Below are 122335 nucleotides of genomic sequence, written 5' to 3' on the forward strand. Positions count from 1 at the left end.
TTTCATTGTTAATATTATTATTATTGTTGTTACTATTATTTTTTTGTTATTATTATCATTTTTATTATTACTATTACTATGTTTGTTGTTATTAACATTAATATTGTTGTTATTATTATCATTATTATTACTATTACTATTGTTGTTGCTATCAAACTCTAAAAATTCGAATGTTAAATCAACATTTGAGAGGTTGGAGGAGTGACGACCTTTTCCAAACGTTACATCCAACCTTGTATAAAGCTGAATCCAACATTTTAAGTGTTGGGAAGAACCATTTAAAGTGGTAAATGCAACATTTAGAAAATATTGTCACTCCTCCAACCTTTAGTTGTAGTAGTAGTAGTAGTATCATCATAATTAATATTTTCTCATCTTTATCGATATCACAACTGCTATAAGATTACCATCATAAGAACTTTGATATTTGATATCTGATAATATATTTTATCATATATTTTTTTAAATAACAGGTAAAATGACCCGGATCAAGGTTTCACTGGTTGTCATCGCTCTCCTCATCGTCTTCATCGACATCGTAAGCTCCACCCATTTCAGAGGCGGATCAATGACATGGAGAGCTGTAGAGGTGAACGTAAGTCGAGAAAGATAATATACTACGGAGTTTCAGTAATCACAAGGGCCCGTATTCTGAAGTCGGGTTTAAAGGGGAATCCAACCCAAATAAAAACTTGTTTTTATAAGGAAAAGAAAAATCAAACAAGTTGATAGGTGAAAGTTTGAACAATATTAGACAAACAAAAAAAAAAGATATTAATTTTTTAAAAGATGTCAATATTGGTAATCACTATACCCATGGAGATTTCAAATTGGCCGCATATGGGATGTCATAGTGATGTAAGGCAAGGACTACTCTTCCATGTACTCCAATACATATTATGGCTAAAATGTAATTTTCCCAAAAGTTTTATTTCAAATTATATTTTTCTTTCATGAGGACATAAAACAATATACTACATGGGTTATATTTAGACTACTGCCCCAGGGGAATGGGTACTTAGGAGAAAACCACAAATCCCTGATAATAAAGTACATGGCCTATGGGAAAGTTGTCCTTGCCCCTTGTCATAATTTACTTACCCAGTTGCCAATTTGAAATCTACATAGTATTAGTGATCTCAATTTTAAAGCAGCTATAACTTTCTTATTGCTTGTCCAATTTCTTTCAATCTTTCACCATTCTGTTTAATTTATTTTTCTCCTTCCCAACACAACATTTTATGGCCAAGGCTGGATTCCCCTTTAACTTAGACCATGGTCTAACTCATTGCTAATATCATTGGAAGCCAAAAGTGTCATAATCTTTATTAAGATGTATGGTTCTCATGTATACTGTGCTCTTTCCTGATTCATCGATGGTGACGACATCTGTTTATACTTCCTAGACAATTGTGAATGATTTGAGAGCCAATTGGCACTATTGAGCTGAAATATGATATCTTTACTGTTAGTGATTTATGTAATATTGGCCATCCTTACTTAAACCACAACTTTAAACTTGGGATTAGGTTAGCCCGACTTCAGAATACGGGCCCTTTAGTTTAAACTTATGGTTTATCTTTTGATTGGTGAAAGCCTTTACGATTTCATAGTTGCCAACATAACCATGTCTTGTACCGCTTTTTTTGAAAACCCTTCTTTTTTGGCCTTTAAATGTGTACGCTTTTTCCAATAACAAATTATTCTAAAAGTGGGTCCATTATTCTGTCATGTAAATCACGTGTTTGAACTATCCAATGTCCATTTCATATGAAATTTGCCCTTTTTCATGAAAACATATAATTTTAAATACAGTAAACCTGCATTTACCGAAATTGAATACACAACAAATGTTGGAAACTACACAGTAAAAACGTTGTTTAAGACTTTATACACGACTGCTTACTATATGAATCTTACAGTAGTTGTTTAACAGTTTAAACAAATATGTTTTAATTTATTGAAGATTGGATATTGAAAATTAAACTTTGTTGTTTAAACTTTAAACACTGGTTTAAACATTTTAAACGATTATTGTAAGGTTCATACAGTAAACAACGTTGTATAACAAATTTAAACAGCGTGTTTATTGTGTATAATGGTGAATGAATGCCAAGTAAATGAGAAAATTTGCAATACCGTCTTGTTTTTTGGCTTTTCACCCAAGACAGGTTTTTAATTTATTTCACCTTTTCATGAAAGATTGATGCTAGTATATTTCATCTCAAATAATATAATTTGATGTCACTGTGATCTTTTCTACATGCATGTCTGCACTCTGATGGATTAGTAAAACAAACACAAACATCATCACACACAAATAAGATAAAAAAAAAGATTTGTATAGCGCACTAAGGTTCTCGTCCCGGACTCTGACCAAACAGCGTTTCTCATTTTTTGGGGGTCCAGTTTGTATCTTTAGATGGTATTTTGTACCTGTCCACCAAATGTCGACAATGACCTCTAATCATTCCATTATGATTTGAAGAGCTCACTAGCGAAATTGGTTAGCTCCATTTTCCATCAAATTTGATTTTATGTCTAATAGTATAGATTTTTAGTAGCTCCATAAGATGATACCAAAGAAAAGTTGAAATTCCTATTAAGAAGTAAACTAAAATGGCAAAGAAAACTCACTTTTTTCAAAAGGGGTAAGGGCCATTCTAGTTTAGTTGCAAAAGAGGTTAGGTCCACAGAGATTAAAAAAATAAAAATATATTAAAAAAATGTGAAGACAGGTAGATTTCTGTTATACCCAATTTTATGTCCTCAAGAAAATTCAATTTCGCATAAGAAATTTGCAATAAGGGAACATTAAAAAATATATTTTCTTGGAGTGGACCTAACCCCTTTTGGAACCAAACTCTTCTGAAAAACTTATTTGCCAAAAAGGGTTAGGTCCATTTTTTTTATAAATTTTTATTGTTTTCTGTCTCTAAACCTCTAAATATTTAGTCACTCTGATGTTCCAAAAGAAAATTTGAAATTCAAGTGAAAACGTGAATGAAAGTGGCAAAGAAAAATCACTTTCCACAATGATAATTTAAAAAAATATATAGAAAAAATTGAGAGAGGTATATTTCTTTTATACCCAATTTTATGTTCACATAATATGGTAGTACATTATGACAATCTAGTTTTTTATTTCTCGGAATAGTCCAAACTGGACCTACTCCCTTTTGCAACTAAATTCTTCACTTGACGGGCATTTTCAATAGACGTTACAGAAAGTGTCTTCTGGGTGGTCATAAAATACGCTAATGCCGAATTTTGACAATGCCTGATTTAATATTGAGCATTATTGGACTGCGATATAATTACCTCGGCCACTCTTGTTAAGTCGTAAATTTTCCATATGTTTCCAGGGACCAACTACCTGCAAATATTACTTGCGTTACACACTTTAATCTCAGACAAGTCACAAGTAACGTGGTTTCTGTTCGGAGGGGGGGGGGGGGGGGAGCAGTCACCTTATTTTTGGTTTTAACACCACTATACGATACTCATTTTATTCATTTTGTACTCAAGTTCATTGCATTATTATGTTATTCAATGATAATTATATCCCAGAATTTATACTTCAGCTTTGTTATCCAATATTCTATAACATGTTCAGCTATTTTAATTTGACTAATTTTCTGGGTTGAATTATTCAATATGTCATATATATTATAGATTTTAGATTTTGATTTTATTAGATTACATTTTAGTGTCTATAGTAACCTTTCTCATTTCACCAATTCGTCATGAATTTTATAGTATGAACGATATTGTTGAACGATAATTGTATTCTTGATTTTCCTGATATTTTTATGTAAAGAACCTAGGTTACTATCTATTTTATGTGCACGTATCTAGTGTTATCTTTATGTTAAAATACCCATGCTGAAAAGCCCTCGAACTTAACATGCCTGTTTACAGATCTGACGAATTAAATTTGTATTTTTGTAGCTTTTGGTACTGGTATTTTTCGTATTTTTGTAATTTTTAATCAATCTTTGTTATTATTTTTAACATGTTTTTTATCGTACGATTTAAATTTGAATATGGAAATAAATAAATTGAATTGAAATGAATAAATAAGTATGATAAAAATAATTGACCAATCTTTTTCCTTCCTTTCTTTCTCACTATTATCCCGTTTCCCCTCTTCTTCCCCTTTTCAACTCCACAATAATAGGGGTGATTATTCGCAGCCACCTTTGGAGAAACGACGCCCCTTTAACGGGGTACTCCAGGCTAAAAAAAATTATATGATTTAAACAAACAAAAATCAGGCAAAAAAACACTGAAAATTTGATCCAAATCGGACAAGGAATAGCAAAGTCATGACAAATTTATTTTCTATATTTCGGTGAAACAGTTCTGTGCAGGTCCTGTGCATGTCTTCATGAATAGTCAATGAACATACTTCCTCATTTGTTCGTTTTTTTGTTCATTACCTGAAGTTACGTTTATTCAAATATTCCCCTCAAAGACCTAATATTATGGAATGAAAACTTACATAATGCACAAGATATTCCTTGCTGTAATTTATTTCATTATAACTCTAGACATAAATACACGTGCATGAAAATATCAATCACTTATGGTTTCTTGTAATAATATAAAAAAGGGGAGGTGGGAATTGAACTTCATTTGGCCAGCTAATCAATATTCATGACGACGTGTATATAATAATTTAATAAAATATTTCTTTATTTTTTTTTATTAAAAAAATTCATTATTTCTTTTTAGATATTGACCATTTTGCCTGGTGAATTTTACCCCATTGTTTAAAAATATAATTGTTTTCAGCTCGGAGTAACGCTTCAATTAACAGTGCATTTTCCTTGAATGCATTTTCTTTTAAAATAGCTCGATTTTCTTTGCATTCACATTATCTTCATGCTCTAGGCACTGAATACGTGATACATATAAAACCCTGACCATTGTATCTTATTATTGGTTAACGATAAAAACGATTTTGATCATAATAATGACGATGAAGACGATGGTGATGAAAAATGACAGTTACAAATATCATTATTAAAGGGGAATCCAACCCAAATAAAAACTTGTTTTTTATAAGGAAAAGAAAAATCAGACAAGTTGATAGGTGAAAGTTTGAACAATATTGGACAAACAAAAAGAAAGATATGAATTTTTAAAAGTTGTAAATATTGGTAATCACTATACCCATGGAGTTTTCAAATTGGCCGCATATGGGATGTCATAGTGATGTAAGGCAAGGACTACTCTTCCATGTACTCCAATACATATTATGGCTAAAATGTCATTTTTCCCAAAAGTTTTATTTCAAATTATATTTTTCTTTCATGAGGACATAAAACAATATACTACATGGGTTATATTTAGATTACTGCCCCAGGGGAATGGGTACTCAGGAGAAAACCACAAATCCCTGATAATAAAGTACATGGCCTATGGGAAAGTTGTCCTTGCCCCTTGTCATAATTTACTTACCCAGTTGCCAATTTGAAATCTACATAGTATTAGTGATCTCAATTTTAAAGCAGCTATAACTTTCTTATTGCTTGTCCAATTTCTTTCAAACTTTCACCATTCTGTTCAATTTATTTTTCTCCTTCCCAACACAACATTTTATGGCCAAGACTGGATTCCCCTTTAAGGCCTATACAGAGGCATTATTTCCTCGGCTATCGGATCCTTATCAATATCTAGAATCATCTTCTCAGAACTGCTAATAAGGACCCAATTACTATTAGACAATGGATCAGAACAAACGAATTGTCAATCAATATATGTTATTTGGCAATTCTAATTGCAATCTTCCCAGCGACTTAATCATTGGCGACACCATTATTGAGAAAGTCACCTCTCCTAAAATTTTTGGAAATTACTAAAGATGAAAAATTATCTTTGGAAAGTTCACATTGACAGCGTATGCAAAACTTTTTTCCCAGAAATATCGGAACGATTAACAAACATTTACTATTTCCATCTTCAACTCACTTGACTTGAAATATACCCTACCTTAATAAAGGTTTCCTTGTTTAGGGGAAACGTTTCCAAAGTTTATCTTGACAGACTTTACTTGCTAAAAAAATTGTCCGTATTATTTCAAAAGAAAGTTTTTCTTCTTACACTAATCACATTTATTTTCAGTTAGGACAATTCATATTTAAATACAACAGAAAGAATTGCCAAATATTTGTTTTCCAAATTTATTCACTAAACAGATCACTAACAGATCCATACATAAGTACCCAACAATACATTCAGACTCTTTTTCATATTCCATTGATAAGAAAACAGTTTTGCAAATAGAAAATTTGCGTTTATGGGCACTAAACTCTGAAATTGCAGCCTAAAGTTACCTCAAAGATTGCAAGCATTTAAACAAATAATGAAAAACATATTGCTTCCCAAATACACTTCACCTCAACATTGACTGACTATTTTTATCCCCCCCCCCTATCCCTTTTCTTTACTCCTTTTAGCTTTTCATTGTACTTTTGCCCACTGTGCATTTGTTGAATTTATTTATGTTGAATTTATGTAGTCAGTTCAAACAGTGATGGGTTTATTCTATGTTTTACCACGTGAAAGACAGTTATCGTGATACTACTCGTATTTATAGGGATCTAAGATATACAAGTCCTGCTTTTAATTTAGGTTCCGCAACTTTTTTTTGGATTTTGTCGGAGAAACATCTTATTGTACTTGTATGGGTATTGAATACTTTGTTAATGTTGTATACATATTCACATTTTCAAATTTACATTGTAATAATTTTGTTTGTTTATCATGTATGTGTTATTAGGAATTATAATTACAATTATTCTCTGTTGATTATGTAGGTATTACTAAGAATTGTAAATTAAAACAAGAGTGGAAAATGAATTCAAATCAAATAAAAAAACCAAATCATATCTATAGCTTTTCTGTTATGGTCATTGTTATTATCATTCTTATTAATGATAATCAGCATCTTTTCATCATTATATCATTATTATCATGATCATTTCTATTATTATCATTGCTTTTTTAATTTCTTTTTTTAGAATGAAATGAAAGCGGAAATTGAATACAAGCTCGCCTACCAAATCGACACCATTGAAGGAGACAATGACTGCACCCGGGAGAAAACTCTATCCCAAGCTGAGGTTGAGGGGGATGACAAATTAATAAAGGCCTTATCCGCTGATGGGGGAGATAGACTGGACTTTGTGAATGAGATCCGAACATCATACTTCTGTTTAGAGAGGTAACAGTACTCTAAGCAGACTGAAAAGCAAAGGAAGTTTCAATCGAAGGATTTAGTGTATTAATACTTTCACAAAGGAATTTGCTCTGTAATCACAATTAATAAGACAGTTCAGATTGAGCATTTCGTTGCGTGTGCCCGCCACACCGGTCGGGTATCCAGACAGTGTGGTTTTTGTGGTCGACATTTTCTGGACATGAAGAAATTACGTTAAAATTAATTCCAGGCAGAGACATATTTTTGGCCTCACCAAATTTTCAAGGGAGGATATTTTCTATCCCCATCTAATTTCTTTCAGGATATTGAATGTATATATATATATATATATATATATATGAAATTTATTCTCTTTATCATTTTCTGTTTCCATTTTAATTATTTCCCGAAATGTTGCTTTTACATGGTCTTATGCTCGCGTTGTCGGGGGGAGGGGGTGTATTAATAAAGAAAAATGAATATTTTTATTAGGAGGCTGTACCCTACAAGCTCCATTATTTTACCAGCCTTCTTTATTAATCATGACTTTTTTTCTGCAGGTAGAAATTTGCTATGTGTTTTATTGCTTATGTACGTGTATATCGAAACGTGCGATAAAAAATGTAAATGTTGAAAATGGAAATGAACGAAACGAATACATACATAATTATATATATATATATAAATATCTTAAATCTTCACGTATTGGCTTCTCTAATGGTAACAAAATATGCTGAAGATAATGTTTTCAATGCCAATATAGTATTGTATTCAATGATATCACATTGTATGTACTCCTGAAGAAGACGGAGGTCCGTCGAAAATTCGGGTAAAGAACAATAAAAACTATATTGGCATTGCATTATCTTCAGCATATTTTTTATATATATATATAAAATTATGTATTTATTCATTTCGTTTATTCATTCATATTTGTATATATTCATGATTACATGTATATCTAACCAATTGTTTATCTATTTGTATAGACATGAGGCGGCAGACTACCCGAATGATAAGATGAACAGCTGGATTATCGGAGGTAGCACACAGATTCTCAATCTAGTATCCGACGTTAAGCGGTTTATAATTCGGTAAGTTCAACCTGAATATTCGACAATATTGTCCATGTAAAATATTTACACAAATGTACACTGAATAGCATAGCTATACTTCCTTTTTTCCTCTTTCCCTCTCTCCCTCTCACTTCTTTAAATGCGCCTTGGGCACTCTGCGGACTGAATCTGGCGCATGTTACGGTCTTAAACTGTAAACTCCTGCTATAGTGTAACTCGCTCCCTAGCTTATTGAAAATGTGTCCAGTGTGTGCACGCACTGCCTCTGTGTTGCTTGGTACCATTTGTTTGTACACCATCGCACCGGATGCACGCATAGGATCCACTGCATGCACACGTACACGATCGCCTATGATTTGCTCCAAATGAAAAATATGCTGCAGTTTTTTTACCAGGTTATTATGTCTTAAATCTCTTTTATTTTGTGATGAGAAAGAAAGTTTTTTTTTAGAACGGACTACAACCCCCCACCCAAAAGAAAAACTTAAGTAGTTGGAAAAAAAGAAACATACGGAGTGTTTGTGCGTGAATATTTTGTACTGAAGTGATTTTCTCGCATAAAGTACCCATTCACTGTGTGCTCGTACATTATATTTGCAATAAAACACTTTTACGCGAACTTACCCGGCGAGTTACACTTATAAGCACGATTCGCTAATAAGATCGTAACAGGCGCACTATAAATCCTGTTTATTATTAATCATTATCATCATCGTCATTACTATTAGTCTTATTATTGTTATTATAATTATTACTGATCTTACTATTCATTATTATCAAGACACATTATCATGAACTGATAGTTTTATTTTTTTTGTTTTAAGTTTTATTGTCTTTTTTTAATGTAATGTATATACAGTATAAACAGTAATGGTCAAGAATGTGATATATCCAGTCTTAGTTTTGATTTGATGACTTAAATATTGTTTTTAATCACGGCGGACCTAGATTTTCTGCAAGATCAAAATATTTGGTTTCTCATTCTCATGTTTTCGACATTATGTGTAATCAAGCTTTTGCCAATTAACTTCAATTTTCATATCTCATTTTTGTTGTATGTTTATATCATTTGACACGTGGGGGTGTATGAACTGCTTGAAATGAAATTGCCTTTGAAATTGTCGGTTTTCCAAAGTGATTTTCAAGCTTGTGTCGGGAAATAGCAAATTCCAATTGAAAACTTCAAAAGCAATTCAAGATAAAAATTAAAAAACGAAAAAAATAATAATCTAAAAAATAAACGGGATCACTTAGTATACATTAATGTTCTATGGAATGAAAAAAAATCTCCTTCATTTGATTAATTTCTTTCAATTGGTGAATCAAGCCCGCTGTGTCTTCCTGGACTCTGGACAAACGATATACATGTATTTTCAATTTCTTTGTCCGGTCTGAATGTGAAGACAATGTCACAACCCGGCCACCAAATGTCGACAATGACCCCTATTCTTCTCCATTGTCATTGAAGAGTTGATACCATGCGCGACCAAAAAAAAGAAAGTAAAAGCATGTTTTTTTCCAAGATAGCGCACGTTACGTACGTACGTAACGTCTTAGGAGTGTCAAAAACAACCAAATAATAAAAAAAGTAACTGTTTTATTAGGAAAGCTACGTGTCAAATTTTCAAGGATATAAAAAAGACTAAAATGTTTTAATAAGGATGTACGTTTTGTCCCAACAGTCAACACTAAGTGTTTAGAGTCCGATTTGCGCATGTGGGAGGTAGGGCCGAACTTTTAACCCGATGATATGCATGATCTAGGTAAAGATAAAACCGACGACCGAAGTTCGTGACATATATAACATGTATAACAATTAAAATATCGCTGTTCTTGTTTTGGGATTCAATTCGAGAATATACTTGCCAAGGGTATCGTTTTGTTTCCAATACTTGTTAAGGGTAGGGTTTCACACACCTATACCTCATAAGGGTGCAATTTCAGAATAAGGAAAATACTTGTTTAGGGTACTTTCCGGGACCCAATGGTCGCGCATGGTATCCACTCGTCCTTGAAAGTGCCCCCCCCCCCCTCACCCACCCCCGGAATAGGGCTCATTTATTGTGGATTCTGATGCTGGATAGAGAGCAAAATCTGTGGTGTTAACCGGAGTACCTAGAGGACCAGACCAGTCATTTTGCACCGGTGTTAAATCGGTGGTGTAACATATAATCAAGAAGTTATTGATATAGTATCTGGCTTGAAAAATAAAAAAAGCCCTGGCTTTGATGAAATTAATAATTTTATTTTAAAATCCGTAATAAATTCTATTGTTTCCCCGCTGGTGCATATATTCAACCTTTCCTTAGAAAATGGTACAGTACCAAATCAAATGAAGATAGCCAAGGTAATTCCTTTATTTAAAAAAGGTGATAAGTTGGATGTCGGTAATTACCGACCTATTTCTCTTTTGTCCACATTTTCTAAGATCCTTGAAAGAATAGTATACGTCAGAACAGAAAAATTTTTGTCAATGCATAATATTTTATCTGATGTTCAATTTGGGTTTCGCGACAAGCACAACACCACTCATGCCCTGATGAATTTTGTCAACAAAGTAGTCAATGCTCTAGACAAATCTAGTCACCTTGTGGGTATTTTTCTGGACTACTCCAAGGCCTTCGATACCATTAATCATGAAATCCTACTTAAAAAAATATCTCACTATGGTGTGCGAGGGAAGGCCTTGGAGTGGTTCAGGAGCTACCTACTTAACAGACAACAATACGTGTTTGTTAAAGATCATAACTCCAATTTGAAATATGTTAACTGTGGAGTCCCCCAGGGTAGCTTATTGGGCCCACTTCTTTTCACAATTTATATAAATGATTTCTGTAGATCATCCAAAATATTATCCCTTATCTTGTTTGCAGATGATTCGACCTTATTTTTTTCTCATCAGAATCCACAAACTTTAGTTGATGTTATTAATTCTGAACTTATTAATGTTACTGAGTGGATAAGAGCCAATCGATTATCTTTGAACCTTAACAAAACAAAATACATGTTATTTAGTAATTCCATAGACAAGTTACCGATGAACATTATATTTGATAATACCCCATTAGAAATGGTACCTTACACCAAATTTCTTGGAATAACAGTTGACAGTAAACTTTTTTGGAAAAATCATATTGAAAATATATCCAAAATAATTGCACGAAATATTGGTATTATTAATAGGCTAAAATTTTGCATTCCCTCCACATCATTAATCATGCTCTACTCATCCTTAATCTTGCCTTATTTGAACTATGGGATTCTTATTTGGGGTGATACCCATCAATATTTATTAGATAAATTGTTGCTTTTGCAAAAGAAAGCACTTCGTATTATTCATAGTACATGTTTCCGTTCTCATACGGACCCACTTTTTCTAGAAAGTAAACTGTTGAAAGTCAAGACCTGTATTTACTACAGTTAGGGCACTTCATGTATAGTTATAATAATAATGCACTTCCCCATATTTTTGATGCCATGTTCCCAAAAAATCAATTTTATCATAACTACCCCACGAGACACTCTGACGAACTTCACATCCCACTTTACAGAACTTTACTGGCCAAAAATACATTCCTATTCAACGGTCCTAAATTCTGGAACTCACTCGCTAATAATGTTAAAGACAGTGTCTCCTTGAATTCATTCAAACGTAAACTCAAACGTATCCTGCTTTATTCCTATAATTCTCAACGGAACTAACACTTCATTATCTTGATTATGATCCTTACATTTTTCACTTTTATTTTATCTTTTTTCATCTATATTGTCCAGTCATATCCTTTGTTTTTTTCACCAGATCAAGCTGGTTCATGGTCAGCCCTTTCCCATTCTTAGTTTTACTCCTTTTTAAAAAACTAGTTGTCTTGTACTGTCCTGTCTCTTGTTTTGTCTTGTCTTCTACGTCTTGTCATCACCTCTCTCTGTTTTTTTTCCTGTCTTGCGCAACATATCCTTTGCAACGAAGACCTCTTTGTGTGAAAAGCTTTGCATTTGTTCAGTTTTTATGTTTCCGTCAATATGATTTCTTTTTCTCTTTTTCTTTCCTGTAATACATGCATGTACGCATATAGTAAGTCGACTATAATTTCTTCTTTTCCAAGGGGGATCCACAATTTTACAAGCTTTGCTTTTAAGTGGATCCCCCTCATTTCCATATCCATTTATTCTCTATATTATACTGTTTTTTTTACGAAGTAAGAATGCCCTTCTGTAAAATTGTATTTGATTTGTATTGTTTTATATTACTTTGTATTATGTTTTGAATGGAAATGAAATAAAAAAAAGAATTCACTTGAGTTCAATAGGTGTTATTACAACACCTTTTGTTGTTACATTTACAATACGTTTAATCTCTAGGGTGTAATTTTAACACCTCAGGGTGTGGTCCTCTGTTAACACCAATTGGTGTCAGTTTTAACACCGCAGTTTTACTGTGTGGGTGCTAAAATACGTAATTGTATTTCTACTGTATAGATGGTCAGACTGTTGCTGGGTCGACATGGTGAATTATGTTCCTCCTAAGTACTGGACTTTTCGAATGACAGTCAACCTCGTCCCCAGAGAGGATACAAACGCTATCAATAACCCACCTCAAGTTACTGGCACACCAGTGAAGATCCTAAGCAAGGGTTGTCGGAGGACAAACATAACCATTCCGGGTATGCCACTGACTATAGATATTTATCTATTATTTCATTAATATTCTATTTACCCTTTAGAAAAATTAATGATGCCGAAAAATGGCTCTGCCGGGAATCAAATCCGAGCCTCCAGCTTTGAACGCCAGTGCCTTTACCACTAGACCACAGAGACGGGTTAGTGGCTAGGGCGACCCCGATCCGATTGACCGTCAGCTAGACAGATTTTCGACACTAGACCAATCATAATTTCCTTTGTCGGGTGAAGGTGGGTTTTGAACAATGACAAGCCGCCATGCCTTAGCTGGATCAAAGGTATTGCTTTGATACATTACACGTATGGGAGAAAGTATACAAATGTGTGAAGTTATACATGTACAACTACTTTGACAACTCTTTTACTTAAATATTGTAAAGAAATGGATGAAGAGAACAATGGTAGGCGTAGCTTAAATCAAGAACCCCCAGAGCAATGTGCATTTTGGAAAAATAGGTGTTGCCGAAACAAAAGTCTCAGTATGGAATCGAACCCGGGCCCCAGCTTTGAACGCCGGTGCCTTCCTGAAACTTTTATCTTTTTCTGTTATAATTTGTTTTCTTGCTTTTTTCGCTATAAGCTTTTTTGTCAGGGTGAACTTGCCGTTATTATGACCATAAGGTCTCTCTGCCGAGCCATCCGATGCATGGGGAACACTAAAAAAATGACGAATCAGAGAATCAAGATAAAAAAAAAATTAAGAATTCGAAAATCGAACTTAAAGGTCAAGCCCACCTGAGAAAATTTTGTATTTGAATCAATATAGAAAAATCAGACAAGCACAATGCTGAAAATTTCATCAAAATCGGATGTAAAATAAGAAAGTTATGACATTTCAAAGTTTTGCTTATTTTCAACAAAATAGTTATATGAACGAGCCAGTTACATCCAAATGAGAGAGTCGATGACGTCACTCACTCACTATTTCTCTTGTTTTTTATTGTTTGAATTACACAATATTTTAATTTTTACGAATTTGACGATTAGGACCTCCTTGCCTGAAGCACAAAATGTTAAAATAATGGAATTCCAGGTGTTCGGGGAGGAATGAAACTTCATTTCACATGAAAATGATGAGAAAATAAAAATTTTTCATATTTCATATAATAAAATACAAAAGAAATAGTGAGTGAGTGATGACATCAACTCTCTCATTTGGATGTAACTGGCTCGTTCATATAACTATTTTGTTGAAAATAAGCGAACTTTAAAATGCCATAACTTTCTTATTTTACATCCGATTTTGATGAAATTTTCAGTGTTATGTTTGTTGAATTTTTCTCTTTTTATTCAAATCAAGTTTTTGTTGGGGTGGACTTGTCCTTTAGGGCAAATATGAACCATTAACCTTGTGTAACGCCATCTCAAGTTCTCACCTACTCCAATCTGACAAGGTTCCTAATCCACAATACAATATTCTGAGCAATGCAGGTCTACTTGAATGGTGTTGGTCAGCTTGCTCCCTCTATAAACGATAATAATGATATTGTTAATACTACTATCTATAATAATAATAGCTGGGTTTACAAAGCGCGTTTCGCCTGAGGACACAAAACGCTGCTATTATTACTCCGACGTTAACAGGAGCTACCATCACCAGCGCTCAGTGCATGGAAGGAGGAATCAATCCTGCCGTGTATCCATTCACCTCACCTGGGTCGAGTGCAACACAGTGTGGATATATTTCTTGCTACAGGAAAACACGTCATGGACAGGATTCGAACCTACGACCCTCTGTTTGAGAGGTGAGAGTCAGAACCACTAGACCATGACGCATCCGACAAATACAAAGTTTAGAGTTTATGTTAACCCTAACGATGAGAACAAGAATAGAAGTTAATATATATATATATATATATATATATATATATATATATATATATATATATATATATATATATATACTAATTCTGTTTTGTTTGTCTGTTTGTTTATAGCTATTGATAGCGATGGTGATGAAGTACGCTGCCGATGGGTGCAATTACGGAAGGGAGAATGCGAAACAAACTGCGGGGGCACGTCATCACAAATAGATTGGTCACTTGAGGTATGTGATTTATATGAAGTAATGCGATTCTGTGAAATCGCCAAGATTAATAAATAAATGAATAAACAAACAAATAAATGAATAAATAAATAAAGATTAAACCAAAAAATGGAAAATGAATAAATGTACAAATCATAACAACAATAATGATGATTACAATTACGTGATACAAAAAAATAATGAAATAATAATGATATTGATAAATATTATCCCTAATGCTTTAAAATATAACATATTTATGGAACTATGAACTTACGACTTACTTTTCGGGTAGGTTTTTTTTGTAAATCTAACTCATTTGCTAGGTGCTTAAAGATAAATTCCAGTTTTGGTAACGACCTCAAAATGACTTTTTTACAGAATCTAATACAATGACCACTGAAGTGTCTGTTTGTATGAATAAAAAATATGTACCAAAGGATTCTGAAAGAAATTGTGTGATTGCTGAGAAATAAGCAAAATAAGCGCGGATTCGGTCAGTTCCGTCGGGTCTTTATTCCAGAAATATTAATACACTGTCCCACGTGTGCCTATCTGTGTTGGTGATCTTCAGTGTGAAAATTTTTCAGCGTAGATTTCAAGATTTCACAAAGTTCAGTTTATGTAACTGTACCAGATCTAGATCCTCGATGATATACTGACAATTAAGCCTTGATTTACAGACTTTCTCATGAAATCAGTGTTCACTGCAACTACTGGAATTTCTCTTTAATGGATCGATTTCATTCGATGTCATGAAAGCAAACACAGGATGTTGCAAGTGGTACCTCAACAGCAAATAGCGGAAGATAGTCGAGATGAATTATTCATCATGCGGTTTGCCTCAAGTAGCTGATGACAAGTAAAATACACAGTATGAAATAAAAAAAAATAACAGCTATACATAGAAGTGACCCGATAGTTTCTCTTGGAAAACGAATTACCACAACTTATCTTCACGTAAATATCCGCGTTGACTGTATCATAAAACTTAAAAAGGCGGACTTCTTGATATCCACAAAGATTAAACCAAGTTTCAAATCTCACATTTGATTAAAATGTTCAATTTTCTGTGCGATCAACGTTGTCACCTTTACAGAACACCGCGGCAGGATGCCAGCTGTCGGTTAATCCTAGACGTTCGACAGTGGGTTGGTACGGAGTGCCCATCATGTTTGAGGACTTCAACAGAAAGGGCGAAGTTCTTAGCAGCGTGCCCTTCCAATTCATGCTGAGGATTGTGGGCAAGCGGTCATGCCCGAAGCCGGAGATCGTCTCCTCCTTACCGGATTGTTTGATGCGACCAGTTGGTGAAGATTTCAGCATCACGCTCACTGCTCGGGCGGTAACTCCTGGATCAAGGTATGATCAAACCACCGTAGAGGGCGTCACACTTTGTCGGCGTTGCCGCCCTCTACGTTCATTGGCATTATAAAAAAAAAATCGTGTAGCTATATTTGGTATCGTGACCAAAGATCGGTCAAATCTACCGATTTGTAAGTGAGTCTGTCTGGGACACATAAAAATTGCCAGATATTAACCCGAATTCTGGTATATTCTCACCATTAAATCAGTTGATTTGACAATTTTTTTTCACTTTATTTCCAATTCGTCTAATGCCAATTCGTCCAATTTTCAACTCGTCGACTATTATTTCGTCTACCATAAGTTCGTCCACTCACCACATTGTCTACTTCCATTTATTCTAATGCCATTTCGTCTAAAAACCAGTTCGTCCAATAGCCAGTTAGTCCATATACCATTTGGTCTAATTGGATTAAATGTTAGATTTTGCAAAATGAATAAAAATAACATGGATATTAGACCAACTGGTTATGGGACGAAATGGTCATAGTAGAAATGGTGATGGGACGAAATGGTCAGAGTCGAAATGGTAATTCGACGACATGGTTAATTGACAAAATGGTTGTTAGACCAAATGTTGATGGAAGGAATGGCATTATACTAAATAAAGGGAGACCATATGGTGAGTGGACGAATTGGCAATTTACCATCTTTCGGCTGGACAATACAGTCAAGAGCATATTGGTTATTTCTTGTCGATCCTTTTGAAGGAGTACCTCGGGTTCTGCCTGATTTGTGGGACACAATAGTCCGTAAAGATGAGTTATTAGTCTGTGAAATGGAATTAATTGTAGTGTAGAACTACGTAAAGGTCAGGTCCACCGCAGAAAAATCTTTATTTGATTGAAACAAATAGAAAATGCAAAGAACAACTACATTGAAAATTTTATCGTATTTTAATGGAAAATAAGTCAAAAGTTTTGACATTTTCAAGTTCCGCTTATTTTTTCAGAGAAACAGTTATCTGAACAAATCGTCGGCGGTCATCCGGACCGTCGTATCAGTCAATTTTGGTTTAAAAAAAAAATCGATTTTGAGATTTTTGCGGAAAATGTAAGTACGAGTCTTACTCTATTCGTAACTAAATTTCTCGGTAGCAATTTTTATTTTTTGAGATATGAGATATTCCTCACCAACTATTTATATATTTTTAAGGGGGGTATGGATTGAATTATACAATATTTTAATATTCACAGATTTGAAAATAAGGAACAACTTTGCTGAACGATATAATGTTAAAACGAAAGTAGCTCAGGGAGCAATAAAACTTAGTTTCACACGACAATGAGGAGAATATTGAATATTTCATGTGATAAAATACAAAAATTAGTAGTGAATGAGTGACGTCATCAGTGAGCTTATTTGCATACGGATCATGATGTAAATACAAAATCGTTTGACTTATTAAATTCTCTTCTCTGGAGGAAGCGACTTGACGATGTGATAAATAAGACCCTAAACTATCGTCACTTAAAATCTTTCTCTTTCTGTTCCATGCAGGATTCGGTCGATTATGACAACTGGTCTTCTTGGCATGCACAAGAGCGAAATCAGGGCTGTTCCTGAGAGACCTCAAGAGTCCTCTGTCATTGTAACATGGACACCCCCATCGAGTGAGGAAGGGCGGACCAACACCCTGTGCTACCAACCGGAGGATTCAAATGGGCAAGTTCAAGATACACAGCAAAAAGCTGTGGTGTTAACCGGTGTACATAGAGGACCACACCACTTATTTTATACCGGTGTTAAATTGGTGGTGTTAGTTTTACACCTATAGGTGTTATTACAACACCTTTTGTTGTTACATTTACACTCTTTGTTGTTGTCTTTAATCTCTAAGGTGTAATTTTAACACCTCAGAGTGTGGTCCTCTATTAACACCAATTGGTGTCAGTTTTAACACCGCTTTCTGCAACATTCAGAATCTATTAAAAAGGCCTGTCAAGTCACAATGGACAGATTAGAGGTCATTGTCGAAGGTTGGTGGATCGTGACAGCACATCGTCTTAAGATTCAAACCCGACAAAAAATGCAATTTCTATGTCGTTCATCCAAAGTCCAGGACAAAGTTGCTGTATTTATTTACATACTTTCGACCATGACTTTTTGATTATTCGTTTTCATGAAGGCATTTAAAATTTCTTTTCTAATGTTCTTGAATCTGTCGTGCGCCGTGGAGCAAAAAAACCCATGTTGTCCTCCATCTGCGCCTCAGCGCTTCGAAAAGAAACGTGCTTAAAACTTGCTCATGGTACCATTTGTATAAAACGAACTGAAACGGCTGTATCGTCTCGCCATTTAATAATTCATTTAACGATTAATACTAAATTGACAATGACTCCATATTTTTTTGTATCTTGCAGTTTCCAAGGAGAAATGACTTGTATTAGTCTCCTTGTGGGAGGTAAGCGAAAAGAGGTATTAACAATTAATTTCTTGAGCAGACGCGTCTTTTTCGTAATTTTCTTTTTTTGTGGGGGGGGGGGTCCATCTAGAAAACACTTTTCCATGGGCGTTGTACAAATTCGAAAATTTCACCAAGGGCGTAACCTGGGGGGGGGGGGTGCACTGGGTGCACGTGCACCCTCCCGCTGAGGCAGAGAAGTTCCGACACTGGCAAGCAGAAAGATTTTATATTTTTAACCCTTCTGCTTTCAACAGCTGATTTTCCAAACCTTAGTTCCACCTCCCAAAGATGTGCACCCTCACACCACTTCAGCTCCACCTCCCCATGCTCAAACCAGCCTGCACCCTTATTTTCACACAATTGAGCATCTCAAAATAAAACAAATCATGGTGATTCAAATGAAGAATTCATTTATCTTCCATTTTTTAGATGCTACAGCAATCAGCGGACCGATTCCTGATCCAATTACTTCCAGACCCAGCTCTGGCCGGAAGATTCACAAGAGCGAGTCGGTTTTCATGATCCGGTTTGATAAGAGCGTAAGTGACATACATGTATATATATATATATATATTGTGAAAGAATCGATGAAGAGAACAATGGCAGGCGAAGCTTAAATCAAGCCTTCCCAGAGCTATTTGCTCTTTGGAAAAATTGACTGACAGAGACAGGTTAGTGGCTAGTGCGATCCCGCTCCGATTGACCGTCAGATGGACAAATATTCTACACTTTACCAATTATAATTTCCTACTTTTGAGTGTAGGTTTTGAGCACTCAAAAAGCCGGCATGCCTTATTTTCGGCATCACCATTTTTTCCAAAGGGCAGATAGCTCTGGCGAACCTTGATTTAAGCTTCGCCTATACTACCATTGTTCTCTTCATCCAATTGTTTCAAAAACTATTTAAAGAAAAAAGAGTTGCCAAAGCACTCTGCTGTTGTACATGTATAATTTCACACATTTATTATATTTAAGTTATGCGCGGGAAATCCAGAGGGTCAATGCGTCTCCGAAAACACCTTTATTTTAATAAATAGTGAAATAGTTCAATACAATGAGATTTCCATCAAAATCGAATTTAAAGCAAAGAAGGTTTGTTTAATCTTTTTACTCACATCAAGATAACGGTTTTTTTTTCGGTTTTTGTCTCACCTGCATAGCAGAGTGAGACTATATGCGCCGCTTTTCCGACGGCGACGGCGTCAAAATCAAATCTTAACATGAGGTTAAGTTTTTGAAATGACATCATAACTTAAAAAGTATATGGACCTAGTTCATGAAACTTGGCCATAAGGTTATTCAGTATTACTGAACATTCTATTACAGTTTCATGTCACATGACTAAGGTCAAAGGTCATTTAGGGTCAATGAACTTAGACCATGTTGGGGGAATCAACATCGAAATCTTAACCTGAGGTTAAGGTTTTGAAATGTCATCATAACTTAAGAAATTTATGGACCTAGTTCATTAAACTTGGACATAAGCTTAATCAAGTATCACCAAACGTCCTGCATGAGTTTCACGTCACATGACTAAGGTCAAAGGTCAATGAACTTTGGCCATAATGGGCATGATGGGGGTATCTGTTGAATTACCATCATCAAAAATAATTTTGATTTTTTTTTCCAGTGCTATCAATTAACGTTATTTTTTTATTACTAATATTTTTTTTTTGGGGGGGGGTTGGTGATGCACTCGTCTTATGAGCAAAGGGACACAAAGGAAATAGATCACTCTTTGAATATTGAAAATAATTTCCATAATAACCATGTTAATAGGAAAGTTATATTCGGGATATGTTTTTAGATCAAGAGACCAACTGCTGGGAGTGAGATCCGGCTACTTCGGGCCGATGGATCGCATCTTCTTACCGTACCCGTCGAACCCGCTGGAGGTGGACACGATGAAGCAGTGGTATACTACGACAACGAGATCGTCTTCGCCATCCCCGAGGAACGCCTGCAGGAAAAGCAGACCTACAGGATCGAACTTCCCGAAGGGCTGGCCGGGGAACCTGGTACAGAGGCGTGCAGGCTGCCGTCAGAAGCTGCATCGTGGGATTTCACGGTCGTCGGGGGTGAGTTAACTTCAAAGCGGTGGATCCATCTCCATGTCTCACTTCGACTTCGTTCGGTCTGGATTCGGTTACGTTGGTGTAACTGTAGCATTGGGAATCTTCAGGAAGGGCATGTGAAACCAGGGGTTGTTTCACAAAGATTATGACTTAACCCTATCTAGGCCGGGGGGGGGGGGCCCTCGGAGCCCCCCTCCCCTCAACAAATCGCGCGATATTTTCGCAGCGCGAAATTTGTTGACCGCACCACTCGGTGACTTTTTTAATTTCACGTCTTGTGCAACTTTTGAGACCAATTTCGCGTCACTAGGTAAGTGATTCCGTAATTACGCAACATTATATAAGTGCATGCCTGACCAAAAATTGCTTAAAAAACGTGGTTTTGGGTACAAAGTCAACACAAAATGTGTTTTCAACCAAAGTTCATAAATGTATGATTATTTTTAGTTATGCTGGTCTAAATGTATTTATTTTATGCTTTTTATTATCTCAGAAGAGTCCCCAACAAATTTCACTGAAAAAAACAATGAAAAACAAAAGGTAAAAAAAAACAGAAATACATAAGAAATTGCAAAAGACAGTAGAATACTTAAGATAATGATTTGATATCGCAAGTTTTTTCATATACACTTGCTTAGAACACCATAAAGAGTTTCTATACCAAAAGTAGAACATTTTGATCTTTATTTAGGGAGTTAGAGGAAAAGGTAAGATTTCGCATACTAATTACGCATAAATTAGAATGATCACTTAATAGTGATTCGCATGAAATAAATAACTATACAGTTTTGTAGAATATGTAAATAAGGCAACCCGCGTGCCAATTTTCGGCGCGATCGTGCGATCGATGGCCGAGATGGCAAGGGGGGGGGGGGGGGCTGGGTGCCCCCCCCCGGCCATATGAACTCCCAAAATACCCCAGCCTAGATAGGGTTAAGTAAGTTAAGTTTGACTTAAGTATGACTTAGAGTCATGCTTAAATGCTGACCCACACGTCATGATATGTAACGTGCAATCTTAGTGATTAATACGCATTTTATACCGCACGCAATCGGGAATCTAGTGCTACCCTAATTCTCCCCTTATAACTTTGTGAAACGCCTCCCTGGACGATGTAGCTAGAGTTATATATACGCTAACGTATTTATGGCAAGCCGTCTTTTCATTGCATGAACCCTGTTTCTTAAGTTCATACAAAATATATCTGGGGTCCGTAACACAAAAATTAGCAATCAATCGCTAAATCGATAGACCAATTAAGATCAATGTTTCACGCGCGTTTCGTTCAGAATGTCAACTAGGAACCAATCAGAAGTGTTCTTTCGCTAAGCTTTGTGTTACGATCAGGTCAAAAACGGTTTGTCATACGTCGGATGACACGGGAGGACATTATATTACTGATTGATTGTTTAGTTACAAAGTTACAATAACTGTTACAATCTACTGAAATACTTGAATATAATTGGTTCGTAATTTTAGTTAGTGAAAATCACTTACCTTTTGTTTCATGAAACGCTCCTGGTCTGGCATTCCCAATACATCCAACAGTTACTGAGAACAATGAAAACCAATCTATCAAGCATGCCCTAGCTTACACTAACAAACGAAGGTTAAATTGTTAAATATAATGCACAATTATTTGAGTAGTGGATCATTGAAAGTTTTGTAAGCGATTTTCACGACCTATTTGCTATTTCCCATTTAGATGCAGTGATAAGCAGTAGCTTATGATATCTTTTGGGGAAAATTAACGACAAAACTTAAAGGGGAAGTTTACCCTGACCAAAACTTTGTTGTGAAAATAGCAGGAAAAATAATAAAAAATATTGCCAAAGGTTTGAGAAAAATTCATTAGAGAATTAAAAAAATGTTAGAATTCGGATTATTTGATTTGTGACGTCATATGCGAGCAGCATTCCTACATAGCGTATGGTAAAAATAATTATGAAATCTCATTTTCTCAAAAAATTGAAAATGGTTTTTACTGTAGTTTTCGTATATCAATATACAAATCATTTCACACCCGATCATGAATAGAAACAAAATAAAGTCATCAGGAACCATACACTGTTAAAAAACCCCTGATTTTACAGAAAAATAAAAGATTTTGCAGAAAGCAATACCAGAATCATTCTTTAAATTCATGAAACAGGAATTTTTCTGCAATTTAACAGAACAGGTCTGTTAGGAAAAGGGGAAAAGAGTGTTTTATTTAAGGAAATTTGTAAGATTACACACACCAAATACCAATTTCCTGTAAGATTACGCAATCTGGTAAGATTACAGGTGTTCTCGAGACTCTGCTGCAGGAACTTCTTTTAGTTTAAGGATAAATTTTCTAACAGTGTACAAAATTTGAAATTCATGCATTTTATATTACATTACCTGTACATATGGGGCAGCTGCTCGTTTATAACGTCACAAATCCAAAACTTTGAATTCTAATAACTTTCTTACTCTTTAATGGAGTTTTCTCAAACCTTCGGCAATATTTTTTATCATATTTTCTACTATTTTACAACAAACTTTTCTTCAGGGTGAACTTTCCCTTTAATGAAAGGCCAAAATAAGGATCAGGTGCAAAGCTATTCTGTCAGACTTCCGTTATAAGATTGCAAAGATACAGTGAAGTAGCTCTCGATCCCGCAAGCGTTTAGCAGTATTCCATTTAATTAATTGATTTTTTTTATCACGGGCTGTATTCCAAGAAATTACAGGATTCGTTTACAATTTGCCCATAATTCAAATACCATTTTAAGTATAATTTACACCCGTATATAAATTATGGAGATAACTTGGGTAGTATTGACCAGCTTATCAATAAAATGCTGCGTGTCGAGTGCAGCACAAAGCAAATAGTTTTTTTTTTTTTAAAATAAATTGATAGATGAATGGTCTATTTTTTTGAAAAAAAATCCAGCTGAGTGTGCTCTAATATTTGAATGCCGCTCGTATTTTATAAAGATTTTTAATAATAATAATAATTGGCATTTATATAGCGCTTTATCAATCTACGACTGTTCAAAGCGCTTCACAATTATTATCACCCGGTCACTGGATTCATAGCATTCCAAGCAGCCTGTTAGGCGCAAACTTGCTAAACCAACCACAATGACGGTTGTTTCCTACCGGTACCCAATTAGCACCTGGGTGAGAGTGGCAAAGTGTGGATTTTTACATCAATTGTAGCTTTATCACCATGGCAACTACCATGGTAACAGCCTGAGGGTTCAGTAGCCTATCACAACCAAGGTTTCCATGGAAGTTATATACAAAAATGGCATATTAACGATAGGTGTAAATCTTTCCCACTCTCACATGTCGCGCATTCGCTAATGTGCTGGTGGGTGTTTCATAAAGCTGTCCGTAAAGGCCCTATCTCACCAACGGAGACGTCGCCGCGACAGTCTCCAACTTATCAGTCGCTGCAGTCGCGGAGACGTCTCGGAGACAAAAATGGCTTGCGCTCTCACCAAGGAGACGTCTCGATGGAACGTTTGAAAAATCATACACCTGACTTGGAGCAGGAGGAGGGATATCAGCACGCGTTCAGTCACGTGGTTTCTGAAGTGGGTCAAACAGTGTGAAGAAGTGTCGCGGAGACGTCTCCGCAATGTATTATAATTTTTTTGGGTCTCCAGTAGGTCTTCGCGATGTCTCTGAGACGTCTCTGAGACATCGCGGAGACATCGCGGCGAAGTCTCAGCAGTCGCGGATATCATTAGTCTACGAGACGTCGCAGCAACTGATGGAGACTTCTCGGAGACGTCGCGGAGACTAGAAACAGTCTCCAAAAATATTAAACATGTTTAATATTCTTGCGAGTCCTCGGAGACTCTGTAATTTTCATGAGACGTCTTAGAGATGTCGCGGAGACGTCTCTGCAACTAGCAAAATTTGTAGTCGCGAACTAGTTTCAAGCCCAGTGAGATACCCCCTTAAGTAAAGAGCGGTTTTAAGAACGACTGATGAACCTTCAATATAGGCGCTTAATCAACATCAACGAAAATGTCATTGTGAATATCATTTACCACAAAAAAGAAAAAGCAGTCATTCTTAGGTTCCATGGGCCTAATTACATCAGGAAGGCTAAAGATAATCGTTCGACCCGACCCATTCGATTTTTTTTCTCAATTTGATATTGCTGATTGACAAAAGTGTATGAATATAATTGAAAATCTAACAATGATTCTAGAAATAGAAACTACTGAAGTTCCTTTGCCTAAATTGAGAAGATATATCAATGATTTTGGAACTATTTTTTGACTGGCGGAAGAATAAGGGCTATTTTACTGTTTCAGTTGATACGTTTGGTCCCATCATAGTTATCTTCATAATTGGAGATTTATTCTTACAATGAGCTGGCTGCGATACCCTTTTCTGGTCAGATATGTCAGATGTAATATCCTATCCAATAACAGTAAACATTCGACCCTCTGATTACAAGTTTATTTGTTATGAATTTTTCAAAAGTGCAGTTTTAACACACAAGTCTCTGAGAATGTTTTACGCGCGTGACACCCTTAACTTACGGATAGCATTATGAAACTCCACCAGGTGAGAAAGCCCATTCATGTATTTTCCATTCTCATCGCAGATTATAAGGCGACTCCTGAAAAGCCCACCATCCGGAAACCAGCCCCACATTGCTACGAATCCTACATGGAGATATTTATCCTTAAAATGATGGTTCCGTACGAGGATCCGAAGCACGTGTACTTCCGGGAACCAGCATGTATTGCTTGTGTCTACAACGCGACCCATTTCGTCATGCGCACCGACTACCAATTCTGCGGCACGAATATCGTGAGTTCTTTCTTGATACCTCATTCCTACTGCTTTTCGTCACGAATGCTACGATTGGCCCTTCGTAAGTGGTCCCAGTCGAAAAACTTTGAACAATTCAGTTTTACGATCATTACGATTTTCACGACCGATCTGATACGATTACCTCACGAGTACCACAGCGTGAATCGTGACAGTGACAACTACGTAATAATGATGATCATGAATAACCATTGGCGTAAATGCATTTCGTTATACTATTCAGGTTTGTTGCAGGGATGAAACAATAGTTCATATTACCGCTTGGAATTAAGACCGCCAGTATGAAAAAAGACAATAATAATTGATGCTGCTATCACAAATACCTTTACAAAAACCTATTTCATACCATGTGACCGTAGCAGAAGAATGACAAATTAGATGATGATAATGGTTAATAATTAATACATAAATGTTAAAAAGTTGAAAATGGTATTGATATCATATGACGATGTCACGATTAAATCCGCAGTCCTATTCGTAAAGAAATCGTAGTGATTTTATCGAATCGTATCAGATCAGCGGTGGCGACCGTATTGATCGTAAAAAGATTGAACGGTATTTTTTTTGGCGCTCAGCTCTGGAAAAACCAATCGTGGCAATATACCGTACCGGATTTCTTTACAGTTTGAACGGGGCGTTACGATTTCCACGACTGATCTGATACGATCAAATCGTGGTGCGAATCATTACATTAGAAACTAGGTATTATACAGCTTGTAAAGGCCGATCATTATGGACCGCATGACAGTGGGCAAGAGGTAATAATTATGTCGTGTTATATTTCAGAATGCGAAGTTATCATATCGTTAATATAATACAAGAATTATCTTTATCAATCGGGTGAGTCTTGATGGTCTAGTGGCTCTGACTCTCGCCTTTCAGAGGGTAGCCGGCAGAATGAATTCCTTGAATGCGCGAGCGCTGGAAGGCAGCTCGAGCTAAAGCCGGGGTAATGATATAAATACCAACGCATCTCGGAATAGATTGTTTCTAGATAGATGGCGCTCTTCAGATGCCTATTATTATTATCACTATTTTAATTATTATTATTATTTTCATCGTGATGGTAAGAAGTGGAGTTAGAAGCATATAGGCCTTCTTGTTTTCCACCTCAATCTTGTTGCTCTCCTGAGATAATAAAAAAGAGGAAAATTTGAACACATCTCCCTTATCTAATCTGACCTTCATTGGCTACCCAAATTCGATCAAGGATCAAATATAAACTTCTTATATTAACATTCAATTCTATTCATGGTATTACCCCTGCTTATCTTCAAGAACTTGTCCAGATTCATAAACCTAAGCGTAATCTCCGTTCTGGCTCACAAAATCTTCTCTCTGAAATTACTGTCAAGACCAAATCATATGGGGATCGGGCTTTCCAGAAAGCTGCACCAGCACAATGGAATTCTCTTCCATCGACATGAAGAAATATTACCCAGCTTGAGAAATTCAAAGTTCAATTAAAAACCCACCTTTTTCAGAATGTTTGATTTAGTCACTCGCGCATAGAGACCTGTAGGTGTTATGCGTATTTAAGAAATGTACTATTATTATTTATTATTATTATGATCATCATTACAATTCTCTTTCAAGGAACCGCAAAGAGGGAACGGTGCTTTGGTAACCAACGATATCCGGATCATCCAGGACACAGTCGGACAATCCGACTCGGTTACCCGGTCAGGCGGGTCTCTGATACACATCGTCTGTAGGGCGGATCACGTGATTTTCGTTTCGCTGGATACAGATATTGAAGTGATGGCTGAAGATACATGGGATGGATCAATAGCGGTGTATAACTACAGCCTCATGTTGTATGGAGATAACGCCTACACCAGCCCATACGGGTTAGTGTGACCATGATCCCACCCCCCCCCCCCGGGACCTAATTCAAGGATTCCAAATCCGCGTATCGCTGGTAGGAAAGATAAAAAGGCCGAAAAGTTGAAGGGTGTTTCTGCGGCCACACCCCCCCCCCCCGCAGAAACACACAGAACACACGTCGGAGACGCAAGCAGTATGAAACGTAATATGATTCGAGCATTGAAATGATGCCAAATCAAAAGATTGTAGTATCTAAACAACAAAAATTGTCATTACAGGATTCAAATCTCCGGTTCTCGTCTACGCAAATGGAAAAAAAGTGCCTCACTTAAAATTGAATTTAGTAATATTTTTCGTAAATCTTGATAATGATAAAGGTGTATCAAATAGATAATTCAAAATGGATGGTTTTAACACCACATGAACAGGGCCCTGTGAATGTTTTTTTTTTCGACCAGGGGTGGTGATTTCCATTTGACAAGCAAAAAAAAAACAGTTACTGTGAAAAAATATAGGTCATTTTGGTTACATTTATAGTACACGCAGCACCCCCTTTGATAATCTTGGGGGTGCTTCAGCACCCCACGTCCCAGGGCCATGCACAGGAGACATCCGATAATGTTAAAAATACACATTGATATCCTTTCCGTCCAGGTATTCCAGCTACCCTGTTCAGGCTCCTCTAGGAGAGAAACTTTACTTCAAGGCGAGCACGGAGAGAATTGGAAACCGACGAAGAGAAATTTATTTGAGAAGCTGCACTGCTACTCCTTATCCGAATCCCGGCGACCTCCTCTCACATCAGTTCATTGACAACAAGTAAGTTGTTGACCTTCAAAATCCTCGTTCCCACTGTCAGGAGTAACGCCACGACTTAAACAGCGTTCTTACTCGTTGAGGAGTCGTACGCATTGGCGGCGACGCAGAAGATTATCTTTTGTGTTTGGGGGGACGGCTATTGTTGCGTCCTCCCCCAAACACAAAAGATAATCCTCTGCTCCGCCGCCTATGCGTCGTAGTGATCGTGTCAGATCGTATCAGGTCGGTCTTGGCAATCGGTATTGATCGTAGAAAAGATTGAAAAACTGTCGTGTGAGCTGTTACGAACGGCAAAAATGGTCTACAGTACCTGATCAGAAAATATACTTGAACCGTCAGAAATCATTCCACTATCATGACTATCCATGATATCAGTACAATTGCTCCGACTGATCTGATATGAGCACTGCCATTACCCCCCACGATAAAACAAAAAACGTTTTAATCTTGGCACGAATCGTAACCGTGAGAATTAACTTTATAATAGTTTCCACTGTCACGATTCGCTCCACGAACGCCACGATTGTACTTTCGTAGCTGATCGCAGGAATTTTGTCAACTTACTGACATTTCACGTGAAGTTACGAGGTAATGCTATTGGATACGATTTAAAGCGCTCGGATGGGATAGGGTCACGGATGGTCATTTTCAGGCGCCACGACCTGGTATCCCGTTCAGATATCAAATATAGTCCGATGGGATTGTCCCAATTGTGTATACGGTTAGGTAATGATCGGATACGAACATCACGATCAGATACTTGATTTTGGACTATCTGGTACGTGCATTTATGTTTGGATACGACAATTTTTTATATTAAATTTCATTATTGACATTTTCTCATTTCTGCTCTTGTGTTTTCTCTTTCACTCATCCACATCCTCTCTCTATCCCCCAAATTCACCCCCACCAAACGTATCCACTTCAGCTGCCCTGAGGACGATACTGTTACCATACAACGCATCTCTCGCGAAGAGATCCAGTTCTCCATCGAGTCTTTTGCGTTTCTTCATCATTTCACGAGCGAATCGGTAAGGAAATAGAGGAGTATATCGTTGTTGTCATTATCATTATCTTTAGTTATTCCTAAAATACTATTATTATTACTATTATGGTTATCGCCTTGTTTAGGCAGGCTAGCCTCATTGGTGACGCACACTGTTCTCCCAGAGGCACTGTAGTGGTGGATCTAGGGGAGGGGACTAGGGGCTTAAACCTCACCTTGTCACACTTTAAAGGAGGAAAACGAACAGTAACTCAATCACCCCCCCCCCCCTCTTTCCCTGCCTACGATGCTCCCCAAACAAAACAGTACAGGGACTTTTCGCATTTACCATGTTTCCTACGGAGATATTTTCTACAACTCCGATAAACCGGGACGGCATCGGAATCTCTTGACTCTGGACGACGACATATTTGCAATTGTTCGTCCGGTGCAAATCTTGGGATTATCTGCTGTTCCAGTCCACCAACTTTCGACAAAAGCCTCTCAACTGTCCGTTGTGATTTTAAATGCATTTTCAAAGGAATGGATGCGTTGTAAAGAGTGTCTCCGTCGTAAATGCGAAAACTCCCTTGTGGCGGATATACGGAAGAAAACCGGGGGAGGGTTTAGAACGCAGACTGTCGCAGCCGCATCTCATCCTCATAGGGTCAAACCAAATAGTAAACGATACAATTAATGATTCCCGCAAAATTTGATGCACTTTTTTTAGGGATTATGGATGAGTAATAAAGTACTTAAAATATTATAGTGATCTCGTAAAGGTCTAAAATATGCGATTCTTTTGAACGCGCAATTCTTACGAACATAAATTCGGGTGAAATGTGTAGCTCTATACCAAAAAAAAAAATCAAGCACATGGACCCTACTTAACTTGTGCATATTTCAAATATTCAGATACAAAAGTATCTTATGTGCAGTTTGGTGAAAGTGAAATGGATCTCACTTTAAATGTGGAACGTCCTTAAAAAAGTCATTCATTTATCATCAAATCTCTTTTTTTTCTCTCTCTCCTTACCATTCTTTAGATCTCTGTCTACTGTAAGGTATGGTTGAGGAGTCATGGTGATGGCCCGCCATGCCCAGTGGTGAGGACCCGAAGATATGCTTGGCCGAAGTAAACATGCCTTGGAATACGATCTGACCGCCGAAAAATACATGACCAACGAATGTACACACCGCTTTAACAACTTCTCTTCCATATTCGGGATGTTCTTATTTGCATGTACAATAGTGGACAGGAAGTTTTCGCTCGGCGACCTATCATGCCTATGGAGGATTAAAAAAACACGGTTTTGTGTGTTGAAAATGCCGTCAAATAACAGTGATGAGTTCTTTGTCGAAAACTGAGGGGTTAAAACAGCAGTTTCGTCCTGCAAGACTCTCGACAAGCGACATAATAATTTGCTATTTTTTCGTCAGCTTCACAACTACGACGAAATTGCTGTTCCTGTTCAACAACTTTAGACAAGATCTCCCGGCTGTTCATTGTCATTCGAAGGGCATTTTCAATGCATTTGCTGTGTTCTTAGATCCGCCCCGAGTGATTGAATAGAAAACTCCTTGTTATTCCAGTTCGGGCTTGTCATTCTCAATTTGGGGCTTGTTGTTCACCGTGATAACAAAGTAGAACAATACTATGACGTATTTATACAGTAGATCTTTAAGTTAACCGTGCTGGTGACATTTTTGGGCTTAATTTCCTCTAAACGTAGGGTTATGGTTAGGGTTGCAATAAGGTTAGATGTTACGCTTAGGATAGGGTATAAACAGTGCGTCCCAGAAAAACGAAACCAAGATTTAGCGATCATTAATCATAACTTAATCATAATAAGAATAGACAAATGACCTACCAATTTAAAGCTTAGAATCACCTCTTTCATCTGATATTACTTAGGTTATTTCTCATTCACGCATGAGTGAGCAAAAACAATTTGAAGAAAGGATACTAAAACTCATTTGCCGGGGGGGGGGGGGGATCCGGGTTTCAAAACGAAAACCACATTTGTGAAAAGTTCAATATATCTGCTCTTTAATTTGATACCCCAAGTACAGAAAATGGTCAAGAAATAAAAAAGTTATGCTCCCTTGAAACAATGCTTGTATTTCCATAAATTCATTAGATAAACGTGTTTTCACCAGTTTCCCACAGAAGCTATCGCATGGTGAACAAAAGATGTAACGCATGGCTGATCGTGAACAAAACGGAGTGTCAAGTGAGTTTGAACGCTAGCCTGGAGAACCTCTTCATTTTATGATATTATTGAAATTCAAGCCTTGTTTCAAATGACCAGTGGTATTCTGAGGTCATTTTACCTTTAAAATATTTTATTTTATCTCTTAAAATGAAACTGGTATTCTGAGATGACATTTTATCTCTCAGATAAGATTTACAATTTTATCTTGCGTATACATTTTATCTTGCGTAACTTTTAATGATACTCAACAAAACAGTACCTGCGTAGACAAAGGCATCGCGTATCTGGGTATTGCAACGCAGATGATGTGCTTGCGCCCAAGATAGTTTGAAGAAAAAAATAAAATAAACTTAAAAGAGGGTAGGGGCTATTTAATCTCCGCGACGTTGATTTCACCAATATTTCTAGGTGAATTAACCCCAAATGTTGACATGAAAATGAAGAAAAATTAAATATTTATTAAGAATAACACCTTAACGTTATTCCTATACAATAAGAAAGTATTTCATAAGACATGTCTTTACTAATATTGTCTTTGAATTGATGCTTGAAAAGATGCGATCCAGACCTCGAAAAAAGATGAGAGCATTGTCCTTTTTGTTAAAAAGAAATCTCTGTAAAGACGCGCGAGCGTATAGTGCAAGCGTATTTGAAATCAAAAATTGACGCAATCTAACCCCTTTGCCACACCACCATGTGGAATGGATTTCCATTGGTTGACTGACACGAAAGAGCTATAAAAGCGCGTTTCTAATTGGATATTGATTAAAAAGTAGGTGTGTCTTACAGAGATAAAATGAAGATAAAATGGTACTCAGAATACCAATTTGGAGAGATTTTAAGGGCATTTTATCTCACTGATTTTAACGGAGATAAAATATTTTATTTTATCTGAGATAAAATGGATCTCAGAATACCACCCCAGAACTTTTTATTTCTTGACCATTTTCTGTAAATTTAATCATTTGAAATAAGGCTTGAATTTCAATAATTTCATAAACTTTGAAATTGAAATACAAGCATTGTTTCGAGGAAGCATAACTTTTTTACTTCTTGACCATTTTTGGGGATTAAGGTGTCAAATAACAGAGCAGATATTGAACTTTTTACGCATGTGATTTTCTTTTTGAAATTCAGATACCCCCGCCATGTTTTGGTATCCTTTCTTCAAATTGATTTTGCTCACTCATTATGAATGGGGAAACATCTCAGTAATATCAGACGAAAGAGGAGACTCTAAGCCGTACAATGGTGGGTCATTTGTTTATTTGTGATTAAGTTATGATAAATCATCGCTTAATCTCGGTTTCGTTTTTTCTGGGACGCACTGTATATCCGTTAGTCGTATACCGTAACATGGAATACCAGTACGCTGTATACCCATACATCTATGTCATTATGTCATGTATGTTGTGTATTAATAGGATAACTCTCTCTCTCGTATGAATGCGGGGTTGGACCAAATAGGCGACCCAAATTTGTCGCCACTTCGCTCTTGGGAACCTGAATAGTAGCCCACTATCATTTTATCTTGTAAGTAATGAATGGGAGGCAAAACTTTAAATTACATTTTACTGTTGCTATTCCTGGCATTCTGATTGCTTCTTGGAGCCCATATAGTCTCTTCAGTCTGTCGGGTAAAATGCTCACATGTTATGTTCGTGAGAAGCATTTCAGTATTTTTTAAAGGTAATTTTATTAATTATTTACTTATTATTATTAATCTGTTTTACTGATACATGTATTTATTTATTCGTTAATTTGTTGATTCATTAATTGATTGATTTATTTATTCATGCACTTATTAGTTTATTTAATAAAAGGTAAAAGCAGTTTGGGATAAAACTTTGAACGTTAGTAATAATGAAACTTACATTTTAACTGTTTGATATTTTTAGTATTCAGTTTGTTTTTCGTTTATTACTTTATTTTATTGTGTTTATTTTCCAATCATTATGCATTTCGTTCTTTAATAAAAGTTAAGTTATAAATTTCCTTTTAAAAACACATTAACGTCATATGCTATACAAAGTTTTCTAATCATGAAATACAACAAAAATAATTTTCCTTAAAATTGATGTTGTATGTTTTCTCCTCTCACAGAAAATAGAATGGCTAAATTTACATGTGACTAGGTTACTAAGATTCATTTAATTATCCATATATACCCTCTTTGTATAAAAGTAGTACACAAGAATAGGCTTTTGTCACGAATAACATTTTCTGTGCAATATTTTAAATGCATACAATTAGTAGTAATCATATTAATTCACTTGATACGATTGTTCTGAAGTATGAAAATCTGTCGATTTCTATTGTGCACATTGTATTGAGGCTGTGTCATTCATATAATACTTATACTGAATAAATTTGATCAATAGTTTTTGGTGTTGGTTTAACGTTGCAAAATGGTGCATATGGTCTATTATATGTTCACAGAGTTGTCAAAACTATACATGTCGCTATTTGTGAATTGAGTTCAGTTGGTCGGTAAAGGAGCTATCTCACAAGCTATTTATACATTTATAGCGAAGCTTTATTTGCAAACAATGCGAATATGAAAGGCCAAAATTTGAGTCAGACGTTTTCCTGACATATCAACAAAATCGGTCTACCTTATCTAAACTAAGGCAAAACTTCTCTTAACCGTTATTTTCGGTGATTTGTTAATCAACAACCGCTTATTCAACTTAGCTTAATGCAGATTATTTTAAGTCAGTTCTTGCTAAGATTTTTACCGTTATTTGAAAGTTATGCGCAACTTAAAGAGCAGCTTTAAGTTTATAAAACGTTCTAAACGGTAAGCAATTGGCATGCCCAGCTTCTAAACGGTCAGCAGTGTTGATACTATGTTACAATCCACTTCAGAGACGCCTTTTCCCACGTTCACGATCTATTGAAAATGCTCATAAAAAATAATGGACGGATTGGAGGTCATTGTCGGAAGTAATTTGGTTGACCAGGGGCCCGTTGCAGAAAGAGTTGCAATCAATTGAAACTCTAAAAATCACGCGCAACTTTATTTTCAACCAATCAAAAACGCGCATTTGGGACTTGCGATTGATTTTTTGACTTGCGTTTAAACGCAACTCTTTCTGCAACGGGGCTCAGAGTGACACTGCTGTTTGGATTCACAGATTTGGACAAATGCTATACATGTACTTTGTCATGAAGGGTTTTTGACAATAGGTTCTCTGCGTTATAAAAAGCGCCTGCGAAGCGATTGCTAAAATGCCCGACCCTGTAAAAACGTTGGTGTTAAAACTGACACCACCAATTGATGTTAATAGAGGACCACACCGTGAGGAGTTAAAATTACACCCTAGAGATTAAACATAACACCAAAGAGTGTAAATGTAATAGCAAAAAGTGTTGTAATATCACCTATAGGTGTAAAACTAACACCACCAATTTAACACCGGTGTAAAATAACTGGTGTGGTCCTCTATGTACATCGGTTAACACCACAGTTTTTGCTGTGTACGACTATCAAAAATATAAAATTAAAGACATTGTAAGAGAAGGGAGTGGGACACTTTGAACATAATTGCCGGCTATATTGACAACAGGGATACGAAACCTGGGTTCCGTAACACAAAGGTTTGCGAAGGATTGCAAATATGAAAGAACCGCACTGATTTGTTCCTGGTCAGTATTTCAAACCAAATGCGCGTGCAACATTGATATTGATTGGTCAGTTCATTTAGCGATTGATCGTTAATCTTTGTGTTACGTAGCCCAGGTTATAATGATATCATTGAAAGTATTAGGACCATATACCGTGATCATTCCCAAAAAACTAGCCATAGAAGGGGGCATAAGACCGAGAGGGAGAGAGAGAGACGGAGGGAAGTGGGTGGAATAACACCGAGAGAGTTTGAAATTATCAAGTTATGGATTTTATATATTGACAGCGATATGAAAATACGGGAAGAGATAGGGGAACAGAGAAAAAGAAAAGGGGAGATGTGAAAGAAGTGTAGAGAGAGATGGAGAGGAGAAAGACAAAACACAAGACCAAAAAGGGAAAAAAAAGAAAGAAAGAGATGGAAAGGGGGAGTACAGGAAGTTTCCCGAGTTCCGAGAAATCCCGATCATTTCTGGAAATATTAAAAAAAATCCAGAAAATTTCGGAAAATTAGAAAATTGCAATGAAACCGCAACTAAGCATACGCTTAAATTTTGGGGCAACAGACTGTTCACACCATTTGGTTAAAGGAATTATCAAACTCTGTGTAGTTTTTAACATATACTGTATAATTTTCGACCCCAAAAAAAATAACATTGGTTTAAAACTACCCATAATTTGATAAAGTTGTCACAAATTGTTGTATTGTGTGGATAGTATGTTGCCCAACCCTTTTTTTTAGAGTTTAGTAATTTTCAATATTCATGTTTTACTTAAAAAAAGTTAATGAATTGTTTGCCTCATACGACGTAGCTGGAAATTTTCTGCTCTCGATCTGGGCTTGCGTTTTGAAATTATGTTGCTATTTTTAAAAAAGTGCATCCAACAAAAAAGGGGTTAAATTGACCTAATTCAGACTAGCTTTTTTATCGTCCGATTTTCGTTAAAATAATTTGAAAATTCCTGGAAATGTCTCTATGATCGAATTACAGGAAAACTGAGATTCGGTTTCGGAAAATTTGCTTTGAATATGTGGAAATCCTGGGGTTTTGAAAAGTGCACAATTGTCTTCATAAAAAGTTTGTTTCTCCACCCTGAACTTCAAAAGCGGTGTCCTGTTTTCAACGCACGCTAGATCGTTATAGCCAGTGTCAAGTTTTATCATACTCGATGTTCAAGTTTCAGATATATGTCATCTGGTCTGCGGCTTGTGAAACAAATGGTGCCCAACTTTGGCAAAAGGAAGCAAGTGACACACCAGTCAAATTTGACTTGTTGTTGTTTCTGTAACACCCTTTGTATGTTGCACGTTCAGAAAAAAATTTGTGGAAGAAATGATCGTTCTAATGAAAGATAACAAAATGTTATTGCAGTGACACCTATGTAAATGAGGAACACACATGGCTCATTTACAACAAATCATACTTTTGTAACTTGCTTCCTTTTGCCAAAGTACGGCAGAATATCCACACTCATACTCTACATCTTTGCATTCGATACAATTATTCAGAATGACATTGGCAATAAATAAGCTTAACTGATTTGAAGACTTTCGCCAAATGAAACATTATGGTAGGGGATGAGATCCCACGTATTTAACTTCGTCACACACACACACACACACACACCCTAACCCTCATGAAAGGTGAAAAGGTGTAAGTTTTCACCATTTGAGATGCATGATATCTTAACTAAAGTTTAAAATTTACCCGTACTAAATGGTTCACCTCTACACTCTTGAGGGGGTTGATATCCTTGTAGCTATGTGCACCTTATAACGGTACACAATTGTACTCATTAGCACCCCATGTCCCATCCCTGGGTTCTATTTCAAACCCATATTTCCTAGTGATACCCAACTTTAAAGGGATGCTCAGGGCTGAAGGTAATTCATATCCCAACAACTAAAGGTCCCTTGTAGTCTCAAAGTCTTCTTACATAGGCTCAATGCCTTCCTCCCTGATCTATGAAGTATTTTGAATTTGATACTGGAACCCCCCCCCCATGGTCCCCATTTCCCCCTATTGTTCTAAGAGATTTCGGTAGTATTTTCTTAATTTCTTGTGTTTAAATCCTTGGACCCCGTGGAAGAACAGTACTGTCTATGGGCAGAGCTGAACCGGGTGTCCTTCCGATTTCACATGTCTATTTGATATTGTTGTTTGTTTGTATATATCTGTTCTTACTTGATATTTTTTTCTACATATCTTGCTTTTATATGTTCCTTTGTACACTTATGTTTTTATTGTGAATTTCGGTAAATAAATAAATACAAATACAAAATACAAAACAATGGAGTAAAATTCAAAAAGGAAAATGCTTAAAATTTGACCCGAAATGGGATTAAAAGTAACGAAGTTGTCATGCTTTTTTAATTTAATTTTTTTCATTATTATGGTGAGAAAGTTCTAGGCATGTCTTCATGAATACTCATTAGGTGGGGTGATGTTGTAATTTCCCCGCTTGTTCTCTTTTAATCTATTACATGATATAAGTTGATCAGGTTTATCCAATTTTTTTTCTCCCAAGAACTTAATCAATTGGTTGATAAATAAATAAGTGCATTATTTTATTGCTGAATTTTTTTTAGTAATAGAAACACATCATTACACATTTATAAAAAAATGAAACAATTATAATATGTAAACAACATAAAAAAAGTTGTGGAAGTGTCGTCATCAGCCCACCTAATCAATATTCATGAAGACATGCCTAGAACTTTATCCCATAATGCAAATCTCTAATCTTTGTTATTTGTTATGCGATTTTGATGACATTTTCAGCATTTTGCTCGGTGAATGTTACTCTTGTTTAGCTAATATGAATATTTTCAGCCCGGAGCATCCCTTTAACTTGGCCTACACAAAATATATAACACTTTGAAAAACTGATCGAATGCTGCTTGGCCAAGCAACCTAATAATAGTGCAGTGACCAGCTTTATCTCGTTCCAGAGGATATCAAAATTTGTCCCGGAAACAATCACGATTTGACGATGGACATATTCATTATGTAACATCCCTCTTCTATGGGGCCCGTATGCTGGTAGGTCCATGCAAAGAGTTACGATTGATCCAATTAAATACAACTAATATGTAAACCAACAACTTAAACATCTAATCTGCAAAATTGTCCCGGGTGGGGGGGGGGGGGTGGGCAGTCAAATATATTGCTGTACACACGCGTGACCCCCCCAAAAAAAAAACGCGTTTAAAGGGGTGTATTTTCAGGTTTGGACGCGGGCCGCGCGTTCACTAGTTCAGGTTATCAAGAACACCGATTCCCCCCCCAAAAAAAAAAAAAAAAAACACGGTAGTTTTGAAAGACTGATTAATGGTCAATCGCAGGGTCAAACGCGTTAAGGGTATGTTTTTCGAAAGCTTTTTCTTTAAAGACTGGTCAAACGTGTTTAGCGTATATTTTTTCCCAAAATTTTCTCCCCGGGGGTCATATTCTTGCGACAACTTGTTTAGGGGCCAAAATGTGTAAATATGATTGAAGCCTGCGAAAAACCTGTTTAGGAGGTTATTTGCACACAGAAAAAAAAACTCGTTTAGGGGGTGTTTGGAAATAATTTGGCAATGAGTGTACACGTACAGCAACATATTTGACCGCCCCGCGGAAAATTTTCAAAATGATGTATATTCATATAATTACCATTCTCCTGAAGATTCGTTGTGATTCTTAGTTTTTTCCCCAAGGCGATTGTGATTTTTTTGTAAAAAGAACAATGACATGGATGGATTTCCATACAGTTGAGATCGATCGGATCAATCGTAACTCTTTGTAGGACGGGGGCCCTATATAGCTGATGTAACAATGCATTCATTATCTCACATCATTACATGAAGAGTTTACTTGCAAAACGGGTTAGGCCCATCACTTTTAACCATTCCGAGAGAAACCATGTTTTTATTCTCACTTACTGCAATATTCTCATGAGAAACTAAATTGTCATGATGTACTACCCTATCATGTGAACATAAAATTTGGTATAAAAGAATTCTGCCTATCCTCTATTTTTTCTATATATCCTTTTATATCCTATATTACATATTCTTATGCGGAACTTAATTTTCATGATTCCATCCATGCATACCATGACAACATAAAATTGGGAATAAAAGAAATCTGCCTTTATTCATATTTTCTTTTCAATATTCTTTTCCAAAAAAAAAATCGGTGTGGATCTAACCCCTTTTGCAACTAAACTGAAATGGACCTAACCCATTTTGAAAAAAAGGGATTTTTCTTTCCCATTTTTGATCACTTTTGAATAGGAATTTCAACTTTTCTTTGGTATCATCTTATAGAGCTACTACAAAATTATATATTTCGACAAAAAAAAAACAAATTTGATCAAAAATGGACCTTACCCTTTTGCAAGTGAGCTCTTCATATACGTACGTCTAAGCAGGGACGTGATAGGTCTCCCTCTCACGAATTGTTTCCGCAAAAGCGTGGGATTACATAACCACGTAGAAAGGTGATGCGGTGTCACGGACACGGTTGACTCTGTCCGCACGGATCATTGCCACAGAAGCGCCCAGTAGTATGCAGAAGTCGAATCCAACTTCAAGCTGAGTGTACGCATGTGCCTCTGTCAAGCGGGAATCGAGATCAACGTACAAAAATATTTTTTTTCGTGAATTGGATACTTTGGGATACATTCTTTTCATTGGAAGGATACTGATTGCTGTTCTAGCTGAATGGAGAGTACTTTGCTTTGATTGTGTTGATTGCTGAAGGTAAGTAATGAGTTTTGTATCGAGTTTAGAAAGAAACATTGCCGGTCTCTATGAGGATATGGAAGGAGGCTAGGTCCTTCTTCATCAGCTCTCCTCTTCTCGTCTCCTCATCTTCACGACTGCGCACGCTCAGCTCTCTACTTCTTGACTATTAACACAGAGCTGCCAACCATTAGTCACAATTTTTGTCTCACCTGCGAAGCAAAGTGAGACTATAGGCGCCGCTTTTCCGACGGCGGCGGCGACGGCGGCGGCGGCGGCGGCGGCGTCAACATCAAATCTTAACCTGAGGTTAAGTTTTTGAAATGACGTCATAACTTAGAAAGTATATGGACCTAGTTAATAAAACTTGGCCATAAGGTTAATCAAGTATTACTGAACATCCTATTAGAGTTTCATGTCACATGACCAAGGTCAAAGGTCATTTAGGGTCAATGAACTTAGACCATGTTGGAGGAATCAACATCGAAATCTTAACCTGAGGTTAAGTTTTTGAAATGTCATCATAACTTAGATAATATATGGACCTAGTTCATGAAACTTGGACATAAGGTTAATAAAGTATCACTGAACATCCTGCATGAGTTTCACGTCACATGACCAAGGTCAAAGGTCATTTAGGGTCAATGAACTTTGGCCGAATTGGGGATATCTGTTGAATTCCCATCATAACTTTGAAAGTTTATGGATCTGATTCATGAAACTTGGACATTAGAGTAATTAAGTATCACTGAACATCCTGTGCGCGTTTCAGGTCACATGACCAAGGTCAAAGGTCAATGAACTTTGGCCGAATTGGGTGTATCTGTTGAATTACCATCATAACTTTGAAAGTTTATTGGTCTAGTTCATTAAACTTGGACAGTAGAGTAATTAAGTATCACTGAACATCCTGTGCGCGTTTCAGGTCACATGACCAAGGTCAAAGGTCAATGAACTTTGGCCGAATTGGGTGTATCTGTTGAATTACCATCATAACTTTGAAAGTTTATGGATCTCATTCATGAAACTTGTACATAAGAGTAATCAAGTATCACTGAACATCCTGTTCGAGTTTCAGGTCACATGATCAAGGTCAAAGGTCATGTAAGGTCAATGAACTTTGGCCATGTTGGGTTTTTTGTTGAATAACCATCATATCTCTGTAAGTTTATTGGTCTAGTTCATAAAAAGTGGACATAGGAGTAACCATGTATCACTGAACATCTTGTGCGAGTTAGAGTAGTATTCAAAGTCAGCACTGCTGCTATATTGAACCGCGTGATGCAGGTGAGACGGCCAGAGGCATTCCACTTGTTAGGCTTTTCATGCCAAATTATCCCATAATGCTTTGATATTAACTATTATGCTTTTGAGGTAGAATAGGTATGTAGACATTATATACACACAAATTAATACTAATACACTGCGCAGTTTTAAAATATGCTTGCCCGAGCGACTATGCAAGCTAGTGCTTATGTAAATGTACATGTAGCACCCTGGATGACTATTCCTGACAACCATTATGTAAAGTTGGCAAAACTTGACATTTTAGCATTGTGCGTCTGTTCTGTATAATTATTACCTCTTCTAAGAAATTTATAGTATTGCAGTGCACGTATAAAAATACTATTTTTATCACAAAACTATGACTTTTAAGTTGCTGGATTACTTTTATTAAAAAGGTTGGCAACTCCGACGATGATGCTGGATGATAATAATGTTTATATTTTATTTTATAGAGTGCCTTCATTAATAAAACCATGTTAGAGATTTGTTTCTCACAATCATTGAAGGGGAATGAAACCTTTGGAACAAATAGGCTTGTGTAGAAACAAAAAAATCAAAGAATAAGAATAAAGAAAGTTTGAGAAAAATCGGACAAATAGTGAGAAAGTTATGAGCATTTGAATATTGCAATCACTAATGCTATGGAGATCCTCACATTGGCAATGCGACAAGGATGTGTGATGTCACTGATGAACAACTTTCCCTTTGGTGGACTATAAGATACCCTCAAAATGTCTCTTTTTGCTTTTTCTTATGATGATACAAACTCTTTATCCATGATGTATTCTTAAAAAATATGTTTTACATGACCTCATGTAGACAGAACACATGATTTATGGATAGATATGATAAAAGAGGCAATTCTAGTGAAAAATATACTAAAGTAATGGGGAGAGTTGTTCATAAGTGACATCACACATCTTTGTCGCATTGCCAATTTGCTATCTCCATAGCATTAGTGATCGCAATATTCAAATGCTCATAACTTTCTCATTATTTGTCTGATTTTTCTCAAACTTTCGTTGATCTGTTTCTTTGATTTTTCTGTTTTCACACAAGCTATCTTGTTCCAATGGTTTCATTCTCCTTTAAAGGAGAATGAAACTTTGGAACTAGATAGCGTGTGTGAAAACAGATAATGAGAAAGTTGTGAGCATTTGAATATTGCGATCACTAATGCTATGGAGATCCTCACATTGGCAATGCGACAAAAATGTGTGATGTCACTAATTAACAACTCTCCCCATTACTTTAGTACATATTTTACTAAAAATGCCTCTTTTATCTTATCTATCAATAGATCATGTGTTCTTTCTATAGAAAGGCACGTAACACATATTTTTAATGAATATGTAATGGATAAAGAGTTTGTATCACCATAAGAAAAAGCAAAAAGATACATTTTTGGAATATCCTATATTCCAACAAAGGGAAAGTTGTTCAAAATGACATCACACATCATTGTCGCATTGCCAATGGGAGGATCTCCAAAGTATTAATGACTGTAATGTATAAATGCTCATAACTTTCTCATTATCTGTCCGATTTTTCTCAAACTTTCTTTGTTCTTATTCTTTGATTTTTCCTTTCCGACAGAAGCCTACTTGTTCCAAAGATTCATTCCCCTTTAGATATGTTTTATTCTAGATATGAGAGCATGGTGAAAACGAAATGTCCCTCGTTGATTTGAAAACGCATTGGCGAATATAACGAATGCATGTGGTTAAAATGCAATTAGTATAGAGACGATTCGAGCGAAAAATCTGGTTTAGAGAAGAGCAAAACAAGATTAACAAAGAATACAAAAGAAATGCCATACGACTTTCTTTTCTACGCAAGGTCGCCGTATCCCTTAAAGACAACCCTTACAAAAAAATTGCTTTGAATTAAAAAAATGAAGAAATGAAGAAATGCTGAGAATTTGCTAAGATAATGATAATAATCGGAAGTGAAATAAAAAAAGCTATATTTTGGAATTTCTCCTAATTTCAAAAAACAGTAAAACCTACATTCTGATACTAATAATCATGATAATAATAGTAATAATAATAATAATAATGTTATATTTTCCATCATGCTTATATATAGTACATATAATTCCCAAACGTGTCCCTATGCGCCACCGGAGAACAGATAGGGAGTCAATGTCCGTAACCCTACCCCCCCCCCAAAAAAAAAAGTTCCCCGACTAAGTCGACCAAGAAAGAATAAAAATATGAGAGTGAAAGTTACGGAATTGAAAAGTAGTATAATAGGAAAGATTTATGATGTACATTTCTAAATATTGTGTCAAAATTTATTACAGGATGAGAAATAAAAAAGAATTCACACTCGCTTTCCTCAATTGAGACTTTAAGGAAATTAGGTCACCATTTTGTGCCCCTTAATTTTTTCGAGCTGATTTGCATATCCAGGGCCCTGTTGTACAAAGAGTTACGATTGATCCGATCAATCGCAACTATGGACGGCCAGCAACGTCAACATCTATTATGCATGTTTGTTCAAAGTATTTGTACAGCAGGGCCCTGGTCTTTATGCAAATGAGGGATTCGATGACATTAACCACTTACTTTATTATTATTATATGAAAATTGAAATACTTTTTTCCTCATTATAACGGGTTAATTGCAAGTAGAAAATAAAATCACCATTTTTGTCAAAGCAACGATGAAAAGCAGAAAAGGCAAATCAGAAGAGGTGTCAAAATTTTCTGCTTTGTCAAACCAAAAAAAAACAACTATAATTACACATTTTGGTGTTCAATTTCATTTATTTCAACAACAAAAACAAATAAGTCAATAAAGCTGTTAAATTCCCATTATGCAAGGGAAAACGAGAAAGTTGGTCAGTTGCATAAAAAAGCTATTGCTTATGCTAGGCTTTTGCATAGTTTTTGCTTGATTCCGTATGCATCATAAAAAAATGAGCGAGCAATTGCTAATTGCCTGCTAGCATTTGCTTCCCGATTAAGCTATTGCTAAAAAGCGTATGCATAAAGCGAGTATTTTGGTCACTTCCATTGAAGAGTAGATACCATGCGTGACAAAAAATAAAACACGTAAAAAGTAATTCTTTTTTTCAAGGTCTGAAGGTAGGGCACGTTGCGTACGTAACGTAATAAGGGTGTCAAAAGCACTAAAATAATGAAAAAAGTATATTTGCGAGGATATTAAAAGACTATACTCTATAGAGGGTGTAGTTTCTGCCCAACACTTTGTGTTAATATAGCCTTATGGTCCGATTTAAGCGATACAAGTAAAGGTAAAGCTGACGTCCGTTACATAAAAATTAAGATATCATTGTACTTTTTTAGTGGTCAATTCTTAAGAGGATACTTTTTGATGGTACCCCTATTATTCCCAATACTTGTTAAGGGTAAGGTAGAATTTTATCTGCTATTTTTTGTGCATCTGACCCTATGTAATTTTCCAAAGAAACCTTTACGGTAAGCAGTTTAAAATCTCAAAAACTCCAATGGAACGAATTAAGAGGTCGTTGATTAATGGATATTAGTCATTTGGAAACTGCATGAATGATTTCGCTATGACACAATGATTATCATAGACCAACGCCCGCATACAGTGTAGACTCTTATAGGGATGGACCAGGCTGGAAATATTTATATCTCAATAAATATAGTAGAAGTCACAAAGAAAAATACTGAAAATTTGATCAAAATCGGATAACAAAGTTATTAAATTTTACAAATTTGCCTTATTCCGGTGAAACAGTTCTAGGCATGTATCTATGAATATTCATCAGGTGGGCTGATGATGTCATATCCCCACTTGTTCTTTTGTACTTCATTACATTAAATTATGTTTATTCAAAAGAATTTCTACCAAGAACTAACAATTTGATTGACAATTGATTAAATGCATCAGTTATTTTATGCAGCATCTTATTTCATCATAATGGACACACATCATTTAAACATTTATGAAAAAATGAAACATTTATGATTTCATGTAATAACATAAGAAAAAGGAAAGTGGGGATGACTGTGACATCATCAGCCCACCTGATGAATATTCATGACGATGTGCATTATATCTGTTTTCACAAAATATTGATAAATTGTAAAATTCAATAAATTCGTTTTGTCATTCGATTTTGATGAAATTGTCAGCATTTTGCTCTGTAAATTTTACTCTATTTATTTAGATATAAATATTTTAAGCCCGGACCATCCCTTTAAACACTTGATTCTCCAATTAGTGAAAGGGCACTATTAAAGGTCAAGTCCACCTTAGAAACATGTTGATTTGAATCAATAGAGAAAAATTAGACAAGCTCAATGCTGACAATTTTTTTGCAAATCGGATGTTAAATACGAGAGTTATAACGTCTTAGGTTTCGCTTAATTTTCACACAATTTAGTCACATGCAAATGAGAGAATCAGTGATGTCCCTCGCTCACCATTTCTTTTGTTTTTTTATTGTTTGAATTAAACAATATTTCAATTTTACAAGATATGACAATAAGGACAACTTGACTTAACCATAAAATTTTAAGAAATGATAATTCCATATGTTCAGGAAGAAATAAAACTTTGTTTGAAGGAAAATGAGAAGAAAATTAGAATATATCATGTTTCATATTAATAGTGAGTGACTGATGTCATCATCAGTTCCTTCATCTGCATACCGATCGCGGGATGTGCATATAACTGTTTAGTGAAATTAGCAAAACTTTAAAATGTCATAACATTCTTATTTTACATCCGATTTTCATTTAATGTTCAGTGTTATGCTTGTTGGGATTTCTTCTTTTTATTCTTGCAATCAACTTCTGTTCGAGTGTACTTGTCCTTTAAAAAAGTGTTTTGTAATCGATTTCTTTTTAAGCCATCATGGTCAAAAGATTGGAAACGAGCCAGATAGTCTGCGGACATGAAACCCAAGTGGCGCGTTTCAAATTCAACAGATCTGTCCTCGGAGAAGTACAAGTTAATGTTTCAATTCAGTGCAAGCCGACGATGGTCTGCTGGGCAAACCCCTTCACTCGAATCAAGGGTCTGAATGTGCAGCCTACTCATGCCTTGTGTGTATACTGAAGGCTGAACAGCAAGTTTTGTATGTGCTAGTCTTTGCCGGGAGGCACACTAATTGATCAAAGTTCCAATGCAGACTAGGCCGATGTCTCCATAGGTTTCAACAATGAACCCCATTATAACCAAGGGATCGCGGGGTCCCCCCCCCCCCCAAATGTCACGGTCCCTTTTCTTAACGTTTATGGTCAAACTTTTTGTCGATTTTAGCTCCTTCCCAAAAGACCATGATTTGGTAAAATGCTTAGGCGGCGGAAGCGGAGGACGGGACCCCCCCCCCTCCGAAATTTCAGGTGAAGCGGTCCTCCTCAAAAATTTGTTGAACGACTGAAATATAACAAATTATATTCAATGATATCAGCATAATACAGGAATGCATTTCTTGACATCATGAAATAGAAATTTACTTTAAATGTGTTTGTCATACACTTCAAAAATACCGGTGTTAATTTAACACCAGCTCGGCAGCTATATATGAAAGACCAGAGATTTGTTGAAACAGCACCACTTCGGGTTTATGCTAGCACCGGATAGACACTTAAACAACACCAATCAATCTTAAACAAACATCGGTTTGATTCTAAACTGGTGCAGCTGCTTCAACACTCTCTGGTGTTTACTGATAGATACCGGGCTGGTGTTAAATCAACACCGGTGTTTTTGCTGTGTACGCCGCGTCGCTGAAAACCCCGTAGTACAGTGCGTCCCAGAAAAAAAAGAAACCGAAATTTATCGATGATTTATCATAACTTAATCACAAATACAATCAACAAATGACCTAGCATTGTAAAGCTTAGAATCTCCTCTTTCATCTGAAATTACTTTGATTATCTCTCATTCACGCATCAATGGTAAAAAACAATGGGCAAAAACAATACTTAAAAAGTATTTCACTTTCATTTCCTCAATACAAATATGGTTATGCTAATTCATTATAAGTATCATCCGTAGTTTTCTAAAAAGATGCAGGGCTATATCAAGACTAGCAGTTTAATAAGAGACCACACACCTGCACTTTTGATACCTGGATGAATGGAGAAATTAGAGTAATGAAAAATCAAGGCTATCTGTAGGCTATATACACATGTGACCTTCTCATTTACAAGTATCTGCCACGTATTATCACAATCATCATTTTAAAACACCTAAGACAATTGAAATAAAACACCTTTAGTACCAGTAATAAAATCTTACCAATGAAAAAGAAAGATACGGGTTGTGCAGCTCTGCATTGTTAAGTGTCAGTCTGTCCGGCAGTCGGCGGCCGGGATGGGGGGGGGGGGGGGCACTTCCATTGACGAGTGGACCATGCGCGACCATCAGATCTCAAAAAGCACACTAAACAAGTATTTTCCATATTCTGAAAATGCACCCCTTAACAAGTATTGGCGTGTGACACCCTACACTGTTAGAAAAAATAGAAAAAGTTCCTGCAGCAGAGTCTCGAGAACACCTGTAATCTTACCGAATTGCGTAATCTTACAGGAAATTGGTATTTGATGTATGGAATCTTACAAATTTCCTTGAATAAAACACCCTTTTCCCCTTTTTTAAACAGACCTGTTCTGTTAAATTGCAGAAAAATTCTTGTTTTATGAATTTACAGAATGATTATTACGCAATTCGGTAAGATTACAGGTGTTCTCGAGACATTGCTGCAGGAACTTCTTTTATTTTTTCTAACAGTGTAACCATAACAAGTATTGGAAACAAACGTTACTCTTGGCAAGTAGTCCCTGAAATGAACCCCTAAACAAGTACTGTACAGCGATATTTTATTGTTATGTCACAGGTCCGTCGGTCGTCGGTTTTACCTTTACGTAATTATAATTTGGTTTGGTATGGCCCCACACCTTGCCCAAATCGGACTCTAAATGGACATCCTTTATAAAACATTTTAATTTTGTTTTATCATCCCCGAAAATTGGACCCTAAACACGTAGCTTTTCTAGAGAAATAGATACCTTTTTTCATTATTTTTGTGTTCCTGACACCCTTATCATGCTTATCACGTTACATACGTAACGTGCCCTATCTTGAAAAATACATCGTTTTTACGTGGTTTTGGGTCGCGCATGGTATCCACTCGGCAATATAAGTGCCCGGGGGGGGGGGGGGCTAATACATTTTCATGCATGATATAGAGTAGTATTTTATGATGCGTTGTGTTTCGAATATCGCGTCTGTTCAAAGTACGCCGAATGCCGGGCATTCAACTCTTTCACGCGTGTATTATCGTTAAAAACGGTGAAGTGTGTGGACCAGTTCGTGGTTGCTTCATCATGTTCATGGACAATTTTGGTCAAATGACATATCAATTCTTTCATTATGATAGGCAAATTTCAAGCAAGATATTACTTAAGCATGCCTTACATAGCAGGATGAAGAAATTGAATAGACCAGTAAACTAGAATAGCACATCAATGAACATTATATGAAGGTATTTGTTGCATTTCTACTTTGAATGATTTGAATTGAAAATGAAATAAATGAAATGAAATGCAATGAAAATGAAATGCATATTATAAGTTGTACAATGTACTGTGAAATAACAGTCGTTCTTGGACGCATTGTGGTTTTTCGTGGATGTAAATGAAAATCAAATTTCAAAGGATATATGAATAATGAAGACATCTTAGCTGGTGCTTATCTCATTGGATTTTAAACCACCATGTAACTCGAGTACCAATGACCATGATGACCTTCCTCTGATCATGTGCAGAATCTTCTGATCATGCGCAGAGAGAAACTACGAACTGGTGGAACACTAACATTGTTATGGTCCAGAGTAATGAATTTCATGACGTCTTATATAAGCTCAGGTTATTCACCTAATATGACCGTGGTTCCTATCTCGTAAATGATCTCACCAACTTCCTCATAAGACCATGCATTACACTGTAAAAACGTTGTGTAAAGTTTTAAGCACGTTGATTCAGCCCGTCACTCTAACAACTTCTGTTTAAACTTTTGAAACAACTTTTGAAACTTTTTTAAACAAGTTGTTGAGAAAGTTTGAACAATTATAAAGACAGTTTGTAAAACTTGTTGTTCGAGTGACAGGATTAAACAACGTGTTTTTATTATGCATTACAATAAGAATTACCATGGCTCAACTTCGCCAATGATGGCTGGCTCAAATTACCCCAGTCCCAACTTCATGCGATATTTTCACATACACACATTTCTTATGCATCCATCATGTAAAAGACTATGACAAGTATGAGAATCCATACTTGGACTAACAATATTGTTCTTATTTTTAAAATTATATTTAAAGACGTGTGTGGGAAAAAAATATTTATCTATTTCACACCCTCTATTACTTTTTTGGCTGAAATTTGTATTTTTCCCTCTAAAAAAAGTACTTTTTCTTTCAAAGTTGAAAACAATGTGGTGGGGTTAAGGGTTATGTAATGGGTCATCAAAACATGACACCACCAAAATGCCTGTCTCGTTCATTATTAGCCTGGGGGTGGTGGCTCAACTTACCCAGGCCTATGCTCTACTTACCGCGCCTTTTCCTATATACAGTCTGTTTGTTATTCCGGGGGGGGGGGGGGGGGGGTTGTTGAATAAAATGGAAATGACCGATGACTATAAAATTGCTTTTTCCTTCTTAACAAGTTGATGTACCAGCATTTGTTTACATTTCCCATGGATCATTAAGTTGTCCCATCTCTTTCACGCATTCTACTCTTTTGTCCACTCGGTGTGATTATCCTTTGTTTACAACTTAATTCTTGCTAAGCTTTCAGTTATCATCAAGGAATTGTTAGAGGGCATCGCGGGTTTCCTCGCATAGACCTATAATTGATTCGTAACCTCTGTACTAGAAATTATTTACCAGAGCATTATGTTGCAATGGATGTAGGCTAGGTCCTACATTAATTGAGCTGTTACATAAAAAAATACACAGACATTCTTATTGAAGAAAAGAAAAAAAGGCTGGCTCTTCTCAGCTTTTATGTCATGGCATTGATGACTCACTTATTGTAAAAGTTCAGCATAGGGGTAAGTTGAGCCACCACCCCCAGTCCAATAATGAATGACTCACTATTTCGTTACACAATATAAGAGGGGTACTCCGTGTTGAAAATGTTTGTATCTGAATAGACTGAATATATAGAGAGATTAAAATTCACAGAGCAAAATGCTGAAAATTTCATCAAAATCAGATAACAAATAACAAAGCTATTGAATTTTAAAGTTTAGCCATATTTTGTGAACATCGTTATGATGCACGTCATCATGAATATTCATGAATTGGGCCGATGATGTCACATCCCCACATTCCTTTTTCTTATGTTATTACATGAATTCATAATTGTTTCATTTTTTCATACGTATGTAAATAATGTGTCTCCTTTGTAATGAAATAATTAGTTGCAACAATGAATATCTAATGCACTAAATCAGTTGTCAATCCATTTTATTCAGTTCTTGGTAGAAACAAAATTTGATGAATTTTATTTCACTTAAGTGTGGATATGACATCATCGATTTGCTCATGCAATTAATATTCATAAAAGACACGCCTCGAACTGTTTCACAGGAATAGTGCAAATTTTAAAATGCCATAACTTTCGTATTCCTTGTCCGACTTTGATCAAGTTTTCAGTGTTTTGTTTGTCTGATTTTTCTTTATCTTTTTAAATCATATTATCTTCAGCCGGGAGCATCCTATTAATGATGTAGAATGTGCGTCTTGATAAGCTAGTTCACTGCTTGCTCGTGCGCATGAGCAGTAAATGATTATTTCCGATAAACAATCAAGGTGACTTTTATAAATTCAATGACATCTTAAGCATGTTAAGGATGATGATTAATTCTATATATCCTTTTAAATCATTCTTTTCATCACATTCCTGGAATGGTAACAATGTTCTTTTTTTTTTTTACATTTATTGGTATTGTAGTCTGTAATAGTCAATGTACCACAAGCAGATAAATATTTTGAAACTTGATCACCATGATCACTGATGCAACATTCTAGTCTAGTAACCTGGACTTTTTTCCTAGAATTTGATTACCAGGATGCTGTGTCTGGAAAGCTTACGCAACGTCTTCGTTTGAAGATTTTAGCGCTCATCGTAATAAAAAAATAACGGGAAAGTTCATTTGAGAAAAGTTGATCGTGAGCTATAACTGTGAAGAGGCTTTTAGTTCCATCGATGAGAATACCTTACGTCAGTGCATGGATCAGGGAGTTTAATCTCGCTTGATCGCTACACTTCATGACATAATAGGGTCGTCTGCACCATACCGAGTTTTCAAATTAGCGCGCTATTTCTGATCCGACAATCTCGAAATTATTTCCAATGGAGACGCAGTTATCGCGCTAGTTCGTAGGATTAATCTCGAGAATGCAATCCAAAGTCAACTTGGGATTATTTGCAAGATAGCGCGCTATTTTACGAATTATCGCGCTAATTCGTTGGTGCAGACGCACTCGGGATTATTTATTCACAGCGTCAGACCATAATGCATCCATGCCTCGCTCGACATGCTCGAGCAGGAATCGCTCTTCTTGCGATGGTCATGATGGTGGAGACGGGTTTTCTTGAATCTCGAGATTAATCGCGAGGAGGGACGATCGGGCTAAAATCTCGAGATTGAGCAAACTCGGGATGGTGCGTCCCACAAAAAAGTAAACCCGTTTTCGAAGTGATTGATTTACTATAGATTTGATACTCATGCCAAGAGTGGGATCTTATCCCGGGGGGGGGGGGCACTTACATTGAGGAGTGGATACCATACGCGACCAAAAAACACGTAAAAAGGATGTCTTTTTCACGATAGGGCACGTTACGTACGTAATGTGATAAGGGTGTCAAAAACACAAAAATACTGAAAAAAGGGTATCTATTTCGCTAGGAAAATTACGTGTTTAGGGTCGAATTTGCGGGGATGACAAAACAAACTTTAAATGTGTTATAAAGGATGTCCTTTTTGCCCCAACACTTCGTGTTTAGAGTCCGATTTGCGCGAGGTGTAGAAGCTGGGGTCGTACTAAACCAAATAGGTTAAAGCCGACGACCGAAGGACCCGTAACAATAAAACATTCCTGTACTTGTTTAGGGGTTCATTTCAGGGAATATTTGCCAAGAGTATCGTTTTGTTTCCAATACTTGTTAAGGATAGGGTTTCACACGCCTATACTTGCAAAAGGGGTGCATTTTCAGAATATGGAAATTACGTGTTTAGGGTGCTTTTCGAGACCCCACTCGTGAATGGAAGTGCCCCCCCCCCTCCGGGACTGCGATAAACCATCGGTTGTCATGGAAACCATGGTAATATCATCTCGTGATTACATAATCAGTAATCATACAATGAAAATTTGAAAAAAAGACAATGGCAATTTATTGTGAATAGAGCTTCTGATAACGGAAAACATAGTCCTTGTAATACATATCGCAAGTTGGAGAGAGAGAGAGGGGGGGAGGATAATGTGCATGGGAACGAAGAAATAGGAGAAAAGGAATGAAGGGGAAGGGGAAAGAAAGGAAGAAAGAAGAGGGTGAAGAAATATAGAAAGAAACAAAGAAAAATTACAGAAAGGGGAAACGTAGAGAGAGAGAAAGAAAGAAAGAAAGGGGAAAAGAAAGAAAGAAAGCAAGATAGATAGATATATAGATAGATAGATAGATGGATGGATGGGTGGGTGGGAGGGTGGGTGGATGGATGGGTGGGTCGATGGGTGGATGGATGGATGGGTGGATGGATGGATAGATCGATAGGTAGATAAATAGATAAATAATGGGAAGGGAAGTAAGAAAGAAACAGAAAATAACTAAAAAGAAAAAGAAAAACGAAAGAAAAATAAAAAAGTAAGAAATTCCAATCATACAAAAGAAAAGAAACAGAGACAGATTTAAGGTGTGTGGAAGAGAGAGAGAGAGTGGGAGGGGGAGAAAGAAAGCATTCATAGGACATTAGTTTTTATAAAAAAAAAACATTAGCCACTTTAATATTTTCTTTCTTTTTTTAATTTCTTTTTGCTAGGTTGAAGACCTTTTTATTTTTTAGACTTTTTTGTGCTTGTAATTTTTTTTTCTTGTACGAAATCCTTTATTTGTGGTTGAAAACATTTTTGGGGGGCTTGTCAAATATTTTTGGCGGACGAATTTGCCCCCCCCCTGTAGAAAACGCCACTGTATGAAACATAACTCAAATTATGTGAACAAGTTCGTCACTCCCTCCTATACTGACGTTGAAAAAAAAAACAGAAAAGAAAAGAAAAGGAATCATATATATTTCGACTTGGCAATCTGGCAGGCTCTCGATAGCCTTCAAACCATGATGATATGAGATGATCTTTCTAAAATGATATATAAATTAAAGTCATTGGTACGTCATGTAATTTATTTTGCTGGTATATGGGTAATTAAAATTGAACAAAAGTACATTATAATGTAATCAATATGATGATAATTATGATGCAATAAAACATATATGTACAGTCGGCCTTTTTCGTTAATCGCCTTTTGGGTATTGAAAAACATTTATGACCTCATCAGGGACCGCGGAAGCGGGGGGGGGGGGGGGGGCTGGGGGCTTCGGGGCTTCAGCACCCCCCTACTTTTTTCCCCAAAACCGCGTGTACAAAAACGTAAAAATGGCTATACGATTGTTATTTTCTGCATGGTCAGCCCCCCCCCCTCCACACTTTGAATGTATATATAATAAATTACATTTCGTATATAACGACATCATGAGAGAAAATTGTGAAAAATAATAATTGTGATAATAAAATAATTTATTATCACCTGTCATTATGTTTTTTGTAAAACGTTTATAGCATCCTATGCCAACCGATAAAAAAAACTTCCAACATGATTGTTTGCTGATATAATGATAATGTCAATATGCTTTTGGTACCACAACACAATATTATCTAGAAAATAAACACTATTAGATATCACGGCTGAATGAATTAATAACACGGTGAATCAATAAATTGTACTTATGAACCTCCATTATGTTCTAGTAATAAATCTACCAAGACAAAAAGGAGACAATGGAGTTTCACCAGGATCTGTATCTAACGGGTGTTTGGGTAGAGGGGGAGGGGGGGGGGGGAGGGTCAGACGATAGTATACCCCTCCTCGATCAGACCAAATTTCAGAATGTCGATGACTATTTCATGATTGATGACGAACAACATTTTTATTTATTATATGTTTTATTAGGAAATCAATATCAAATCACAAAATTTACAAATTGGAAAAAAAAATACAAAAACAATTACTGAACAAGTAGCAGGTTTACACCTAAAATCAGTGAATAGAAGACTATAAATGTCCCCGGGGGGCTACTTCCATTCACGAGTGGATACCATGCGCGACCATGGGGTCTCGAAAAGCACCCTAAACACGTAATTTCCATATTCTGAAAATGCACCCCTTTTGCAAGTATAGGCGTGTGAAACCCTTCCCTTAACAAGTATTGGAAACAAAACGATACTCTTGGCAAATATTCCCTGAAATGAACCCCTAAACAAGTACAGGAATGTTTTATTGTTACGGGTCCTTCGGTCGTCGGCTTTAACTTATTTGGTTTAGTACGACCCCAGCTTCTACACCTCGCGCAAATCGGACTCTAAACACGAAGTGTTGGGGCAAAAAGGACATCCTTCATAAAACATTTAAATTTTGTTTTATCATCCCCGCAAATTCGACCCTAAACACGTAATTTTCCTAGCGAAATAGATACCCTTTTTTCAGTATTTTTGTGTTTTTGACACCCTTATCACGTTACGTACGTAACGTGCCCTATCGTGAAAAAGACATCTTTTTTACGTGTTTTTTGGTCGCGCATGGTATCCACTCCTCAATGTAAGTGGCCCCCCGGGGATCTTATCTCTAATTTGGATCCAGCAGGTTAGCAAGTAGTTCATGCATGGCATTACAGATACTTACTGAGGCACAGAAACGATTTGCGCAGAAACCTACACTGTGAAAACTGTGGTGTTAAAACTGACACCAATTGGTGTTAATAGAGGACCACACCCTGAGGTGTTAAAATAACACCCTAGAGATCGAACATAACACCAGAGTGTAAATGTAACAACCAAAGGTGTTGTAATAACACCTATAGGTGTAAAACTAACACCACAAATTTAACACCGGTGTATAGAACTGGTGTGGTCCTCTATGTACACCGGTTAACACCACAGTTTTTGCTGTGTACGTGGGAATCTGAATCCATTCTCATTTCATGGATTAGTGAGAGAAGCTTAACAATGAATACAAAAGAACTGCTAATAAGCCAATCGTCGAATTAGCACGGTTGTCGTTTCACGAACCCATCTTGTCCAGCGTCCACCTTGCACAACCTGATTTAACATTTTAAACTCGTCTTGCTCATTACTGCGTGAGGTATATTCGTCACATATTAGGTTTCAAAATGTATAGAAAAACTTAAATTTTGTTTAAGGATGTCGCAGATACATCTCCTTTTCCTCTGCTCCCACGTTGGTAGTTCCCATTTATTCCACGATCTTTGACACGGGGATCTTAAAGGAATGATCCGGGCGGAAGATATAAATATCTCAAAAATAGAGTAAGATTCACAAAGCAAAATGCTGAAAATTTGATCAAAATCGGATATCAAAACACGAAGTTATTGAATTTCAAAGATTTGCATTATTCCGGTGAAACAGTTCTAGATATGTCTTTATGATTATTCATTGGGTGGGGTGATGTCGTATCCCCACTTGTTCTTTTCATTATATGAAATTAGGTTTATTCAATTTTATTTTTAACCGAGAACTAAAAAATGGATTGACGACTGATTTAGTGCATTAGTTATTTATTGCCGCAACTAATTTCATCTTAATGGAGATACATCATTACACATCTTTAAAAAAGGGAAAAAATTATGATTTCATGTAATAACATAAGAAAAAGGAAAGTAGGGAATGTGACATCATCAGTCTACCTAATGAATATTCACGACGATGCTTTCACAAAATATTGATAAACTTAAAATTTCAATAACTTTGTTATTTGTAATCCGATTTTGATGAAATTTTTAGCATTTGACTCTGTGAATTTTACTCTATTTATAAAGATATAAACATTTTTAGTGATATTGTTGTTCGTACAGACGTTCAGTCATAGCAAATATTTACGCCATGATCAGAACCAAAACGTTCTTAAAGGTACTATTTAACTTTGTGAGCAGCCGATTAAAAAAATCCTCAAACCAAGATGAAATATGTGTACAAGTGCATGTATTAGTACTAATAAACTAATAAATAGTTGAAAACAACCATTATTGAGAATGAAAAGCTAAAAATACAAAGCAAAACCCAATATTGTAATTAGGCGTCTTAAAGACACTTGAGTAGAACACGTAAGTATATTGAATGAAAAAGAGATGTTGTTTCCGGTCACTTTATCTTTCACTTTTTGAAACACTAAATAATGATTTCCGCGATTTTTCCTGGGCTACATTTTTGTAACATTTCACACACAGGTGACAAGTGTGACCTTCTAGCTCAGATTTTTTTTTAAAAAGTGAAATCAATGATAGCGATTCATTTTAATTCCTAACATAGTATAGCTGTACTTCATTATATCCCTTGTGAAATCCTCTTTATTTCACTTAAAGTGTCTAGACCTTGTTAAGTTATCCGTGATTGATGATGCTGAATAATCCTCTTTTCATGACTGATTGTGATGCTTGATCAAGCAGATATATTGTATCATAAGAGAGACACCGAGTTGATCGAGTTTTTTAAAAAGACATTTCTGGTATTTTTTTTCCTTGTTACCTCAGTGGCAGAGCTTTAAGGGACATGGACATACCACGCCTTCCCGTGAATTTGAACATTGATGAGCAAAAAGATAATAAGAGCTAAAGTGGGGAAAGGTAGAAAAATTGAAAGAAAAGGAGGAATTCGTATATAAACAAGTGGAATGCCTCTGGCCGTCTCACCTGCATCACGCAATTCAACATAGCAGCAGTGCTGACTTTGAAAACTACTATAACTCGCACAAGATGTTCAGTGATACTTGGTTACTCTTATTTCCACTTTTTATGAACTAGACCTGTACACTTACAGGATGCTAATTCAACAGATACCCCCAATGTGGCCAAAATTTTATTGACCTCACATGACCTTTGACCTTGATCATGTGACCTTAAATGCGCACAGGATGTTCAGTGATACTTGATTACTCTTATGTCCAAGTTTTATGAACTAGACCAACATACTTTCAAAGTTATGATGGTAATTCAACAAATACCCCCAATTCGACCAAAGTTCATTGACCCTAAATGACCTTTGACCTTGATCATGTGACCTGAAACTTGCACAGGATGTTCAGTGATACTTGATTACTATTATGTCCAAGTTTCATGAATCAGATCCAAAAACTTTTAAAGTTTTGATTGTAATTCAACAGATACCCCAAATCGGCCAAAGTTCATTGACCCTAAATGACCTTTGACCTTGGTCATGTGACGTGAAACTCTAATAGGATGTTCAGTAATACTTGATTAACCTTATGGCCAAGTTTCATGAACTAGGTCCATATACTTTCTAAGTTATGATGTCATTTCAAAAACTTAACCTTAGGTTAAGATTTGATGTTGACGCCGTTTCCGCCGCCGCCGCCGTCAGAAAAGCGGCGCCTATAGTCTCACTCTGCTATGCAGGTGAGACAAAAACGAGGTCTATGGGGATGTTGTAAGAAAATATCAGCAATCAATCGCAAATGTTCCGTTGCAATTTTCCGATTGATTGATAACTATAGCAAATCAGATTACACTCCATGTTTCAAGGAGCAGATTCAATCGCAAATTTACAATTAGTTATATGTTTGATTTCGGGAACGTACACTGTAAAAAATGAAGTATTAATTTAGTACTTACAGTGCTTGTATTGTTTCTGCGCTACGAGTGCTGATTTTCTAGTTCAAAATTAAACTAGAAAATCAGCACTCGTAGTGCAGTCGGTATACAAGCACTTTAAGTGCTAAATTAGCACTTCATTTTGTTACAGTGTACAAACAGTATCGACGATTGATCTCTTTGATTTCCTACAACACGATACTAATCAATTTACCTGACGCTTGCGGAGAGAAAATGATAATGTTATGTATTTTAGATGACCTGTCAGATATACAATCCTAATCCAGTGGGATTAGAATGAGTCTAAGCCTAAGGGCCATTCATCCATTATGCAATCAGCCTTCTCCTAATAGGGGAAATAAAATCAATCTGTTTTACTTGTCTCATCAATCATTTTTTTTTGTTGGGTAATCAATCAGGCGATTGGAGGTCATACATAGTCAAGCAGAGTTAGAAGCGTAATTAGCTGCAAAAGGCATGGCGTATATATATATATATATATATATATATATATATATATATATATATGTAATTACTAAGAGAGAAAAAAAATACATGGAACCGCGCATGAAGATTACCACATATGGCCCTTATTATTCCGTTAATGTGTCAGTGATCCTACTTAGTAAGGCCAAAGTTGTTCGGCTGGCACTTGGAATCACGCGGTTGAATATCTGCTTTCAATTGCCTGGTCTTCAAGTGGACACTTGCATGGGAAGACGAAAAAAAAATTGATTAGGCAATTGTGGCCGAGGTCATTACTTTTACTCAAGCTGTGGTCGTCCAGGATCATCTGGCTATCTAGATCAGTGTGATGGATGCGGGAGGGAGTGATGAACAAGATCATGCAGGGATGGATCATACCTCTAACTACTTTTAGGGGAAACAAGATCATGAATAAAATGGATCATACCTCTGACTTCTTTTAGGGGGAACAATATCATGCAGGGCCGGATCATACCTCTAACTACTTTTAGGGGAAACAAGATAATGAATAAAATGGATCATACCTCTGACTTCTTTTAGGGGGAACAATATCATGCAGGGCCGGATCATACCTCTAACTACTTTTAGGGGAAACAAGATCATGAATAAAATGGATCATACTTCTGACTTCTTTTAGGGGGAACAATATCATGCAGGGCCGGATCACACCTTTAACTACTTTTAGGGGGAACAAGATCATGAAGGGATGGATCATACTTCTAACTACTTTTAGGGGAACAATATCATGAATAAAATGGATCATACCTCTGACTTCTTTTAGGGGGAACAATATCATGCAGGGCCGGATCACACCTTTAGCTACTTTTAGGGGGAACAAGATCATGAAGGGATGGATCATACTTCTAACTACTTTTAGGGGAACAATATCATGCAGGGCCGGATCACACCTTTAACTACTTTTAGGGGGAACAAGATCATGAAGGGATGGATCATACTTCTAACTACTTTTAGGGGAACAATATCATGAATAAAATGGATCATACCTCTGACTTCTTTTAGGGGGAACAATATCATGCAGGGCCGGATCACACCTTTAACTACTTTTAGGGGGAACAAGATCATGAAGGGATGGATCATACTTCTAACTACTTTTAGGGGAACAATATCATGCAGGGCCGGATCACACCTTTAACTACTTTTAGGGGGAACAAGATCATGAAGGGATGGATCATACCTCTAACTACTTTTAGGGGGATCATGATCATGAAGGAATGGATCATACCTCTAACAACTTGTAGGGGGAACAAGATCATGAAGGGATGGATCATATACCTCTAACAACTTGCTAGGGGGAACAAGATCATGAAGGGATGGATCATACTTCTACAGTGGAACGACTCTGACAGTGTCACATGCATTACGCCACTCAATATCGCAGCGGTGCTGACTTTGAAAACTACTGTAAATTAATTATAAAAAAAATACCATTCATATAATGCGCTTACATTCGTAATTCCGAATCTTTGTTATTCCGAAGGTTCGGATATGCCCAAGGTTCGTATTTCCGAAGGTTCGTAATTCCGAAGGTTCGTTGGTCCGAAAACTAAATGATTTACTAACCTTATTTCGATCGGATTATCGAACCTTCGGAATAACGCCACAAATGTTCGGATTAACGAACCCTTTTACGTTTTCGGATTAACGAACATCGAGGTATAGGCAATTTACGTGTTACGGAATAAAGAACCATGGGAAGTGTAACCCATTTAATGAGACAATACTACGTCCATTGACCCTAAATGACATCGGGCATCGATCATGTTACCTAGACTTGTCATTGATGCTTGATTACTCCGATGTCCACATTGCATAAACTATATGCATGAACTTTGAAAGTTAATTATTACCTCCAACACGGCCAAAGTTCATTGGCCTTAAATGACCTTTGATTTTGTTCATGTGACCTGAAAGTCGCACAGGATGTTCAGTGATACTTCATATTTCTTATATCCAAGTTTTATGAATCAGATTCAGAAACTTTCAAAGTCATGATGGTAATTCAACAAATACCCCCAACTTGGCTAAAGTTCGTTGATCCTAAATGACCTTTGACCTCGGTCATGTAACTTGAAACTAAGGCAGGATGTTTAGTAATATTTTATTACCCTTATGTCCAAGTTTCAAGAACTAGATTCATAATTTAAGTTTTGATGACATTTCAAAATCTTAACCTTAAACTAATATTTTGATGTTGATGCCTCTAACATGGCTTAAGTTCATTGACCCTAAATGACATTTGACCTTGATATGTTACCTAAAACTCAGGCAGGATGGTTAGTAATACTTTATTAATCTTATCGCAAAGCTTATACCTTTAAAGTTATGATGTCATTTCAAAAACTTAACCTTTGGTTAAGATTTGTTGATGTTGACGCCGCAGCCGTCGTAAAAGTGGCGCAAGTATCCTCACTCTGCAGCTATGCAGGTGAGACAAAAATGGAATAATATGATTCACCAGAATTGAGTAATAAGGGTAATAACTATAACCGAACATTATGGGGGCAGCACATCCCTCTTCTAACAGCTTTGGTGAGTGCTTCATGAAGCTGTTCGTAAGTTAAGAGCGACTTCAAGAATGACTGATCTTTTTTACGCGCTAAATGATCACCAATGAACATTTAATAAGTGAATATCTTTTACCACAAGAAAGGTTTACCAGTCGTTCTTAATGTCGCTCTTAACTTACGAACAGCTTTATCAAACGACTCCCTGATTTCGTCAGTGCAGTATACATCAGCTGTATTTCCATCATACCCACACATGCATTCATTTCCTAATGTTACTTGGTTTCATTTAATTGCCGTTTACGGTTTATAACTTCCTAGAAGTAATCATCTGGAACCTCAAATGTAGATCAGCAGCTCGCAGTACATAATATTGATATTGTACAATGGATGAGGTCTATATCTATGTGCCATTGTTCATTTGAGGAGTGCAAAAATAATTATATCAATAAACTTTCAAGTGACTGAAGTATATAACAGTAATAATTTGGCTTCGGTTTTGCAGGATTCCCCTTCAAACGCATGAATGAAGTAGTGTATTTTTACCTTTACTTATACCTTTATAATATAATTTAGATAAAGTATGATTGATTGCGGGCAATGATTTTGTATCTCATTATTTCTACAGGACCCTCGCATATATCTAGGCCTATGTATTTTTGTTTTTCTTAATGTTACTTAGTTTATTTTCAATCTGTCGCTGTCGCTCTCATCAAGAGATTTGCGAAGGCGTACGCTTCCAAATCAGGGTCTCGTTGCACAAAGGTTAGCGATTATCTGTAAGCTTGATTTTTACTATCAATTGTATATAAGATATATAAGATAAAATATATGAGATATTATTCTACGATTATTGCCAGACTTTGTGTTGCGCGCCTCAGGTGATTAATATTTTTATTTCTAATAATTTTTTTTTGTTCAAATTACATTTTTAAGGTAACGGGTGACGTCACAATGAAGTCGTTTCTTTCAATCATCTTTGTGTGCTTCTATTGTTCCTGTGGTAAGTAAAACAAAATCGGACGGGGATGGAATCAAGGTACATGCAGATAATTCGTTTTTCTGTTTCCGAAACGGAAAAAGCAAAAACAGAATATAATATCACAAAATAGCCTACATTAACGTATGAAGGTTATATCTGTCTGAAAGCCCTTACCCCTTCCACCCAATCAAGGTACAAGCGGATAATTCGTTTTTCTGTTTCCGAAACGGAAAAAGCAAAAACATAATATTGAGTGAAAACCGTTTCTATTTTCATTGTTACAAACAGAAAAACGGTTGTGAAACACAAAACAAAATTTTAAAATGTTTAATTTAATTTCTTAATTTTCACATGACAAAACGATGACTTGAATTGATAAAAGTTACTTATTTTTTCAATTTGCAGGAAAAAAAACTGGAAAAACAATATTAAGAAAACAGTAAAATGAAAAAACAGTTTGTGTCTCAATATTTTTATTTTTATATTTTCATTTCTGACCCAAATTATCAAAAAAAACGACCGTTTTTCTGTTTGTAACAATGAAAATAGAAACGGTTTTCACTCAATATTATGTTTTTGCTTTTTCCGTTTCGGAAACAGAAAAACGAATTATCCGCTTGTACCTTGATTGGGTGGAAGGGGTGGGGGCTTTCACACATATATAACCTTCATACGTTAATGTAGGCTATTTTGTGATATTATACGGCCCGTGGATGGAGTGATTTGCGATATTAGATCAATTTCTATGGTCTTAGTATTTTTTATTTACTTGTTCATTCGGTCTGTTACCTTTAGTTTTCATTGTTTAATGTCGACGGAATCTGTCGTTGACGCTCATTTGAATATCAACAGCATAAATGAAGTAAATTTAATCCTCATGATACTAGGCTGAAGACAATTTTTTATTGAAATTGAATAGGAAATAAAGCTTTGACCAATTTTTGGTTCGACATGCGCAATGCGTGTACAAAATTGTGTATTTACAGAACCGCCTTGTACTGGCGTCGCAAATTGGGTCTTAAAACATGTGGGAGACTCGAATGATAGAGGCCACAGTATCTGATGTTAAAATTGTAGCACTAATTTGCATATCAGATTCGAATGTTACCAACATAAGACAAAATGGAGCACGTATCGCCTTGGTGTCTACAATATGCCGATACCTAAATCACTGCTCCGCTTTTTAAAAATTATTTATGGTGTCAAAAGAAGGTGAAACGACATTTGCTCCTGCGACAATTGCTCCGGGTTTAATTTCGTCTGAGATGTAAGGTTGGGGTTTTGGTTACAATAGAGCTTAAAGCTTGTGTATAGTTTTGGTAAATCCGCCAAAATGCACCTATCACTATTCCAATTCATTGCTAGCTAATATGAATGGATATGCCCTATAACAGTTATGATGTTGAGGATATGAAATGAAAATGTGTTTTACAGGATAAATTTTGCGATTTTACATGGAAATTTAACTTGATCGGGTCACCCGATCAAGTTAAAATATCTGTGTGTTTTTGTCTTTCAATTAAATCCTATTCCAAATCATGGAATGGGCTGAAACTTTCAAGATATGTTCTTTGTCTGTAACTTTTGGATATCTAATCACTAAATTTATAAGATAAGTGCTTGAATGCCCATTTTTTTAATTTAAACAAGCATCGCCGAGAGAGGGCGCTATATATCCAAGATTTGAATATTTGAAATTTTCTCAGAGAAGTGCAGTTGGAAAAATATCTAACGGTCTCTACGCTTCAGTAAGACTGTCATATTAGATGATATTCGATTATCAATCACATTATTGACCCTTTACCAAAGCTATACACAGGCTTTAATGTTAGGTTAAGGGTAGGGTTTAGGGTATGGTATAGTGTTAGACCAAGGGTTGGAGTTGGCCTTTCCATTAGTGTGTGGAAATTAGAGCTGAGCAATAGCCGCCGGAGAAAATGTCATGGAACCCAATGTTACACCAGAAGAATTTTTCAAAATTTTCACCAGTTAGGGGATAAGAATTGCAATGAGGTGTCATGACGTTTGTTCCGGCGACAATTGCCGTGGGCTTTACTTTGTCTACATAAGATGTATTGTAAGGGTTGCAATAAGGTTTTTTTTGTTAAGTTTAGGAAGGTTGTAGTGTTTAATAAAGGCTTAAAATCTGTCATTCGATTGGTGTGTGAAATTTGTAGCGGAGCAATCGTCGCCACAGCAAACTTCATAGATTCAATTATCATTACTTATTATGTTAAGTCATTTATTCGATCACGCTTCTTTTAATTATTTATTTAAATTTTACTTTTTATCATTTTTTTTTTATTCATTTACTATTTATTTATTTACTTATTCATGTTTTACTCGGCAGCTGCGGACAAGGTCTTCTTTGTGGACCAGATCAATTTTGGAATATACCACAGTGATATCGAACCGGGAATGGTCCTGACCGATCAGGTCTATCAGAGGGCGGTCTTCGAATATATCCACCGACCGGGGGTCATGACCTATGACTTCGAGACAAATATGGTGGTATGGGGACAGCGAACACCGCATAAGATTGGAGGCGATGTTCTGGACGGTGTGCCAAACAAGGTTGTCATCATTCCCGGCGTTAGTAAGTAACAATCCCCAGTTCCTTTAAACTTGAGTTGCAAGTGTAAGTGCGGATGAAGGGTAATGGTCGAAATGATTGACTTACATAATATTAAAAGTCGTCATAATTTTTGTATATAAGAGGAGTCCCTCAGGGATCTTTTTTAGAAACGCAATTATTTTATATTTACACAGTAAAGAATAGAAAATATACAGCCAGTTAGACATTTCATACATGGTTTACTTTGAACTTACGATTGTTCATTTTGTGTTAAAAGACAATTTAAGCATACATTTTGAAATTGAAAAAAAAACATGAGCAATATATTTTGAAAATTTCTCATACAAATTTAGAGATTTTGTGTGAAAAGATAGCGTAGCCAAGCATGCACATTTCCTCTCAAAAATATTTTAGTGTTTCTTCAAAAATATAATAACGGGCTTTTTTCTTTTCTCACTTTTTATAACTAAATCTTATCTCAAATGTATATTTTAAGACTAGCCGTCAGTGAGAAAGACCGCAAAGGGTTGGTCGGTTCGTTCCATCTTTGAAATAACCGCGTTCACTTTGGTTCTTTTTTTCCAGAGCCTTTCTGCATCACGTTCAACAATTTTGACCGAAGGATCTACTGGTTTGGGAACGTCTCTAGAATTTTCGAATCAATCAGACTAGATGGGACTAATAAGATAAAGATTTATCGCAATGATAGGCATATATATGGACTAAGCGCGGACGGTCAGAAAGGGTGAATAATTCGATTTATTGTTATGGTGTTTTTTTTTCGTAAATATATACTTTTATTCATTTCAGTTATCGGGAGGGAGTAGGGTAGGTGCCCCACCCCTTTTATGTGTAAAGCAGTGAAATAAACCCGAGATATTGAATTTAAAGGGGAAAACGAATCCTTTAGAGTAAAAGATATAAACTCCTCCAAAAAAGTTTGGAAATCTGACTGATCGATATTCTCTCCTCGGTTTTAGCATATATCAATGTGTAATTAATATTAATAAATAGAACATTTAATTCTCTTTCGAAATGATACCCTACATGATATGATAATGGTTCACATGGAGGTGCAGTGCCTTGAAATGTGGGGCAAAGTCAAAATTCAAAAGTTGCAAAATGACACAATTTTGAAAATAACTTGTTTTTTTACCATGCTGATGAGTTTCTCAGCGGTTTCTTATGATTTTGATCGATAATCCATTCTCGGTTTTATCAAATATCAATGTGTAATTAATAGCAATGAATAGATCATTTAAGTTTTAAGATGATACCCTACATGATGTGACTTGGTTTCTTGTAATTATTTTCATGCAGCTTACCATCAACATTAAAGGACAAGTCCACCCTAACAAAAACTTGATGTCAATAAACAACAAAAACTTGATCTGAATAAAAGAGAAAAATTTAACAAGCATGACACTGAAAAACTCATCAAAATCGGATGTAAAATAAGAAAGTTATGTAATTTTATAGTTTTGCTTCATTTCACAAAACAGTTATATGCACATCCTGGTTGATATGCAAATGAGGAGACTGATGACGTCACTCACTCACTATTTCTTTTGTATTTTATTATATGAAATATTTTTTTTTTCTCGTCATTGCCATGTGAAATGAAGTTTCATTCTTCCCTGAACACATGGAATTCCATTATTTTAACATTTTGTGCCTCAGGCAAGGAGGTCCTAATCGTCAAATTCGTAAAAATTGAAATATTCAAACAATAAAAAAAAACAAAATAAATAGTGAGTGAGTGACATCATCGACTCTCTCATTTGGATGTAGCTGGCTCGTTCATATATCTAGTTTGTTAAAAATAAGTGAAACTTTAAAATGTCATAACTTTCTTATTGTACATCCGATTTTGATGAAAGTTTCAGCATTTTGCTAGTTTAATTTTGCTCTATTGATTGAAATCAACATTTTTGTGGGTGGACTTGACCTTTAACATGGAATCAAACAGACCTCTGCACAATCAAACACAAAAAAAAAAAAACATGCATGGGCATTTCAAACTACGACTCAAACCATGTCATCTCACAGAACCGTCACTACAGAAGCAGCGGATGGATTGATTTGAATGGATTTTCATCTCTATTCGCACAGACACAAGAATCATGTTCTGTATTGAACCTACATGACTATTTCTCGCTCGTTTTGTAGTTTTTCGATTACCTCATCGAACAATTTTGAATCCTGCTCTTTTCATGATGGCATGATCATAACCCACAAGCATGGTATCATTTTAAGGAGAATTAAATGATCTTTTGAATGATATCAAATATGCATTGTATAAAATTGGGAGTTGGACAAAATTAATGGCCAAGCTCAGATTTCCATTTTTTTGCCCGTTTTGCAGCTTTTCAATTCAGACCTCATCCATCACTTTTGAATCCTGTTCTTTTCGTGATGGCATGACCATAACAAGCATTGTATCATTTTGAAGAAAATTAAATAATCTCTTGAACACTGTTGAATGATGTAAAATATATATTGTGTTAAATTGGAAGTTTTGAGAATTAATGGCCAAACACAGATTTCCAAACTTTGTTTTGAGGGTTTATAGGTTATGTAAATCTCTGTTACCCATGGAGGCCTAATTCAATTGAGTAAAACAGGTTGTCTTGCCGCTCCCTATCAAAATACACTGGAGCCGCCCATGTTTAACATCAGAGGAAGGGATGGGGGTCAATAATCCCATTTTAGAGTCTGTTTTGAAAGTTAACAACTGTATATTTGTTACTTATATTTCAGCGCGTTTTTAAAGCCTAAAAATAAATCAAGCAAGGAACCACCAACATTCATTTAAAGCTGTATGCCGTAATTAGCCAATCTGTTTATCAATGATATGTTTAGTTATATTTTTACAATCGAGATGAACTATTCGGATGCCCTGTGAGTACTTTTCCCGCCAATAAACTAGTAACAACCTCTCCAGTGTGCGTCGTAGATGGCGATATGACACTAATGCGGCGATATGACACTAATGCGGAAAGCTGAGCATTCCATGTAGGAACCCTGGCCGAGTGGTTGAAGACCCCTGTTGGCATACAAAGACAAGCGAAAGTTGGAGGTTCGATCCCCGGTCACGACACCTGTGCCCCTGAGCAATGTATTTAATCAATATTACTCTAGTTTCATGAATAAAGATGAATGTTGTGGTACCAATATATGCATGAGTTCTATTTTTGTTAAGTCATATCGGAAGAGAAGGGGTCCCCTGAGAGAATACATTTGCCCGAGTCTCATTATCTTCTTGCCATTCTTAATTCATGTGTCTATGAATAGAAAGCTTTATTTTTCTGAGGGGGATCGCATCACGGAAATGAAGGTGGATGGTACAGACAAAGAAGTCATTGTTGATACGGACCTGGTCAATGTTACTGCTTTCACGAGAAATGCCCAAGGTAAGGTGCGGTGACAGGGGCTTGTCTCAAAACATCAGGTAATCGCGTAAGGTCGTGTGAATGCGTTGTCCTACCTTTCGAGAGAAAGTCACATATTGGATTGGTGGGTGTTTCATAAAGCTGTTCGTAAGTTAAGAGCGACTTTGAGAACGACTGGTGATCCTTTCTTATGGAGAATGGTACACACCATTGGCGATTGTTTAGCGCTTAAGAAAGTATCACCAGTCGTTCTTAAACTCGCTCTTAACTGACGAGCAGCTTTATGAAACTGCCCCCTGGTCAACGTTACTGTTTTCAAAAGAAATGCCCAAGGTAAGGTTCGGTGGCAGTGGCTTGTCTCAAAACATCGGGTAATAGCGTCCGGTCGTGTGAACGCGAAACCCCTACTTTTCGTGGGAAAATCACATATTGGATTGGTGGGTGTTTCACAAAGCTGGTCGTAAGTTAAGGGCGACTTTAAGAAGACTGGTGATCCTTTCTTATAGTAAATGGTATATTCATTGGCGATGGTAAAAAAAGGATCACCAGTCGTTCTTAAAGTCGCTCTTAACTAACGAACAGCTTTATGAATGGTCCCCTGGTTAGGTCCATTCATGGCAGTTTACTGAAAACAGGATAGTGTTAACTAGTACACGAAAGGTTGTATTTTGCGCATACAAGATCTGTCTAACATTGAAGTACACCTTATATACGTTCCTCGTTTGCCTGGTTTGCACAACTCTATACTGTTTCACAGTCTATGAGAGCAAATCCAATATGAAAGAAAGGAGGAAGAGGAGAAGAAGAACTAGAAGATAAGGAACAAGATGAGCAAGTTTAAACTCAAAGAAGGAAGATGAAAGAAGACGGGGAAGATTGGAAAGAAACAGGTCACATACAGCGCGTGGGTTTTTTAAAAAAATATGAAGAGCGCTTTATGGGGATGATGGAATGGCCACCGTGATGTCGTGCTAAATTTCCCTCAGGATTCGTAACTTTTGAATGCTGAATGGATCGCTCCTTTTCATTTGTCATATTATTGTCCCATAACCAATCAATCCCACATAAAACACGATTTGCTAACACGAGGTTTTTTCTAATACACCATGATTTTTTTCCTACCATTGGTCTTCAACAGTTGGCCTACCCCATTTCTTGAAATAATTTCAAGAAAGAGTTCCGATATTTTTTTTCTATTCCTTGTAGATAATTGTCTATACTGGATCAACGGCCAAACAGTCGAGAAGTACAACTTGGAAACCAACGTACGTACCGCCATCGCCAATATATCGATATTAATCGGTTACGCTGAGCACATAGTCGTTTATAATGACGTCATTTATTGGGCAGATAATAAACGAGGCGGGATTGGCCATCTACACCTGAACGATCCCACCAATCAAGACTTCCGTACAAATATCACAGTGAGTGGGACCGAGCAAAGTTTGGCGGGGATACTGGATATGAAAGTGTTCATTCACGAACGTGGTAGGTCGAGTTCAAAGATTTGTGTTACATTTTTTCTATCGTTGGTATACTTTAATTATCTCTGCGAATTCCAAAATAGTATCCATGACTTAAGAAAAATTAGAATAAAAATAATAGTAATGAGTAACAAAGAAACAGAATCCAGAATCGTCAAAATCAAAGGTAAAGTTGTGAACATGTCCATTCAAGTCGCCTATAAACGGAAATTACGTTTGTTTATCTCATAAAACTTACGTAGGCCTAAGTCTTACTCAAGTCACTGCATGTATCAAGTCCGTCTTTCCCTTTAAGACTCGCGTAAGTCTTACGCAAGTCGCTGCATGTATTAAGTCCGTCTTTTCCCTTAAGACTTGCGTAAGTCTTACGTAAGTCACTGCCTGTATTAAGTTAGTTTTTCCCCGACGTTCCTGTTCTCGCATCTTTGATATTTCTCTGAATTTTGACATGAATAAAAGCTAATACTACATGTCATTGGTCATGTCCTCATTTGAAGAAAAAAATGTCTTTCATTGCTTATATGGCTGTCTACTACTGCAGCTCGTCTATGAATAAAAACTAATACTTTCATGTCCTCATTTGAAAGTGTGTTTCGCATCTGCTTTATACATGGCAGTAGACTACTGCAGCTCGTCTATGAATAAAAACTAATACTTTCATGTCCTCATTTGAAAATGTGTTTCTCATCTGCTTACATGGCAGTAGACTACTGCGGCTCGTCTATGAATAAAAACTAATACTTTCATGTCCTCATTTGAAAGTGTGTTTCGCATCTGCTTATATGGCAGTAGACTACTGCAGCTCGTCTATGAATAAAAACTAATACTTTCATGTCCTCATTTGAAAATGTGTTTCTCATCTGCTTATGTGGCTGTCGACTACTGCAGCTCGTCTATGAATAAAAACTAATACTTTCATGTCCTCATTTGAAAATGTGTTTCTCATCTGCTTACATGGCAGTAGACTACTGCAGCTCGTCTATGAATAAAAACTAATACTTTCATGTCCTCATTTGAAAATGTGTTTCTCATCTGCTTATGTGGCAGTCGACTACTGCAGCTCATCTATGAATAAAAACTAATACTTTCATGTCCTCATTTGAAAATGTGTTTCTCATCTGCTTATGTGGCAGTCGACTACTGCAGCTCATCTATGAATCAAAACTAATACTTTCATGTCCTCATTTGAAAATGTGTTTCTCATCTGCTTACATGGCAGTAGACTACTGCGGCTCGTCTATGAATAAAAACTAATACTTTCATGTCCTCATTTGAAAGTGTGTTTCGCATCTGCTTACATGGCAGTAGACTACTGCAGCTCGTCTATGAATAAAAACTAATACTTTCATGTCCTCATTTGAAAATGTGTTTCTCATCTGCTTACATGGCAGTAGACTACTGCAGCTCGTCTATGAATAAAAACTAATACTTTCATGTCCTCATTTTAAAATGTCTTTCATATCTGCTTATGCGGCAGGCGACTATTGCAGCTCGTCTATGAATACAAGCTAATACTTTCATGTCCTCATTTTAAAATGTCTTTCATATCTGCTTACGTGGCAGTCGACTACTGCAGCTCGTCTCCATGCCAAGAGGGTCTCAACTGTATTAGTGACAGATTCGAATACAACTGCGTAGCCAACAACACAAGCAACAACAACACTGACAACAGCACTGACAGCAACAATGCCGGGAGAAATACAACATCATTAAATAACGGCGGTAAGGGCATGCAGCATTTGTTATATTGATTAGATTTGCATTGATTAGATTCGATTTAATCTACGAGAGTAATATAGGAGCGCCTTGAGCACCTAACAAGGTGGAAATGTGCACAATATGAATATCCTATATTATTATTATTATTATTATTTAATTGGTTTGATGGATTTGTGTGAGTTTATCTGATGCAAATGTTTGATGCTGATGTGTTGTAATAGGCATGCTTTTACTTCACTTTTGAGTGTGATTTGATCGGGGAAGGGGGTGTTTTACAAAGATTCAGGGGTCCGTTGCAGAAAGGGTTGCGTTTAAACGCAAGTCCAAAATGCGCGCTGTTGATTGGTTAAAAATCAAGTTGATTTTTAGAGTTGCGTTTGATTTCAACTCTTTATGCAACGGGCCAGATCTGATTAAAAATCGCAATTAAAAGTTCTCAGCTGCGGGCGGTAGAAGATGCATTACGCCAAAGGTCAGATCATGCACATGGGGCATGCGCTACTGCATGTATGTTTAATATTTGCAATTAATTACATATATTCTGTTGCAATTCTACAAATTATAACTTAATTTCAGCTGGAGTAAATCAGGACCCCGTCTTACAAAGAGTTATGATTGATCCAATCAATCGTAACTCTATGGAAATCCATCATTGTCATTTTTTTTCTACAGGAAATTTGCAAAATGTCCTTGGTACACATAGGAGAACACAAAAATTGTAAAGTAATCAACAAATTTATGGATATACATTCTCTTATGTAGAGATATTTTTGAGCAAACATGCATTTTATGTGTTGGCTTTGCTGGCTTTCCATACTTGTGATAGATCGGATCAATCACAACTCTTTGTAAGACGGGCTCCGGAATACAATCCTTGATGCTTAATCAATACAAGCCTCGCTTCTCATCTGGTCTCTCTCTCTCTCTTTTCTTTCTTTTTCTGGCATACATAGACAACTATTAAATTAAGTTTTAAAAGGTTTTGATTTATCAATGATATTTGTTTATTGTATATGTTGAATGTTTGTATTTGAAAGGGTAAGCTTGATTGATTCGTATTTTTGTTTTTTATTTGTATGTTAAAACGAGTGAATATTGAAATGCAATAAACCGAATGAATTCATTTGCAATTGATTATATATTGATATACTAGTGATTTAGACCGGTGTGTTGGCTCAGTTGGTAGAGCGTCCGTCTCACAACCGGGAGGTCCAGGGTTCAAACCCCGGCCGCGTCAGACCAAAAGACGTTAAAAGATGGGAGTTGCTGCTACCCTGTTTGGCGTTCAACAATTAAAGGGATAGAGCCTCGTCGATCTGGCGCTGCACGGTGGCTGCCGGGCCCACGATCAATTGGGCATGGATTTTGGGGGGGATTTAGGGACCGAAAATAGACTTGCAACTTATCGCAGGTTTCTTGCAACGCCTCACAAGACACGCTTATTTAAACACTTCTTGAACTTTCCATTTACTGATAACCAACAGGATTGAATCCGTGTGGTTTACGCGGTGAAGACTACCCGTGTGACGCGATACGTGGTGTCTGCTATAACAACAACGGATCAGCCCTCTGCGACTGTCAAGAGGAATACGTTCTCGGGATTGATGGCGTCACGTGTTTAGGTATGTTACACTGAATAAACTCCGGTGTTGATCTAACAACAGCCTGGAATATATGTATATGTCCACACCAGAAAAGTATTGAAGCAACACCAGTTTAGAATCAAACCGACGCTGTTTTAATAATAACTGGTGTTGTATAGACACCTAGCTGGTGTTAGACCAAAACGAAACTGGTGTTGTTTAACCCTTCTCTGGTGTGGACATGTATAGATTCCGGGCTGGTGTTAAATCAACACCGGAGTATTTGCAGTGTACCATTTTTACTCCTCTTCCATTTCATGCATGAAAAACCACTTACACGTTTATAATGTAAAGAATTTTGATAGTTCAAAAGACCTCTCATGGCAATCATAAAGAAAGTTTGTCGGCGTCGCACAAACATGACAGTGGGCCGGAAGTGAGCAAATGTGAACAATAACTTGTTTCAGGTCATTAATAGTTTGCGTTCAAAGCAAACAGAAGAGCCTCAGTGGTATCTCCATGCAATATTCATCTATGAAATTGATTGTTAGTCGTCTATTTTCTTTAAAGTATACACACGAAGAAAATTCACGAAAGTGATGATTATAGACAAATTATATATGGATGGAAAGGTATTGTCTTTTTATACACAAATATGTCTCTAAAAAGTCTTATAGATGTCGTGAAAATGCAAGAAATGAAATTATTAGACACCCTTCTCAGCCCCCCAGACCGACAATCACGCAGCCGAAAACGGTCGAGAATAATGACGTCACACAATCGACGAGCTCATTATCTCTCTGTACATCATGCACTGAATCACCTTACTGACCTGTTCAATATCTTCCGAATTCACCGTTTTTTTTCATGTAATGTGATATTCAATTTCTGTTTTCGACAACTTCAGAACAAACGTGAATCAGAACTGTGTTCCTTTGCCCGTTTTTATTGAATTGTGGACTGTAAAGACCGATTTTGTCCACTGCAGTCGTCATTGTGTTGCTCCACTCCAGTCAGTGAGTGAGTCGCTGCCCAAATAATATAAGTAGAGAATCTAATCAAGAACTTGAAAATTAAAAGCTGCAATTAAGAAGTAAGATTTAATAAATACAGGACTGAATAGAATCTCACATGAAAATAAAAAGAGAAAAAGAGCTGGTAGGAACGGGGAAGGAATATAATTTAAAAAAAAATCCCGAACCAAAAAAAATCAAAGAGTTTCGAACCAGGATCCCCGCACTCACAAACAAAAACCCTACGCGCGTACAGTCCATTGACCGTATCACTATCTCTGCTGGGTTCATAATGATATATAAACAAAGTGCGTTCGCTGCTGTTGCCTCGCAATGCTTCGGCAATCCAACTGCAATTGCAATCATTTCGAGAATGATATTGCCGTGATTTTTTGTGGTTCCTGAACTTGCTACGTAATTAAATTTCATAATTTTTATTCAATCGTGAAGTCGAATGTCTATGCTTTATATTGATAATAATATCAATTTGGTGCAAGCATGATTCTAAGTGAAAATATGTTTTCCTTTATTCACGTATATTTCTTGAAAACAAATAATTTTTTCTAAGCTAAATATCGGTTACTAAAATATGTTAAATGTGCATTTCATTTTACTGTTCAGAAAATTCAAACTTTTTTTCTATGTAATAAAACCAATCTTGAGAGGAATAAACAATTCTAAGAGCAAATAACGCGGATTGGAAAGATCGTCTTCAACGGGCTGCTGTCAGCTCAGCTGCTCACTGCTCTTGGTGTGACGTCACTCAGCTGGAGCTCGCCAGAGGACGGACGAAGGCAGAAATATGCCATGAAAATAAGTCATTTTTGAGAGCTGATTTCTGCAAACTCTAATCACTATTTTAAAAGTGAAGTTATATATCTGATTAGTAATACTTCCCCTTTACAATGTGACCACAAAAAGTCATTATAAAATACTTTTGATTCTTCGGTTGTGTACTTTAAATGTTGGGCTTACGCTTTCATCATGTGTTAAATGACAATTTTTATTGTTTGTAAGTGTTTTAAAAGAACGGATGAAAGGTGCATTTGATTAATGATCATTCCGATGATCTAATAATCACTTTCCCCTCTATCTCTCACACACTAAGTCCACGCAAACTGCCGGAACTGTGAATATGGCGAATGCATCGAGGCCAACGGCATGTATGAATGCATCTGCGACAGCGGGTTCACACTAGCCGGAGATGAACGCTGTGAAGATGTAAATGAATGCCAAAGCTCCGTTTGTGACCCGGAATATGGCGTATGTGTGAACACGAAAGGAGGATACTACTGTACCTGTCAGACCGGTTTCGTAACAGTTGGGGACGGATTCACCTGCCAAGGTAATATCCATGTTTCATCATAGGTGTCTTTCACAAAATATATCGATTCTGTGTTCTGACTCTTTTGGGTCAACTTTAGGGTTGTTCATGCTTCTTTGCCCCCCCCCCCCGAAATGTATTTTGTATGTTTTGACAACGCTGTTAATTGTCTTTATAATTGTTTCTGTTAATTCTTTTTATCAAAAATGTAAATACATTGGAATTGAAATTGAATTGTACATATATATATATTTAATTATTTCTATATGTATTTCTAACTTGAACATGAAAAGTCATGACGTCATGCACTTAGAATATATGCATCATATATGGTTTCTAACTTTTAACATCTCTTACCCTTTTCTGTGAAATCTATCATTTCTTACTTCAAACTTTGATTAAATGTAGCAATTTTAGGGTTTGAGATTTACCATTATTTTTACACTATTTTCGTCTTATAAACCCTTTATCCATAGTGGACTGTAACGAAAATACCTGTCAAAATAATGGCACATGTACGGACAATCAGTGCTTCTGCCCAGATGATATCGAAGGGATATTATGCGAAACTGGTAAGTTTGTTTTGCTCCAAATTCTTTGCCCCTTATTATCAACTGATTCTACTTCGGCCAGAGCATAGGACCAAGTCTGAAGCCAGAAATGATTAAGAAAAGGAAAATCGATTTCGAAAAAAAAAAATCACGGGTCGCGTGGTCCAATGGTTAGAGCATTGGACTCATAATTGGAAGGTTGTGAGTTCGAATCCCAACTCTGCCATTGTCTCCACTTTTATAAAAAAAGCCCGAGAGTGATATCTGTCGTCTATAACGTCGGCCACTGATTAACCTAGACGTAAAATGTTTCATAGGTAATTGTTTATATACCAGCTTGGCGTTTACCAGCAAAATGCTGTCCTGCCGAGTTACTTACCACAAACACAGACCAACCATGCCAACAGATTACACTTCCTGTATATTTCATGTTTACTGCGAGTTCTCCCCCCCCCCCAAATACCTGTAAAAGGTAAATGAAACAACCGTAACTTTCACCCGCCAACAATGTTGAAGATACAAAAACAAAACAAAATTAAATTCCAAATATTTTTGTTGATATTTTGCGTTTTTCGGCTATCCATAGATCAGCCCCCCCCCCCAAAAAAAAATCAAAGACCGTTCATGAGACTACCACCAAACACCAACACTCCTACATTTTCAATAAACGTGTATTAAAACGTATAAATAATCATTTGATTGTGTGTCTGTTGAGTGGCCGCCCCCCCCCCCTTCCCTCAACGCACATGCACACTCCCACCGCGGCCCCTGCAATCATTAGGGAGCTTTTGTTTGCAACCACTACCCAGACGCTTTCTTGGACGCTAAAGAAAACTTATTGGCCCGTATTCTGAAGTCTGGTTTAACTTAAACTTAGGTTTAAAGTTGTGGTTTGAGTATGGACAGCCAATTGTTGTACTCACTAACAGTAGAGATATCATACTTCCATCTCATTCTGCTCTCAAATGATTCATAATTGTGTAGGAAGTATAAATGATTGTCTTCACCATCGATGAATCAGGAAAGAGCACAGTAAACATAAAAAACATACAACTTAATAAAAATGTTGATACCTTTGGCTTCCCATACTTAAACTACAACTTTAAACCTGAGTCTAAGTTAAACCTGACTTCAGAATACGGGCCATTGTCAGCAGTCAATCATGACAAAGCATTCTTTAGTAAATTTAGAGGCTTTTATAGAGGAAATTATAATTTATTTAACAAACTTTTCGGCACTACTCCTAGTGGTTTAATATCAGTATACTTTGTCAAAAATCAGTGAACCAGAACAGCAGTGTCGCCCCTGACTCTGGATATAACAACATACGCGCTATGTTTTTTTTTCTCAGCTCCGAATGTTAGATCAATACCCGTCCCCGTTCATCTATTTTCGACAAAGACTTCTAAGCTGTGCATGGAGCTCTGAGGGGCCTTTTCAATAGATTTGCTATGTTGTAGAATCCGCCCCATTGCAACTGCCAAAAAAATCACTATTTCTTTATTTGATTTGATTCATTTATTGATTCCACTTTTAAAACAAATATCATAATATACGTAACAAATGTGGTCATAAACATAGTGTATCAATGATAAAATTAAGTATCTAACATAAGTTTTTAAGCATAAGGTACACTACAAATGTAAAAAAAAAGTGAGGAAACCTAAATAAAAAGCAGAGCTTTATAATCACCACCAATGAGATATCATTATGTTGTTTTTTCTCAAAAATATTTCACTCACCTCAGTTGATTTGGAAACGGATGACGACGACGATACTGAGACCAACGTGTCCGATAATTACGATGACCCAATCACAATGCAGCTGCCGAGGAACATCATCATCGTCATCACCATAGTCGTACTCTTAATCATCATCAGCAGCATCGTCATCGTAGTCGTCTGCTACAGATGCAAGAGGGATGAAAAAAACAATGAAGCCGCATAAAGTCATTCTTAGACAAGATTCGGAATCCTCAGAAGACATACGACTACAACCAAATGAATGCAGAGTTTTAAGGTTCGAGCCCTGCATGGATGACCTTAAATTTTGGTCACAGATGCAAGTCTTCAATACAACTCTGTAAAAGAAAAATCAATATCACACTCACACATACCACTCAAGTTTGCCATACTTCATTCTCCCCGAAAGGTGGCGCAATGCAACGTTTAAAAGTGATCCAGCTTTGAGGACGAATTAAACCCCAATCTGGTGCTTATCAAACGTGAAAAGAATTGCATGACGTATAACGCAACTGACGTAATCTAATCCCCTGTATTATCGACACACCATTGTTACGATACTGAACAAGTAACAATAAATATTTACTTTTTTATTTTAATTTCTTTTCTTTTTTTATTACAGGAAATTTTTAACAGTTATAAACAAATAACAATATGATAACGGTCTTTAATACGTCTCGTGAAGTGGTTATAGTTCACAGTTATGATAGTCCAGTATATAATCCAGATTAGATCCAAGTTTGCTGGCGAAAATTCCTTACATTAAAGTTCACAATGATAGCGATGATGAAACTGATGTTTCATTTTTTTCATTTTCATTTCATTTATTTTTGGAGCACGATGAATAACAAGAGTCACTGTAACGAGTTGACATGTCCGTGAAGCCGATGTTGATAATGAACAACAGTCAATTTCAGAAATTCATGGGTTGAACGGCGTTCATCAAAACAGGTTGATGATCTCGATGAAAACTGAGAATTCCTTTCTCAAATAACAGCAAACAGTTCATTGAAGGTGTGCAAATAATTCCACAGAGAAGGTAAATATTCCAGGTGGAAATAAGTCTGCTCTGACATAAAGTCTGACGTGAAACTCTGAGTTCTAATTTGATATGATGTGATCTGATATGACATGATCAGAACTCAGAGTTTCACGCCAGACTTTATGTCAGAGCAGACTTTATTTCCACCTGAAATATTTATCTTCTGTGGAATTATTCGGTTGCACCATGCATATCCCTATATCATATGGTAACATTACGCTCCACACGGAAAATACCCGAAGCTCCGCGATCGAGGTGAACAATATTTTTTCAGTGATACAACCAATTAGCTGCTTCCACTGATGTAATTTTATCTCGTGATTTCCAGTCCTTTCCACAAGTCTTGAGTCAGCAAATGATCTCTCTTATTCCGCTGAATGTTGACATGGATTGATATGGCTTTTAAATGCACTCCATTTGGACCGCTGACCTTGTATTGTTGGATTGTGACGTCAGTAGCCTGGTGCCTATTTTCTAAAGCCCGATTTCTCACAAATTTGCATTAACATTTTTAAGCTACTGAAAACATTCAATTGGGACCTTTCGCAAACCTCATGGACGCTAATATTAGGGTCCCTTAGCACAAAAGTTAACGCTTAATCATACACTTGATATAGAATCAAACGTAGAAAACTGCTCTACAATCAATGCTAAGCTTTGTTACAGGGGGGTTACAGGCCCTACAGATCGGCTTTTCGTGTGCAAAATCCTTTCCCGCGACACCCGCATCATACATTTATATTACGACTGATGGCTGAAGATATTCGAAATGCAAGACCTAAAGGCCTGGGCACACCGCCCGAGCGTTGTTGGAGCGGTCGTGGAGCGGTAGGGAGAGGGGGTCGAATTTCGCTCACAAAATTGGGGAAAAAATCATCCCCCCCCCCAATTTTGTGAGCGAAATTCGACCCTCTCATCCTACCGTTCCACGACCGCTCCAACAACGCTCGGGCGGTGTGACCAGGCCTTAAAATAGATTATGACATGGATAAAAAAGTGTTTTTTTTTCAAACAAATCGAGTACATATTGAGTTAGGAAAAACTTACTGAATGAAGGCTTAGATATAGATCATTCCAGTCCATCGAATCGATATTGCATTTCATGTGGATTATTGATGGATCACTGGCAATTGATTTAATGGGTCAGATCAACCTCTCTAGCCGAAACCATTTCTGTACACAGCGTATGCAATACGTTTGAACGGGTTTCTTTTGTTCTATTGTTTACTCCTTCTACACAAACGATATGCCTCTAGCACACGATGTAATGGGCATTATGTTTTACTTTCCCCAGAAATGGGGGATTAGATTCAAATTCCGGGGGGACCACTTCCATTGATGAGTGGATACCAAGCACGACCATGGGGTTTCGAAAAGTACCCTAAACAAGGGAAGCAATTCTTTTCCAGATTATGAAAATGCATCTCTTAACAAGTATTTGGCTTGTGAAACCCTACAAGTATTGGATGTATATCCCCTTTTCCAGCATTTTAAACATCGTTTTGACACCCTTATAACGTTACATAGGCCTATACGCAACGTACTTGGCTACTCTGTCCCCTTTTACGCGTGGTCGCTCCTGGTATCCACTAATCAATGGAGGTGGGCCCCCCGGGCGGCCTCTCGAGCTCTAGGAGGAGTCAAATGTGGCTTTGGAAAGTTGTCCTCAATCGGATTATATATCGCTGTTACCATACTAGCAACCAGAATTTTGCACACGAAACGCATATTGAATGTTTCCGTTGCAGATGCGAAACGGAAAAAAAAAATCTCATGTCACACAATTTGCATTGCAGGACAGAGTTTTACGACCATGATAACGGGCCCCAAAAGTCTCTTCCAAAATCAACTACCGTCGTAAATAAGCGTGCGCGTCCTAAAACGAAAGGTCGGGAGTATGATTGGCTGATAGAAATCGCGTTGCAGAAATTGTGCATTTATAATTATAGCACGTCTGTATGAAACAAGACATGGACCGGTATGGACGTATTTGAATGCCCTATATAAAAATACAGATTATCTCTTTTATTGATATTTGTGCGTGGCTGAAATCATGACCGAACTCAAGGGCCCGAATTCACAAAGGAGGTTTCAAAAACCCACGGTTGAGTCCATGGTTAATGCAGATTTCCTTATAAATTACGCTTAATTTAGCGCGTATATGGCGTGTGTATGAAAAATGTCCAATTCTGATGCGCACTTTTATCACAGTGCGCCAAATTGACGCATGTTACCATAGTAAGATATGCTATTTTATTCATGAGTACACTCTTCAAATAGTGGACTCATGAATAAAATAGTGTATCTTACCATGGTAACAGCCGTCAATTTGGCGCACTGTGACAAAAGTGCGCATCAGAATCGGACATTTTACATACACGCGCCAGATACCCGCTAAATTAAGCGTAGGGGAAGGCGGGGTAAGTTGTGACAGTTTTTACTTTTTGCATGTTAGAATTGATATGATTAATAATCTTGTCGAAATAAGTACCTTGCCTTGAAATTCAATTCTTCTGAAATATTTTTCACCTATATATAACTTTCTACCCCAACACTGAAAGTCACCTTTGAAAAAAGAGGTGTCAAATGGCTCAACTTGCCCCATCTGTGGGGTAAGTTTGAGCCACCTTCTGGGGTAAGTTGAGCCACAAAAACTATGTACAAAATGTATGGGAGAGAACCAGCATGTCGTTTTTTTTTTGTTTAAAGTCTTTTTACTTGCTAATTCTCTATAAATACTAACATCCTTTAAAAGGCAAAAAGCAGTCATGTAAATTTGCTCCTTTCAGCCTGCATTTCAATCGATTTCATGTTTTTTTTTTTTAAGATACATTACCATGAGAATTACCATGGCTCAACTTGCCCCATGCTGTTTGGGTCAACTTACCCCAGTCCAAACTTAGTGCAACAATTTAATATCCACACATTTATTATGCATCCATCATACAAAAGACTATGACAAGAATGAAGACCCATGCCTGGACTAACAATGTTGTTATCATGTCTTTATTATATTTAAAGACGTGTGTGTATAAAACACTTATCTATTTCACACTCTTTTTTACTTTTTTTGGCTGAAATTCATATTTTTCCCTCTAAAAAAACTACTTTTTGTTTCAAAGTTGAAAACAATGTGGTGGGTTTAGGGGTTATGCTATGGGTCATCAATACATGACACCACAACAATGTCTGACTCATTCATTATTGGCCTGGGGCTGGTGGCTCAACTCGCCACTATGCTCAACTTACCCCGCCTTCCCCTACTTTATACAAAAAAAAAATCTGCATAAACCGTGGACTCAACCGTGGGTTTTTAAAACATCCTTTGTGAATTCGGGACAAGGAAATTGGCTTGGAATGGGACGGGCTATTTCACTTGAGTGTATCATGAAGACTTAGCAATCGAAATAGTTATGTAAACTGTGTACAACTTTTTAATATATTTATTCCCAATCGATTTAGATATATGTTTTACTTCTCACTGTATTGTTACAATTGTTATCGATTTGATGATGTTAGAATTCATTGTGAGCATTGGAAGATTGAACAACTCGGTTGTTTAGGTCCGTGGTTCGAATAACACGAGCAATCGAGCATCATTTGCGAGGATGCTTCGCATTCTTGCCGCACTCGACCAAGGTGAAGTACAAAGTGGTAGAATCAATTCCTGGAATCGCTGGCGATATGTGGCAGGTCGGCTATGTATTTTTTTATCATTAATAAACAGACATTCAAGCAATCACACACCTAATGATTAGCATGAGACTAGCCATTTGGAATAAAACGTAGTAAATTTTTATCCGAATATATTCAGGCGTGGAACATCATGCTGTGTAAAGTTCGAAACCATCGTACAATTACTTACATGCACATTCAAGGGTTAAATGGACTAATTGGCTATTGGACCAATTAGTTATTATGCGAAATAGTAAGTCGACGAAGTAGTAGAAGTGGCAGTAGTAGTCGTGGTGGTGGTATTTTCTGCTCAGTATAGATCCAAAGAACATGGATACAAGTTAATCGGCGTCCATGTCTGTATTATTTATTCCATTGCAGTTTATACTTTTTTTAATATGTGTTTTAAAACTTCAATATTGATTGAACTGCATATATACGATTGAATGTAACTGAAATTGCAACAAATCATTTTGGTCTGTGTGTGTGTGTTTTTTTTCAGTGTTAGAATGAATGTAGAATGCGATGATAATAGGCGTTGTCTTTTCGTCGCGCGAATGCAATGCGTGAAAGTGTATGGGAAAATAGATTTGAGAGGTCAAGAAATGTTAGGGATTGTGAGTGAAGTTTGAACGTGTGGATGAGGGCACCTGAGAGTCAGTGTGCGGGGGGTAAAGTATGGGTGTGTTTATATTTGTGTGTGGGAATGGATGAATGTAGTGGGTGCATGGAAACAGATAAAAAAGTGGATGAAGTGTGGCAAGTCCCAGTGTGTGCCTATGGGAGGGAGTGCGTGAGGCTGTGTTTGTGTGTGATGATGTCTCGGTGAAACGTGTTTTATCCACATACGTGTGCGTCAATAGGTGTATTATGTGTGTACTTGGTGCGATGAGGTGTGCGGGTGCGAGGGTGTAAAGGTGTGGGGAGCGGGTGATAGCGTGGATTAAATATGATTGTGTCTATATTTTTGTAGAAAGGGCCCGAAGGGCCACTTACATTGACGAGTGGATACCATGCGCGACCAAAAAAAAACACGTAAAAAGGATGTCCTTTTCGCGATAGGGCACGTTACGTTCGTAACGTGATAAGGGTTTTTCAAAAACACAAAAATGAAGAAAAAAAGGGTATCTATTTCGCTAGGAAAATTACGTGTTTGGGGTCGAATTTGCGGGGATGATAAAACAGAATTAAAATGTTTTATAAAGGATGTCTTTTTGCTCGAGGTGTAGAAGGTGGGTTCGTACTAAACCAAACAAGGTAAAGCCGACGACCGAAGGACCCGTAACAATAAAACATTCCTGTACTTGTTTAGGGGTCCATTTCAGGGAATATTTGCCAAGAGCATCGTTTTGTTTACAATACTTGTAAAGGGTAAGGTTTCACACGCCAATACTTGTTAAGGGGTGCATTTTAGAATATGGAAATTACGTGTTTAGGGTGCTTTTCGAGACCCCATGGTCGCGCATGGTATCCACTGGATTGGTTTTTGTGTAGAATTTGATGGGTGTGCTTGTGAATATATGGGTATGTAACTCGGAACTGTAAACATGATTTAGAATTCAGTGTAGCGTTTCATGAACATTTTCATCCGACAAGTTGTCAGGTCTGACCACTTTCCTGGAGAATGATTGGCTGAGAGTCACCGTAACCATGGTAACTGTCGGATAAAACACCACTTGTCGGATAAAACGTCTGACAAGTCCTTTCATGAAACGCTCCCCTGAACAAGATTACATAGGACGTAGATAAACACCTTTGAAAAAAAAAACGCAGAGAACTAACAAAGAACAATATATCATTAAAAAAATCTTTATCAAAATTGGTTGTACAAGCTCATGTCGCTTAAATTTGCAAAACGACGCTGGTAGTATGCTCATGAGATTGTTAATGACACTATTTCATTAGCCGGAAATAAAAAGTCATGTTTTATCTAGTTGCCTATTATATGGTTGACCAAAACAAATCACAAAGCTTTAATCATATGCTACAATAATGAAAATTCATCATATGTTCAACACAGAGACAATCATGACTATCGTAAGGGGTAGAATGTATGTTCAGACATTAAAAATTGAAAAGTTAATAAAGTTGAGCGTTTTATAACTATCATTGTGTTCGCCTCAACGGCCTCATAGAATTAGTATTATTTTAAAAATGACTAACGAAACTTAAAACCACTTTCCCTTTTTTAATGATATAGTATTGAAGCATTTATGAGTATATTTATGAGTATCTGTGGTTGCCTTTTCAATGGCGCTCGTATTACACCGGCTGAGCCCCAGCTGCTAAAGGTGCTTGGCGCATTCAAGGAGTTATTACGGATGGAGTGTTCATTTAACCATGGACCTACTAGACATGGAGGTCCAGCGTATATATGGCACGTAATGAAACGAGATTCAGAGTGAATTTATACCAAGTTGACTTTATAGCTCTACGGTGTCACGATCTTACAACAGGAAGGGGAAACAATATTCCTTCAACCCAACGCGTCCGACATTTCTTGAAGGACAAGTCCAACTCAACAAAAAGTTGATTTGAATAAAATAGTAAAAAATCAACAAACATAACACTGAAAATTTCATCAAAATCGGATGTAAAATAAGATAGCTATGACATTTTTAAGTTCCGCTTAATTGCATATCCCGATCGTTATGCAAATGAGGAAACTTATGACATCACTCACTCACTATTTCTTTTGTATTTTAGTGTATGAAACATGTTCTCCTCATTGTGCTGTGAAACAAAGTTTTATTTCACCCTGAACTTGTGGAATTACCATTGTTAAACGTTTTATGTTTAGTCAGGTTGGTCTTTATTGTCAAATCTGTAAAATTTGAAATTTTGTATTATTCAAACAATAAAAAATAGTAAGTGAGGGACATCATCGATTCTCTCATTTGCATGTGACTAACTTGTGCATATAACTATTTTGTGGAAAATGCAAAACTTTAAATGTCATAACTTTTTTTATTTTACATCCGATTTTGACGAGATTTTCAGCATTATGTTTGTCTGATTCAACATTTTTTCGATGAGGACTTGACCTTTAAATTTTATATTGCTGATTGACAAAAGTGTACGAATATAATTGGCCATCTAACAGAAGGGAAATTACTGAACTTTCTTTGCTTAAATTGCGTAGAAATATATGACCTTTGAGCTATTTTTTTTACTGGCGGAAGAATTAGGGCTGCTTAACTGTTTCAGGCGAATAATTTTATCCTGTCAGGAGATGTCTGCATAAATGCCGATTTATTTTTGAACATGAACCGGTCCAGTTACCCTTTTCTTGTCAGATTTATATCGATCCTATCCTCTGGTAGTAAACATTCGACCTTCTAATTTTATCTATATTTTTTATGATTTTTCAATAGTGCCAATTTAACACACGAGTCTATGGGAAATGTGTCTCGCGCTTGATACCCCATATAACGAACTAGAGACGCTATTACACAACACGCGTGTTTAACAGGAGGGGTATTAAACTTCATTACGCGTTTTTCCCATCTCCGTTTACCCAGCATTTTGTCATTGATCATAATGCAATTCAATTTTAGCGGCACAACAGTTTCTGTAGATGTTAGCAGGGGCGGAGTCGGTGGACAGGCCTGGGGGCGGGGTATAATTACCCCTTTGCAAGGGCGGAAATCTCTCCTCAAAGGTAGGGGGCCAGGGGCTGGAAAATTTGACAAGCAAACAAAAAAAATGTAATCACCCAAAAAGTAAGGTCATCTCGACTAAAAAATAAATTTGACATGCAAGCACACAAAATAAGGTAATCACCCAAAAGTAACGTCATCCCATCCAATATAATGTTTTATTTCGATTTTGAATGATGTTTTTCTTTCCAATAGTAGGCTGACATTTAATATTGTGTCCCCATACTATTTTTTGTTGGGGGACGCGTCCCCCTGCTACCCCCCTGGGATTTCCGCCCATGCCCCTTTGATGTTTTTGATAAATGAAACAATAGAGAAAGGCAGGGAGAAAGGTGAAGGTTGGTCAAGGAATGGACAGGTTTAAGCCGTGTAATTCTATAATACCATCATAAGTTTTAATTAACAAAGTAATATGACGTAATTTTATGTCGTCTTTTGCCTTCTTCCTCCCACCAAAATATCTTTGCTTTATCTTACTCCATTATAACACCACGATATTTTCCCCAGATCCAAAAGGATTACAGAAAAAAAATACTCATTCAATTTGAAAACACTGTAAAATTTTACCAAATCTTGGGTAGAAAGGGAACATGCATGTTTGCAATTTTTTTACCCCATATTGGGCTAAATGTGTGTTCTAATTAGGGTAGATTGCTTCTTTGAAAATTATGTAACGACGGTCTGGTCAGAATGTCAAATCCATAAAACATGCTCTGAAACTCATTACAGAAATATATCTATGAACAAATGCTGGTACGAAACATTATTTATTGCATGTAGCGTAGTAAAGAGAAAAGGGCTTGGTCATTTTCGAGCATGTGTCGGTCAGGACCAGAGTTTGGTCTCATATCTCTATAGCTGTTAAGAAGGAAGAAGTAAGAAGTTCGGGTGACTGAAACAGAAAAAAGGGTGAGTGATATATATTTTCCGGCCTTAGTCAGTTAGTCACAACGAAATGGTGATTACTTTGTACATAAATATATAACCAAACAAGTCATTTTCTCCAGTGTTAATTTTTTTTGTGTTAGCCCTACACCCAGGGATGTCATAACAACACATTTTGGTTGTTACTTCAACACTGTTGGTGTTGTGTAGAAACTCTAGTGTGTAATTATTGAAGAGTTTAGTTGCAAAAGGGGCTAGGTCCACTTTGGACCATTCCGAGAAAAACCATCTTTTTTATTCTCACCTACTGCAATATTCTTATGAGAAACTAAATTGCCATGATGTACTACCCTATCAGGTGAACATGAAATTGGGTATAAAATAAATCTACCTGTCTTCATTTTTTCTTATATATTCTTTTAAAAAATATAATTGTGGACCTAACCCCTTTTGCAAGTAAACTGAAATGACTCCAATCTATTTTGATTTTAAAAAGTGATTTTTCTTTGCCACTTTTATTCATGTTTTCATGTGACTTTCAAATTTTCTTTGTTTTCATCAGAGCGACTAAAAATTTAGAGGTTTTGAGACAGAAAACAATAAAATGTATGAACAATGGACCTAACCCTATTTGACAAATGAGCTCTTCAGAATAGTTTGTTTGCAAAAGGGGTTAGGTCCACTCCAATAAAATATTTTTTATTCTCCCATATTGCAATATTCTTATGCGAAAATAAATTTTCATGATACCCTACCATGAGAACATAACATTGGGTATAAAAGAAATCTACCTGTCTTCATATTTTTAAAAATATTCTTTTCCCAAAAAAAATCTGTGTGGACCTAACCCCTTTTGCAACTAAACTGAAATGGACCTAACCCTTTTTGAAAAAAAATGATTTTTCTTTGCCATTTTAGATCAAATTTTAATAGGAATTTCAAGTTTTCTTTGGTATCATCTTACAAAATGATAACTTTGTACGGATATTGAAATACGCTCTATGATTATCAAAAAGTTGGCCTACTAACAATACGGTATTTTCTTTACATGTGCATTCATCACATTTATCCTCAGATATATAATATTTTACACGATTCTGTAAAACTATTAGTAATCATGAATTACCAAAAAATGAAGTTTATAGAATATAAGTTATATGACACTTGGGGCTGTAAAAACCACTTGCATTTCGCAACGTCACAACGCAAGAAATTCAACTCTTTTATCCTTCAACGGTGTCTTTTTTTTCGGGGGAGGGTCAAACCTTCAACCTTTTGTAGTAAATGTTATGATTTCAATTAAATGAACTTATCGTCAAAGCACATTCCCCCATTTTTAAGACGTTTCTTATACTGTCCGCAGTTTTTCAGACATTTTTCTTTTACAGCGACATTGATTTGAAAGTCGTGGTTTAATAGAAAATTTCATGTTTCTTTAATTAGTAAATAGCCTACAAATATAATTGTTTTAATTCTGATGGAAATAAAGTCATTGCTCTTTTTTTCTTCTTCAGTTAAAAGGTGGCGTCATAATGGAGTCTTTTATCTTCATCATATTCCTCTGCATTTGTTCGACCTCTGGTAAGAAACTGTATATTTCGAATTCAAAAAAGGTGCAATTTCTCTTTTAGTTAATGTTGTAAAAATGGGAATTTCGGATCACGGCGCATAACGAATTCAAGAACACAGAAAATGTATTGTTAAAGAACCCCCCCCCCCCAAAAAAAAAAAAAGGAGAAAATTTATTTTATCAGAAAGAATGAAATGAGAGGAGCAATATAAAACTTGTATCAAAATTGGTTATAGAAGAAGCGAGTTATGGAAATTTCAAAATTCTTGTGCTTTCTATGGGGATCCTCAAATTGGCAAACGTGCTTCAACATGGCCGATTTTGTCAACAACTTTCCATTTGTTTTGTACACAAATTTTCAGATTTTCCTCATTATCTTTCAAATTACATGTTGCCTCCTTCTGAGCACAACATATCTCATCGGAAAATACAATTCACACCAAATATGTCAAGGTCAGAAGGAGATAATGTGAAATGTGTAAAAAAAAGAGGAAAATTTGGGTTCAAAACAAATGGATAATGGTCCACAAAATTAGCCATTTTGAAGCACGTTTGCCAATTTGAGGATCCCCCTAAAAATTTCATCAAGACTCTAAACGTCCATAACCTGCCTATTTCATAACTGATTTTGATCAAACTTGTTTAAATTGCTCCTCTTATTTTACTCTTTCCAATAAGATTGCTTCTCTTCTTGGGTATTCAGTTGGTTTCCTAAAGCCCCTTTTACACCTTCACGGAAGCAACACGGATCATCCCGGATTGTCAATCCGGGGTCATCCGTGTACAGTCCGGGACTACCGTGTACACTCCGGTTACTCATCCGGCGCCATCCTTGATGTACCGGCATGTCCGGGAGAAAAGTTGAACATGTTCAATTTTTCATCCCGGAGTACACGGACTGATAATCATCCGTGTTCATCCTTGTAGCCTCCTCGTACATCCGTGTAGCTACCGAATGCATCCGGGAGGCTCCTTGTAAGAACCGGGTTGATCCTTGTTGATACCGGCTTTATCCGGGGTCAAATGTTTGTATTGTTTGCGTACATGAACAATAGTCCGTATTCATAACCAAGCACGAGCATGCTCCAGACGCAGCAAAAAGGGACGAAACTTCATTCTAGCCAGTACAGGTCCGTGTAAAGACCCAGTAAGATCTGTGATCATCCGGGTATTCCGTGTTGGCTCCGGGAGCATATCAAACAGGATCTCTATTGCTACCTTGACTATCCTTGTAGACTCCGTACTTTTCCGTACATATCCGTGTTAATAACCAGTTAACTCCGTACTCACTCCGGGAATGCTAGGAAAATACAAATTTGGCACCCCGGATCATCACGGACTGAGATCCGTGATGATCCGTGTTGCATCCGTGAAGGTGTAAAAGGGGCTTTAGTTTGTCGAATATTGGTAAATAAAAACGGCAGTTTAGTCCTGTGCTCTGGACAAACTGCATATTTGCAATTTTTAATCAGCTTCAGAACTTAGGACGAAACTACTTTTCCACTTCACCAATTTTCGACAAAGACCGTTTAATAGATCTAGTCATTAGTGTTACATGTATATCTCAAGTACACGTGAAGGTGAAGGCTTTACCTGCGACTTAAGGTGCTCTCTGTTTGGCTGATAAGTATTGAAGTGGCTTAGAAGTTCAGAGCAGAGACATTCTTTCTATAGTCAATGGTATTCCATTCAGGTATCCATCTATTGTTCTATTGTCATTCGATGGCACGTCCCAGCATGTACATTGCATTGGTATGTACATTACAGCTGACACTTCTATTTATAGGTTATTCAATAGTACTTAACACTCCTTCCCCATCACTTAATTTGTTTGTAATAATCAAAACAAATTTTCATATCCATCTGCATGTCACTTGTAGAATCAACATAATATCGTCCAAATAAAATGTTTTTCTTTGCGTACGGCTTCCAAGCATTTTCCCATTAGCACAAATAATTGATACCTCCTGGTTGCAAGTCAAATAAATCAAAAGTTGCTCCTACTTGGAGATCCAATGAAATAATTGTTACTCCTCCTTGGAGACCCAAAGAAATTACTATTATGTATATAGTACATAACAATTAGCACCAATCATTAGCAAATGTTCGTGTTAATTGAAATACTTCATGATCACGTGATGATATTTCTAGCGAGTCAGAGCGCTGGTTTATTTCCAATTCGTCCAAAGCCAATTCGTCCAATTGCCAACTCGTCTATCATCATTTAGTCTACCATCAGTTCGTCCAATATCCACATGGTCTAATTTCCAATTCGTCCACTCACCATTTCGTCTAATGACCAGTTGGTCCAAAAGCCATTTAATCCGTATACCATTCATTTTAAATGGACCCAAGTGTTAATTGTGCAAAATGAATGAAAATGCAAAGGATATTATACCAACTGGTTATGAGACGAAATGGTAATAGACCAACTGGTGATTAGACGAAGTGATGATTCGGCCAAATGGTTATTGGACCAAATAGTTGTTAGACGAAATGTTCGTAGACGGAAGGGCATTAAACTAATAATAATAATAACAACGGTATATTTACCCAGGGAAGCCACTTCAGTTCCGAAAACTGTTCTCCCAGTGGGACTTGCTATTATGTACTACCAATTAAATGAAGGTAGACCATGTGGTGAGTGGACAAGTTGGTCGTAGGCGAAATGGCAATAAACCACAGCACCATCTTGAAATAAACATGATAAATGTTTATTTCTTCCCAGCTGTGGACAAGGCGTTATTCGTGGACCAGATCAACTACGGAATCTACCACAGTGACATAGAGCATGGGAAGCTCTTGACTCAACAGGTGTACCAAAGGGCTCGGTTTGAACACATCTATCGCCCAGGTGTCATGACCTATGATTTCATGACCAATATGGTCATATGGGGCCAGCGGTCCCCCCATAAGATTGGCGGAGATATTCTGGACGGAGTGCCCAACACGGTTAACATCGTTCCAGGCGTTAGTAAGTACAACCGACTACTAGATTTATATAGATTGTTTTAAAGACCTGTAGCTTTGTATAGTAAATTTATTTATTTATTTATTTCACGTATTTAAAAAAGGTGTATCCCAATCAGCACAAACTCTGGTTTTCATTGGGGCCATTCGAAATATACAGATACAGGAGCAAGCTTTAAAGATAGACAAACTTAATTAGTAGTATGTAAATCCTGAACGTATGCCCTATGCGTTCTTCTATATACATGAACATCAGAGAGTTATGCACTTAAAATCGCCCCGATTATTAATGACGGGTATATATTTCTCTTCAATCAAAAATTTTCACTCGGGCTCCACTACTTTTATTCTAAACTGATTCGACAAATGGCTAGCTAGCTTTCTTGGTGAATTCATAGCCATACATGGAGTTGTTTTGAAGGTGTTACATACTTTTTACTAGTAATATTCATGTATTGGTTTATAAGGTCTACTTGCTAGTTTACCCTTGTTCCATTGCCAAGTGGCATTTTTACCACTAGCATGACTGATATTTTTTTCTGGCATGTTCAATTTAATAAATATGTTCCATGTTAATCTGTTGTCGATCATAAGCCCCCACCCCCTCCCAATTCTTCCGAAATTTGTGTGTGACAATATCAAGGGGATGTGCGTATGTGCGTCTTGCAAATGATATTTCCAGGTCGATTTTGAAAAGACTTTCTAAATCATTTTGGGCCTGCAAGTGATTATTAATTAAACCTTTAGTTTTACTGTTAAAAATTGCAATGTGATTAAAATGTTAATGAGATAATATTTTCATTCGCCTGTGAATAAGATACCAGAACCTTATCATGATGACTTACTTATGTCGTACTTACTTATGACGTACTTATGTAACTGAAAAGTAATAATGGACCAAGAATAATTCCCTGTGGAACACCACAATTATCATTTAATCTACACCGTTACATAATATTATGCATATGGGCACCTTCGTGTGAAATCTTGTCCAGAAGAATAATATAGTTTATTCAATAAATTCAAATACATCGAACACTTTGAAGAGTCCATGGTCCCGCAATACAGAACAAAGCAACCATCGTAGAGCTTTTTTTCAAAAGATTGATTGGATTGACTACAATGTACACAAAATCGTGAAAATCAAGAGTACGATTAATCACTAATCTTTGTGTTACTGTACCCGAAAGGTGAAGGCCGAATGTTTCGTACGTTTGTCAACAGCGAACAATAATCTGCTCGGCCTATCTTCAATGTAAAGTAAGAGATAATGCTATAGCTATTATGCAAATGATAATACAGCTTTTTGTGCTAACAATAATAACAGTATTAACAAACGTATCTTAAAACACTTAGATACTTAACGACTGAAGTAGGCCTACTTGTACTTCTATTACACCTGTAAAAGATAATGACTAACCTACATGATCTCCCTGACGGTTGCGTAACTTCATGACGGTTGCTGGTAGCCGTAAATTGCGAGGGTACTTTGAAATAAAGGGATGCTCCGGGCTTAAAAGAATCTGATTTAAACAGATAAGAAAAATCAGACAAACAAAACACCAAAATTTCATCAAAATTTGATCAAAATCGGACAAGAAATAACAAAGTTTTGGCATTTTAAAGATTTGCATTATTCCAGTGAAACAGATCGTGGCATGTCTTAATGAACATGATGAATATTCAGTGAGAAAATTGATGATGTCATATCCCCACTTGTTCTTTTGTATTTTATTATATGGAATCAGGTTTATTCCATTTTTCCTACCAAGAACTCAAATAATTGGATTGACAACTGATTTAGCGCATTAGATATTAATTGCTGCAACCTATTTCATTATAAAGGATACACATTACTCATACATGTATAAAAATAAATAAACAATCATAATTTCATGTAAAAACATAAGAAAAAGGAAGGTGGGGATGTGACATCATCGGCCCATCTAATGAATATTCATGATGACTTGCAATAACTTATTTCATTAAATATTGCTAAACTATGAAAAATAATCAACAACTTTGTTATTGATTATCCAATTTTGATGAAATTTCAGCATTTTGCTCTGTGAATCTCACTCTATATGTTTATAGAATCTATTGTCAAAAGAAGTTTTTGACAAAGCTCTTTTTATAAGCCAGTTCGTAGTTCCTTTCTGCCCCATATTGTAATTCAGAATTAGTTATATATTAAATCGTTTTGAGTAGATTCGTGAAAGACTCAAAAAGATATATATCTAATACAAATATCAATAATAGATAGATAGATAGATAACAATACAGAAGTACAGAACCAGACTAAATAATCTTAATAATAAAGATAATAACAATTATAATAATAATGATACTACTACTACTACTACTAATAATGATAATGATGATAATAATAATGATAATAATAATAATAACAATAATAACCAGCATTTAGTACGCTCTCCATTTTAAAAGTATATTGAATATATTGAAGAGTGTACAACCATATCAAACTACATAATTACAATACAAATGCATGTAAAATTGAGCTGAAATGGAAATAACTAGAAAAAGGGTACGTTTTTAAGGATTTCTAAAATTGATTCTGTAGTTTTTTTTTTATTATTTGACGAAGGAGTGGATGTTGATCCATTCTTTAGATGCGATAAACAGTAAAATTTGGATCTTCTGATTTTGTACGGGTCTTCTTTCAGCCGTCTTTGGATGGACAGAGACTAGGGCGAGATGGTCTATGGGAAGCAAGACTGTCTTTGATATATTTTGCATCAGGCTATGAAGTGCTTTGAAAGGGGAAGTTTACACTGACAAAAAGTTTATTGTAAAAATAGCAAAAAAAAATAATGAAAAAAATAATGCCGAAGGTTCGAGAAAAATTCATCAAATAATTAAAAAGTTATTAGAATTTCAATTATTTGATTTGTGACGTCACATGCAAGCAGCATTCCTACATAGCGAATGGTAAAAAATCAATAAAATGTCATTTTCTCAGAAAATTGAAAATGGTTTTTACTGTACCTTTTGTATATCAATAGACAAACCTTTTTACACCCAATCATGAATAGAAAACAAAATTAAGTCATCAGAAACCATACAAAATTTGAAATTCATGCATTTTATATTACATATCACATGGGGCAGCTGCTCGTTTGTGACGTCACAAATTGAAAACTTTGAACTCTAATAACTTTCTTACTCTTAAACTCTTAAACTCTTAAACGGATTTTCCTCAAACCTTTTTAAGGGGAATTTCACCCTGAAAAAAAGTTTGTTGTAAAAATAGGCCCCTCCAAAAAAAAAAAAATTATAATTAAATAAATAAAAGTAAATCAAGAAATAAATAAATATATTTGTTTTAAATAAATCAATAAAATCAACAAACAAATCCAAAACTTTGAACTCTAATAACTTTCTTACTCTTAAACTCTTAAACGGATTATCCTCAAACCTTTCTAAGGGGAATTTCACCCTGAAGAAAAGTTTGTTGTAAAAATAGCCCCCCCCAAAAAAAAAAATAATAATAATAAAATAAAATAAATAGATAAATATATTTGTTTTGAATAAATCAATAAGATCAACAAACAAATAATAAATATTGGTGAAAATTTGAAGAATATCCATTAAAGATTAAGAAAGTCAAAAGAATGCTAAGTTTCGGGTTTGTGCGTGGCGTCATAAGCGAGCAGCTGTCGCATATATGCAAAACAAAATGCATAAATATAAAATGTTCAATGGTTCGTGATTACTGGGGGGGGGGGTTAGAAGCGGGTTTGAAATGATTTCTTTATTGATTTACTGAAGGCAGAGTCGAAAACAATTTTCTGAGAAAATTAAATTTCATTCTTTTTACCATAGGATATGTAATAAACCTCCTGGGGCCCGTTGCAGAAAGAGTTGAAATCGATCGCAACTCTAAAAATCACGCGCAACTTGATTTTCAACCAATCAACAGCGCGCATTTGGGACTTACGATTGATTTTTTTACTTGCGTTTAAACGCAACTCTTTCTGCAACGGACCCCGGGTGTATATACATGTTACATCAAAAATCAAATGACTAAAATTCTATACTTTGAAAGATTTTCTCAAACTTTCGGCAATATTTTTTATCATATCTTTATGCTATTTGTACAATAAAATTTTCTTCAGGGTGAACTTCCCCTTAAAGGACCGATTTCATGGCGTCAATCTACTCTAACGATAATGCGGGCTGCCCAGTTTTTTAAGCTATAGCCGCTTCAAATACACGTGTGCAACAGGTGCTAAAAGGGTGTTACCGTAATCTAATGTGGACGAAATATGACATCGAACATCAATGTACGCAGATACGTGACAGGTGTCTTCAGTCACTTTACGATACATTTTTTTGACATGGAATCTGACTGATTTACATAACTGATTAACTTAACTCTAACACAGGCCTACTCATATCACAATCAGAGTAAGTAACCATGCAATGTTTCTAACATATTTAGATGGTACAATCTAGGGGCCGCGGAACGGTTTTCAAAGTGGGGAGGGGGGCTGAACATGCAAAAATAAATCACAATTATATGGTCTTTTTTACTTTATTGTACACGGTTTTGGGAAAAAAGTTGGCTACCCCCCCCCCCCCCCCGCTTTTGCGGCCCCTGCAATAGTAGTATATACTGTTAGAAAAAGATTTTACAGAAGAAAAAAAAAGATTTTACAGAAAGAAGTAACCAAATCATTCTATAAATTGTTAAAACAGGATACATTTTATACAGTTAAAAAAAAACAGGTCTGTTTAAAAAAAGGGGGAAAACAGTTTTATTATTTTTCTAACACATAAAGAAGATAGTGATTAACCTATATATATTCTTGAAATGTCTTCCAGACGTTTATTACATAACTTCGCCACTGTTGCTGGTAGTCCTCTGGGATACTGAGTTACCATTTCCAAACTTGCCACCAAGACGTGTAATGGGGGCGTTGAACTTATATTTATTTACAGGATAATAAATATAGCAGAATTCACTGAGAAAAATGTCGAAAATTTCATCAAAATCAGATAAAAATTACAAAGTTATTTGATTTTAGCAATATTTTGTGAAAACAGTCGTGATGAATATTCAATAGGTGGGTTGATGATGTCACACCCCCACTTGTCCTTTTGTATTGAGTAAAATGAAGTTAGGTTTATTCAATTGTTTCAATGGGGGGGGTCATGCGTCGTATGATTATGATATATAATCTTTCTTTTTTAAGTGCCACTTTAACACACGAGTCTATGGGAAATGAATTTGGCCTGTGGTACCATAAACACCAGCTGCAACACTTCATAAAGAATTTGCGATTATGGTTACGTTGTCATTTTGGTTTTATTTCACTTTAGAGCTATATTACCATAGTAGTCAAAATCATGTGAAAGTTAATCGAAGATAATTCTTCATAAAAACAGAGTGGTTTGGTTCGGATCTTTTCTGTTCGATAGGAAGCAACGTGGTTGTGTTAATGGTTCCTACTATGACTGGGCTGATGTTACCAGTGGAATTCTGTAGGGAGTGTCCTCAGACCCCTGATTTTGTCATGTACTCTGCCTGTTCAGATTTCATCGAGTAATATTGATCTATTTCTGGAAGATACGAAGATTATATAAACGTGTAAAGCAAGGTCAAGCAGACCTAGATCGTCTAACTAAAATTGACATCAAGATTGGATCTACCATGGAAACCTTGATTTCGATTACACATGTTATTATGGTAGTACCCTAATGCCAAAGTTACCATGATCGTAAATATTTGTGTGTGTGTGTGCGTGTTTGTGTGTATTTCCCCGGGGGAGGCAGTCAAATGTATTGCTGTACACATGCGTGACCAAATTATTTCCAAATACCCCCTAAACGAGTGTGTTCTTGGTGTTCAAAATAACCCCCTAAACAAGTTTTTCACGGGCTTTATTTACATAATTTGTCCCCTAAACAAGCTGTCGTCAGAATATGACATCGGGGGGGGGGGGGGGAGGGGGGGGGGAGGGGGACATACCCCACACACTTTTGGCTAGTCTTTAATATGAAAGCTTTCATTGGAAAAAAAATACATACCCTTAATAGGGTTGACCACACGATTAACCATTGACCACTCTATCAAAACTATTTATCTGAAAGCAGGATAAAAGAGCATTGTGGATTGAATGCCTTGCTCACGGACATAGGCGGCGCCTTAGACCAGTGGCGTAGGGGGGCACTGGGGGTCCTTGCTTTTTCAGGGGAGAGCACCGGTCATTTTTCCGGTGTGTGTCTATCCACAAGGGCGGATCCGACTTTCTCCAATAGGGGACGGGGCCCGAAATTATCTTCACCTGTATCCATGGTATCAGTCACTTCTTAGTTTTATTCTTATAAAACAACATAAACATAAAATAATCTCATAAGCCTTATAAAAAGTGCGAGCGCGAAGCGCGAGCGATTTAATTTTTTTTTTAATTTAATGTATTTTTTCCTGAAAATTTAATTTTCTGGGCAATGTCTGATCCTGAACAAGATTCGTATGTAACTAGATGGTTACTGCGAACAGAAATTTTTATCAACTGTTCTAGCATTATCGAAAAGGGACCTAGTTAAGGACTGCTTACAGTTACCCACGATAATGCGAGCGCAAAGCGCGAGCAAATTTTTTGACATTCCGGCCTAAAAACGGTCATTCTAAAGCACTTTTTGTATTAATAAATGGGAATGGTATGTAACTAAACAATTGATGCAAGTGCGAAGCGCGAGAGGAAAAAAAATGAGATTTTAGACCTAAAAGCGGGACACTCTATTCATATTTTGTAAGTCATAAATAGGATGTAGTCAATTGGGCATCATTAATAATGCGATCGTGAAGCGTGACGATTATTGATATTCTGTGAAACTGGATAATTTAAGTACATTTTAAATAAAAAACATGCAGGCTATCGCGCATGTTTTAGATTTAGACCTAGAATCTGGGCATTCTGAATACATTTGTTTAATGGAACATTATGGAATACACGTAGACAATATAAACTTGGCAAATCAAAACAATGTGACCACGCAGCGTGAGCTTAAAATGCTGATATGTAGACCATAAAACGGACATTTTACAGAGAACTTAAAATTTGATGTCCGAACTAAAATATGTTTTGCATATTGACTTCAAAACTTGCTCCATACCAGTCTATTGAGCAAGATATGAAGCCAATCGAACAGGCAATTCTGGCGCGAAGCGCCAGCAAAAAAATTATAGAGTAACATGAACAGATTTTTTTAATTTCTAGTAGTCTTCCCCTCACATTATTTCATTCGCTCGTCTTCCTTCTCTTATTTTCCTCTTCTTTTTTTTCTTCTGTCTTTCTTCTTCTTTTCCTTTTTTCTTTTCTTTTTTTTTGCTCTGCCAATTTTTTAGGGGGGACACAACAAATCTCAGGGGGGCACGAGCCCCCCCCCCCGCCGTAGCTACGCCACTGCCGGCTTAGACCTCTCGGCCACGTCACCTCCACATATAGCAATCATTTACCAAATATCGCTGACTGGTGTGAATGTTGATTTGAATTTCAGCAAGAAGTTGAACCACAATGTGCTGCACTCAACCAAGGTGAGGTAAATGGGTACCTGGCAGGAATTTATTCCTTGAAACGCAGCGCGCGTAACAGCTGCACTGCTAAAGCCAGGGTAATTATGCTACATATACTGTAGAGCGCTTAGAGACTTCTGACAAAGTATTAAGAGCTATATAAGCAAGTATAATTGTTATTGTCATTTGAATTATATGGCAAGTGATGGTGCTCTTTTATATAATGGGGTCTTGAATTTATTCCCTCCCTTTTTAGAACCCTTTCTCATAGCCTTCAACAAACACGATAGGAGGATCTACTGGTTTGGCAATGTCTCCATGATCCTAGCTTCGGCCAGACTGGACGGAACGAACAAGATAAGAGTCCACGTCAATGACAAACATATCTTTGGACTGTGCATTGATGGTCTGAACGGGTAAATGAGATCAAAGTTACTTCACAGCATTGTTACTGTTACTGGGCATGGCGGCTCCAGAGTCATTACTACACTGCAAGAACTCCGGTGTTGATTTAACATCAGCCTGAAAATCTATATACAGTTGAGGCCAGAAGTTTACATACATCCAGGAAATTAAAAAAAAACCTGACATTTGTCAAAAGTCATAGAATTTACTGTATCTTGTAAAATATTTGTGCTATCATGACAAATTTGATATCATGACATTGCTTTGTCACCAGGAGAAATTTTTTCCCCAAATATCTTCATATTTTAGATGAATTAAAAATAAAAACTTGACAAAAACATTTCTAATTTGTGCTAGTTACTTCTCAAAACAAACATCTCAGATTACACATTTATATTTCTGATGATATAGTAAATTTAACGATGTTTGGCAAGAGAACGAATTTCATTGAATTCCATGAGTGTATGTAAACTTTCGGCCTCAACCGTATGTCCACAACCATGACACCAGAGAAGTGTTAAACAACACCAGTTTGATTTTGGTCTAACACCAGATAGGTGTTTATACAACACCAATTATTGTGGACATTATATATAAATCCCGGTCTGGTGTTAAATCAACACCAGAATTTATGCACTGTGTAGAGAGATAGTTCGGCACATCCGGTTTCAAGATGGGTTACCAACATGGCGCATAATGCGTTGTTAGGCAAGCCCAATTTCACAGGAAATTGCGCCATGTTGGCAGCCTAGTGAAACCGGGTTGGCCGAACTCTGTCAATGGCTTTGGGTGGCTTCTTGACAGAGCGCCGTCCTCACGAACGGGAGGTCGCGGGTCGATCCCGGCCGAGTCATACAAAAGAGTTTAAAGGAAAAATGAAACCTTTGGAACAAGAAAGCTTGTGTGAAAACAGAAAAATGAAAGAAACAGATCAACGAAAGTTTTATAAAAAATTTAATGACTAACAACAAAGTTATGAGCATTTGAAGTTTTGATCAAATGTAGATCCTACAATGGCAATGCGACAACGATGTGTGATATCACATTTGAACAACTTTTCCATTGCTTTTGTATTTCTTTTAGAATGCCACATCTATTAGTAGATCCTTTAATTCTTTATATACGGGGGGGGGGGCTTGTAATACAGATTTCAAAGAATATATACACAACAAAAAAGTAAGTCTCCCTTAAACAAACATCAATAATTTCCGAACCGATGCGAATTTTAATACATTTGTTACATGAGCATGTAGGTACTTTTATAAGATATCCTCTGAGGAAATGTTATGGACGTATTTTACGTCATGCTTCAGTAAGCACCGGCAAAAGGCAAAAATGTCACTTTTCAAAAGTCACAGGCCAAATATTACTTTTATTCCATTTCATTGGAACTAATTATTCAACATTCTCATCATAAAACAAGTCAGAAGGCTTGTGAAAGGTACTTTCTAAAAGACGATACAATTTTTGGGGCGAAATTTCACGGTTGAATAAACACAAATCCAAATTTGCTATAATTGGACTTTCTACACATTTCTATCAATAAAAATAATAGAATATTATGACAGTTATTTTTGGGAAGAGAATCTTTAACAATATTATTCGTTTACGGTTCAATGAACATTTATTAAAAACAAAAAATACGATTTTCAAATATCATAGGCATATATTGTTTCATTTTGGTAACTGAAAATGATCTTTTCTCAACTTTTTCGTTATTTTCATGACCAATTGTCATGCTTCAATGATTCAAAGGCTTTTGATTAAACATTGACGCTTGAATGAACATGTGGAATGTGATTAGCTCTTTTTAACGTTGTTCGAAAAAAATGCAATTTGTAACTATGGATATCTGTCACAAACCTCCTTGCATAGTTCATTTGATTTGATTTTTATAAAAATCCCGATGTTTAATGCATCAGTGAGCACACAACATTAAAAAATTATGCAAATGAGAAGAAAGTTAAAGGCCTTTGCCCCACTATGTGCTGTATCGAATGGTTATTTTGGTGTGCGCGCCTTTTGGATAGTCTTACTCTGAAGCCATGTGCGAAGTTTCATGAAATAGCTGTTGGCAGAAGTAACAAAAACCGTCCATGAAACAAACCCTCATTTCATATTTGTTAACATTTTGACTTCCTCTCTCATAGACTTGTGTACATTATGGGTGCATAAGATTAAGAATAAGTATTCCCTTATTGAATATGGTGCGACCTTTTTTCAAGGCTGTCTTTAGCAATGTCATTTGGCAGTAATGTTTATCAACTTATGGGCAAAATTCTGTGCAAAAATGAAATCGATTTGTTTATTTATGGATGAGTGAGCACGCATCAAAAAGGGAAAATTGGTATTTTCAATGTCACAGACTCATTTTAAAGGATAATCAAGTGAATATCAGGGGCGAATTTGGTTTCAAATATGACTTTAATTGCTGTTGTTTTAATCATCCATCATTTCTATCACAACACACTTTCCAAGCTGTAAACATGTTCATGGTTCAGTGAGCGAGCACATTCGAAGACTTAGGAACAAATACTGCATAAATGTTTTCTTTTCCTAACAATTTATCATGTTAAGGTTAATTTATGGACAAATCAGTGGTGGATCCAGAATTTTAAAATGGAGAGGGGTTATAATCGGGGAGACACCAACATTTTTATTTTAACATCATAATTTTACAAGTTGTAGAGAATACTACCATAAACCCATATGATGATACGTCACAATACAGGGGCCGCGGAATGGCTTTCATAGGGGGGGGGGGTGGCTGACCATGAAAAAAAAACACAATCGTATGGTAATTTTTACATTTTTGTACATGATTTTGAAAAAAAATTTGGGGGGAGGGCTGAATTCCCCCCCCCCCCCCCCGCTTCCGCGGCCCCTGCAATACATAGTGCTCACTCAACCATGAACATACGATATCAAAACTGTGTGTGGGGTGGCTAAATGATGGATAGTAAAACAGCATAACACCATAAAATTCACCTAAAAGCGACTTTTGCCCAACTTTGTATTTGCACAATCTGAAAAACGAAATTGTAACTTTAAAAAATGGTCATTTTTAATTCAATCTTTTATCGCTCATGCATGAATCAGCCGATCAATCTAATTTTTTTTCAGCAGTAGTTGCTTTAATTGAGTGTAGAATGCCACCTACGAAATATCTTATCTCAAAATAATTCCGTTTAAAAGTTACAGCAATTTGATCTAGGGGGTTTACTTTTTTTGTTGTGTATATTATGGATAAAGAGTTTGTATCACCATGATAAGAAAGAGAAAAAAATGTTTTGAGGGTATTTTATAGTCCATCAAAGGGAAAGTTGACATGTGACATCATACATATCTTTTGCATTGCCAATGGGAGGATCTCCATAGCATTAGTGATCGCAATATTCAAATGCTTTAAAACTTTCTCATTATTTCTCCGTTTTTTCTCAAACTTTCGTTGATCTCATTCTTTGATATTTCTCTTTCCATACTAGCCCACTTGTTCCACGGGTTCCATTCTTCTTTATTAATAGGACCTGGTACAATCCCACTCAATTTTTCCTCTTTCGACGGTGACACGACACTTGCTCCGGGCCTAATTTCATTTATGATTGTAAAGTTTGGGTTAGGATTGCAAGCTTCGTATTTTTGACTAAGGACTCTGCCCCTCCTCTCCCAGCGGAAAAGAAATTAACTTGTTCATTGTACGTAGCAATCGGACCCCTCCGTGCAAACATTGTGGCGGAGGCATACATAACGATAATCATTTGCTATTTTTTTTTTTTACTAGTCTGCTCTATTTTTCCGAGGGGGATAGCATCATGCAAATGAACGTGGACGGAACTGGCAAAAAAAGTCTTGTCGATGAGGATCTTGTAAACGTCACTGCATTCACAAGAAACGCGCAGGGTAAGAACTATCAACGGACGTAGAAGGAGGCAACTCCGGCAAAGATGTAACGCCCTCTACGTTCGTTAATCGCTAAGGGATGGGAAGGCATTTCATGTGGAGTCGAGGAGTTTTATCGATGATTTATCATATCTTAATCACAAATACAATAGACAAATGACTTACCATTTTAAAGCTGAGAATCTCTTCTTTCGTCTGAAATTATTGAAATTAGTTTTCATTCACGTATTCGTGAGCAAAAACTAATTGAAAATGGGATATCAAAAAGTCACTTGGCGGGCCGTATCTGGGTTTTAAAAAGAAAACCACATTTTTAAAAAAATTACAGGAAATGGTCAATAAATAACAAAGTTCTGGCTTTTTTAAATAAGGATTGAATTTCAATAATTTCATAAAATGAAGAGGTTTCACAGGCTAGCGTCCAAACTCACTCGACACTCCGTTTTGTTGACAATCAACCATGGATTAAGTCTTTTGTTACCGTGTGATAGCTTATGTGGGAAACCGGTGAAAACACGTTTATTTAACGAAATTAAGGAAATACAAGCATTGTTTCGAGGGATCATAATTTTTTTACTTCTTGGTCATTTTCTGTGATTAGGGTATCAAAGAAAATAGCAGATATTGAAGTCTTTAGTCATGTGATTTCCCTTTTGAAATTCAGATACCACCCGCCATATGAGTTTTTTGGCATCCTTTCTTAGAACTGCTTTTGCTCACTCATGCATGAATGATAAATGATTTAAGTAATACCAGATGAAAGAAGAGAGCTTTACATTAAGCTTCACATTGGTAGGTCATTTGTCTATTTTATTTATGATTAAGTGATGATAAATCATCGCTAAATTCCGGTTTCGTTTTTTTTCTGGGACGCACTGTATATAAGGCATCACCTCATTGGTCAGATAATGCGAACGGGACGCGCACTATGCATATCATTCAATCAGATAACGCGTTAAATAACATGTGCGCATTAGCTTGACTCTCATTTTCACGCTTAACCTTCTGTGGAACACCCTCCTGGGAAAAAAATACGAAAATACAGGTCAATTATATATTTTGAAAGGAGAGGGCAGGGGGAGATAAAATGGCCTATGTCATAATGTTTGCAAAGGCCTTAGGGATTACACACGCCTCTCTCCTTTCCTTTTTCTTACATTCTTCTCTTACGTCCCTATACATTTCTTTTTGTGTTTTAAAGATCATTTAGGGAAAACAGAGTGTAACCATAGAAAATGATACACTCTAAAAATATATATTGGGCAAAATTGCTCCAAAACGATAATTATGTGTCTAACCAATATTGGGCATTTCTTTGGGCATTTTTATTTATCTAGTGTGATGAAAATATTGCCCATTCTAAAGTCATTGCTGCTTATTTCTTTAACCTTACAGGACAATATGCTTCCCGCATTGGTTAAAATATCGCCCAATAGTTTTTACAATGTAGAAGTCGGTAAATGAAATCATTTTTGGTCAAATAATAATTTTTGCCACTTTCTTCTGCCTCTTTGCCCTTCTTTTTTATGGCCCGTTCGACTGTTTCTTCAGGTTTAAGATCATTTGAATTACGATATCAATTTATTATTCCTTTTTTTACACTTTTGTAGACGGGAACCTGTTTTGGATCAACCACGATCGCACTATCGAGATGTACGATATCGTGAAACACGTGAGGAATATCGTGACAACGATATCGATAGAGCTAGGATATGTCGAACAGATTCTGATATACGACGATATTTTCTACTGGGTCGATATCGGGCGAGGTGGGATCGGTTATTTGAACCTGTTGGATTATGCAAGATCCGGATTTATCGACTCCATCTCGGTAAACGGGGAACAGCAGAGCTTGGCCGGTATACTGCGTATGAAAGTATTCATCAACGAAAGTGGTAGGTCGAAAACAAGGGACATCATGCACTATCTATTTTTTCTATTTTTTAAAATCTATATTGTACTTTTTTTTGTTTCACGAAGTAAGAATGCCCTTCTGTACATTTGTACTTGATTTGGATTACTTTATATTGCTTTGTATAAGGTTTGAATGGAAATGAAATAAAGAATTTAATGGAATTGAATCTAATTTATATGGAATGTTAGACTGTTAGAAACGGAAGATTTACAGAAGAAAAATAAAAAAAAACAGATTTTAGAGAAAGAAATGACGAAACCATCATGTAGATTGTTGTAACAGGAAATATTTTTTGTACACTTTCACAGAACGGGTCTGTTAAAAAAAATGAAAACAGTTTTAATACAATAATTTTTTTCCAACAGTGTAGATAACTGAAGCGATTGCATAACATTTATTTTTTCTGGACGCTTGTTAAAAATCGTGGTAATAATAATAACATAATAATAATAATGTGACTTATAAAGCGCCAAATCCACTCTATAAAGAGCTCAAGGCGCATAAGAAGCTAAGAGTTAAACAAAAGTTTTTAGAAGATTTTTGAAAGTTTCGACAAAGGTACATTTGTTTATGTCTTCAGGAAGGCTATTCCACAAAGTGGGGCATGCAAAAGCAAATGATCCCCCCCCCACAAAAAAAAAAAAGTTTTTGAAACTTTTGGAATAACAAGTAATCCAGAAGTGGATGAGCCCAAAGACCTGATTGGTCTGTAGTCATTGATAAATTGAAGACTGTATGCAGTGTAAGCACTGTGGTGCTGATCCAAGAATACTATGAAAAGCAAGCAACATAATCTTGAATATAATCCGTGCAGCGAATTCTAGATAGGAGTGATATGAGAGAGTTTATTTAATCTTGCTCAAGATACAGGATGAAAAAAAGAATTTAAAAAATGCCGAGAGTGCACTGGAACCTGCATGGCTTACGAGCAATGGAAGTGACCACTAGCGTACCTACGGGTACGGGGGGGGGGGGGGGCAGGGGAGGCAGTCCTTTTTTGTGGTACGAAGTCCTATATTTGTGGTTGAAGACCTTTTTTTTTTGCTTGTCAAATTTTGGGCGGAAGAATTTGCCCCCCCCCCCCGTGGAAAATCCTAGGTACGCCGCTGGAAGTGACTGAAAACACTATTTGGTCATATTTTGGGACACCCGAGTTCACCCCCTAAAACAAACAAATATTTTCTTCTTTGTAGTACCAAAAGTCGCAAAAAGTCACCAAAGAATGAAAATCAAAATCACCAACAAATCTGCTAAGCTCTGGACCCATTTTATAAAAACTTGTTGTAATAACAAATACACACAGTTTCTACAGTCCATCCCACAAAAAAACGAAACCGAGATTTTATCGATGATTTATCATAACTTTATCAGAAATTCAATAGACAAATGACCTAACATTGTAAAGCCTAGAATCTCCTGTTTCATCTGAAATTAATTAGATTATTTCTCATTCACGCATGAGTGAGCAAAACAATTTCAAGTGGGGATACCAAAAGGTTATTTGACGGGTGGTATCTGAGTTTCAAAAAGTTTTTAACGTTCAGTATCTGTTTTTTTAATTTGATACCTCAATAACAGAAAATGGTAATTGAAACGAAATTGAAATTCAGATACCCGCCGCCAAATGAGTGTTTGGTATCCTTTCTTCAAATTGCTTTTGCTCAGTCATGCGTGAATGAAGAATAATCTAAGTATGATGGTGGGCCCCAAGTCTGCGCACCTAACGATTTGAGTTAAGATTTAAAGTGAATTTCTTTTTATTTCACAAAATCTTTCAGTTGATAATGTTCCTTACATCATAATGAGTTAGTGTGCCAAATATCTCATAAAAATTTGAAAGAAATATATGATTTTCTTGGAAAAAACCTCGGGCTGTCATTTTCAGATTGAAAAAAATGGTACCCCATGTCTGCGCACTCATTCACTTTGCACACGATTCGGGGATTTTGATGACAAAGGCTGCATTTTGAGGCTGTCGCATTTAATGCCCTGAATTCATTATTTTTCCACCATTTTGAGTCAGATTTTTTTTATGAATACCTGTCTATGTATTGCATGTGTAAAGTTCGTGCTCATTGCGTATCTTCTTTTACTAGAATCGCGCAGATACGCGGGTGCGCAGACTTGGGAGACCGCGCAGACATGGGGGAACTGACCAATCAGATGATAGAGGAGATTATAAGCGTTACATTGGGATATTGGTCATTCGTCTATTGTATTTATGATTAAGTTATGATTAACTCCTCATCTATACTGCCTGCCGTAATCTAGGTATTTTTCTTGATTCCCAAATGACAATGTCCACACAGATTCAACGTATCTCTCAATCAGTTCGCTATCAGTTACGCAACCTAGGCTTCATCCGTAAATACCTCACCCGCAATGCCACAGAAAAAATCACCCATGCTCTAATATCATCTCGACTAGATTTCGGAAACGCTTCTGAAATCGCTACACTGGCTACTTGTTGAACAACGCGTTATTTTAAAGATTCTTTATTACTCTTTCACTGTACACGTGGATCCGCTCCTCTCTATAACATCTCCTTGATACACCAATATGCCCCTTCTAGATCTCTTCGTTCTCAAGACTCTGGTTTGATGGTTATCCCTAAAATCAAAACAAAGTGGGGGGAACGTACATTTGCCCATGCTGGGCCATCCGCATGGAATTCTCTTCCTCGGCCCATTAAAGATAGTAGCTCTGTTGAAATGTTTAAATCTAATCTTAAAACCTATAGGGGAAGGCGGGGTAAGTTGTGACAGTTTTTGCTTTTTGCATGTTAGAATTGATATGATTAATAATCTTGTCGAAATAAGTACCTTGCCTTGAAATTTAATTCTTCTGAAATATTTTCCACCTATATATTACTTTCTATCCCCACACTGAAAGTCATCGTGACCTTTGAAAAAAATGATGTCAAATGGCTCAACTTGCCCCATATATGGGGTAAGTTTGAGCCACCTTCTGGGGTAAGTTGAGCCACAAGAACTATGTACAAAATGTATGGGGGAGAACCAGCATGTCAATTTTTTGTTTAAAGTCTTTTCACTTGCTAATTCTCTATAGATACTAACATCCTGTAAAAGGAAAAGAGCAGTCATGTAAATTTGCTCATTTCAGCCTGCATTTCAATAGATTTTTATGGTTTGTTTGTTTTTTAAGATACATTACCATAGGAATTACCATGGCTCAACTTGCCCCATGCTGTTTGGCTCAACTTACCCCAGTCCGAACTTAGTGGGATAATTTTGTATCCACACATTTATTATGCATACATCATATAAAAGACTATGACAAGAATGAAGATCCATACCTGGACTAATAATGTTGTTATCATGTCTTTATTATATTTAAAGGCGTGTGGGTTTATAAAGCACTTATCTATTTCGCACTCTTTTTTACTTTTTTGGCTGAAATTCATATTTTTCCCTCTAAAAAACTACTTTTTGTTTCAAAGTTGGAATCAACGTGGTGGGGTTAGGGGTTATGCTATGGGTCATCAATACATGACACCACCACAATGTCTGACTCATTCATTGGTCTGGGGCTGGTGGCTCAACTTGCCCCTATGCTCAACTTACCCCTCCTTCCCCTATGTTTAATTTGGCCTACAATTGATATTTATCCCTTCTATTTGTCTTCAGCACTTTTAATCTAAATACTTTTCTTTCTTTTTCACCTCTACTTTGCACTAGTGCGCCTAGAGCATTTGATATTCTTATGGATTTGGCGCCATACAAATCATATATATTATTATTATATTATTAATCACCGATAAATCTCGGTTTTGTGGGACGCACTGTATAACAAATCTACTATCGGCAAATCAGATTAAAGGCTTTTAGTATATGTCTATTAACTGTTATGGTTATTGCAAAGCTTTTATTTTAAAGGACAAGTCCACCCCAACAAAAACTTGATTTGAATAAAAAGAGAAAAATTCAACAAGCATAACACTCAAAATTTCATCAAAATCGGATGTAAAATAAGAAAGTTATGACATTTTAAAGTTTCGCTTATTTTTAACAAAACAGTTATATGAACGAGCCAGTTACATCCAAATGAGAGAGTTGATGATGTCACTCACTCACTATTTCTTTTGTTTTTTATTGTTTGAAATATGAAATATTTTGATTTTCTCGTCATTGTCATGTGAAATGAAGTTTCATTCCTCCCTGAACACGTGGAATTCCATTATTCTAACATTTTGTGTGTCAGGCAAGGAGGTCCTAATCATCAAATTCGTAAAAATTGAAATATTGTATAATTCAAACAATAAAAAACAAAAGAAATAGTGAGTGAGTGACATCATCGACACTCTCATTTGGATGTAACTGGCTCGTTCATATAACTATTTTGTTAAAAATAAGCGAAACTTTGAAATGTCATAACTTTCTTATTTTACATCCGATTTTGATGAAATATTCAGCATTGTGCTTGTGTGATTTTTCTCTATTGATTCAAATCAACATTTTTCTGAGGTGGACTTGACCTTTAAAAGCTTTATGAGACGGACCCCTGGTCACAGATAAACATGGCTGCTATTAATTTGAGTTTTTTGCTTACGATAGCTGGCCACTGCATTCCTATTATTTGTGTTAGTTTATAGCCTATTACTTTTTTTTTCTTTCGTTACTATAATAATAATAGACATTTACTGTATATATCGCAGTCTATCTAGAAATATTCTATCCCGAGGCGCAGAAAGTTTGGATGAGTGTCAAAATGCCAATAACTAACTATGTAAATGCCACGTTTTTAATTCAATCAATGATTTAATCTGTTTGTTTTCCCTTTTAGTCATTATTGTGAACGCGTAATTATTATTTATCAATAAAAGGAGAAACACGTGTTCAGACAACATGGGAATATTTCTCAAGCTTTTTTTCTGTCCGTAAACATGGTAAATAGTATTTTTCATTTTATATCGTCAGAATAAAAATGACTATCACTAAATTCTATCTTAAATTATTGTAAAAATTACAGTTGACTTGTGCCATCCATCGCCTTGTGAGCCTGGCCTACAGTGCGTCAGTACAATATATAACTATGAGTGTGTCGCAACGAATCTCACCGGGAACGGCACGGGCAGTGGAGTAACAGTCGCACCCCATACCAGTGAGTAGGCCTTAACAAATGTCTGAAACTTTTTTAAAGATAAATCAAAGGTTACGTTTTGCAAAAATAATGATAATAGTAAACAATGCACAATTTCTATAACAAAATTTCCTTTGAAATGAGTTGATTTCAGTAGTTTTGCATTGCTTTTGTAAATTTGTTATCATAACAAGTTATTTGAAACAGGGCCCTACTTCGACTGTCATTTTAAAACCATTCGAATTCGCATGGTTATTTGAATTTCAAAGATTTATTCTTAAATCTCCATTAGTTTGTAATTAATTAAGATAAGATACAAATAGGGCCTCCATCTTAGCTCACCTAGGTTGCCTGCAGCAGAATATGACTAAAAAATCCTGTTGAAGAAAATTAACGTCCAGAGAAGGACTTGAACCCACCGGGGGGGGGGGGCTCCATCAACCAACGTAGCAGCAGTGTTGACGCCCTCTACGTTTGTAGACTCTACCATCGAACCAATATTTTTTTTAACAAGTCCACACATTGGTATTCATAATGCACACAGCATTTTCATTTATATCATGAACGATACAAAATCAATGTGTTTGGGGAAAGAATGCCTTGTTCAAGGGCATACGGATCGTGATGGGAATTGAAAGCCCGACCCTAGGGTCTCCTATTAAGCGCCCTAAAGGGATGGTCAGGGCTGAAATTATTTATAATTTACTACATAGAGTAGAATTCACTGAGCAAAATGCCGAAAGTTTCATCAAAATCGGATAACAAATAATTAAGTTATTGAATTTTTAAGTTTAGCATTTTTTTTGTGAAAACAGCCGTCAGGAATATTCACTAGGTGGGCTGATGATGTCACATCCCCACTTTCCGTTTTCTTATGTTACTACATAAAATCATATTTTTTTTCGTTATTTCATACGTGTGTAAATATATATGTCTCCCTCATAATGAAATAAGTTGCAGCAAAAAATATCTAATGTACTAAATCAGTTGTCAATCCAATTTTTCTAGTTCTTGGAGGAAATAAAACAATAAACCTAATTTCATATAATAAAATACAAGAGAACAAGTGGGGATGTGACATCATCAGTCCACCTATTGAATATTCATGACGACTGTTTTCACAAAATATTGCTGAGCTTTAAAATTCCATAACTCTGTTATTTGTTATCCGATTTTGATGAGATTTTCGGCATTTTGATCGGTAAATTCTACTCTATTTATTAAGCTACAAATACTTTTAGCCTGGACCGTCGCTTTAAACCCCTCGGCCACGGCACCTCTATTTCATTTTCTTGCAGACAACAATCTTTGTGAAGCAAACGATGAACACTTCCCTTGCGATCGCGTTCGTGGCGTGTGCATGTACTTCAATGTAACGGCTGTGTGTGGATGTGAAGGCGGATACCTCCTTGCAGACGATAATGTCACGTGCATAGGTATTACTTTCCTTATTATTAGTAGTAGTAGTATTACTAGTAGTAGTAGTAGTAGTAGTAGTAGTAGTAGTTAGTAGTAGATGTAGTAGTAGTAGTAGTAGTTAGTAGTAGATGTAGTAGTAGTAGTAGTAGTAGTAGTAGTTGTAGAAATTGCAGTGAAGTAGTAGTAGTAGTAAGTAGTAGATGTAGTAGTAGTAGTAGTAGTAGAAAAAGAAGAAGAAGAAATAGTCTAATTAGTGTCCCAACTTTGGAACAAGCTAAAAGCCCCCTAAACTTTAATGAGATCTAATCTTAGTATTTGTCACCTTTGCACAATTATGTGTGAGGCAACATGTCATTCCACAGACTTGTTAACTTCAATCCCTGTTTTCTCAAAGGGTTTCTCAAGTAATATTACACGGTAGTGAGTTTTATAATATTTCAAAGCTGAGAATCACTCATTTCAGTATGGCTATTGAACTGAAAATAATTATCCCTAGCACCCTTTTGCGTGTTTTGCCATGCCTGATGACATATGGATATCTTTTGTGAAACATCAACTGCGCTCACACGAGAGGCATGATAGGTAAAATGTGGGACTATCCTCAAAAAAGCACTGGGGGTTCTATCATTATAACCACGATTTAATACTACACAGAGAAACGAAAAGTCTTATACAAGTTTATACCACAAGATAAACTTGAAAAACCTCCAGTTTCTTAAAAGACAAGTCCACCCCAACAAAAACTTGATTTGAATAAAAAGAGAAAAATTCAACAAGCATAACACTGAAAATTTCATCGAAATCGGATGTACATGTAAAAAAAATAAAGTTATGACAATTCAAAATTTCGCTTCATTTCACAGAAACAGTTATATGAACGAGCCAGCTACATCCAAATGAGAGAGTTGATGATGTCATTCACTCACTATTTCTTTTGTTTTTTATTGTTTGGAATATGAAATATTTTGATTTTCTTGTCATTGTCACGTGAAATAAAATTGCATTCCTCCCTGAACAAGTGGAATTCCATTATTTTAACATTTTGTGCTTCAGGCAAGGATGTCCTATTCGTCAAATTCGTAAAAATTTAAATATTGTATAATTCAAACAATAAAAAACAAAAGAAATAGTGAGTGACATCATCAACTCTCTCATTTGGATGTAACTGGCTCGTTCATATAACTATTTTGTTAAATATAAGTGGAAAAAAAAGAAAAATGTTATAACTTTCTTATTTTACATCCGATTTTGATGAAATCTTCAGCATTGTGCTTGTCTGATTTTTCTCTATTGATTCAAATCAACATTTTTCTGAGGTGGACTTGACCTTTAAGTATATTGGTAAAAATATGATGGAAGCCAATGTCTTTTTGATGGTCCCAAGATGGCTGCCGGCCCGCTCCGGTGATTCCATTTATTCAGAATGTGATATTTTCTTACCTCATTTCCGTAGCCATTTTTTTCTAGGTTTGTTCTTTGGAAAACAATGCTGTTTTACGATCTACTGTAGATAGTTAATGCGTAACTCTACGTAAAATATATCAATGTAGCCTCAATTAGATTCTGTATAGGCCTTTGCCCCGGTGCATGAGAGTAAACATTATCATGTTTATGATAACTATGTCAATAGCAACTTGCATGGAATCCTTGATTCAGCCTGTATACATGGATCATCGTTACCATGGCAGTTGTTATTGGATGGAAAACCAACCATAATAGTAACTTTTTATACAACGGGGCCCTGGGGTTACTCTTCATAATTCCGAAGGTTCGTAACTCCAAAGGTTCTTTATTCCAAGGTTCGTAATTCCGAAACACGTAAATTGCCTATGCCTCGATGTTTGTTAATCCGAAAACGAAAAAGGGTTCGTTAATCCGAATAAAATTTTGTGGCGTAATTCCGAAGGTTCGTTAATCCGAAAAGGATATGAGAGTCGTTATTCCGAAGGTTCGTTAGTACGAAATCGAAATGAGGTTCGTAATTCTGAAGGTTCGTTAGTCCGAAAAAGAAATGAACAACAAACCTCATTTCGTTTTCTGATAAACGAACCTTATTTCGTTCCTGGATTAACGAACCTTCGGAACAACGAACCTCATTTCGTTTTCGGATTGTCGAACCTTCGGAACAACGAACCTTATTTCGCTTTCGGATAAACGAACCTTCGGAATAACGAAGCTTCGGAATTACGAAAGTATACGGGCTCTGGTAGCTATTGCGTTCATGTCACTCTGTTCCACAGACGAGTGTTCACAATCACTACGCAGCCCTTTTGTAGAACGTTGAAATCTGTTTAAAAAATGCTCGCCAAATCACACTGAACAGCTTAGAGGTCATTGTCGAGAGTTGATGAACCGGGACAGCACGGTCATCGTCCTATGAATCGGAGCTGACAAAAAAAATATATGTCGTTCGTGCAGAGGCAAGGACGGCAGTCCTGTTTTGATTCACCGATATTTTACAAAGGCTTCTTTGATTATGAAGGGTTTGTTGCAATAGATTATCAACGGTCAAGGAAGTGCCTGCGTGTTAGTTGAGAACACTCTCTACTATCCGGGCAAATGTAGCACCTGTAAACGAAGACCTTTGGTCATCAAGCCATGAAATACATAACAACACGTTGGACACAAAGATGAATTTAGTACACACACGGAGGCTCATGTTGCCATCTCACAGTTTCCCCGCCTAGTTGGGCTACGTTGAAACCTACACAGCAAAAACTGTGGTGTTAACCGGTGTACATAGAGGAACACATGTTATTTTACATCGGTGTTAAATTGATGGTGTTAGTTTTACACCTATAGGTGTTATTACAACACATATGGTTGTTACATTTACACTCTTTGGTGTTATGTTCAATCTCTAGGGTGTTATTTTAACGCCTCAGGGTGTGGTCCTCTATTAACACCAATTGGTGTCCGTTTTAACACCACATTTTTTTTATATAGAAGAAAAATGGGGAAACAGCTACCGAGGGTCTCGGGCAAAGATTTGAACGAATTTTTCTATAGGTAAATAAAAGAGTTTCAGACAGTAGTCACTAGGGTATCTTTGAAGACGTGCGTTTGGAGGTCTTTTTTTAGGATTATCCTAGTGCCATTGGGGATTTTTCCAGGTCGGACCTGGCAACACCAATAATTACATTTATCTTTTGTAACCATTTCATTTAACCCCTTTGATAACCATTTTCCCCGATATATACTGCCACCCATGATCTTAAGTTACAGGGAAAAAATCCAAGATACAATTAACAGTGTATGGGACCGTATCAACACGTGTGAAAGAGCATGTAACACGCAAGAGAAAACAAAAGTATGAAACTTCGTGCACGCTTGACCGTTCGGAGTGCTTTTAAGTGTTTCCGGAGACGTCAAAAGAGCGCGTTATTGTTTGCTACGTCAAGTTTTAATAATGCCTATAGTTTTTCCCGTTTCTATTTAAGCTTATGAAAACTGCAGCCACTGTGACAACGGCGAGTGTGTCAATAGGAACGGCATGTATAGCTGTGTGTGTGACGATGGATTCAGACCAGACGCCACAGGACAATGCCAAGACGTCAATGAGTGTGTAAACATCACTTGTGACGTGAAATTTGGCGTGTGTATGAACACGGTGGGAGGATACTATTGCACCTGCGCAGAAGGGTTTTTCATTGGTGGAGACGGCATCTCGTGTCACGGTAGGTTCGGCTATTATAACGTGCTGTAACATGTAGATTTGGATCCTAACCGAGTGATTGGCTGAAATAAATCACATGACTACTCATTCATTTTTATATCACGTGTTTTTATCAATTTCTCATTATTAACTCTTGATGCCACAATAATTATTGGCAGTGAAAAAAATAGGAGACATTCGTTTTGATCTTTGGTATAATATGACAAATCTTTGTTTGGTCTCAATGAGAGGAAATCAATCCGTAGACACTATACAATGAATAATGCTAGTGTTTTCCGAAAGTCTGTATTGCTAGTATACTATGTTGTGCAGTACTATTTTTCCTCTTTTTTTCCTTTTTAAAAACAAAATTAGTAAATGATAAACGTAATTCTTTTTGATCGAATACAAAGTTTTACTCAGTTATGTGTTATGATAAAATTCAAAAGAATGTAAATAAGTGGGCGAACTGTCATCATCAGCTCACCTATGGAACCATACAACTGCCTTCCTGAAGTAGACAGTAACTACATGCATGTTCATTCTAGACATGCATTGTCCACTTTTCAGTGTTTTGTTTGTCTGATTTTGTCGGATCTGTTATCATGGAGTATCCCTTTAAAGTCTGTATTCAATCAATATTATTACTATTAGTAGTAGTAGTAGTAGTAGTATCATTACTATTATCATTATTATTATAAATATTATCTTAATCATCATTATTATTATTATTATTAAAATTGTTATTATTATTATTGTTACTAGTATTGCTTTTTTTTCAATACCATATATGCCTATATTTTACCCCCGATTTTTCAATATTGTAGGGGATGAGAATTCCGAAGATGATGATGATGATGATGATGAATATAGCGAGGAGTCGACCTTGTGCGAAATTTACGAAGAAGTACCCTGGTGGAAACAACAAAATTATATCATCGCCCTCGTCGTGGTCATCCTCGCCATCATCTTCCTGATCATCGTCATCGTGATCTGTTGCAGATGCAAGAAGCAAGGAGACAATAAAGCTGTATAATGTTAGAAGAGAGGGAGAGAGAAAGGTATTAAGGAAGGGTGATTGCAAGCTCGATCTCTTCCAGTTGGGTCTTAATCAACGAACGTGGAGGGCAGCAGCACACAAGCGTGTTGCTGCCCTCTACGTTCGTTGGCCGTAGTCATGAAGATACATCATGGCTGGTCTGAATTTTTTTTTTAAATATTTTGATGGCAGCTCAGAACAATCTAGGTTTCAGAGTTGTAACATGGGTAGCAACCTCCTTTTGCCTCGAAAGAGTTCTTGACAGGTATCACGAGACTGTTTTCAGACACGGTTGAGTCCATGGATTATGCAGATTTCCTGTATAAATTTTACCGCGTATATTCAAACATGTCCAATGGTGATGCGCGCTTTTGTCACAGTGCGCCAAATTGACGCCTATGTTGCCGTGGTTATCCACGCTATTTTATTCATGAGTCCACTCTTCAAACAGTGGACTCATGAATAAAAAGACGTATCTAACCATGTTAACAGGCAGCGTAATTTATACAGGAAATCTGCATAAATCATGGATTAAACTGTGGGTTTCCACAACCTCCTTTTTTAATTCGGGCCTATGAGACTGACACCATAGCCATGTTTTTAAAGTACAGTCTTTTCTAAGCTGCCCTCATAAATTTTAAGCTTTGAGATATTTTATTTTATATCCTACATAGAGTAAATCCTGTATAGTGATTGGTTCAAGTAGCATGATGTGACCGAATATATTTCAACTATGATGTTGCGTGACGTCAGACCTCGATATATTTTTGGATATGTCGAGGTCTGACGTCATTATTTCACAAAACCCGATATCTAGCAAAACTCTCTAGCAAAACCTAGGAAGAGGTGCCGTGGCCGAGTGGTCTAAGGCGCTTGGCTATACATAGAAAGACCGGGGTTCGATCCCCGGCCGCGGCACCTATGCCCGTGAGCAAAGCATTTAATCTACATTGCTCTTTTATCTTGCTTTCAAATAAATGGAAATGATATATGCATTTGATAACTAGGTGTGCACTTGTTTAAAAAAAAAAAAACTCTCGGGTGTAGAGGACTTGCACCGGGTGCAAGTCCTCTACACCCGAGAGTTTTTTTTCCCCCCGGGCAAGTCCAGCTATGAGTCGGCGCAGGCACTAATCTGCGTTCCGCTGAGCACGATGGCTCGGAGAAAATTAGGTTATTCAACTCAAGTAACCGGACTTTGCAAGCTCAGCACATAGATTCTGATTATAAATTATTAAAAGTAGGATATAAAACAAATATATCAGGCGTCTCATTCGAAAGCATAGTGGGAATAATTAATCCTCGGTTGGACTGGCAATAGTAATTGCCAGACCAACCTCGGATAAATAATTCCATTATACTTTCTCAAAACCTGATATATCTATTTATTATTTCATTGTAACATATTCATGTATTCAGGATAAAGATGATCATTAATTCAATACTATTAGACATGATTCATGTCTGATTTAGATCATGATTTCCATTGGAAATACGGAGCTTGGAAGCATATATGGTTTCACTCGCATTAATCAACGTATATGTCCCGTAGAGGGCGTTTCGTTTATCTCTTCTTGAAATCACTGATCTGAATATTTCAATGTATGTCCATCATGATATCACGTAATACGCCATAGAAGAACGCGAGCTGAAGTGTAACAAGAATCGCTATTTACATGTATGAGGCACCATGTAACCTCTGGGATGTTCAGTGTAGCTTAATTTTTATGGTAGTGGTAGGTCACCCCCCCCCCGTCAATTTTTCATCGAAAAATGTGCCCCCCTTGGAAAATACTGGATCCGCCCCTGGTGGTAGCAATGTTAGGCAAAAATATTTAACATGTAGTTTTTACCTTCATTGTATATATCAATATTGATGAATACGAGTATCACTAAACGCTAAATTAGTATTTACCACTATTACTATTCTTTGTATTGTGATATTGTATTTTACTGATTATTCATTTGTATTATAATTATCATATTACATCTGTGTAATGATTTTTTCATGTGGTTCAGTTAAGATGAAATGAAATGAAACAAGCAAAACCTGAAACAAAACGAAGCATTGTATTTTAGCTTTTAATCGAAGCTCTCTATATAATGGTCTTAAAGCGAATGAGTGAAATGTGGGGGGGGGCACCATTCGGGTGAAATGTCACAGAAGTCGTATGGTAGTTGGAAAATCAATTGCAAAATTTAAATTCGCCCCCCACCCCTTCCAAAAAATAATTATAATATGATATTTTATCAGTAACCATTACATGATTTGACCAAAAAAGATAATTCAAAATCCGTTTCTGAAATAAGTGTTTTTTTACGACTGTTTCAGAAAGGGATTTTTTTTTTCATGTCATTGGTAATTGCGAAGAGTATGCCTTTACCTCTTAATTTCGGAGCTAAACACTCCTTTCAGAATCCACCATTTTGTTTTGAGGGCAGTTTACTAAACCAATTGTAATCATTTTATTGTGTGTAAATGGGGGTTGTGTGCATTGGGAGCTGTGTGTGAGGGTGTGGGTGTGTGTGAATGTGTGAGGGAGAGAGGAGTGGGAGTGGGTGCATGATTTGGAAGGAGTGCACAGCATGCACGTTATTTCTAAATTTCTGAATAAGCTTGTTTTAAAGCAATAATATATAATGACAATAATGATAATAGTAGAAGTAGTAGTTCTAGTAGAAGTAGTATTAGTAGTAGTAGTGGCGATGGTAGCAGTGTAGTGGCGTAGTAGTTGTTGTAGTGGTTGTAGTGATAGTGGTAGTAGTAGTGGTATAGTAGTAGTAGTAGTGGTATTAGTAGTAGTAGTAGTCGTAATAGTAGTCGTAATAATAGTAGTAGTAGTAGTAGTCGTAGTAGTAATAGTAGCATGTACTTGACGCACTTTATTTTTAAATTTCTGAATAAACTTGTTTTAAAACAAAAATATATAATAGAAATAATAGCAATGATAATAGTAATACTGGTAATAGTAAAAGTAGTAGAAGTAGTAGTAGTTATAGTAGTAGTAGTAGTAGTAGTAGTAGTAGTAGTAGTAGTAGTAGTAGTAGTAGTAGCAATAGTAGTGGAACTAGTAGTAGTATAGTAGTAGCGTTACGATACTGCAACATATAGAAACGAAAATTTAGTTTTAAATTTTATTTCCTTTTTTCATTACAGGAAATAGATCATAGACTAAACAAATTATTATAAAGTTATCTTATTTCTAAATTTCTGAATAAACTTGTTTTAAAACAAAAATATATAATAGAAATAATAACAACAACGATAATAGTACTGGTATACTGGTAATAGTAGTAGTAGTAGTAGAAGAAGTAGTAGTAGTAAATAATAGTAGCAGTGGTAGTAATAATAATAATAATAATAATTGGATTTATATAGCGCTTTTTCCAGAGTATACAAAGCGCTGTTAGTTGCATAAGACAAGTTCAGGTTTATGGTTATATAAGTGTGTTTTGAGATGTTTTTGAAGAGGTTAAGAGAAGAGAGGTTTCGAAGAGATGGAGGGAGTTTGTTCCAAAGACGGGGGGCAAGAGATTGAAAGGAGTAAGTTGAAACCGGCCTGTTTTCTGGACTTTGGAATTAAATAGGAAAGAGCAGCAGTAGAACGAAGAGAGTAAGTAAATCTTTGTTGCTGAAATAATGAAGAAATGTAAGAAGGTAATGTGGTTGACAGAGACTTATAGTTTTTTTTATATTAGTGTTTTTTGCGTACGCAACGTGCCCTACCTTGAAAAAGACATCCTTTTTACGGGGGTTTTTTTTGTCGCGCATGGTATCCACTAGTCAATGAAAGTGCCCCCCCCCCGGGGGCTTAAGACTTCTTGGTGTCATGGAAGAGCGAACTGTAAAACATGAATGACACGTCATTTTGCAAACTCTCTTGTTGTTTCAAAGGTGATTTGCAAAACATACACATGTCCTCAGCCACTCGCTCATCCTAAAACACATCATCAGCTATGAAAAAAAAATCAAGACAAGTGGCACTTTTTGTCTGATATAGAAAACAGAAAAAATCTCTCGTGTTAATTTTATACATTCAGTACAGACAGAATTCTAACATGTTTATGAATATACCCAAGTCCATATGATTTTAAGAACGACCCAAGTCCAACAGACAAAAGGCCCTGCCCACAATAAACGTGTATATCAATGTTCATTTAAATGAAAACTAGAATTTGTTTTCAGATGTTCTCTGATGTCTTTTGGCCAAATATACTTTACTTGCCCAAATAAAAAAAATATTCTTTTTCTCGATTTTCTCGAAATGACCTCCTATGGACTTGGGTCTTTATATACTCAATTATTTACGTCTGAGACCAACCTTACGTCGCCATCCGATAGACGTGACCAGGGCTCGAACCCAGTGGCGTATCTGGGATTTTCCACCGGAGGGGGGGGTGCAAATTCGTTCCCCAAAAATTTGACAAGCCCCCCCCCCAAAAAAAAAATAAATAAAAAAATAAAAAGGTCTTCAACCACAAATATAAGATTTCTTACCAGACAATTGACAAGCAAAAAAAAAAGTCTTCAAGCTCGTCGGGGGGGGGGGGCAGGGATACGTCCCTTGCATGGGTTGTGACTCGTCAGGGGGCAGACTGCCCCTCTCCCCCTCCCGTAGATACGCTAGTGCTTGAACCTTGATCAATCTCTGCATCAATTATAACTTCCCCACAGCGGGCTGTCACAACGCCCAAACGACAATTAAGTTGTGTCGGCCACGAGGGGGCGGTATTTCTAATCACAGGAGATGTCAATTGGAGACCTCACCACCAGTATGTGCACTATGCAGAAAGTTTTTTTTTTAAATAGCAGAAAAGGAGTGATATTGCTGAAGGTTCGAGATTCTTAAAGTACAATAAAATTAGATAGTGTGTGTGCGTGCGTGTGTGGGCAGGGGCGGAAATCTCTCCCTAAAGGTAGGGGGACGAGGGGCTGGAAAATTGACAAAAAAAAAGAAAAAAAAAAGTTATCATGCACCCCTAAGGTACGGCCATTTCGACCCCCCAAAAAATTGACAAGCAAAAAAAAAAAAAAAAAAAAGGTATTCAACCTTAAAAGTAAGGTCGTCTCATCCAAAATACATGTATTATATTTATTTTGAATGAAGTATTTCTTTTCATTACAAATGACCAAAAATCATGAAAATAGTAGGGGGAAATTTGATATTGTGTCACCCTACTATTTTGAGTAGGGGGGACGCGTCCCCCTGGGATTTCTGCCCACGGGGTGTGTGTGTACTGCACAGTGTTATGTGTAATAATAAACAAAAATCAATGAAAGTGTGATTTCTCAAGTCATTGAGCCAGAATGCATGTTTTTTTTCTTAAGTTAAAAAAATCCCTTTTTCAGAGGTCAACTGACATGTAATGATTGTATTTATTTGATTTATAGTTTGTGGAAAATGAAATAAGTAAAAACAAAATGAGAGCACTGAAATAATTGTACATTCACTCATGTTATTTTCAAAAGAAAAAATAAATCCTTTGGGATCGAGGTCCATGATATGTAACCGGGCTTTACAAATTCTAACCTTTTGGGGTGGGGCTTTTCATTTGTTTCCTTAATAAACCACCACCCTCTTTTAGAAAATATTTCCCAGGCCTCTGTCAAACTCATAAATTTATAAATTTATATTTTCCTTTGAATAGGCCTACAACTCCAGAGCAGCTTTCACCCATTTTTACCATTTTGCAACCGCCGCGCTGATATTCGAATGTTATCCCAAGCAGATATAGTCTGGTCTGTTAGCGTCAAAAATGCCCTACTTGTGGACACGGTGGACAAAAGCATGATTTTTTCTCCAGACCTTTGTTTATGTATAAGAATTAAGAATGGGGTATGCTCCAAAAAATCTGGCTGCAGGAACAGTGAAAAAATGGGTGAAAATGTCAGAATTTATGAGTTCAGATTTGTCTGATATATAGACTAGCGCTAGTGCAAAACTCAATAGCAGTGCATTATTTTGCATTGGATTAGTTCTTGAATTCAGACCCTTTTGGAACAGTTCTTCTGTATGTCCTTGCATCTCAATGCACCAAATATTTAAAGCAGATGCTAAACAAGCCGAAGGGTGACGGTGGAGGGGGTCGAATGTTGGTGTGTATGTACATATTTTGG

The 122335-nt window shown here is 36.5% G+C and overlaps 4 protein-coding genes and 1 non-coding gene across 5 annotated transcripts; all 5 read left to right on the top strand.

The window, feature by feature from the left end:
• The first annotated feature begins 474 nt into the window (after positions 1 to 474).
• LOC121417719 lies at positions 475 to 9203 on the top strand. The gene is made up of 4 exons (XM_041611453.1): positions 475 to 595; positions 7029 to 7231; positions 8197 to 8301; positions 9143 to 9203. The coding sequence occupies exons 1-4, from the start codon at positions 479 to 481 to the stop codon at positions 9201 to 9203; spliced, it is 486 nt and encodes a 161-aa protein (XP_041467387.1). The 5' UTR covers positions 475 to 478.
• Positions 9204 to 12764: 3561 nt separating this feature from the next.
• On the top strand, positions 12765 to 30876 carry LOC121416605. The gene is made up of 12 exons (XM_041610095.1): positions 12765 to 12944; positions 14898 to 15007; positions 16086 to 16348; positions 17852 to 18016; positions 18715 to 18755; positions 19188 to 19297; positions 20566 to 20836; positions 25431 to 25639; positions 27257 to 27510; positions 28142 to 28306; positions 29235 to 29337; positions 30338 to 30876. The coding sequence occupies exons 1-12, from the start codon at positions 12785 to 12787 to the stop codon at positions 30428 to 30430; spliced, it is 1944 nt and encodes a 647-aa protein (XP_041466029.1). The 5' UTR covers positions 12765 to 12784; the 3' UTR covers positions 30431 to 30876.
• Positions 30877 to 39610: 8734 nt separating this feature from the next.
• On the top strand, positions 39611 to 78335 carry LOC121417385 (low-density lipoprotein receptor-related protein 1-like). The gene is made up of 11 exons (XM_041611074.1): positions 39611 to 39882; positions 62012 to 62078; positions 64408 to 64653; positions 65218 to 65377; positions 67927 to 68045; positions 69231 to 69512; positions 71072 to 71230; positions 72712 to 72849; positions 74932 to 75168; positions 75624 to 75719; positions 77446 to 78335. Exons 2-11 carry the CDS (start codon positions 62030 to 62032, stop codon positions 77643 to 77645), a joined length of 1686 nt encoding a protein of 561 aa, XP_041467008.1. The 5' UTR covers positions 39611 to 39882; positions 62012 to 62029; the 3' UTR covers positions 77646 to 78335.
• On the top strand, positions 72392 to 72464 carry TRNAV-CAC. The gene has a single exon. It is a non-coding gene; the product is annotated as a tRNA-Val (tRNA).
• Positions 78336 to 86617: 8282 nt separating the features above from the next.
• LOC121417386 (low-density lipoprotein receptor-related protein 2-like) lies at positions 86618 to 116301 on the top strand. Its single transcript, XM_041611075.1, has 10 exons — positions 86618 to 86725; positions 88216 to 88282; positions 91000 to 91245; positions 99041 to 99200; positions 102971 to 103089; positions 104700 to 104984; positions 109994 to 110125; positions 111403 to 111540; positions 114964 to 115200; positions 116006 to 116301. The coding sequence occupies exons 2-10, from the start codon at positions 88234 to 88236 to the stop codon at positions 116212 to 116214; spliced, it is 1575 nt and encodes a 524-aa protein (XP_041467009.1). The 5' UTR covers positions 86618 to 86725; positions 88216 to 88233; the 3' UTR covers positions 116215 to 116301.
• The last annotated feature ends 6034 nt before the right edge of the window (positions 116302 to 122335 follow it).

The sequence above is a fragment of the Lytechinus variegatus genome, chromosome 6, assembly GCF_018143015.1.
Source record: "Lytechinus variegatus isolate NC3 chromosome 6, Lvar_3.0, whole genome shotgun sequence".
Lineage (NCBI taxonomy): Eukaryota > Metazoa > Echinodermata > Echinoidea > Temnopleuroida > Toxopneustidae > Lytechinus > Lytechinus variegatus.

Excerpts from the sequence above, each read along its gene's own strand:
- LOC121417719 (XM_041611453.1), top strand. The coding sequence starts at position 479 with ATGACCCGGATCAAGGTTTCACTGGTTGTCATCGCTCTCCTCATCGTC. Across the intron at positions 596-7,028 it reads GGAGAGCTGTAGAGGTGAAC|AATGAAATGAAAGCGGAAAT; the intron begins GTAAGTCGAGAA and ends TTCTTTTTTTAG. Across the intron at positions 8,302-9,142 it reads GTTAAGCGGTTTATAATTCG|TATAAACAGTAATGGTCAAG; the intron begins GTAAGTTCAACC and ends ATGTATATACAG.
- LOC121416605 (XM_041610095.1), top strand. The coding sequence starts at position 12,785 with ATGGTGAATTATGTTCCTCCTAAGTACTGGACTTTTCGAATGACAGTC. Across the intron at positions 19,298-20,565 it reads TGATCCGGTTTGATAAGAGC|ATCAAGAGACCAACTGCTGG; the intron begins GTAAGTGACATA and ends ATATGTTTTTAG. Across the intron at positions 29,338-30,337 it reads ATCATTTCACGAGCGAATCG|ATCTCTGTCTACTGTAAGGT; the intron begins GTAAGGAAATAG and ends ACCATTCTTTAG.
- LOC121417385 (XM_041611074.1), top strand. The coding sequence starts at position 62,030 with ATGAAGTCGTTTCTTTCAATCATCTTTGTGTGCTTCTATTGTTCCTGT. Across the intron at positions 65,378-67,926 it reads AGCGCGGACGGTCAGAAAGG|AAAGCTTTATTTTTCTGAGG; the intron begins GTGAATAATTCG and ends GTCTATGAATAG. Across the intron at positions 75,720-77,445 it reads AGGGATATTATGCGAAACTG|TTGATTTGGAAACGGATGAC; the intron begins GTAAGTTTGTTT and ends CACTCACCTCAG.
- LOC121417386 (XM_041611075.1), top strand. The coding sequence starts at position 88,234 with ATGGAGTCTTTTATCTTCATCATATTCCTCTGCATTTGTTCGACCTCT. Across the intron at positions 91,246-99,040 it reads TAACATCGTTCCAGGCGTTA|AACCCTTTCTCATAGCCTTC; the intron begins GTAAGTACAACC and ends CTCCCTTTTTAG. Across the intron at positions 104,985-109,993 it reads AGTATTCATCAACGAAAGTG|TTGACTTGTGCCATCCATCG; the intron begins GTAGGTCGAAAA and ends TAAAAATTACAG.